The 132,974-nt window shown below is 56.8% G+C and overlaps 7 protein-coding genes across 20 annotated transcripts; 3 read left to right on the forward strand and 4 right to left on the reverse strand.

Annotated features, from left to right (window-relative positions):
- Positions 1-821: 821 nt before the first annotated feature.
- On the reverse strand, positions 822-2,162 carry FUT7 (fucosyltransferase 7). The gene has a single exon (XM_013954477.2). It carries the CDS (start codon positions 2,143-2,145, stop codon positions 1,102-1,104), a length of 1,044 nt encoding a protein of 347 aa, XP_013809931.2. The 5' UTR covers positions 2,146-2,162; the 3' UTR covers positions 822-1,101.
- An 11,733-nt stretch (positions 2,163-13,895) lies between these two features.
- Positions 13,896-57,419, forward strand: ABCA2 (ATP binding cassette subfamily A member 2). Of its 5 annotated transcripts, none has more exons than XM_067309414.1 (49): positions 13,896-14,127; positions 27,292-27,385; positions 30,146-30,257; positions 30,799-30,965; positions 31,252-31,379; positions 31,665-31,769; positions 32,274-32,459; positions 32,782-33,000; positions 33,730-34,064; positions 34,658-34,817; positions 35,120-35,248; positions 35,590-35,757; positions 36,190-36,286; positions 36,765-36,938; positions 37,021-37,123; positions 37,916-38,030; positions 38,697-38,887; positions 39,333-39,483; positions 39,766-39,970; positions 40,568-40,732; positions 41,098-41,305; positions 41,612-41,824; positions 42,184-42,380; positions 42,868-43,050; positions 43,561-43,745; positions 44,122-44,242; positions 44,545-44,835; positions 46,045-46,263; positions 46,654-46,756; positions 47,224-47,552; positions 48,234-48,447; positions 48,630-48,735; positions 49,712-49,823; positions 50,266-50,326; positions 50,567-50,741; positions 50,829-50,944; positions 51,255-51,402; positions 51,820-51,943; positions 53,011-53,143; positions 53,394-53,511; positions 53,713-53,891; positions 54,239-54,380; positions 54,801-54,935; positions 55,262-55,365; positions 55,688-55,780; positions 56,100-56,202; positions 56,404-56,541; positions 56,795-57,001; positions 57,341-57,419. In XM_067309414.1, exons 1-49 carry the CDS (start codon positions 14,062-14,064, stop codon positions 57,374-57,376), a joined length of 7,563 nt encoding a protein of 2,520 aa, XP_067165515.1. In that variant the 5' UTR covers positions 13,896-14,061; the 3' UTR covers positions 57,377-57,419. The 5 variants fall into 5 exon arrangements, with proteins under 5 accessions (XP_067165515.1, XP_067165516.1, XP_067165512.1 ...); XM_067309415.1 differs by having other exon boundaries at positions 41,125-41,305; XM_067309411.1 differs by having other exon boundaries at positions 54,239-54,935.
- A 3,750-nt stretch (positions 57,420-61,169) lies between these two features.
- CLIC3 (chloride intracellular channel 3) lies at positions 61,170-65,069 on the forward strand. The gene is made up of 6 exons (XM_013954467.1): positions 61,170-61,259; positions 62,171-62,280; positions 62,809-62,934; positions 63,048-63,154; positions 63,581-63,756; positions 64,150-65,069. The coding sequence occupies exons 1-6, from the start codon at positions 61,224-61,226 to the stop codon at positions 64,309-64,311; spliced, it is 717 nt and encodes a 238-aa protein (XP_013809921.1). The 5' UTR covers positions 61,170-61,223; the 3' UTR covers positions 64,312-65,069.
- Positions 65,070-65,373: 304 nt separating this feature from the next.
- Positions 65,374-68,787, reverse strand: PAXX (PAXX non-homologous end joining factor). 7 transcript variants are annotated; one of them, XM_067309394.1, is made up of 7 exons: positions 68,443-68,642; positions 68,250-68,310; positions 67,570-67,619; positions 67,279-67,472; positions 66,595-66,669; positions 66,012-66,108; positions 65,374-65,868 (listed from the first exon to the last, which is right to left on the reverse strand). In XM_067309394.1, exons 1-7 carry the CDS (start codon positions 68,544-68,546, stop codon positions 65,454-65,456), a joined length of 996 nt encoding a protein of 331 aa, XP_067165495.1. In that variant the 5' UTR covers positions 68,547-68,642; the 3' UTR covers positions 65,374-65,453. The 7 variants fall into 7 exon arrangements, with proteins under 7 accessions (XP_067165495.1, XP_067165497.1, XP_067165494.1 ...); XM_067309396.1 differs by having other exon boundaries at positions 66,012-66,105; positions 66,595-66,666; positions 68,443-68,640; XM_067309393.1 differs by lacking the exon at positions 68,250-68,310 and having other exon boundaries at positions 66,012-66,105; positions 66,595-66,666; positions 68,443-68,787.
- Positions 68,761-74,659, forward strand: TMEM141 (transmembrane protein 141). Of its 3 annotated transcripts, XM_067309397.1 has the most exons (8): positions 68,761-68,839; positions 68,943-69,009; positions 69,416-69,499; positions 69,854-69,985; positions 70,610-70,653; positions 70,730-70,868; positions 71,196-71,411; positions 74,410-74,488. In XM_067309397.1, the coding sequence occupies exons 1-7, from the start codon at positions 68,786-68,788 to the stop codon at positions 71,279-71,281; spliced, it is 606 nt and encodes a 201-aa protein (XP_067165498.1). In that variant the 5' UTR covers positions 68,761-68,785; the 3' UTR covers positions 71,282-71,411; positions 74,410-74,488. The 3 variants fall into 3 exon arrangements, with proteins under 3 accessions (XP_067165498.1, XP_067165499.1, XP_067165500.1); XM_067309398.1 differs by lacking the exon at positions 71,196-71,411 and having other exon boundaries at positions 74,410-74,496; XM_067309399.1 differs by lacking the exons at positions 70,730-70,868; positions 71,196-71,411 and having other exon boundaries at positions 74,410-74,659.
- ENTPD2 (ectonucleoside triphosphate diphosphohydrolase 2) lies at positions 71,433-87,545 on the reverse strand. The gene is made up of 9 exons (XM_067309388.1): positions 87,435-87,545; positions 78,583-78,700; positions 77,821-77,971; positions 77,051-77,210; positions 76,724-76,951; positions 75,880-76,146; positions 75,541-75,660; positions 74,570-74,704; positions 71,433-73,946 (listed from the first exon to the last, which is right to left on the reverse strand). Exons 1-9 carry the CDS (start codon positions 87,543-87,545, stop codon positions 73,746-73,748), a joined length of 1,491 nt encoding a protein of 496 aa, XP_067165489.1. The 3' UTR covers positions 71,433-73,745.
- A 25,865-nt stretch (positions 87,546-113,410) lies between these two features.
- On the reverse strand, positions 113,411-128,727 carry SAPCD2 (suppressor APC domain containing 2). 2 transcript variants are annotated; one of them, XM_013954458.2, is made up of 6 exons: positions 128,229-128,727; positions 121,936-122,069; positions 117,478-117,624; positions 116,494-116,595; positions 115,773-115,895; positions 113,411-115,337 (listed from the first exon to the last, which is right to left on the reverse strand). In XM_013954458.2, exons 1-6 carry the CDS (start codon positions 128,710-128,712, stop codon positions 115,209-115,211), a joined length of 1,119 nt encoding a protein of 372 aa, XP_013809912.2. In that variant the 5' UTR covers positions 128,713-128,727; the 3' UTR covers positions 113,411-115,208. The 2 variants fall into 2 exon arrangements, with proteins under 2 accessions (XP_013809912.2, XP_067165222.1); XM_067309121.1 differs by having other exon boundaries at positions 116,494-116,616.
- Positions 128,728-132,974: the final 4,247 nt, after the last annotated feature.

Consider the following 132,974-nt stretch of genomic DNA (forward strand, 5'->3'; position numbering starts at 1 on the left):
CACAGCACAGGGTGTAGCGTGCAGTCCCGGGTGCCCACAACTCAGGATATGTGTGTGGCACAGGGTGCCACAACGCTGGGTGCCCACGGCACAGCGTGCATTTGTGTATGTGGTGCAGAGGGCTTGCCGTGCAGGGTGCCCACCACGTGGGGTTTGCTCTCAGCACGCTGCACGGCACGGGGTGACACCAGCCTCAACGGCTTCCTGCCAGAGCAGTGTGTGTGCCGACGGGGAGCGAGAAACCACAGCCATCTCTCTCTGACTCAGCCGCACACTGAACAGGCTGTGATTGCTCTCGAGATAGCATCCGGTGTCCTGCCCGTCCTTGCTGCCTCCTCTCCACCCACATCCTCCCCGGTGCAGTGACACCCACGGCTGCGAAGCAGGGGCAGACGTAAGGGGTGCTGCAGGGCTGCACTGCGAAGCGGCAGAGCAGAAGATGTCAGAGCCAAGGATGCATGCATGGGGGTGCGTGAGCTCTCCCTCCCTGGCTGCAGGGTGCTGAGCACCCTGGCTAGGACGTGCCAGCTTGGCCTGAGGTCCCGGCATCTGCCTGGCTGGGGAGAGGCAGCTCTTCCACACCAGGCTGCAGTGATCCAGCCAGAAAAGTGGCCTCAAGGCCTTTCCCACCGAGGCTTTGCTGCCCAGCAAAAGGTGTTGGGAAGCCCCAGAGCAATTACAGGCCATGAAGAGAAAGAGGCAGGCTGAGGGAGCCTTGGCTGATTCCTCCTGCTGTCCCTGCCAGCCCTCGGCCCAGCTCAGGTCCCAAGTGGCAGGCAGAGACTCTGGAGCACATGGTTTATTTCCAAAGCACCTTTTTGTCATCCCAAACACCGTGGCCAGGGTAGGTAGGTACTGGGCTGGGGCAGGGGTTTAGTCATGTTTTGCAAGAACTCAAGTCATGCACAGTTGCTCAAGGTCACGTTGTGTGGCAATAGTAGGGCTGGGATGAGAGGTCAGGACTCCTGGGGCCCTCCGTGCCCAGTGTGCTGTTTCACAGGAGGGTGCCCCACTCTCCCCTGCCACCGTTACCTACTGCCTACACGCATCCATGATGTCTCCAGACGTTGCTGAGTGTCCTCAGTGCATGCCAGCCCTGTGCTAGGCTTTGAACCAGCTCTCCAGGTTGGGATAGACACGACCCTGGGGCAGGCTGGGGTACTTGGTGCAAATTGTACAGATCCGCTCCCTCCAGTCCGCATAGAGCTTCACACTGTACCTCTTCTGCCATGAGAAGAACTGCCGGTAGCGGCTGGAGTTCACGGTCTTCAGGAAGTTAGCCAGCTCTGCCAGCGACTCAAAGTCATTCACATGGATGAAAGAGTCTGCAGGAACAAACTGCTCGTAGTTGGCCCGGGGGGGGCCCAGCACCACAGGCACAGTGCCAGCCATCAGCGAGTTCCTCCAGAACTTCTCAGTGATGTAGTCCCGGTGGATGGAGTTCTCGAACGCAAGGTAGAACTTGGACTTGGATGTTGTTGGCAAGAGGCAGTCCTTGCAAAGTGGCTTGTTGTTTGCTTTCCCATATATGTCCACATGGAGGTACCTGGAGAGGTTTTTGTAGACTTCTGCTCTTTTCTGAGTCCTGCGATAATTGCTAATAACCCAAGACACCAATCTGGTCTTCCTGGGGATATTCACAGTGGCTGACCAGTTGGGCACAAGCTTGCCATAGGGGATGAAGATGTCAGAGTCTTGTCTGTATGTCATGACCCAGTTGAAGGTTTCATTCCATCCTGCTAAAGCTTTAGTGTTTGTGGGGGACTCCAGGGAGACCCACAGCCAGTTCTGCCCGGGAGGCTTCTCCTTTGGGAGCTTGTCCCTGCTCTGCTGAAGCACGTCATGGTGGAACACCACCACGTCTGCCTGGCTGAGGAGCCCGTGATCCATGGTGAGCCAGCAGTCCGTGATGTTGTAGAGGTCTCTGCAAATGTCTGTGCTGATATCTGGAGCCTGCTTGGCAGGCCATTCCCAGACCAGGATCATCAGCGGCTTAGTGTGCTTGGGGGCTTTACTGAAGACGTCAGACAAATTGATAACGTACTTGAGGTTCCAGAACATTGTTATGAATAACCCAGTGGTGATTAATACCTTCACGCTGGGCAGGCTCCATGGTAACCGTGGCAGCGTCGATGCTCGGGGCATGCCAGTGGGTTGCTGGCTGGGCTGATCGTCACCTCCTTGCGCCCCAAGATCCCACACCTGTAGCAGAGGAAAGCTGGCGAGGGGGGGCACCAGCTCAGCTTGCCTGGGAAGAGGGGCCAGGCTGCATGCAGGTCCTGGAAGGTGGGGAGCAGGGAGGTGCCGGGGTTGGAGGGGATGGAGAAAGGGCTCCTCTGTAGTTCCTCCCAAAACTAAAAGCCTGGCGGGGGCTCAGAGCCAGCAACACTGGAGAGGACATGCGATCCCTGGAGATTAGATACACCAGGTGGACATGCACCAGGGCCGGGAGAAAAATGAGGGGTAAAAAGGGGCTTCCGGGCAGGCTGCTGGGATGGACCCCCAGGCCCAGCGGGACTCAACCGGCCTCCTCCGCCAGCCTCTGCTGCCACCAGGGTCCCCCCTGCACTCTCTGCCAGAGGCTCTGCTACCACTGGGTGCTCAGGTCATGCAAGGGAGCAGGGCAACATGCAGGGCCCAACTCTCCTCACCAGGTACTTTGCACTTTGGCCAGGCTTTTGTGTTCAGTTTTTTAATTGCCTTTTTTTTTTTCTTTCCTTCTTTTTGGAGTTGTGTTTTAGGCTCAGGAAATCCCTTGTGCAGAATGACGTCAAAAGACTGCACCTGAGGCTACGCTGACAGGGTAGGAAGCGGCAGGAGCCAGCTTATGTGGGCCCATCATGCCATGGCTTTGCCATCTTTCATGTCACCCTGGTGCACTGCAGAGTGGGGCCTGTCTCCGAGGCGAGGGGGGCTGCTGCTGAAGGGGGGACACAGAGCAGATGGGCAGGGAAGCGCCAGGAGACACCCGTCCCCCTGTTACAAGGGACTGGCACTGCTCCTAATTAGATGGGAGGGATGCTTTCCTTGTTACTTGCTCCATGCCTCAGTTTCCCCAAAATGGGGATAGCCCTGCTCCACCATCCTTGCTTTGCCTGGGACATGCCAGGCTTGAAATGCTGCAGCAAAGTGGGGAGAAAGGCGCTGTTCTGCAGGATGGCACCCACACTAAATATCCTGGAGGAATATCCTGGGAGCTGACTCAAACAGGCACCCTGGGCATCGATCAGGCATCCCTTGGGGAGACCAGGGGGTCCGAAACCCCACTCGAGCCAGAGCGTCCTGCCTGGTAAGCAGCTCCTGCTCACAGCAACACCCGCCTGCAGCGGTGGCAGGGCTCCCCCAGGCCTTGGGGTGCTCAGGGGCAGGGGGAGCCCAGCGGCCCAGCCGCACCATCTGGGAGCATGGGACAGACCGGGAGCTGGCTGCCTTGGCACCTCGAATGATCTTGTTTTATTTCTGCAGTGTCACGAATTTCCAGTCAGATGCACCAAGCAGATGCACCATGCTGGCATCATCCAACACCTGCACTGGCCTCAATTTAGGGCAGACCACCTGGTGCCCAGGGCAGTGACGGTGGTGCGGGCATAGGGCCACGTGGCTCCACCGCGCCTGGGCCGGCCCGGGGCTCCCAGCTCGTGGGCCTCAGCCTGGAGGCGCGCGGGAACCCAGACGCCTGCCATCCGGTGGGAGCTGCACGCTCACACCTTTGCTCGCCCGGCCACACTGCCTGTTTGCCTTGGTGAGGGGTGTTGCTTGCTTTTTAGCACAGGTCGAACACGCTGATTAAAATGGAAAGCAGCAGCCGTGGCTGCAGGCAACGGCGAGGAGGCTGTGAGGAGGCGGCATGGCCCTGGCTAGGCACCGGCCAGGCCAGGTTGAGCCCATCCAGCAACACCATTCCCTTGCGGCTACACAGCCAGATACTGCCTGGCTTTTTCCCATGCTCCCACAATGAGCAGGATGGCCGGGGAGCAGAGCGGGCCGCAGGGCACGGCTCTGGGAGTGCTGGGAGCACTGGGAGCTCAGCGTTTCCAGCTCAGGGGCTTGGCACTGTCTTCCAGCTCTGTTTTCCCACCCATATGGGCCAGCTGCATTTTTGCAGAAGTCGCAGCCAGATTTTCCGGCAGGGCTCAGTGCCTGCAGGCCGCCCACGGTGTTCAGCACCGGAGACAGTTTCCCTTGCACGGTAACCTCTGCGAAGCGTATTAGGCGCCTGAGCCATGCTGCTGGCCAGAGGGATGCTGCTCCTGCCTCGATTTTGGAGCCTTGTGAAAAATGCTACCCTGCTTTAGCACCCAACCTGCTTCAGCTTTGCTTTGAAAAATCCCTTCCTTGCCTTCTCCCTTGGTCATGTGAATACGCAGGAGCTATTCACATGCTTTAGAAAAATGTCTGTCATCTGAAGAGGAGGGCTGGAAGAGCTCTGTCCACTCCAGCACCCTCCGCGCTGGGTGCAGGGGAGGACCATCAAGCACCCACCGCCACCGCCGCCGCCACCCCCCAGTCTATGGCACCGTGCTGCCCCCAGCACAGCCCTCTCCCTGGCGCCCTGGCCCCATGCGCGGCTCTGCACTGCAGTCCCCAGCTCGGACCCCTGGGAGCACCAGCCTACCTTGCTGTTGCCCTGAGTGGGGACACAGCATGGCCCAAGGCCTCACCACTGTTTTGGGGTGCGTGTTTCTGACAGGCTGTTTCTAAAGCACGCCCCGGTATCTGCTTCTTGCTCAGTCCCTTTCTGCCGGCTAAATAGGCAAGCAAGGAATAATGGGGGTTTTAGGTTTGCTTCAGGCTGTTTTGCTCTTTTTTTCAAGGCGGATTTGGTCGCCGACCCCAGATTTAAACCGCAGGGTGCTCTTCTCCCTCCTCCCCAGCTCCCTTGTCAAAGGGATGCTGCCCTAATTTTAGGGGGCTGCTGTGGGGGCAGAGCTCCCAGGGCTGAGCAGAACCGAGCTCCCAGCAGTGCTGGGCACGGACCCGTTTCCCAGCTCCTCGTCCCCGGCGTGGGACCGCAGAGCGCGGGGGCCCCAGAGGTGGCGGCACCGGTGCATGGGCTCAGCCCACAGACTTACCGGGGCAGGGAAAGCTTCACAGCGCGTCCCAGGAGCGTGTGTCTGTCCTGCTGTGTGCGCCCAGGCAGCTGCAGGAGCCCAGCCCGGCTGGCAGCTCGTGGCGCTAGGCAAGGTCACTCAAACGCTTCCTCTTTTCTGTGGTTTTGCCACCTCCCGGCCTCTGAGCAGGTCCTTCCTGCTGCACTCGGCACCGCGCACTTCCCCCCCGGGCTGCACCAGCAGCAGCGATGCCGAGGGCTTCACGAGCCGGCAGGATCTGTGGTGCGGTGGGTGCCAGAGGGCTGGATCCAGGCCCTGGGGTCAGATGAGTGCCCCGTGGCTGAGTGGGTGCCCCGTGGCCCATGGCTGTGTGGGTGCTCTGTGGCCAGGTCCATGCCCCGTGGCTGGGTCAGTGCTCCATGACTGGTTGCATGTCCTATGGCCAGGTGCATGCCTGATGGCTAGGTGGGTGCTCTGCGGCCAGGTCCATGCCTCATAGTAGTGTCCGGGCACCCGTGGGAAAGGCACCCCAGTGTAGGTGCTGCCCACTGCTTTCTGTGCTGGCATAACCTGCCCTGTCCCCTCATGTTTCCCCTGTGTCTAATCAGCAGGCCACAGCTCCAGGACTTCTTGGAGAAGTGATGCATGTGGTCACTTGTGGGGTTTCAGTTCCCCAAAGGGGTTTCCCAGCAGGCAGATTTGAAACCTAGCCTGAATCCCATCTCCTCTCTGCTGAGCACCTCTGCTCTCTCAGCCATCAGCTGGAGCCCTGATGCCCTGGCCAGGTTGCATTTTATTGAGGTGCCCTTCCCCACTTTGGGGTTTGCAGGATGGCTCTGTGTCCGCCTCCCTGGGGCTCTCCTGCCCTCCCTGCTGTGTGGAAGGAGCACATGTCCCCTCACAAGCCAGAGGGGCTTGGACCATGCCCACACTGGCGGCTTTCGCTGGCGTGGGGCGATTGTGCCCAGCTCCCTGCCGTTCATCACCAAACCCTGTCCTCGGCCACCCAGCCCTGCAGAGCAGGATGGAGCCCTAATCCTGAGCCCCAATGGGCATGCCTGACCTCCAGAGAGCTGTGCCAGGGCCAGCCTGCCGGAGCAATGGCACAAACCAAGGCCATGCTGGAGGATGGCACAGGAGGAAGGCTGTCCCACTGAGCCACGCTGAGCCTACAGGACAGCTGTGTTAGCAGCTTTTGTGCCCCAAAACACTATTATTATTATTATTATTATTATTATTATTATTATTGCTGCAAATAGGATTGTCAGCTCTGGCCCTAATCTCCCCAGACATGCAGCTCTTTCCAGTATCACCCAGGAGCAGCAGAACCAACAAGACGTCCATTTGGCTTGGACTGCAATCTGCTTCCTTGGCATTTGCTTTGCCCCATCACAGAGCCGCCAGGCATGAAGAGGGGCCTAAATGAGCCCGGAGCCCCCACCGGGCCCTGCCACAGGGGCTGCCTGTGCCCTTGGTGGGGCCGGGGGTGATTCCCTCCTGGGGGGTGCCAGGAAGGCGCTGAGCCCAGCCGCATCTGAGCGCCCCGCATGTGCTGAGACAGCCGCAGGCAGGGCCCGGCCCTCGGCGTCGCCAGCGTGCCCCCCTGCTGCCACTGCATTGAAAACAGGATGCCAGTCTCAGCTCAGCTCCCACTGACTCATCTTGAAACTGGTTTCTCAGATAGGGTGGCACCGGCAGCTCCACCACGCTGCCAAGCCCAGGCAGCTGCCCTCTCTGGGAGGTTTTCTGCTGCCACGGGAAGCGGGCATGCATTTGCCTCTGCTGCACCTGCGCAGGAAGCTGGCCCCCGTGCCTGCGCATCAGCTGTGCCCACCGTCCCAGGTGTGCCACGCACACGCTTGCGTCCTTGCTGGGCGTCAGGGCTCCCCCAATGCCGTGGCAGGGAGAAAAGAAAGGGGGAAACTGAGGCAGGGGTGGAGAGCCATGAAACAGGCAGTGCCATCCCTGGAAGGGGCTGGTGCTCGCAGGCCCTCGGCACCCACTGGGGCTCCTCAGGGTGCTCGAGCAACACTCTGCCTGCATCCTTGTTCCCCTCTGGCTCTTCGGCTCCCCGCCAGGCTGCCCGGTGCCCCCCTGCAGCCTCCCGCAGGCCACGGGAGCTGGCTGGCAGGGTGCTGACGCGAGGATATGGCTGGCCCCGTCCCCGCGGTGCCGCGGGCACTGCAGGCACCTGCTGGCACCGCGCTAGGTACGGTGCCGCCGCCGCCATGCCGGCATGGAGCAAGGCTGCGCAGTCTCGGTGCCGCCCGCTGGGGCCAACTGCAGCGCCGGGGCCGGGTGTTTTTCTCCTCTTCAGCCTTGTGTCCTGTTATCTTTTCTCCCCCCGCCGCTGCATTTCTTCCCCTGTCTGATTGAGAGCCCAGATACTGGGAGCGGCGCAGCCCGCAGGACCCCGCTCCCAGGCTCGCCTGCCCTCCGCCCGCTGCCTGCGTGCCCTGCCCTGCCTGGGGCTGCGGTCACTGTCCCCACAGCTGTCCCAGACCCCCAGCACAGCCTAGGGGCCATCGCCCTTTGCTGAGGCTGCCACTGACCACAAGATTGCTACCTGGGGTGCTGGAGGAGTGGTGGAGAATGAAGGGACAGGGCTGCTGAGAGGCCCTCACCCTGGGGTGTCACCGTCACCCTGGGGCATCACTGTCACCCTGAGGTGCTCTCACCCGGGGGCACTGCGGCAGGATGGCCCAACAGCAAGGAGAGTATCTGTGGCCAGTGGGTCCAGGCACCTCATCTCTGGGTACTGATCCCCGGCAGCCCAAGGTGTCTAGGGGCAGCTGGGTGCTGGAGGCTGCTCCAGGCTGGGGCTCTTGCCTTGCTCAGACTCGCACTGGGAAGGGGACGTGGCCCTGCAGGCCCTCTGTGCCCTCTGCCCCAGGATGGCCCAGCAGAAACCCTCCCTGGCCTGCAGCCCAGATGGAGATGAGCACACAAATCCAACCAGCGCCCAGCACCGGGCAGGGAGGTGGGTGGGTGCTGCCCTCTGCAGATGTCCCCATGCAGCTCGAGGAGCTTGACCGTCCCACGAGGTAGTCACCAGGCTGCAGCAGGAGGCTGCAAGGGGTGCTCAGAGCCCCAGGGTCGACAGAAGGAATGGGCCACCCAGCACAGCCCTGGGCCGGTGCTGACCCCTGTCCTGCTGCCGCACCCCTGTTGGGACTTAATGATGGTGCCAAGCACAAGAGGAGCTGCAAAGCTGGACCAAGAGGCAGCAGGAGGGATGGAGGTGGGAGACCGGGGTTGCAGGCACCACTCTAGAGCAGGTCTGTGAGCCCATGTCACCCACCGTCTCACTGGCAGTCCTCATTTCAGCGCCCCTCTAAGCTGAAGGTCCATTCTACTTTAGGACAGATTTTTTTTTTGTTGTTTTTTGAGAGAGAGAGGTTTCTAGGCTGGGTTGGGGGATCCAGGCTGGACTTGCTGACTCCACTGCGCCTTTCTAGTCCTGTGTCCCAAGACCTCTGAACTCCACTGATTTTGTGCCCTGGCACCTCAGCCTGGCAGGGTTCAATGCCCAGCCAGGGGTGAAACCTGCACTGCTGCTGCTGCCTGTGATGGGAAAAGCAAACAAGCAGTCACAGACTAGGCACAGTGTTTCTCATGCACCAGACAGCAGATCTGCAAGACTTCTTGCCTTGGAAGCAACATTTGCATGGCATCAAGGGGAGATGGAAGAAGTTCATAGAGGAGAGACCTATAAGGCATACAGTCCCTTGGGAATAACCAAAAGCTGGGAATGTGCTTGGGGGAAGTACAATATATGCTTGTCTTATGTCCTTCCCCAGGGACCAACTAAAAGCCACTGCTGGATCGAGGATCCTGGGCTGGCCGGGCCATTTTTCTGAATCTCTATGGCTTAGTTTACATTGGCACTGTTAAAGACATTGAGTACCACTGGGAATTCAAAGCAGACGAAATGCCAGCAAGCCTCAGGGTCAGCCCAGGGCAGCAGTCCCCAGGTTGCTCTTGCCAGCGCGGGTGCAGGTGGAAAGGTGCTGTGCCAGGCACAGGCATCTCCGTGCCTCAGATCCTTGCCAAAGCCCCGCTGCCCACCCTGCCGTGCTGCCAGCACCTCAGGGCCTTCCCTGAAGGAGCAGCATTGCAGGGGACTGGCCAAGCTGGGCCCTGCTGCCCCAGGGAAAAAGCCACTCTCACCAGGGCACCAAGCTGGAGGGGACACAGCTCCTTTCCATCACTGTGTGCCCCCAGGAGAGCCATCCTGGGCCCTGGGCAACCTGCGTCTTTGGTCACTGCCCACAGACCTCGGGAGGTTAAATCCGCCTGGCAGATAGGCTGCACAATGTTTTGGCCAGAAGTTTTTGGAATAATGGCACTTTGTTGCAGGACAACAGGAGCTTTTGTTAGGGCCTGGGCAGCTGTTCCAGAGCGGTGATTGAAATGCGGTCACCCTTAGCAACAAAACTCGGAGCTGGGGCGGCCAAGTAAGTTATTCACAGCTCCCGGCTGCAATTCAGCCATGGAAGCAGCAAGAGACAGAGATGGTTAAAGATAGCTGCAACAGAAGAGAAGGAGCAAGAGAGAGAGGCGGTTAAAGATAGCTGGGGAGGAAGCTGGAGGGAGGGAAGGATGGGCCAAGAAATAAAATAAAGCAGGGATGGAAAGATGGGTGGATGGATGAGTGGATGGATGGATGGACAGATAGAAAACAGGGCTGGTTCAATGCTTGCTATCACCTGGAGCAACCTGCCCAGCCTCGGTGTCACAGCCAGGCTGGGGATACAGCTTGTTGCAGGCAGGTCGGTCCCCTCCAAGTCCCCATGTGGACACCCCATCACCCTGCTTGTCCATGGAACTGGCCATGGAGCTGTGGGTGGCTGGGCCTGAGCCAGGCGGGCAGGTGGCCCCCATTGCAACCTGGGCTTAGGGCAGCCAGCATGTGGTGGGTAGCAACGCTGCCCTCACATGCAGACCTGCTCACCGGGGTCCACCCCCTCCAGGCCATGCTGGCAGGGCACCTTCTGCAGCTGGATTGCAGCCCGTGCTGGGGGATGTCGGGGAGAACCATGGTTCGCAGCAGGCTGCCCACCAGGGAAGCAGGACACTACTGCCCAACAAAAGAGACCTGCAGGAGAAGTTGAGACCATTTGAACCCCCCAAACCCTCCAGCCCTTCCAGCTGCATCAGGGAAGGTCATGGTGCTGGTCACCCCTGAAGGTGGGGACCACACCATGACTGTGATGGGGTCAACGCAGCTTGAGGTACCCGCTGACCCCTCCAGCATTCATAATGATGGAGAAGACTCTTTGCAGGCAGCATCTGGGTGATCGTCTCCATTGCTTTGGCTGGGAGAGGAGCACAGGCAGCTCCACATGTTTTGTCCTGTGGCTCTCAGCCAGGGTGGGTAGGGACAGGAAGGCAAGACCCAGCCTGGACCATGCTCACCTGTGCTGGTCTCTTGTCAGGCAGGTGGGAGCTAATCCCTGGGGGGGCAGTCATCTAACCCCCCCCCAAAGGGACTGTGCCCCAAACCTGACAACAGTGCATTTTATGAGGGCTGGTGAGTCAGGACAGCAGCTCTGCAGCTCTTTCACCATCCCATGGCTGTAAGGATGAAAACCTACAGAAAGGCAGGGGGTTGCACTGCTGTGCCACCACTCTCTGCTCAGGGCAGGAGCACCCCTCCTGGCCAGACCAGGCCCTGCTGCACTGGACAGGTGTGGGAACACCTGGCTTCTGCACCCAGCTTGGCTGCCTCTCCTCTGTGCCATCTCAGCCATGCTCCTGAGGGCCTGTGCCTCAGTTTCCCGAGGAGAAGCATCAACAGGCAAGCACCCTTTAGTACAATCTGGATTGCCAAGACCTTGGAAGCCCTTGTAGGATGGGTGTATCTCCAGGCCCAGCAAATCCATCCCTAATATAATGACGGGCTGAATGGGCTGCCTGTGCTCTTGTTCCTTTGTGGTGTTGTGGCCTCTGGCCCTGAGGCATTTATCCTGGGTTCTCACGAGCAGATATAGGACCCCTCCACCACAGGCCCTTGCTCTCTCCTTCCGCCACGAGACAGCCCTGGCTCTCCTGTCACAGTGGGCAGGGCATCATGGCCTTGCCCAGAGATGTACGGAGCCGTGGGAGTTAGTGCAGCTGCAGCCCTGCTGCATGGGTGCCACCTCGCCATGCGCTGCAGCCTGGCCGCAGGCTGGCTTGCAGAGTTCGCTCATCCTCAGGCCAGGTGGGTCCTCTAGCACTCAAAGAGCTGGTTGTCTTGCATTTCTTTGGAGGATCGGTGAGGCTCTGCAGCTGGGACAGGGCTGAGACAGAGCCGAGGCCCCTGGAGCTGGCAGCCTGGCTCGTCCTAGCGCTCTTGCTCTGGGCTCCCTTGGCAGCCCAGACACCCCCCACGGCCACAGCAGCCAGCGTGCCCTGAGCTGGGCACTGGGGGAGGCTGGGTACAGAGCTGCAGCCACTCACTGCACTGACACCACCATCCGTGTCACCTTTTGTCCCTGGCAGGAAATCAGCTCTCTGGTGCTTGGGTAAATGGGTCAGGCAAGGTCTCTGTGAGTGTGAGCACGCTGGAGCAGGGTGCCCTGCATGTCAGCCTCACCCTACTGCTCGGGTCTTCCCGTCTCGTGTTTTCAGTGCACCTTTCTCTACCCCTGCCCTTCTCCAGGTCTCAGTGGTGGTGCCCAGCAGCATGTCTGCCAGGCAGCCACCACGGCCACTGAGAGGTCCCCACTGCAGAGCTGGCTGTCAGCCTTAGGGCAGAGCCCGGTTGCCCAGCCCTGTGGCCCCCTTCTTCCTCACTCTCGTAGCAGGCAGGTTGCCTGCAGCGGGCACTGGAGATGCATGGCAGGAGGTGTGGCTGCTGCTGTGGGACAGCCTTCAGTGGGTGTCCCAGAAGCTGTCCTTGGACCCTGCAATCACAAGCTCTGAGCCGCTGGAGAGGGTTGAAAAACTTCTGAGCAGCCAGACAATGCCCCTTGCATCCCATCCTGGTTCCCGATCCTCTCTGAAACACATGAGCATCTTGCAGGCAAACCCTGACTCCATCTTGTCTGTGTCTTCAAGATGATGTGTTTAACTGCTCCCAGCTGTGGTCCCCATGAGAAGGGGAAACTGAGGCATGAAGGGGTGAAGCAGTTGCTCTGGGCAAGCCAGGCCAGTGGCAAAGGTAGGAAGAGCAGCCCCATCCATCCTGCCTGCTCCATCCACCAATACCACCACATTGCCTTGGCATCTCTCCCTCTCTCCTCCGCAGCCCCAGAGCTGAGCCAGTGCCGGCTGCCCTACTGCAGGTGGCGGCAGAGGCTCCTGGCTCAGCAGGCACCTCTCGCCGAAACACCATAGCTTCACTCCCTTCCCCAGGGACCCAGCAAGCAGAACACGTGGGGACTGCCAGGGAGAGGCCTAACCCCCCCGTGGGACCTCCGTCATCAAGGAGGAGGAGGGCTGCCGGGGCCTGGCTTCTGTATTTGGGAGATTTTGCCCCTTGCCAGGAGCGTCTTCTGGAGCCCCTGCCGTGTCTCCTCTCCAGGCTCCCGCCTTGCCCCTCACACCCCTGCAAGACGTCTCTCCCTGACCTGCCCTGCCAAGGCCAGGCAGCCCCTTGGTCACTCCAGTCTCTGCTCCTCGTCCCAGCCCTTCAGTGAGGCTTCGAGAGCAGCGTCTGAGCTGAAAATCCCCAAGCCATGCTCTACGCAGGGGCTCTCCGATCCGAACAGCACCCGCTCCCTCGGCCTCCTCCAGCAGCTCCCGGGCACCCTGGACACGCTGCTCCATGCTGCCAGCTTTGGGGAAGGGCAATCGCCTGCAGATCAGAGCTCGGCCCCAAGGTTTCGTAACCAGTTTTGGGGCTAGGGCCAGAGGCAGCCGTGTTAACACACGTGGGCTGGGAATTGGGTCCCTTTCCCGGTTCCCCGTCCCCACAGCCTAGGGCTCTGCAGAGCCACCCGACATGCTCCCCCGCCTGCATGCTGCCTGGGAAAGGGCCCTGCGCGTCCGAGCGGCGTTTCGTCCCAGATTTGCTCCATGTTGCAGTGAATAGCTCTGCAATCGCCCCGTTGGCACAGCCCTTGGACAGCCGTGCTGGTGCTCTCCTCCAGCTCCCAGGAGCGGCAGTGACAGCGGGGAACGTGCTGCGCATGGCACCGGCCCACAGCAGGGCTCCCAAGGGCCACTCACGCTGGAGGCTGTTTGCAGGTGCTTGAGGAGCAAGCGGCCCACCCGCACAGCCGCTGGTTAGGGGGAAACATGTTACTGAGAGCAGGGCAGCCCCAGCATCATCCGGTCCATGGTGCTGCCTCCTGCCTCAGTTTCCCTGCCCGAGCAAGGCAGGGACATGTCACCCATGTGACCTGGATGGGGAAGACAGCGCTGCCCGTGCCGGCCTCCCCGTGAGGAGGCCTGTCGCGAGAGCAGGGGGACAGGGCCTGAGAGCAGCTCCGTGCCGATGCAGACCACTACCTGCCCGGTCCGGTCGTGGGGGGTGGCTTGGCGAACCCGGGGCCTGGTGAGCGCGGCCACGGGCCCGCAGCCCAGCGCTTGCAGCCGCAGTGCCCTCGGCGCGGGCACGGCGCGGAGCTCCCCGCGGCGCGGCGCGGCGCCCCGGCCCCGGCGGCCGCCTGGGGACGCAGGTGCGGCGCGGCGCGAGCAGGGCAAGGCGAGGCCGGCGCGGCGCGGCGCGGCGGAGCGAGCGCGGCTCCGCTGCGCCTTTAAGGGGCGGTGGCGACGGCGGCGGGCGGTGCTGGGCTGGGCCGCGCGGCGGCGGGCCGGGCCGGGCCGGGCCGGGTTGGGCTGGGCTGGGGGGAGGGGGGCGGCGTTGCGCAGGGCCGGGCACGGCGGCAGGGCAGGGCCGGGCCGGGCCGGGGCCAGGGGGGCCCGTCCGCTCCGAGCCGAGCTGCTCCGAGCCCTCTGCGGACAAAGGCGGCGGCGGCGGCGGCAGGCCGGGCCGGGCATGGCGGTGGGCGGCGGGTGAGCCGCGGTGCTGCGGCGGTGCGGGGGGCGCCCCGTGCGGCGGGGCCGGCGCGGCTCCGCCATGGGGTTCCTGCACCAGCTCCATCTCCTGCTCTGGAAGAACGTGACGCTGAAGCGGCGGAGCCCGGTGAGCCCCGGGTGCGCCGCGGTGGGGCGCAGGGGGGCTGCGGGGTGTGGAGGATCCCTGCAGGAGACTGAGCTGCATCTGGGCGGGGGGGGGGGGTGTCCCTGGAGGGCGCAGAGGGGCCTCTGGGGCGCTGCCCCGCCGCGGCGCTGCCCCTGCCGGGGCTGGGGCGCAGCCGCCTCGGGTGCCGGCTCTGGGCGCTGCAAGCGCCAACGTCGCCGCAGTCCTGGGAAGGCCAAAGCTGCTCCGCGGGTGGCGAGGCCTCGCTGGGGGGGGGATACGGCAAGGGTCCCCCCACCCATCCCAAATTCTGCCTCTCCTGAGAGGGGCAGCCATGAGCCCCTTCCCCTGCGCAGGGGCAGGCTTGCCCGTCCCTGCGCGCTGGCGGAGGGGGGAGCCCTTGGGAGCTGCTGGCCTTGCCTGGGTGGGGGACTCGGCCTCTCCAGGGTGCCATGGCTGCGCTCGGGAGCCCCCGCCACCCTGAGCATGGGGTTTCTCTCGATGTCTTCTGAGTCCCGCTCCTTTCTGTTCCCTTGTTGATGCCTTCCTCCTTGTCGGCCAGGCTCTGGAGATGAATAATGCATGGGGTGGTGGATGCAGAAACCTGGTGATGTCTGCTCTCCTTGGGGGCTGGAGAAGTGTGGATGTGGTCTGTTCGTAAACCCCCAGAGTGACTGAGAAACGGCCCTCCTTGCCCAGCTGCTGGCATGTCTGTCTGCATGCCCTGCAGCAGGCTGGACAGCTTGGTAGCACACATCTCGCAGCAGCAACAGTTGGGTCTCTTGCCTGCCCCTGCTCCCACCACGTGCCTCTGTCTGTGGGAGCCGTCCAAGGCCTTTGGCAGCAGCGGGCTCCGTGTGTGGGTGCCTGCTCGAAGAATCCAGGCCTGCTGGCTGGATACGGTCTCTCTTCCTTCCCCTCTGCCCAAGTCTCTGCTGGGGTAGCTTCCCTGTTTGCATCTTGGACCTGTCTGAGAACCCAAAAGCCCTGGGCGCTGGCAGGGCTCTGGTCCCAGGGACTGCATCCCTGGGGCGGGAGAGCTTTCCCAAGCTCTTGGTATCCGCGGGCTATAAATAGGCTTCCAAATCATATGTGGGTCAGAGCCACATGTTTTCTGTGTGTTGGAGAGAGCTGCTCCTGCTTTTTGGATACAAGGGCAGGAGGCCGGAGAAACTTGGGCTTCCCTAGAGGTTCACCTCTCTGGTGGGGTTCACCTCCTAGGCTTGCCAGGGGGAGGGACAGAAGGCAGATTTTTTTTCTTGTACCTGGTTGCTAGCAGGCGAATGGATAGCAGGTTGGTATGTACATAGCGCTGGGGTCACGAAACTAATTTAACCCTTCCCTGGCTTTTTCTGCCTGGTTTGTATTGTGGAGGAATTATCTGGCCGAGTGGAGCAGCATGTTCCTGCTGAGCCGGTGGGAAGGGGATGCAGTGGCAAGGTGGAGGATGCTGGGGCAGGCCTCTAGCTTGGGGGAGGCTCTTTGCCGCCCCCCAAGTGCTCATTTGCCTGTCATGCTGGGCCTTCACGTGAAGAACAGGGAGGTGCTGGGATGCCTGGGGAAAGGGGACTTGGCTGGTAAGCTGAGGAAGGACTGTCCCCAGGGATGTGGACAAAACCCCGGGAGCTGCATCGGTGGCAGGCTCGGCAAGGGGGATGGGTGCGCTGGGCTCCAAGGGAGCTGGTTATTTTTAGAGGCTGGGGGAGGGTAGCGAACTGCTGCTCCTGAGCTGGTAATTCTCTCTCCTCTTCTCCCTCCCAAATATCCTGCAGGCCTGATCCTGCATGCTTTCCTTTGCAGGAAGCACCCAGGAGCATCAGACCCTGGTCCATCCTGGTATCCAGAGCTCCAGAGTCCAGCTGGGCCAGGGGAAAGCATGGGCAGCTCTAGGCCAAGTCTGGGTTGTGGGTAGGTGCCCACTGCACAGGCTGCCTCTGTCCCACTTAGATGGGTGAGGGAGCTGCCCTTCGGCTGAGTCATCTCTGCTCCTCACCCTGAGTGGAGCTGAGCAGCCACGGGAAGGGACAGATACTGCCCTCAAGGGTACCCCGCTGCCCATGGGCAAGCAGGCTGGCACACCTATCTTGTGCCTTGCTGGCTGCTCCTGGTGTCTGCTGCCCCTTGGCAGCTGCTCCAGACTTGGTGACCACGGCTGGTGGGATTGCAGCCTGGGGGTGTGCATCTCTTTTGGCCCCCTTCTTTCTCCCTGACCCTTGCTGCCCCTTCCCACTTCAGCTGGGTGGTGTGGGAGTGAAATCTCCTAAAAAGCTGCTGCAGTAGCCTTCTGGTTCCAGGCTTGCTGGACCTGGAAGGAGGAGGGCAAGGTGTCCAGGCCTCTTCACCCCCACGTGAAGCCAGGTGTTGCCTGATCCCTGCTTGTTGAAGGTGGTGAGCAGGGCATGGTACTTAGGGGTAGGCTACCAGATTGGCATCCCTGGACCTGCGCAAAGCTGCTGTGTGCGTGGAGTACGTAGGTGGCACACAAAAAACACAAGTCAGGTACCAAAGTGAGAGCTGCCACTCCATGCAAAGGGTGATCTGTAGCCCGTTTGGGTGCAACCCCTGGTGCAGTCGTACCCTGAGGACATGTCTGTACTCGGCAGGCATCACCTGAGCCCGTCTCCTCCTTCCTTTTGCTCCTGCTGCTTTCGAGTCCTGTGATCAGCTCAAGCTCCCTGTGTTTCAGGTGTCTGCCCGCCTTGCTGGCTACCTGGACACCAGCCTGCTGACTCCTGCAAAAGCTCTGCACTATCCCAAACAGCCAGGGAGCAAAGCTGACAGGCAAGCTTGCCTGCCAGGGTAGAGTCAAACCCATGCCAAAGTCCAGCCTTTCAGCCCTGGCCTTGTCAACCTGAGCTGATCCCTGTAGCTTGCTCTTCCTGTGGGTGAAACATCTCACAGTTGTCTGCCCATGCCCTGCCCAGAACCAGGTCTCGTCAAGCTAAAACATGCCCAGACCCCTTCAGCACCCCAAGGGGAATCCCACTATGCCAGGCGGAGGTTAGTAGGTCGGACTGGAGGGATTAAAGCATGGAAGGGGGTAAGCACAAGACCTCTGCCCTGCTGTGGGTTCACCCTGGTAGTTCACAAGTGGGCAGCAGTTGGACAGGGATTGCCGGGCTTCTCCTAAGCTCACGGAAGGTATGTGGTGTATGTGTTTCCCTCCCCCAGCAGGCAGCCGGACGTCATCATAGCCACGTGCTTGGCACAGGGCACTGCCCTCGAGTACATGCCTCAAAGCGCAGTGCCCTTTCCTTCCCAGCAATGCTGAGGCCAGCGGCTCTGGTACACTGGAATGAGAGATGGGGAGGGTTTCTCCTGTATGCAAACGGGTGTTCAGCAGCACCCGTGGCTGGCAGGGCACTGGGCTGGGACTCAGAACTGGGGCCAGCTCCTTTCTCTGCTACTGAACTACTGGGCAACCCTAGGAAAGTCACCTTCCTTCTCAGTCTTGTGTTGCAGCTGGGCTGTGTGCTCCTGTGATGGGACAAGTTAGCATTCATCCTCAGCACCTAGATCTGGGGGGGCTGTTTTGGAATTAGCACTGTAATGAGGCACAAAAGCTGTTTCAGGACAGACACCTTGTCCTCAGGCTCTGCATTTTGCTTGTCTGCTTCAGGATACTCAGCACTGGCAGGTCCCAGCCCTGGTGGGGAGGTTGACAGGACTTGGTGCAGTAGAGCTGTGAGATTGGGTGACCTTCTAGGGAGAGGTCTGCCCTGAACCATTGTGCCATGTGTCACCCGCTTCTGTAGCCCTTCTGTGTCCCTGGGCCCCACTGGCACCTCAGTCCTCTGTGGAGTTACTCGTGACCTTGCTCTCTTCTTGAGAAGGATTTGCTCTGTAGTGGAGGCCTAATCCTGTGGTGGTGGTGTCAGGAACCCTTGCTGTGGTCTTGAGACATGACGTGCATGGGCTCAGTAGGGAAGATGTGGCTGCGAAGGAGGGAAGAAAGGCTTGGCCAGCTGTGGAATCCATGACTGGCTGGAAAAAGAGCCCGCAGGGGAAACGGGACAGGAGCATGCACCGTGCAAAGAGTAAGGACGTCATCAAATTGTTTGCTTTGTGTCTGTGTCTAAGGAGCGCCTGCATCATGGTGAGGATGGCGTTCCTTGACTGTGTCACAGTGCTCTTGTAAGCACTTGGCCTGAGTCTGCGAGGGAGTGTCGGACTTTGCCCAGAGTCGCTCTTCTGCCCTGGGGGATGCTTTGGGGTTTGGCCATGGTTTTATTTTTCCTGTGCTGGAGCTCCTGGGATGGTGGGGTCTGAGCAGAACATCTCCTTTAGATGAGATGAAGTCAAGATTATCAGTGCTCCAAGGATAGGCAATACCCTGGGGGTGCAATTGTTTACAGTCCTGGGAAGTCCAGACTTGAGGCCTTCCTAAGTCTAAATCTGTTTAAGGTAAGAAGTCCAGTAAGTAACCTTAACTCTGCTCTGCAAAGGGCCTGGGGGTGGGCACAGTTTTCTGGGCAGATATTCTAAGGGACAGAGTTTCAGATGACTTTTTAGCTTCTTAAACCTACAGTGGATTTAAAATTAACAGATGAACTCTCAGATTACCCCCAGGCACTACGTGAGGGCAAAGTTAAGGGTGTTTGGCCATGTTCCCAATTGCTTTCTGTGCAAACGCATTTGGAAAAGGAAGGTAACAGGAATTTCTGGCTTTTTAGTGATGAAAGGGCGCTGTGGAGGTGTAATTTGTGAGATTGGCAAAGTGCATTGACTGTATAGGACCCTCCTGGAGGAGCTGTGAGCAGAAGTTGAGACTCTAAGAGCCGCTTCTGTTTTGCGGTGCGTCTCTGACATCAGCAGGGCTCCCGTAGTTTGAGCCCAGGGTGTGGAGAGGATGCATCCAGTGCTGCAGGACTGGAGGCCAGCTGGGGAGCAGGAAAAGGTTTGGCCTCATGCTGGGAAGGATGTGTGCCTTCTCCTGCTCCTTGGGTAAGAGCTGGGAAAGCTCCCACTGCTCTAGTGAGTTGTCCAAAAAAAATCTGTTCCATTCTCCTCCCTGAGTGGGAGAGGGCCAGGTGTAGGGTAACTTTGTTGCTTCCAAAATAAGCCAGGTGGGAGGAGGAAGAGGAGGTTTGTTCTTCTTCTCTGAACTGTCTGGGAGCTGCTGCAGCATCACCTACACCAGGGTGCAGCTCCCCACCCAGGCCTGGGACCACAGCTGGGAACCTCTGGAGGAGAGAGCACCCTGTTTCCGCAGAGGTGCTCCCAAAAGCTGGCCCCCGTGATGGGGTGGCAGCTGAGAGTTCAGCCGCCGGCTGGATAAGGCAGCAACTGTCGACTAGGCCCGGCCCTGTGCTGGTTCGCGATGGTCTTTGACCTCCGTGTTTGCAGCAGCACTGGGGGATGAGGGGGCGGTGGTGGGTGCCTGGGGCAATGCCTGCGTGGCCGTGCTGGGCAGCATCCCTCTGGATCGCCCCTGCTGGGGCAGGAGGCCTCTCACACTGGTTTCTGGAGCAGTGTGGTGGCACCTGTTGCTGATTCTTTCATGGCTGCAGCGGCCCGGAGAGGAGGGCGGGCAGCTGCGAGGCACCGCGCTGCTCCTCCCCTGCAGCCGGGCCGTGAGCACGCGTGCACACGCGGTGCTCTGCCTCAGGCCGTGCCCTCCCCTCGTCTCTCCGTACGGCTGCTCTGCACCCTGTGGCTGTGCAAAGCTCTCCTGAGCACGCCTGCAGGAGCCACCAGAGCCTGAAATTGCTCCTTTTGCCCCCAGCTGTTCTGCTGGGGCTTGCCCCTGCGGGCGAGGAGCCCTGGGCCGCCGTCTTTAATTGAGTGAGGACTTGGGCAGCGGTGTAACAGCATGGGGCCGGGTGGTGTGACTGAGAGGGATGGGCTTGGGCTTTCTGGAGCAATGGCCTCTTTCCTTCTGCCCTGCCTGGGTCTGGCTGGGCTCCCTGGAGAGCTGAGCCTGTTTCACCTTTGCGTTTCGCTGGAGGTACAGCATTTTTCTGGTCTCCAGCCACGGCATGTAGCTGTGGAGCAGGCTGCCTGGTGAGGTGCAGTTCTGGGGGACTCACTGGTGAGTCTCCATGGGGATTTTTGACTGTTGTCTGGCTCCAGTGGAGTCTGACCTCGTGGTTCAGCAGGGACGCAGGCCTGAATGGCTGCAGCCCTTCCACCCCTGGTTTGAGATGGGATTGGCAGGCCAGGTGCTGAAAGCGTTAATGCTGCACTGGATCCCACTTTGACCCTCTTTGTGCAGTGTTGGAGCTGCTGCACAGGGAAATGATGGGCATGGTGGATCATGGGTGGCAAAATGTGTCCAGCTGATGGGGTGTCTTGGATGTGCTATTTGTTGTAGTCGGACCCTGTGCTGCCACCTGCTGGGAGCAGGGCTGGGGCCATTCTCCCCTTCTGAGGGAGTTTATTTGGGGGCAAGGGGGTGACAGAGTGGATCGAACTGGATTTCTCTGCACCCCATATTATTTTGGTGCCAAGAAAGGAAACCCACCTGGGAACGTGGGTGAGGAGCTGCTGCAAACCAGGTGCCAAGCTTGGGAAGGGAGGTCATGCTGGTAGCTGCAGGAGAGTGGTACCTGGCACCAGGCTGGAGAACATGTGAGCAGGTCCAGAAATGTGAGGTTTCACCAAAATGCTCTGTGGGATGGAAGGCAAAAGCAAGAGGTGGGAGAGGTACCTCTCCACTGGGTGCAGCTATTCAGGGTCCTTGTCTGAAAGAGCTGCCCATTGGCTTGTCCTGTCGGATCTTTTGGTCTGGTACCCAACTATGGCCCCAGCGTGTTGCCTGAGCAGGAAGAAGAACTGTTCTTGGCTCTCACTTGGGTTCCTGGCTCAAGAAGGGAAGAGCAGGGGTTATAGAAAGCTTTAGTCATCCAGTTCAGGGAGTTCCTCCTCCAGATAACTTGATGCCTCCAGATTTCTCTTCTCCAAGGTGTGTCCCAAACCCACCTCGCAGGCCTGTCATCTGGGCATGTGTGTAAAGGGAGGGTACAGAGGTGGAGGCATGTTTTCCTGGAGGTGAATGGTGATGGGACAAGAGGCAATGGGCCCAAGGTGCACCAAGTGATGTTCTGATTTAGATATAATGGAAAAATTCTTCACAAGGAGAGCAGTCAAATATTGGAAGAGGGGCCAGAGAGGAGACAGGATCAGAGCGCTTGGCTGGGATGCTGGGGGCCTTGCTCATCTGAAGTCTCTGGTACTCTTCTTTCATCAAGACAGCCTTTTGATCTGTTTGCACTCCCCAGCTGTAAGGTTGTGTTTGCAATAAGCAGGTATTTGACGACACTGTGATTCAATGTTTTGATGGCTCCAAATTTCAAAGCTTTTCCTCTGTCCTTTAAATGTCATTGGAAAAGTTTAGGTGTTGGTTCTCTGGGAACTGAGGGACCCCATGCCCTGGGGCTTCCGTGAGCCAGCACCCCAGTGCCTGCTGCCTCTGGTCTCCACGGGCAGAGCTTGGACCTGTAGAAGAGGCTAGTGGGGAGAAGGTGGCAGCAGCAGGGCTTGTCTTCCTCTCATCCCTCCCCAGTAAAAGATCAGGTAAATCATGCCCTTTCCTGCAGCAAGCTCAGGACAGGGTTTTTTCACTGTTAGGCCAGGCTTGCCCCAAGCTGTGCATGGTGCTGTTTCAGCTGGATCAGGGCCGGTATTTGCTTGTTTGCACCACAGGGAACAGCTGTGGGTTGTTGTTGTTGTTTTTGTTTTTTTCCCCTGGAGCAAAGAGTGCAGGAGGGACATGACTGAAGCCAGAGAGCACCCTGATGGCAAACAGTAGGTGCCCAGGAATCCTGCTCTTGCCCCTCTGCTTTCCTCTCCACCCTTGGGAGGGAAGGAAGGTCTGGTCTTGTCCTGTTGGGGGATGGCCAGCAGTACTGTGTCCCCCAGCTCTGCCATGAGTTTGGAGGCTGATGCCACCCATCTTGGAGGGGGTGGGGGGGCAGGGGTCCTGCTGAGCGGGGAAGGGGATGCAGTGGCAGGAGGAGTCAGGACTGGTCTGGAGTTAGTGGCACACTGGTCCAAGCAGAGCTGGACCAGGGAGGTGGAAGAGAAGCTGGGGGATTTCGGAGCTGGCTCAGTAGTCCCCGGGGCCAGGCTTGGGCTGGAGGTGGTGCTGATATGGCAGGTCTGGGGTGAAGGGGGCTTCACTGGGGTCACCGCAGGTTTTGGAGCTAGGAGAGCAGGCTCGAGGCAGCAGCCGCACCCTGGCTTGGAGGGGTCTCTGTCAGTGGAGGGCTCTTAACACTCCTCTGCTGCGTCACACTTACGTAAGGTGACAGCTTCCTGGTGTTGCCGCAGGCACAGGCAGCTTTCTGGCAGTGGGCAGGAGGGATGGAGCAAACCCTCAGTGGTGGCAATCGGCATGCGGAGAGCTGCCTCCATCCTGGGCCTGGCTAGCCTTGTGGGGAAAGCCCAGCCTGGCTGTCCCAACGTACCTGCTGCCACATGTGTCCTGTGCCACATGAGCTGGGGCAAAGGGGGATGGCGGTGGAGTTGTCCTGCTGAAGCCCAGCATCAGCCTGGCCATCAAGGACCCTTCTCACAGCATGCAAACTGCATCACGCTAACCCCGAGCTGTAGCACAGCATTTCTGCTGGCCAGGAGGCTGCTTCCTTGTTGCTCAGGCCGTGCTGCACCATATGGCCCTGGCGTTGCCCAGCTGCTTCTCCTCTCTGCTCTTTGCCCCTTCCCTGCCGTGGCAAGGGTGCGGCATAGACTCTAAACTGTTGGCCTGGTGCTCCAGGAAGCTGAACGCCCACCCTGTGGGGAGCTATCTGCCTTATGTCCACACCATACTGGCAGCACCCAGGGCCTCATCCCTTGCCTTCCTGGGGCTGCGGAAAGCAGGGAGCCAGGGCTCAATATATCTTGTGATCCTACCAGCTCTTATCCTGAAGGATCCCCCAGGGCTGGTGCCCTCTTGGCAGGCTGCAAGGACCTGGGAGTCTGTCCCTATGTGGCCTTGTGGGGTTTTGGGGGGTTTTTTTGGTTTTTTGTTTTTTTCTTTAGGATGGTGCCTTGGTCCAGGATGGTGCGTGGTCCCCCAGAACAGAGAGTCAGTGTCCTGGTGAGGGGCTGGGGTAGGGAATGTGAGATGGGAAGGGGCTGTTTGGAGGGAGGATGTCCTAAGGGGATGGCAGAGATGTTGAGGGCATCAGGGCTGCGCTGTGCAGTCTTGCTCCCAAAATGTGCCCAGCGGTGACAACCTGAGGGGCTGCGAGGCCAGGCCCTGGGGGCTGCCACCTTGGAGCGGGTCTCGCTACGCGCTCCGGCCCCATGGCCTCCATCACCCTCACCGTGGTGGGCAGGAGGGGCAGATGGGCACTGCGCTGCACCCCCACTGCCTGTGGGGGCTGCGTGTCCCCCATCCCTGCACCTTCCTGGCCCTGAGCTTCTGGGGAACGAGTTGACCAAAGGGTCAATGACCCACATCAAAAAAAACAAATGAACAAACAGGGCCCTCCTTTTCCCAACAAGGGCTGAACAGTGCCGAACTGAGCCCCCGCCTGGTACGCGGGGATCAGCGGGAGGTGCCAGGCGGGGCTGGTGGAGGGCACAGACCCACAAATGTTTGCGCACAGAGGCCCGATTGTGCGCCTGGTAAACAGGGCCCCGAGCAGAGGACAAAAGCCGCCGCACAACAGGCGCCCGGTGCCGCTGGCTGCCCGCGGCGAGGCCTGGGTGCTCCCGTGACATCCCCTTGCCTGGCAGAGGGGTGCTGTGACACCTGGGACCATGCCTGCCGCTTGTCATGCCAGCCAGAAAAGGGATCCCCCAGCGGAGCGGGGCAGCTGGAGGTCCTGGCGCCACTCCAGGGCTACCCAGCCTGGCCAGCCTCGCTCCTTGGGCATCCTTTGGCCTCGGATTGGCCTCCTCCCGGCTGGCCCTTGTTTCTCCGGTGTTTCCTTCCCCCAAAACAAAACCCAGGAGCCACTGTGCCAGCAAGTGCCTGGACCTGCTCCCCGGCTGCCACCCTGCTGTTCCCAGCTGCGGCTCCTGGAAACCTCCTCCCAGTTGGCTCCTTGCTGTGCTGGGGCTGAGCAGATGACTAAGCCGGTGGCTGGAGGCAGCGCAGCGTGTGGGCATGGGGTGGGTGTGCAGTGCCCAACATCACGGCTGCAGCCGAAAGCGAGCTTTGGAGCTTGCTGGGCTCTGCCATTCCTTTCCCTGCACTGGGGGGTTGCATCCCAGCCCCACATGGGGTCAACAGCCCAGGTTGTGCTGGCCCTTGCCTGCAGGCTGGAGGTTGGCATGGTGTTGGGATGGAGCTGCCAAGGAAGCATTTATTCCCCAAGGCCCTCGTGCTCTTTTTAGCCCCTTTGGTGCTGGAGAGGGCGAAGTTAAGGGTATAAGGGAGTTGCCCCCACATGTGGGTGACTGAGACATATTTGGCAAGGAGAAATGGCAGTCTTTCCCCTTGAGCAGTGCCAGTCCCTTCCCCAGCTCTGTCCTGCCCCTGGGGTAGGGCCCATGGGTGCAGCCGTGTCCTGCGTGTGCAGGATGCAGCCTGGGAGCAGAGCCATGTGTGCGCAGGAGCCTGCTCGCCCTCTGCGCTGACGTGGTGCAGTAGCAGGGCCCGGAGGTGCCGCCAGAGTCCCTTGGCCATGTGCCAGCATGGGATCCTTGTTTGGGGGGTTCTTCCACTTGCTGTGTATTTGTTTGCCTGAATTAACTTTTTGGCAGGGTGCTTTCAGCCCTTGGATGAGTCTGGAGGGGAAGCGAGGCTGCTACTGACAGAAGGGCCCGGCCTCCTGTCACCTGCTGCTGGTCATGTCATTCCAAGCAGTCACTTTCATTTTAAAATCCTCTCTTCATTTTAAAATCTAGATTTATACTGAGTTACCAGTTTGTGATTTATGGTCTTCATCCTCTGTAGTTCTTTAAAGCACTAGGACTCACTGGGAGGGCACTTCTGCTGAACAGGATCCTTCGGGATGGATTGGTTTTGCTCTCCTTCCGTACACGGAGAGTTGCTTCTTGCTGTCCTAACCCCAGGGTGGCCCAGGCTGGGAGAGCAGAGCAGGGAACAGCATTTACCCAGAAAGCTCGAAGAGACGGAGCCAGTGCTCAGCTCTGCGTCCACTTGCCCAGGGACGCTGCTTGGGGAGGGGGGTCCACCCTTCCCGGGGGCATATGGCTCTGGCCAAGTTGTGGGGACGGCTTTGCCTGGGCTGGCCTCCAGACAAATCCTGTGGGCGTTGTCCCCTTTCTGGGCTGAGTCACTGTTGTCTTCTCTGGTGAGATGAGCCCACCTCCTGGGAGAGTGGCCGGGGATAAACCTGACCCAGGGATCATGGGCAATCTCACCCTGAGAGCCTAGCTGGCATGTCCTGTGGCATGGACGGATAGTTGGGCAGCAGGGACCTTTCCCAGGGCTCCCCAGCTGAGCATGGCAGATGTTTGCTAGGTCTCCATCCCATCAGACCCCAGCCCTGGCTGCCTGGTGTGAAACAGGCCCCCCCTCCCACAAAGGGAGCTTGTTGGATCCCTCAATGCCTGCTGTGGCCATCGGCTCACGCTCACAAGACCCCAAGGTCCTAGGCCTGCTCCTCATGGCGTGCCATTCCCCGGGAAGCAGCTTGTGTCTGGTCAGCATGGGTGACTGGGCTGGAGCAGGAGCAAGGTGGGACAGGGGTGGCTTGCAGGTGCCATAATGAGCACCTTCCGCATGAGTGGGACTGGGGTCTGCAGTGCCAGATGTGGCAGCAGTTTCCGGTGTGCAGGGAGGTTGCTCTGGGAACCTAGGCAAAGGCAGTCCTGGGGTGGCGTCTCATGCATGGTCCCTCTACTAACACACTGGGTCCATGTGGCCCCCTCTCAGAATGCCTGGGTTCTAGTCTGGCCCTGGAGTGAATTGAGGTAAGCTCACCTTGCCCCCTGTGCCTCAGTTTCCCCAGCAACGATGTTTCTCCTTCATTTGGCAGCAGGGGCAGAAATAGGGCCGTGATTTTTTCTGGCCACTCTCAGTGCAAACTCACCACCAAAAGCATGGCACCCCTGAACTGGTACCCTTCCTTAGCATGAGGAAACTGAAGCACTGCACTGCACAAAGCCCAGTCACTTGCCGGAAGTTTGGCAGCCCTGGCACTGGCGATGGGGCAGGGGCCTGCCTGCCCTGCCAGGCTGCTTCCCTCGCTGTAGGGCCCCCAATTACCTGCCAAGCCCATGGCCGGGGCTGGGAGCTTGCTGGGGGGCAGCTTGCTGTACCAGCCTTCTCCTTGCCTCCACTGAGCATTGGGCGTCCCAGGATGAGGTTGCGTTGACAACAAGACAAGCGTGCTGGCCACTGGCTACTGGAAGTGGTTGAAGGTGTTTGTACCCATACCCCAAGTCTCAGTGTGCAGAACCCAGTCTGGGCTGCGCATGCTATTGGGGTCAGGGATTCCTGAGGATTTGTTGTGATTTACCATATGCCACTGTTGGAAATCCTGTGCAGCTGGTTGCCTCCTGGATGGGCATGGAGGGGGTGCTGGGCAGAGGGCACAAGACCGGGAAGTGGCACTCTCAACCTCCTCGGAAGTCCTCTCCTTGCAGGATGGAGGAGACTGAGACATGTAGGGTGTGATGGGAGGTGGAAAAAACCCAAGTGTCCAGGTAGCTGGTTGTAGATTTGACCCTCTAAGGCTGCACTCTGTCGTCGTGATGGAGAGCACTGGTGGGTGACAGGGCCTTTGTGTCTTGTGGGCGTGGCCTCACCACATCCATGGCCGCACATATGGCTCAGATACCCCCGGGCTGTCTCCTAAGGGCAGGAGTATCAGCCTGGGCTCAGGGTGCACACACACATGTTGGCTCTCCCAGGATCAGGGCACCTGGAGCCAGGCTTGGCTCTGAGGGCTCAGTCCAGCCCCAGGGCTGCTGCAGGTTGCTGGGCTTTGCCCAGCCCAGTGCCCTCCATCTCCAGGTGCCCTCCAGCTTTCCAGTGCCACATAACCTAGCTGCAACTAGCCCACACAACCTGGCTTCCGCTCATCTCTGGGTCCCAGTGGGATTGAGCAACAGCAGTGCCATCAGGCACTTGGAAAGACACGGGCACTGGCCCCACACCGCACCGAGTCACCCCTGCAACCATAGCATCTCCTGGGAGAGGACAGAGGGATGCCCCAGAGACCCCTGTGCTGCTGCCTGCGCTCCTCCTTCGTAGCCAGGTTCTCTACCCAAGTGTCATGGTCCCTTCCACTTTGTCATCCGCAGTGGGTGTTAGCCTTTGAGATCTTCATCCCCCTGGTGCTCTTCTTCATTCTCCTGGGACTGCGGCAGAAGAAGCCCACCATCCCTGTGAAGGAAGGTGAGCGTGAGCAGGGGTGATGCCTGGGGCACCCTCACTCGGGATTGGGACGGGATCACCCCGAGGCTTCGGGGAGCTCCTCCGACCCTCTGGGGATAGCCTGGGGGCCAAGCGGGAATCTCTGGCAGTCAGCAGGGACCTAGAGGGGCAGGGGCCTTTCAGCGGTGTAGCACCGGGCGCTGGGTGCCAGGGCGCTGCAGTGAGGGTTTGAGCTGCTAGTCAGACAGCACCTTCAGCCTCTGGGCTGGCAGATCCAGAAACAGGAGGGTTTGGACAACCAGTATCGTTCTGAGCCTTGGGAGCTCCTCTGGGGGTGACCAGGCCCAAATAGCCTTCAGATGACATTAGAAAGGACGTTTTGTCTCTGTACAAAGGCGCTTAGGGGGAGTGGGGTGATGGATCCTGGGACCCCAGCTGTGGCCCAGGTTAACAGTGATCTGAGCTTGTGTTTCAGCTGCGTCCTGGTGGCGTGCGAGGGAGAGCCAAGATGCAAGGAGTGCCGGGGCCCAGGCTGCAGGCGTTGGTGGGCAGTGCGCTGGTCCCCACCCTGTCTCTGATGTGCAGTGTGTGTTGTGGGGGTTTTTTGTTTGTTTTTTTCTTTCTTTTCTCTCATGTTTTCTTTTTCTTTCCCACCATCACCCCCGCCCGCCTGCCCTCCATGCCTCTACTGCATGCTCCAGTCTGTAAGTTGGTTGGATGGGTGGGTGCCTCTTTCTCCCTCCCTTCCTCTGCCTTTGCCAGTGAAGCGTGTTGGGGAGACAGAGCCCACTGGCTCCACTCACTCTGGCCTAATCTGCACTTCTGTAACCCTGTCATCTCCTTCCTTCTCGGCTGGTGAAGATGAGCTTGGGCAGACCAGCATGGGCCATATCATCCCTTTTCTGCTGTGCCTGCAGCTCTGACTGCCCCCGACCCCTTTGGTGCTGCCCTACTTAGACCAGTCCATGGTGGTGTCTCCATACAGTTTTCTTTGCCCAAAGCCAGTGCCTGGTTTACCAGGTGCTGAGGCTGATCATGGCTGTGACCAAGGTTGTTCAAGGCTGGAGATGGCTTTCCAGGCCAGGCAGAGGCTCATCCTGTCCCTTCTTCCCTCTCTCCTGGGGCAAACCCTGTTGGATGCAGGCTCTGATGTAACATGTGATTGCCCAGTTTTGCCTGTGATCCCCCACTCTTGTCCCCCAAAGCAGCCTGGCTGGAGAGGGCTCCCCAGCCCCCTCGCTGTCATGGGACTTGTCCCAGCCCCATGCAGCCAGGACAGATCCATTAGGTTGGGACACTACTAGAAAGGGCCTGGAGGACAGCGAGATGCCACCCTGCTGGTGGGCTGGGACATGCCCAGTGACCTGATGCCTGGCTTTGTCACCTAACTGTGGCACAGCTGTCAGCGCAGAGTGCTTTCCTCACTCGCCTGGGACTGGGCTGTTGGCCTGTCCCGTGCAATGTTGGGCCTTGTTTGCCCTGGGATATCTGTTTTCAGTGCCCAGAAGCACCTCTTCACCAGCTCCTGCCTCTCGTGGCTGTGCTAACAGCACTGATCTTCTAACTCTGGGTCTACCAGGGCTGATGGGGAGGATGGGCAAGAGGAAGGTCCTACTGTGTCGGCCTCTTGGTTGGAGGTGTGGAGAACCAGCCAGCTGATGTTTATTCAGGGCAGCATCTCCAGATCATGGCACCTTGCTGCCACCCAGATGTCAGTCACTGGGCTGGAGTGGGGCCCAGGCCTTCTTACCAAGGAAAGGCTGCTTTCGAGCCTTCCTTGCTGTGCCCAGCACCATCCCCACTAGGAGTGAGAGGCCAGGCTTGTCCCCGACGCCTTTGCAGCCTCACACCAGCAATTCCCCTTGGGCTGAGCCAGGAAATCCTGCCAGGAACTGGGGCTCTGCCAGACAAGTTAGTGCCTAATACAGCTTCAGGCTCAGGGGTGAGACGCTCCTAAAAATGGCACCACTTTGCAGGAACCTCAGTCCCCAAGAGTCATTGGCTGGTGACAACTCACCCCATTAGGGATGGGAACAGGTAGGACTGCTGGGCTCCTCTCACCTCAGACCCCAGGACATGTGAACGCCTTGGTTAGGAATAGTCATCAAATACCAGGGTTGTGGGTGAATGTTTGCTGTCTCCTCGTTGCTCCTCATTTTTTCCATCTCTCCCCTCTGCCTCAGTTTGCCATTTCTTCTCACCTCCTCCAGCCACATGTTGGGGCAGACAGGCAGGGAAGAGGATGGGTTTCGAGAGGGGGCCATGGGGGCTTGGAGAGCTGTGGGTGCCAACTCTTTACCCTGTCATATTCTTTCTCTTCTTCCTCTTCCCCGGAAAATCCAGTGGTGCCTCTCAGACTTACTAACAAGAGCGGCCAAGAGGCCAGGGGAGGTTGCTGGCAGTCCTAAGGGCAAGGGTCAGAAGTCCAGTGTCATCCTGGGGTGGGAGGGCCACCATCGCCCAGAGGGGAGCGGGCAGGGTGAAGAGGGCAAGTATGACCTCGGAGCCCCTCGGGGTGCCCTGGAGACAGGCAGGAGTAGCCTGCCCAGATCCCTGAAAAGCCTCCAGCCCGGGGAGACCCTTTGTGGCAATGCAATGAAAGCAGCAGACTTCTGACCTTTGCCGTCTGCCCTCCTGCCTTGAGGTGTAACCTCCCATGGTGGTCATATGGTGCAGTGTTCCTGCTTCTCTCTGAACTGAGTGTCTGTCTCTCTGGTGGCCCTCTCCTCCCCTGCCCCTTATCTTTCTCTTGGCTCTTGTGCGGGCTCCCTCTGGCTCCAGCTTTCTACACGGCGGCCCCCCTCACCTCAGCTGGGATTCTACCTGTGATGCAGTCCCTGTGTCCGGATGGCCAGCGGGATGAATTTGGCTTCCTGCAGTATTCCAATTCCACGTGAGTTGGGTCCTCACCCTGTTCTCCTTTTCTCCAACCCCTGTTCATCCCGTGCAGCACAGGCACACGTGTGCAACATACGTCTTCTCACACTGGCGGTGTCTCATATGAAAAAATGCACCAGCTTGTATCCTCCAAAGCATTTGGGTGCAGTCTCCCGGGTCCCCAAGGTGCAGAAGACATCTCAGCCTGTTCCCTCTGGGCTTGCAGGGTCTCAGGTGCCTGGCAGTCTGCTGGGAGGAGGGAAGGAGATGGCCCCTCAGGGACTCTCTGAGATGCTGGTGCTCTCCTTCATATCCTTGGCATGTGTTTCGACTTGATATGAAGGCAAGGGAAGCTCCTGGGGGCAGCAGTGTGGGGACCATGTGGCTGGGCGATTGCACCTGCTGTCCCAGGCAGCACAGCTCCCCACATGTGCACCCCAGGGGGCTTGGACCCACCCCAGGGTCATGCCCTGCCTCTGCGGAGGAGCACACACCAACCCAGCAGTATGGCCACAGCCCCTGTTGCTGACACCCCCAAGGTACTCTGCTCTCTTCAGGGTAACACAGCTCCTCGAGCACCTCAGTGAAGTGGTGGAGCAAAGTAACTTGTTCGACCCAGACCACCCAGGCCTGGAAGAGGAGCTGGAGTCCCTGCGCCGGCGCCTGGAGGCCCTCAGCAGCAGTGAGCCCAGCTCCATGGAGACCCACTTCAGCAGCCGAGCAGGTAGGCGTTGTGCCCTGCCAGCCCGCATACTCCCGCACAGGTGGGGATGGGCAGATGCGGTCTCGGAGCAGCAGCAGGCAGGGTGAGGGCGTCCTGCCTGCTCCCACGCCAGCCACTGAGCCATGTGGCAACGTGTGGCAAGGCCCCACCACTTTCTTTCATCCCTGTGGGCCCTGCATGCAGGGGCAGGACCAGGTGTGAGGTGTCCCCTACATGGGCCCATGCCCTGTTTCCCAGCCATATGTAGCTGCTCTGACCTTGTGCTGCCTGTTTTGTTCCTTGCCAGGATCCGGCTTCACCCTGGCGTGGGCAGCCAAGGATCGGGGCGAACTGCACCGTTTCCTCACACAGAATCTGTCCCTCCCCAACAGCACAGCCAATCTCCTCCTGGGCTCCAGCATTGACCTCCAGGAAGTAAGTGAGCAGAATGGGGCAGGCCCTGCATAACAGTGTGGGGATGGAGGGACAAGTTTTTCCAGGGACAGTGAGCTACAACAGCAGATGTGCATGTCCTGACCGAGCCCTAGCCCTGATTGCGGTCTGCTCATGGTGGGGAGCCAGCAGGCACCCAACAGGGACACATCCTGCCCTCTTGCCCCTTGGCCCCCATGCCAGGGCGTTGCTGGGCAGACAGCTCCCTCCACTCTCAGCATGCTCTTCCATGGCATGCTCACTGCCCTGCTCACATCCCCGTTGCAGGTGTACCACCTTTATTTTGGATCTTCTCCTTTGGCACCCGACGACACCCATGAGAGAGATCTGTGGGATCGGTTTGGCCCCAGTGAGAAGATCTTGAAGCTAGAGGTGAGAAGTGTTTTGGTGCCCCAGGTGGAGGACATAGCAGGGTGTAGCTTGTCCTTCCTCTCCCCTCTACGCCTGCCTGCCTGGCTTGCCCCAGCCCTGCACCATGCTGCAGAGTTATTTGGGGTTGTCTTTCCAGGCAGAAGGGACATTATCAAGTGGCTGGAGCAGGAACCAGGGGTGCTGTGGTCCCATCCTGGCACTGCCACTGCACTTTGAGGAAGGCCAGTCTCTGTGCCTTAGTTTCCCACTGCAGCATGGGTTGCCACATGGGTTGCACTGCCAGGACATTGGAGGATGGGGCAAAAATTGTCAGCTCCTGTGACCTTGGCTGTGGAGACCAAGTCCTATGCTCTGCCAGGGGCTGTAATCCCCAAAATCTGCATGTCCCCTTTTCCTGCACCCTCCATGGAGACCATGGATGTGCGTGCCACATGTATACTTGGGGGGGACCAAGGGATGGAGGGGGGCCTTGGGGACAGCCACTGCCATAGGTGCCTCTTGCAGAAGAGCCTCCCCAGTGGCTGGAGGACCCTGCGGGAAGGGCTGATACACAAGGCCCTGCGCGACCCCTCCAGAGCCTCGCACAGGCAGACCCTGCTCCGCCTGCTCTCGCAAGCTCTGGGCCTCACCAGTGCCACCCCGGGGCCCACCGACTCCTACAACCCCCAGGCCTTCGTCACAGAGATGGAGGTGAGCAGCCTCATGCCGGGGGAAGACAGACTCCACAGGTAGATATCCCGGAGCCCATGCTGGGAGCAGACCCCTCCAGGGAGTTACTGGGCTCCGGTTGGGCTCTCTGCTGGGCTGGTTATGGCACATGGCCAGTTCTTCACCAAGTGCCCAGGGTGGGGACAGATTCCCTATCTGCCCTCTGTCTCCTGTGCGGAGATGAGGGCACATGAGAATGGAGCAGGAGAAATCACCAGGGCTTTGGGCATTGCTGAGATGTCTTGGCCCATCCGGGGACTCTTCATTCTGGGGGCAATAATGCTGCTGGCTCCCTGCCCTGCAGAATATCATCTTCACGGCGCCAGTGCTGGAGCACCTCACGTGCGACCAGAGCCAAGGGGGGCTGCGGCACCTTCTCCGCGTGGCCCCAAGTCAGCAGGCACTGCTACAGGCCTACCGGGTGCTGGTGTGCAACGGGAGCCAGGTGGCCCGTGAGGAGCGCTTCACCCAGCTGGCTACCGAGCTCAAGGACCAGCTGGACTCCCGCAAAATCGTCAGCAGGGTGAGTGCAAGACAGTGATGTGTCTTGGGCAGGTTTTCCCTAGCTGCTGGGAGCTGTGTGGGACCAGGCTCTCGGACCACAGGACTCCTTTCCCAACCCAGATTTCTGTGCCAGGCTTCAGGACACGGCCTGTCCCCTCCTGGTCACCCCCCACCCTCTCACAGGGCATCTCCCCCCTGCCCAGTAGGTCCCTGGGGTTGGTCCTCTCCTGCCTCTCTGCTCCAGTGGGACCACAGATGATGTCCCTCTCCTGGCACCCACTCACACTGCCCGTTGGATGTGGCAAGGGGCAGAGCACTGCTGGGTGCCCCCAGCACCCTGTGTCCTCCCAGCATGTCCCCTGCAGGGTCCGACGGGGCTTCTCTCCCCAGGGCTGGTAAAGCCCTCAGTGGCACAACTTCTTAAGGCCCTGTCTGGAGTCTCCTTCTTCATCCTATCCTCATCTAATGTGTCCCTTTCTGTGACTAATAGGGAACATTCTGCCTGCAGGATGCATCTCCTGTTCCCCAGCAAGACTCCGTCAGTGCCTCCTGCTGCCCAATTGCTAAGGATGCAAAGGGACAAGTCCTGGGGCCCAGCTGGGCATGGCTCTAGCCCTTTACCAGGGAAAAGGAACATGCCATCATTAGGAGTCCCCCTTGAGTCCCTTTCTCCAGTAGCAGGCGAGCGGGATGCCCCTTTGCACTAGTTTCCTGGCCAGGGTAACTCCTTATCTGCTTGACTTTGCAGTTGAAGCTGGATGAGGTGAACAGCACGGCCACCCAGCACCGGCTCCATGCCCTCCTTGAGGACCTCATGGAGATGGAGAAGGTTCTCCGCGATATGGATATTCTCTCAGCTTTGGCCAAGCTGCTGCCCAAAGGAGCTTGTGCCAGCAAGGCCCCACCACCCACTGCCAACAGCACCAGCTGGGCCAGTGGCAACACCACAGCAGGCAGCAACACCACAGCAGAGGAGGAGAGTGATGGGGAGGGCGAGCCAGGAGGCGAAAACCCACAGGGGCAGTTCTCAGCCTTTGTGCAGCTGTGGGCTGGGCTGCAGCCCATCCTGTGCGGGAACAACCGGTAGGAGCCCTTGGAGGAGGTGGATGCAGAGCCTGGGCACACAGACGGTGTGATGGCCAGTGGCTGGGCACTTAGGTGCTCCCATCCCGTTGAGGCAGTGGGTGCAGGGGAGCCCACCCTGCCTCTGCCAGTGATGAAGGGAGCCCAGACCATCCCTCGCTGAGCCCTTGGGTGAGACTGGTGCCACAGCGAGTCCTTGTGCCCGTGCTCTGCCCATGTGGCCATGGCCAAGGGAAGCTTTCCATGCCAGGCAGCAACACTCTGGCATCTCACTGGTTTGGGAGTCGCTGTAAAATCCTCCACCTTGGCAGCAGCCGGGGAGGACAGGGAGCCTGGGCAGGGGGTGGGAGGGCTGGGGTGAGTTTTGCACCCTAGCATGGACACTTCCAGGGGAGGTGCAGGAGGAGCATGCTGGCAGGGTGGCTTACCTGGTGCCAGGCCTGGCACGATGCTGCTATAGCACCCCCTCTTCCTCCCTTGGTTTCCATGGTGGGGAGACCTGCACTGCCCCAGCGCTGAGGCATTTGGGGGCATGCTAGGTGGTACCCTGCGCTCCTAAAGCCCCTGCACCCAGGACTGACCCATGTTTGCAGGACGATCGAGCCTGAGGCACTGAAGCAGGGCAACATGAGCTCTCTGGGCTTCACCAGCAAGGAGCAACGAAACCTGGGCCTCCTTGTACATCTTATGACGAGCAACCCCAAAATCCTCTACGCGCCTGTGGGCACTGAAGTAGACAAGGTCATCCTGAAGGTGAGGGCTTAGGTTCATGCTGGCGCAGAGGCCAGGACCCACATCCTTCCTCTCCCACCAGTCCTGCTCCAAGAGGGACATGCTTGCCCAGACAAGCTCAGCAGGGATGGTGCACTGTGTGAGGCCAGGGCTGAGCTAGCCAGTGCCGTTGGAAATGTGTAGCCACTCTGGAGTGTGTTGGGATGGCAATGCCTGCAGGGAGGTGGGCAGATGTCTCCGTGGCTGCTAGTGGTGGAGGGCAGCACCTCCTGAAGAGCTGGGTGCCCTTGCCCCTTCCCACTGCATGACCTTCCTCCCCCCAGGCCAACGAGACCTTTGCTTTTGTGGGCAATGTCACCCACTACGCCAAGGCATGGATGAACATCTCCCCTGAGATCAGGGCCTACCTGGAGGAGGGCAGGCTGCAGAGACGCATCCACTGGCTCCAGCAGGTAGGATAGTGCTGCGGGGCCTGAACCTGACTGGGCCTTACTGCCCCAGGGGCAAGAAGGGGGTCTCCTGCTCCCACCTACCTCTCTTAGACTCTGTGCTAACAGGGGGAGGTAGGATACAGGAACAGATGCTTCATGTGAAGGTGCTCAGGTTGTCCCTGGGTGCCTACCCTGCTCTTGCGAGCACTGGGCTGGGTTCCTTGTGCAGGGTGGACACTGTCCCCCTTGTCCCCAGGAGGATTTCTGGGAAGGGTTTGTCCTGTCTGTGTCCACAGGGAGGGCAGCACTGAGAGGCAGGGGGTACCCCAACTCCCTCTCCCATATCTGCCTCCCTGTCCCAGTTCATGGCCGACCTCCACAAGCACCCAGAGATCCTGAATGTCTCCGACAGCGACCTTCTCCACGGCTTCCTCAATGGCAACTTCTCCCTGCCCAACGCCAGTGTCCTGCTTCAGCAGCTGGACACCATCGACAACGCTGCTTGTGGCTGGGTCCACTTCATGGCCAAGGTGAGGCTGTGCCTGCCAGTGGGCATGTGGAGGCCAGAGCAGGACTCACTACCCAGAGCAGGGCTTTCCACAGGGCCAAAGAGGGGGTCAAGTCTGCTTTGACCTCCTTCAGGCCACAGGTTCAGGTCACAGCATCTTCCCTATCACGGGGAGAAACAGTGACAGGACACCTGGAGGAGATGGTGGCTTCTCCAGTGTAGAAGCTTTTGGGGAGATGTTAAAGGCAGATGTGCCCATCTCCATGGTTTTATGGGTATCCAAGGGCTTTCTGCCCCACTAGCTGGGCCTTGTGGGCTGGGCTGGCCCAGGCAATGGCTGCAAAGCAGGGGCTTGCAGGGTCGCTGTGAGTGGCATGCTCCACAGTGTATGCAGGGTCTACATCCTGGACCCTTGAGGGCCAGTGGGATCTCACTAGTCTTTCCCTCCTGTCAGGTCAGTGTGGACATCTTCAAGGGCTTCCCAGATGAGGAGAGCATCGTCAACTACACTCTGAATCAGGCCTACCAGGACAACGTCACTGTCTTTGCTAGTATGTTCCCAGGAACCAGTCCCTTTATGGGGGGGTCCCTAAAGATGTGTCATTTGCCAGACATGCCCCAGGCCTGGAGCCAACTCTGGGATGTTGACTGCTTTGGTGCATGTTTTGAGTGAATCATCTTTGTGCCAACTCCCTGTTGCAGTTCCCGTCCTCTCCCTCCTGGCCCCAGTCCTGCTGTCCCTCAACCCTGGCCAAGCCCTGCCAGGCCCAGAGCCCTGAGGCTGTCCTAGCTCACCCACCACGGATCTCTGTCAGCTGCCTGCCCTGGGCTGGATCCTGTGCCAGGATCATGCAAGCCTTCCTGGGTCCCAGTAACCATGGGCTAGCTTCTTGACTTGGCCCATTGGGGGCACATTGATCCTGGGGGTCCCAGCAGAGCTCTCATGTCCCTGCCTGTCACGGTGTGTTGGCTGGTGTCACAAGACTCCTGTGGTGCCAGTGCCCTCCCTGCCTTCCCCCATGCCTGCAGGCGTCATCTTCCAGACCAACAAGGATGGCTCGCTCCCCCCTCACGTCATGTACAAGATCCGGCAGAACTCCAGCTTCACTGAGAAAACCAACGAGATCCGGCGGGCATACTGGCGGCCTGGCCCCAACACTGGTGGGCGCTTCTACTTCCTCTACGGCTTTGTCTGGATCCAGGGTGAGTGCCAGCTCCTCACCAGGGCTGCCCTCCATCCCCTGCCTGTGCCGCTTGGCTCACCTTGGCCTCTCCTTCTCCTCAGACATGATGGAGCGTGCCCTCATCAACACATTTGTTGGCCACGATGTGGTGGAGCCTGGCAATTACGTGCAGATGTTCCCATACCCCTGTTATACCCGGGACGAGTGAGTAGCCCCACAGGCCACAGGGTGGGTAGGGGATGGAGCTTCCATTTTCCCTTGGGGCAGTCCAAATAGGCCAGGACTCTTCAGCTGGGAAAAAGGGGCAAGTGAGGAGGACCTGAGAGAGGTTGGTGACATTGGGAGTGATGAGCAACCAGTTATGCCCTGTTCCTTGGACCACTGGTCTAAGGGGAGTCCTCAAAGCAAGCAAGGGGAAGGGTTTTTTTCCCAGTTCATAATTCAAGTGAAGAACTCACTGCTGCAGGAGTCTTGGAGGCTAAAAGACTTGGGGAAAATAATAGGTGCTTTATAAATTCATGATAAATGGGTCTGTTGGTGGTTACTAAACATGGTGGTCCAGATGAAGCATCTGGCATGAAAAGTCCCAAACTCACCAACCCTCCAGGGCAGGAGGGTAGAAAGGGCCTGTCCACGTCAGGGTAGGCAGGGCATTGGGCTGAGCCTGCCGGGGCTGAGGCTGCTGCTGGCCTGCCTGCTGGGGACCTGCTAGCCAGGACACCTGGGTTTTGCTCTGGCCTTTGCTATGGGATTGTTAGAGGAGCTCTGAAAAATACTTCCCCCACCCTGTGCCTCAGTTTCCCCAGTTATAAAACAGTGGCAGGATCGGTAGCTCTTTCAGGGCACTAGGGAACTGCTGAACCGGAGGCCTGTGGTCCTCCCCAGGTGGTGGGAGAGCCCCTCAACTGCCCTGGGTCTTGTCCCCTCAGGGCTCTCCCCCATTCCCTGGGGTGACGCTGCCATCCAGCTCTCCCTTCTCTTCCCATGCCCCACCAGCTTCCTCTTCGTCATCGAGCACATGATGCCTCTGTGCATGGTGATCTCCTGGGTCTACTCGGTGGCTATGATGATCCAGCACATTGTGACGGAGAAGGAGCATCGCCTGAAAGAGGTGAGGATCCTGGGAAATGCCTTGGAAGGACCCAAGATCTTCCCTGCCCTGCTGCCCAGGGGAGGCCAGGCGCGAGGACCAGTCCCACCTGTCAAGCCACCTAGTCCTCTCCATCACCCAGTAACTGTTCCTAGACAGCGGCTGCCCAGGATCCCTCACTGGCCCAGAGCCACTGGCAAGAGCGGAGAGTTCTTGCAGTGGACAAGAATGTGGTGGAGCTGCTGGGCACAGTGCCAGGCCAAGCTGGCTGGCGGTCTCAGGGAACGGCTGCCAGCGGCCAGGGCAGTCTGCAATGGAGAGCAAGGTACTGAGCTCCACAGCTGAGCCTGGAGCCCCATCGCCTCCAGGCCCCGCCTCATTTTCCTGGGAAATGGGCTGCATGAATGGGGGCACTGGGCTGGGATGGGTGCAGATCCCACAACCCAGGACTCTACTACAGCTTGTCCCTGGACTGGGCCACTCATTCTGAGTGTCAGCAGCACAAACCCTGCCCAGCACAGAAGGAAGCCTGGCCCATCTGCACCCTGGCAGATGATGCTGTGGCCTGCCCACTTCCAGCAGCCCCCAAGGGACTTCTCCATGCTGTCGTTTGCTCTCCCAGCCTCAGTGAGTGAGGCAAGAGGGATGCACAGGGGACAGCCCCACTGAGAGGTGCTGGCCTTGCAGGTGATGAAGATGATGGGCTTGAACAATGCAGTCCATTGGGTGGCTTGGTTCATCACTGGCTTCGTCCAGCTCTCCATCTCAGTCACAGCTCTCACCGCCATCCTAAAATATGGCAAGGTCCTGATGCACAGCGATGTCCTCATCATCTGGCTCTTCCTCGCCATCTATGCTGTAGCCACCATCATGTTCTGGTGAGCTGTCAGATTCACTCTGTGCAATTAGGGGGCACTAAGTAACACCAGCCCTTTATGGGGTCCTTGTGCCACAGGGCGAGGGTGCTGGGAGCTGTGCAGACAGGGGCCACTGGAGGTAGCACAATTTTCCCCCAGCCAGATGATTTGAAGGGAAGTTTGTTACCATGACCTGAGTGAAATCAGACTGTGTGGGGAAAGCAGCTGGCCATGCCTGCTCTGGGGACCGCACAGCCCTGGTAGGGCAGGCTCCAGGGTTGGGTGTTGGGGGATCCCTCTGTCCTTGGAGGGGGACAGCTCTGACACTCCCTTCCATAGGGCCAGGGGATGGTGCTCAGGTGCGGGAGAGGGGGGTACTTAGGTGGAGGGCACGGCCTTTCTCTGGTTGGTGGGGGTCACCTATATTTCACTGTGGGGCTGGTGGGTAATGCTGTCTTCCCTGCAGTTTCCTAGTGTCGGTACTCTACTCCAAGGCCAAGCTGGCCTCAGCCTGTGGTGGCATCATCTATTTTTTGAGCTACGTGCCCTACATGTACGTTGCCATCCGGGAGGAGGTGGCGCATGACAAGATCACGGCCTTTGAGAAGTGCATTGCGGTGAGTTGATTGTGGCTGCTAGGGGAGGGTGCCTGGGCCAGGATTTGCCCTGGGCAGCCCATGACACTGGCCACAGTGGCCACCAAGCCCTGGGCAAACCTGCGCAGTGCCCAAGCAAGTCGCACTGCCTCACAGGGCTTTGGATGCATCTCCAGATGGTTTGGAGCAGCTCCATGGGCCTGGATGGGGCAGAGCTGAGTAGGAATTAGCCCCAAGCCATTCCTCCTGAGCTTGGCCCATGGTTCCTGCTGATACCCCCCCTTCCCCTCCACCCCTTCGCAGTCCCTCATGTCAACCACGGCATTTGGTCTGGGCTCCAAGTATTTTGCCCTGTATGAGGTGGCTGGCGTGGGCATCCAGTGGCACACCTTCAGCCAGTCGCCTGTGGAAGGGGACGACTTCAACCTCTTGCTGTCCATGATGATGCTGAGCGTAGATGCCGTGGTGTACGGGGTGCTCACATGGTACATCGAGGCTGTGCACCCGGGTACGTACGGGCAGTGGGGCAGGGTGGGCACAGGGGCACCCCTAACCTCATGGGAGCCTCCCCACTGGGGATGCTGCTGGTTCCTGGCCATGCTTTGCACTGATATGGGGGGATTTGTCACAGCCTGCCTCCAGGCTCTCCTGCATGTGTCCCATTGGGGACTGCTGCCCTCATGCTCTCACCCACTGGTGACACCCCTGTCTCCTGGTAGGATCCCTGGAGCTTGCTTGAATCACATATCTCAGTTTGCTGGCTGACTAGCAAAACAAGGCATTTGGGGCTGGAGAGTTATTTTCTCTGATTGCTAGTTTGGGAAGGAGTTTTACCTTCTTTGTTTGCTTTTAAAGTAAAACTGAAATGTGGGCCAAGTCCAGTTTTGCTCTGGTTCCTTGAACAACTCCACAGTGTTTTCCTGAGCCCAGTCAGCCAGTGCATTTGCAGGCTCCCACCCTGCAGTGGTGTTCCCATGCCAGGGAAATCTCCTCATTACCAGTGCCCGGCTCTACCCCAACCCTCATCAGGCTTCTCTGAGGACATAGGTGGCAGGGATGGGCCTGGAGAGGCCCTGCCCTGACTCCGGAGGAGTTGCGCTTGCAGGTATGTATGGTCTGCCGCGGCCCTGGTACTTCCCTTTCCAGAAGTCCTACTGGTTGGGGAATGGGCGAGTGGAGACGTGGGAGTGGACCTGGCCCTGGTCCCGCACCACTCGCCTCAGCATCATGGAGGAGGACCAGGCCTGTGCCATGGAGAGCAGGAGACTGGGTGAGAGCAGTCGGGGGACAGTGGAAGGGAAGCCCGGGGCTGGCTGTCGGGTGCCAGGGCTTGGCCTCAGCTCTGTCACAGCGCCCTGCAGTGGCCATGGACCCCTTTGCATTCCCCCATTACCATTGTCCTGAAGGAAAGGGTGTTTGTCAGGACAGGATCCTGGGTCTGAGGTCAAGCGCTGCTGCCTGTCAGGGAGCTGCTCCCTACTGTTTTGGGAGAGGGAAGCTGGCGAGAAGCACAGGGGAAAGGAGGTCAGGAGCCAGGATGGCAGCCTGGCATGGCCATGAGCAGAGCAGGGAGTGGGGATGGTTCATTCCCTGGGAAGTCCTGCTCTGAGTCAGATTCCCCTACCCACCCCTCAGCTCCTCACCATCCTGCTCTCGTATCAGAGGAGACGCGGGGCATCGAGGAGGAGCCGTCCCATCTGCCATTGGTCGTTTGCATTGACAAGCTCACCAAGGTCTACAAGACGGACAAGAAACTGGCGCTGAACAAGCTGAGCCTCAACCTCTATGAGAACCAGGTGGTGTCCTTCCTGGGACATAATGGAGCAGGCAAAACCACCACCATGTGAGTGTCTTCCAGGGTAGACATGAACTGTGTCCTTCTAGCCAGCTGAGGTGGGTCGGAAAGGTGCTGCATGGCTGTCCTCGCAGGGCCCTGTGGCTCTGCCGGTACCATGGCTAAAGGGAGGTGGTGTGGACGTGGGGGTGGTGCAAAAGAGTGGGCAGTGGGCACATGGCCCTGCTCTGACATTATTCTGTCCAGGTTGTTGGCCAAGGACTCTGTCTAACAGATAGACTGGGAGCTGGTGATTGGGATCAGGGTTGGATATAGGCACATGAGGTCCCTCACATTGTTGCATTTCTCCACCAGGTCCATCCTGACTGGCTTGTTCCCTCCAACATCGGGCTCTGCTACCATCTATGGCCACGATATCCGGACAGAGATGGATGAGATCCGGAAGAACCTGGGCATGTGTCCCCAGCACAATGTGCTCTTTGACAGGCTGACGGTGGAGGAGCACCTCTGGTTCTACTCACAGCTCAAGAGCATGGCAGAGGAGGAGATCCGCAAAGAGATGGACAAGTAGGCAACCTTGCTCTAGCAGAGCTGCAGCTCCCCTTGCCCCCTCCTTTCCTTTGGTGTGAGCAGGTCCCCTTCTCACTGGCTGTGCTGTGGTGGGTGACCTAGGAGCCGAGACATCTCCAAAAGCAGCTCCACAAAGTGTTTTTTGAACCTTGGAGTACTGAACTGTGAAAACCAGCATAAGATCCCTTTATAGCCTGGCCATAGCTAGTCTGTCCCCATCTGCCAAGAGCCTCAGGCACCTGCATGGGAAAGAGGCGTGAAGTGCTGCCGGCAGGCACCGGGGCTCCATAGCTGGAGCAGGCACAGGTGCAGGCAGGCCTCAGCATGCCATGGTGCATCTCTCCTCCTGTCCCTAGGATGATTGAAGACCTGGAGCTCTCTAACAAACGCCACTCCCTGGTGCAAACTCTCTCAGGTGGCATGAAGAGGAAGCTGTCAGTGGCTATAGCCTTCGTGGGTGGATCGCGGGCCGTAATCTTGGACGAGCCCACAGCTGGTGTCGACCCATATGCACGCAGGGCCATCTGGGACCTCATCCTCAAGTACAAGCCAGGTGAACAGAGGCAGGCAAAGCCCTGCACAGCTTTTCCCCCTTGCACCAGCTCAGAGTCCCCCACCTTGGCTGCCAGAGCCGAAGAATGGCCAGCCACAGTGTGGAGAAAACTGAAATTGGATGTAGGGCCTCCCCTGGAATGGAAATAAAACCCCTCACTGTACTTTCTGAGAGAGGCCAGGTGAACTTCAGGACTCCTGGGTTCCCTTTTGTTCTCTGCTCCTGCCTTGCTGCCCAAATTGTGGCACATTTTCTCTCTGTGCCTGTTTCCCCACAGCAGTTAAATTTCCCTGTGCTTGGCACGACAGGTCCCTGGGGTGAGCTGACACTCAGAGGGCATTGCCCTATGTGCATGTAGTTGCTTCCCCCAGGGCCCAGAAGCTGTTTACCTTCTTTGAGCAGCACTTGGTAAGACAGGTACAGGCTGCCGTGGCCCCAGCATGGCCATGCTCCTCTGCCTCACTGACACTCTGTTTCTGCTGGGTAGGGAGGACCATCCTGCTCTCCACACATCACATGGACGAAGCTGACTTGCTGGGCGACCGTATTGCCATCATATCCCATGGCAAGCTCAAGTGCTGCGGCTCCCCACTGTTCCTCAAGAGCACCTATGGTGATGGTTACAAGCTGACGGTGGTCAAGAGGCAGTCAGACACCAGAAACAGCACAGGTCTGTGGACCCAGCATGACCATGGTGTTTAGGGGCAGAGTAGATGGACCCAGCTCTTTTTCTGTCCAGAAAAGGGACAAGAGTTCAAAACCCAAATGCTCCCACTGCCAGGTTTCCGTAAGCCATGTGGAGGGCTTAGATGGACAGGGTCAGGGATGTAGGAGGTGATATCTCTCAGGCTTGATTTCTCCCTTCTGGGTCTCTAGTTAGATTGTGCATGGAAGCATTTGCCTCCAGGGTGCTGATTCTGGTCTGACCCCTGCACTGCTTGCTGAGATATTGAGCTGCAGGCAGTGGTGCCCTGCAAGGTTGGAGGACAGAGAGCCTCTCCCCAGGGCTGGGCAGTGCAGGCAGGGACAGCTAGCTCTGTGACAGGGAAGCTGGGAAATTGCCAGGACCCTGCAATTGAGGATGAATGAAATCCTGAGGTGCTGGGCTGTAGCTTTGGCATTGGGGTGGTCCTGGTCGAATGACGTGCGTGGAGTGATTGATGCTGCCTCCCTGCCATAGAGTCGGGCCAGCCACACAGTCCCCCGTCCCACTCCTCCGTCAGCCCCTGCTCCGAGCCACGTGTCTCCCAGTTCATCAAGAAGTATGTGGCCTCCTGCCTCCTCATCTCAGACACCAACACTGAGCTCTCCTACATCCTGCCCAGCGAGGCTGTCAAGAAGGGCTGCTTCGAGAGGCTCTTCCAGGTACCCAATCTGCAGTGGGCCCCGGTGCCAACCCTGCTGGTAGTGTGAGGATGAGGGTTGTCCTCAAGGGGCAGGATGGGCACAGATAGGTGTGGTACTCCCAGGAGGCTTTTTGGGGAAAAAAGTGCAGGTGGGCCTGTGCAGGATTGGCCCCGGAGGGGCAGGACACAGTGTTGGGCCTGTTCTAGCCCCATGTGAGAGCTTCACCCACATGTGCCTGCAGCAGCTGGCTCAGGGAGAAGATCCTGCCTGGCACTGGTTGCTTATGGGGTGAATGGGTGCCTGAGGGATCCCCCTGTGCCATGGCAGGGTTGTGGGAGGCCATGTGGGGAAGATGAGCTTCCAGCCCTCTTCATGTGGCACTTTCCCTCCGCAGCATTTGGAGCAGAGCCTGGAGGAGCTGGACCTGACCAGTTTTGGGCTGATGGACACCACGCTCGAGGAGGTCTTCCTCAAGGTGTCTGAGGAGGACCAGTCTCTGGAGAACAGTGATGTTGGTATGGATGCCGGGGCGCACGCGGCGGTGTCGTCAGCTCTGGGACATGGGGAAGAGAGGGAAAAGTGCTGTGTGTCATACTTGATGTGGACTTTGTGGCTCCTCTCCCCTCTCGGATGGCAGCAGGAGTACCCTCCTCTCCAAATGGCACAGCAGGAGAGGCTGCCTCATGCCAGCCAAGGGCAGCCAGATGCCTACTCCAACCTGGGCTTGCAAAACAGATTTGGGCCCCTTCTCTGCTGCAACATCACCTCAAAGGCTGATGCGGTCAGTACTGAGTGGCAACCCTCTTTCTCCTTCCAGATATGAAAGAATCCAAGAAGGATGCCTTGCGGCCACCCGCCCCCGACTTGGGCCTGAAGCCTGAGGCCAACGGCGAGCCCCTTGCTGAAGCAGAAGTGCCTGAGAAGCCAGAGGTGGAGCTAAGCAACCTGGTGACCTGCTCCAAGCTTGCCCAGTCGCAGGCGTCCCTGCGCTCAGCCTCCTCGGTGGGCTCCGTGCGGGGCGATGAAGGTGGGGCTTATTCGGAGTTCTTTGGGGATTACTCTCCGTTGTTTGATAATCGGCAGGACCCTGATAACATCAGTCTGCAAGGTTTGTAATACCGCATGGCAGCCCTTCACTTTACTGGCGGGAGGTGTGGGGCATGCTCGCCCAAGTGAGATGCTCCAGAGGTCAGGTGCTCTCTTTGGGGACGGGGAGGGTGGCTGGCAGGTGGCACAGCACGGACCTCGGCCCATGCGCACCCAGCTCCCGTCCTCGCTCCCGAACGGAGAGGTGAGCTGACTCTTGTCAGGGGACTCTGATTCCCCTATGTGCTGGAGATCAGGGCTGTGCCTGCTCAGGTGAGTTTCCATGCGGGGCTGAGTTGATGTGCAACAGACGGATGTGTCCAGGGACCCTGTGCAGAGAGAGAGAAAGGGAACCCTCTGGCTGTGCAGGCCTGGGGAATAGCAATCTGTGGGAGAGAGCTGATTGCAGAGGATTTGGGTGGGATTTTGTCTGCAACTGGGTGCTTCCAGCCAGCATTTGCAGCCCCCCAAAGTGGAAGCATGTGCATGAGGAGGTCCCATGTTGAGACACAAACCTAGTGGGCTCACTGGCCGATGTTAGGACACAGCCAGCATTAGTCCTTGGTCTCTTCTCTTAGTTCCCTTTGTCTCTCTCAAATCCTCCTGCAAGCTCCAACCTTCAGCAGACTCACTCCCACTAACATGCTCTCTCCTTGGACTAGCAGCCAAGCATGGTGAGCAGCCTGGAGGTGTTGGTCTGGGGTGGTCGGTGCACTAACAACACCTTTGCTGTGTGGCTGGGTTTTTTCTCATGGCTGGCCAGCCTGCCTGTTCAGCAGAGAGCCATTTTCTAGAGAGCAAGTTTGTTCTCCAAACTCCTGGCACAATTTCAGGACTGTATACTTGCCCAGATGCTCAAGTCATACAAGGATACAACATGCAGACAAGGGCCCAAAGGCTACTGTTTTATTCACAAATTCTTTTTTGGATTATCCCACCAGCTCTTGTCATGATTAATTTAGAGACATGACATTCTTCTTCCCCTGCCAGGGCTGTGTATCACCCTGAGGATTACCGAATTCGGGTCAGCGGGGAGGCAGAGCAGGGGCGGGTGCAGCAACCCAGCTGAGCTCTCAGAGTCCCAGCCCCAAGCTCGCTGCCTCACTGTGTCCCCACACCCAAGACCCATCCACCCTGCTTCTTAACAGCGCTAATCCCTTGTGCTGCTCACGGGCTTCTCAAACCAGCCTGCTCATGTTTTCCTTCCCTCCCTGTTGTCTCCTTACTCCAGACCAAGAGGCTGACATGGAGGCAGAGGACCATGACCTGGCGGGACAGGGGAGCTTTAAGCTGGAGGGATCATGGCTGAAGCTGCGGCAGTTCCATGGGCTGATCGTCAAACGCTTCCACTGTGCCAAGCGCAACACCAAGGCCCTCTTCTCGCAGATCCTTCTGCCCGCCTTCTTTGTCTGCGTGGCCATGACTGTGGCGCTCTCTGTGCCCGAAATAGGTGCCTACAAGCCCTAGTCCCAGTGGGATCAGGAGGAAAAGGGGACACTTGCCCCCATCCCCTCTCTGGTATCCAGATTTGTACCCCATTGCCAGGCCAAGCATCTGTCGTCCTCCATCTTCAGAAGCTGCTCCAGCAGCTCAGGAGCAAGGGCATCTTTCCCACCCTGCTGCTCCGACTGCCCCTGCATGAGCCAAGTCTCACCGGCTTTGCAGACCCAAATGCTGTGGGCTCCCGGTAGCCTTCTCTGCCTGCTCCAGTTTGGCTGGTGGTGAAGCTGCTGGGTGTTGGGAGGGGGTCAAGGTAGAGGCTCATGGGGAGTTTGACCAGTCTGTCTGCAAGGGAGGCGGTGGTGTTGGTGCAAACAGGTTACTTTCCTTGACCCCGCAGGTGACCTGCCTCCCCTCATCCTCTCACCATCTCAGTACCACAACTACACGCAGCCCAAGGGCAACTTCATTCCTTATGCCAACGAGGAGCGGCGTGAGTACCGGTGAGAGCCCCTCACTGCCTGGAGAGCAGCATCCTGTGCCCCGTCCCTGTCCCTGTCCCCATCCCCTGCTGCAGCACCTTCCCAGGACTGCGCTGGGGTGCGGGGAGTGGGGAGGGGAGCCCACAGTGGATCTGGCACTGAGGCTGGCTTGGGCTTGAAGCACAGCCATGGCCAGTGCCATGTCCCCATGCAGGAAGCACCTACCATTGTTCCCTAGGGTGAGTCTCTTGGAGTGGTGCCAACCCTGACACTGGTGCTGGCTTCACCCAGCAGCTCATCTCATGCCAGGCCCAGACTGCAGGGACTCCCAGGGCTGTATGGCTGGGGTGCCCATGCCCATATAGCTGTGGTCCATAGAGGCCCCAGGGACTTGCCCAGCAGAAGAGGGCTGAGGTGGCAAGTCCCGTATCTCCTCAGGGAAACCCTCTGCTTCTAGCTCCTCCTCACCTACTCTTCTCTCCCCACAGCATCAGGCTGTCTCCTGATGCCAGCCCCCAGCAACTGGTGAACACCTTCCACCTGCCCTCAGGCGTGGGTGCCACATGCGTGCTCAAGACCGCCTTCAACAACACGCTGGACCAGCCCATGCAGACCCTGAACCTCAACAGCAATGAGTCCAAGATGCTGGCAGCCAAGTACTTCGATGCCATGTGCATTGACTCCTTCACACAAGGCCTGCCGCTCTCCAACTTTGTGCCACCACCTCCGTCCCCGGCCCCCTCTGACTACCCCATCTCGGTGGATGAGGACCTGCTCCGTGCCTGGAACTCCACGACCTTCTCCTCTGCCATCAAAGGTATCGCCAGGGCCGTCCTGGTGCCCAGGTCTGTCCAGGTCCTGGGTTCATATGCAGGAGGGGTGATTTATCTCCCTCAGAGGAGCAGTGCAGGGACCCCTGAAAGTGCCCCTCAGGCATGGTTTGGCCTGGCCCTTGCAGAGTATTGCTCAGCTATGCTGCTGGCTCAGGGCCAGCGTTACCCTTGGAGCACCTCTCTGCGTTCAGCTTCCAGCAGTCCTGGGCGAGCTTGCCATTAAAGTCCTGGGCTGGTTGTGCCATTAAATGTCCCACAGCCAGCCTTTTGTCACCCTCGCTGGACCGGCTACTTGGTCCCTAGCTGGAGAAATGGCTACTTTACCTTCTCCAGACTCAGTTCTCAACCTGCATCTGAATTGTTTCCATCCTGGGTCTGCTCCAAAGTTTTCTTCATGTCTGCCTCTTGGCCCCTCTCTGTCACTGGGACCCAAAAGGCCTCTCAAAAGACTAGGCTCAGGCCCAGCAGGAGCTAGCCCTTGTAGAGCAGAGTGATCTCTCCCTGCCCAGCCAAGATCTCTTGGCTGAGCGTGCAGCAGGTCACCCTGGCATGTCCATCTCGTCCCCTGCTGCCCTGGTGTTGCCCCAAGCAGCCCCCGTGACCAGAGGCTGATGAGATGGTTCCGGTTAGAGCTTTGCTTTGAGCTGCCTTTCTGTGATCCTCAGAGACCATCACCTCAGCCCCAACCCTGCCCCGAATTATCCATGAGCCCATCAAGTGCACATGCTCCATGCAGGGGACTGGCTTCTCCTGCCCCAGCGGCGTGGGAGGGCATCCCCCGCAGATGAAGGTGGTAACAGGGGACATCCTGGCCGACATCACCGGGCGCAATGTCTCCGAGTACCTGCTCTACACGTCGGACCGCTTCCGGCTGCACAGGCAAGAGGGAGGGTGGGAGAGAGTTTCCTTGTGCCCTTGGGGCAGTGGGCATGGGGGGAATGAGGACTTTGTGGAGACGGACCGGGGGACCAGCTGGAGCCAGGAGGGCTGGATGAGTGTTGCCCTGTTTCTGGACCTAGGGGAGAATGGTCACAGCTTCTCACTGGTGACTTGTTCCACAGGTACGGGGCACTCACCTTTGGCAATGTCCAGAAATCCATCCCAGCCTCCTTCGGGGCCAGGGCTCCTGCCACGGTGCGCAAGATAGCTGTCCGGAGAACAGCCCAGGTAGGACCGTGCTGAGCCATGGACAACCTGGCCCAGCCCTGGGGCAGCCGGGGAGACCAATAGGCAGCAGTGAACCTGGCACAGATGGGGAGGAGAATCACAGAATCACAGAATGGTTGATGTTGGAAGGGACCTCTGGAGATCACCTAGTCCAACCCCCCTGCTCAAGCAGGTTCACCTAGAGCACATTGCACAGGATTGCATCCAGGCGCGTTTTGAATATCTCCAGAGAAGGAGACTCCACAACCTCTCTGGGCAACCTGTTCCAGTGCCCTGTCACCTTCACAGTGAAGAAGTTTTTCCTCATGTTCAGATGAAATTGTCTGTGTTTCAGTTTGTGCCTGTTGCCTCTTGTCCTGTCACTGGGCACCACTGAAAAGAGTCTGGCCCCATCCTCTTGACACCCTCCCTTTAGATCTTTGTATACATTGATAAGATCCCCTCTCAGTCTTCTCTTCTCCAGGCTCAACAGGACCAGCTCTCTCAGCCTTTCTTCATAAGGGAGATGCTCCAGTCCCCTAATCATCTTTGTAGCCCTTCGCTGGACTTGCTCCAGCAGTGCCCTGTCTCTCTTGTACTGGGGAGCCCAGAACTGGACACAGTACTCCAGATGTGGCCTCGCTAGGGCTGAGTAGAGGGGGAGGAGAGAAGGAGAAGGCTGCGCTGCCAGCATGGTGGGGTCTGTTCATCCCCTGCTCTAAGGCAGGCCTCTCCTCTGAGGGATCTGCGATGGTGCCCTCACTCCACAGTGCACTTAGTGTCACTCCCACACCAGCCTGTTGGTCCCAGCATGGTCTGTAGTGACCCACTCTCCCTGCAGCCTTGTGCACGGGAAGCTTGCCCCATGGCTGCCCCCATCCCATCCCATCTTGTCCTGTCCTGTCCGATCCCATCCTGTCCCAGCCCTCCCATCCAGCACATCTGGCAGGGGCCCAGCTCTCCTGCTACCTCCCACCACTCTTCTCTGCTCCTCCAGGTCTTCTACAACAACAAGGGCTACCATAGCATGCCCACCTATCTCAACGCACTCAACAATGCCATCCTGCGGGCCAACTTGCCCAAGAGCAAAGGCAACCCCGCTGCTTACGGTGAGGGCCTGGAGGCATTTAAGGGTGGAAGCATGTCAGGAATAGCTTTGGGCATGGTCTAACAAGGGTTTAAAGTGAAATGTTGCTCCTTGGCCCAAGCAGGCTACTGCCCATTTGGAGCAGGGGTTCACACTTCTCAGATGTGTGTGGTTTGAGAGCTGGGCTAGACAGGGTCTGAGTCAGTCCATTACCTCCCAAGATGCTGCCTGTTGGCTTCTGGGCTTGCAAACATGTCTGAAAAATGCTCTGCTACCAGCTGATGAGAGGGAGAGCTTGGCCTGACCTGCTCAGTTGCTTCAAGCAGCTCAGCTTCTGCACTGGGCTGCAGGGAAGGAAACCTGTCCTCAGAAGCAGGGACCAGGCAGGCCTGAAGCTGTGAGTAAAATTTTCTGTCCTGATCTGGCTTTCACATTCCTGTGTTTCCTCCCGGGCCTTCCTGTAGGTATCACGGTGACCAACCACCCCATGAACAAGACGAGTGCCAGCCTGTCTCTGGATTACCTGTATGTCCCGCAGGCCGGTTTGAGGGAGGGTGTCCATCATGTAGAAGGGGAGGGAGCTCCCTGATGTGATTTGCAGGGGGAAACCCAAAGTTACGGGTGTGACATGGCGGTCTCTGTACTGTACCCTTGCCCTGTGTACAGCAACTGTCCCATGCTGGGACAGGTGGCCTTCGTGGCCCTTTTCCAGGCAGTTGAGAGTGATGTGATCTGTGCTCTCCTCCACCTTGCTCCCCAACACAGCCTGCAAGGCACGGACGTAGTGATTGCCATCTTCATCATCGTAGCCATGTCCTTTGTGCCAGCCAGCTTTGTGGTGTTCCTGGTCGCCGAAAAGGCCACCAAGGCCAAACATCTGCAGTTTGTGAGCGGCTGCGACCCTGTCATCTACTGGTTGGCCAACTACGTGTGGGATATGGTGAGCAGGGCAAGCATGCCCAGCAGTTGAGTCTCCCAGGGCCAGGGCAGGCAAAGGGGGAATCACAGAAGTTTCTCTCTTTTCCAGCTTAACTACCTGGTGCCAGCCACATGCTGTATCATTATCCTTTTTGTGTTCGACCTCCCAGCTTACACCTCTCCCACCAACTTCCCTGCTGTCCTCTCACTCTTTCTGCTCTATGGGTAGGTTGCTCAGAGGAGGTGAGTAAGGGAGAGAGGCAGGGGACCAGGACCTGCTGGTGGGGTCCCTCTGATGCCCCGTCTGCTCTGTGACTAAATGGGCAGGATCTAGCCCTTGGGCTGCCCATCTGGCAGTTTTCTCCAGCTCCCATAGGTGGTGGGCTGTGGGGTGGGAGACCCTGGAGAAGATTGGGCTGGGAGATGGGCAATCCTGAAGCTCACTGATTGGTCCTGCCACATGGTAGTGAGCATGTGACTAACCCATTGCCTCTTCGGCCATGCTCACATGGACTTCTGCCACTTGTTTTCCCAGCTGGTCCATCACCCCCATCATGTACCCTGCTTCCTTCTGGTTCGAGGTGCCCAGTTCTGCCTATGTCTTCTTGATAGTCATCAACCTCTTCATCGGCATCACGGCCACTGTTGCCACGTTCCTGCTGCAGCTCTTTGAGCATGACAAGGTAGGAGTCTCACAGCTACAGCCAGGGCCACCAGGAAGGGAAAAGATGCTTCCCCCAACTTGGTGAGAGGGGGGATACCCCAGCCAGGGCCCAGGGAGCCAGGTCACTGGGCCTGCCATGCTGCGACAAAGCCTGTGGCTCCAGCATGGTGACTGGAGGAAACATGCAGCCTCTGTGGTTCTTTCAGACCCAGAGCAGGGTGCCTGCTTGCTTCCAGGTTGGTGTTGGTTGTCAGATCATAGGACAACTCAGGTTGGATAGGACCTCAGTAGGTCTCTACTCCAAACCCCTGCTCAAAGCAGGGCCAACTATGAGATCAGACCAAGTTACATCTTGTTGAGGATCCTGATCCTCCCATGCACTCACAGTCCTCACCGGTTTTTCTGATGGTCATGTCCTCTCTGCCCATCCCCACAGGATTTGAAGGTGGTGAACAGCTACTTGAAGAGTTGCTTCCTTGTATTCCCTAACTACAACCTGGGCCATGGCTTGATGGAGATGGCTTATAACGAGTACATCAATGAATACTATGCCAAGATCGGTATGGCCTCTTGCTCCCTTCTTCCCTTTCTCCAGCACATGTGGGCCTGCAAGGGACCACTATGTCAGCACATCCCCTCTGCCTGCCCTGAGGGAGAGCCCTCTCTCCCCCAGCCCTCCTTGGGGAGGGCTCTCCCCAAGACTCAGACAACCTGGAGCAAAAAGCCAGGGGATGTGAACTAGATTGGGACTCAGGAAAAGACACAGTTGAGGTCACCATCTCATGGTGCTGGATCTGACAAATCCATCAAATAGCCATTCTTGGTTGGATCAGTTCACCCAAATGAAATTGCAAAGTTGCAAAGTGATTTTAACAGCAAACAGGCTGTAAAAGAACAGCCTTTTTCTGATCAGCCCTGGTGCCAGCAGGACCACATAGCCCAAGACGGTTGCAGCACCAGGCCCAGGAGGCAAATAAGGCAGATGCAGGAGCAGATCTGCCCTCCGGGCCCCTGCCTCACTTGCTGGGGACACTGTTGCCTCATCATGGGCCAGCTCAAGAAATAGCAACATTCGTGTTGCACTAAGGGCTGCTCCTGTGTGGCTGTTTTGCAGCTGAGCCTCTGACAGGAGAAATAGTTTTCTCCAGTTTGAGTGTTTTTACCTTGGTGGATGGGGTTAAACTCAGCCCTCTTTGTTGGGAAAACCAGTATTGTTTTCTCCAAGATGCCATGGTAGCTGTCCTGCACACACAGAGGTAGCTGTGCATGTGGCCAGTGGCGCTGCCCAATGGTTAGTTGTACCCCGGTTCTCCCTCTAGGGCTGGGGCATGCAGACAAGGGGGGTTTGGGGTTATTTGAAGGCCCCATGTTGGCAGATCCTGGGAACCCAGTTCCCACCATGAATATTTCCTGCTGCTTCAGGAAGGCTTTTTTAGGTTTTGTTTAGCCTATGAGACAAGGATCCCCTGTTTCACCCTGCCCAGGGGAACGGGTTTGTGTCCCTGTCCTCCAGAGAGGAGCTGTCACAGCGAGTCTCTGGGTCCAGCCGCACCAGGAGGCCACATTAGCTGCATGTCTTCCCCAGTAACTGCCCCTCCGACACCTCTGTCCTCTTCATCCCACCCAGGGCAGTTCGATAAAATGAAGTCGCCCTTTGAATGGGACATCGTGACACGTGGGCTGGTTGCCATGACAATTGAAGGCTTTGTTGGCTTCTTCATCACCATCATGTGCCAGTACAACTTCTTCCGGAAACCACAGTGAGTATGGGAGTGCGGGGCAGAGTGAAGTGGGGCTGATCCCTCTGGGGTGAAAACTTTCCAGCTCTTCAAAATGGGAAAAAGCTTTGCTTTCGGGACCTGTTGGGTCAGGGCAGCCCTTCTGGGAGACGCGAGCTGGGAAAATGACCCGTCCCCAGCATTCACCTCCTGGGAGGGACATGGGAAGGCAGCGCCCGTGGCGTCTGTGCCGGCTCCGCATGCCCACCCTGCTCCCCACACCCTCCTGCAGGCGACTGCCCGTCTCCACCAAGCCCATTGAAGATGATATTGATGTGGCCAACGAGCGGCACCGTGTCCTGCGTGGTGATGCCGACAACGACATGCTGAAGATTGAGAACCTCACCAAGGTAAGGCAGCCTCTGGCCTACCCTGGGCTGTCTAGGCGCCTGCTGGCACTGGGAATGGAGCTGGGGAAGCTCTGGGGCCACAAAGAGAAAACTCAGAGCTTTTCCCACCCGAGGGACGTGGGTTGGAGCTGGGGTGCACTGGGCTTGGTGTCCAGCGTTGCCCTCGCAGCAGGGTGAGCGCCTCTTCTCTCACTGTGCAAGGTGTACAAGTCTCGCAAGATCGGGCGCATCCTGGCCGTGGACCGGCTATGTGTGGGCGTCCGGCCCGGAGAGTGCTTCGGGCTGCTGGGTGTCAACGGCGCAGGGAAGACGACCACCTTCAAGATGCTTACAGGGGACGAGAGCACCACGGGTGGAGAGGCCTTTGTTAATGGGCACAGGTACAGGGGTGCAGGTACAGGCTGGATGGGAGGATGGGGAGTGCCCACTGTCCCAGGGCCAGGATGGGGCCCGTTTTGGGGTCTCCCAGGGAAAAGGCACTGTGAACCTGACCATACAGCTCAGCAGGACTCTGCAACCCCATGTCCTGCTGGACCAACCCATCACCTGCGGGGTGGCAAGTGATGCTGGGTCTCAGGCAACGCTGCCCATTGTGGCTTAAGGGGTAGAAGATGCTTCGGTATAAAGGCCTGTGAAAGCAGGGTGAGCAAGGGGGTGTTCTCAAAAGGGAAAACACACTGGCTCAGCAATTCCTTCTCCTCATGGCCCCTCCATCCTCTCCCCACAGCATCCTGAAAGAGCTCCTGCAGGTCCAGCAAAGCTTGGGCTATTGCCCCCAGTTTGATGCGCTCTTCGATGAGCTGACGGCCCAGGAGCACCTGGAGCTCTACACCCGCCTGCGTGGTATCCCATGGAAGGATGAGGAGCGGGTATGCCTTCAGGCAGAGCGTGTCTGCCAGTGTCCCGAGGACTGGTGCTGTGTCATGGGCTGCTCTGGAAATGACCTCTCACTGGGCACCGAAGGGACCCTGAGCTGCTGCTATCTGCCCTTGCAGCAGTACCTGCTGCTTGCTGAAGGGCAGGGCCACCCAAGCAGTGCTCCCACATGGGGTGCTGGGGCCCACAGACACCTGCAGCTCTGCAAGGGGCTGCCATCAGAGCTCCATTACCCATGGCCATTCCCTGACCATGCCGGGTGCTGGATGGCTTGCAACATCCTTGGCTGCTGGCCCACACCACAGGGCCCAGCCACTGGCCCACCACCCACTGCTAGCTCTCTGCCTGCCCTATGGCCCGCAGAGGCATTCTGGGACATGGGCAGGGTGACAGCAACTCTTTGCACCCTGCAGGTGGTCAAGTGGGCACTGAAGAAGCTAGAACTGACCAAGTACGCCGACAAACCCGCCAGCACCTACAGCGGAGGCAACAAGAGGAAGCTGTCCACAGCCATAGCACTGATAGGCTACCCATCCTTCATCTTCCTGGTGAGGGCCTGGCCTCCGCAGGTGTCCTGTAAAATACCCCATATTGGGGGCTGGCCTGATCTCAGCACCTCTGTCAGAGCCATACTTCTGCTCCATCCAATATCCTTGGCACTGGACCTGGTCTGGTATGGGGCTATTCTGGGTAAACGAGGTCCCTGGGGTGGGAGCCACCTACTGCCAGCTTTGCCATGAGCGTCCTGGAGCACCGGACGGTGTCCCAGGCTGAGGGTTAGGGAAGCAGAGTCGAGCCCATGGAATGGGAAGAAAGGGGGTGGTCAGGTCCCCCTGGAGTGGCTGGCGTAGCTGAGGTACCCTCCTTCCCGCAGGACGAGCCCACAACGGGGATGGACCCTAAGGCACGGCGCTTCCTTTGGAATCTCATCCTGGATGTCATCAAAACAGGCCGCTCCGTGGTGCTCACATCCCACAGGTCTGGGGGGCTTCAGGCTGGGCCCACGACTCCTCTAGGCACCCTAGCGTGCAACATGGGCAAGAAGCCAGGAGGGAGAAGGGCTTTTCATCCCAGGGGGGCAGGCACTAGTGAGGGAGTTGGGCACAAGCCTGGAAAACCCTGTTTCTTTCTCCCATCATGGTTGGCAATGCCCCAATGCCAAGGATGAAGGCTTGAGGAGCTCAGCTCCCCATCTCCCCACCGAGTCCTGTGCCGCATCCTCTGGCAAGTGAGCATTGCCCTATCTGCCCATACCATGTTGCTTCTTCTCACCCTGCTCAATCCTGTGCTGTCTCCCCAGCATGGAGGAGTGCGAGGCGCTCTGCACCCGCCTGGCCATCATGGTGAATGGGCGACTCAAATGTCTCGGCAGCATCCAGCACTTGAAAAACAGGTAAGAGCCTGGTGAGGGTCTAGCGCCCATCTGCCAGTGCACACTGCAGGATAGGAGGGTGCCAGGCTCCCACGTGGCAGGGTGACAGCATGGTTCCTGAGGCAAAATGTCAGCCTTTTGCATGGGTGCTGCTTGAGAGGGTGGGCAGGGGGATCTGGGCAGCCTACACTGGTGCTTGACCATCCTGGTACCATCTTAGTGGGTACAGTTGCTGCCAGGCAAGTGTCATCATCAGTGTGCAGGTTTCCATGGGGTCAGTCCTCTGTAGAGGCCCAGGTGCGGAGACAGGTCCCCCATGACCTCCCTTGTCTCTGCCCAGGTTTGGAGATGGCTACATGATCACAGTGCGGACCAAGTCCAGTCTCAATGTCAAGGAGGTGGTGAGGTTCTTCAACCGCAACTTCCCCGAGGCCATCCTCAAGGTGAGCTGCCTTGCAGTGGAAGTGCCACCTTCTGCTAGCCCACGTGTCAGGGTGACAGCACCCTTTGTCTCCTGTGGAGATCAATGGCCTCATGCCATTCCTTCGTCTAGGACACCTCTGTGTCCCTCTCTCCCCTAGCAGTGTAATGAAACAGGGTTTGGGCATGTGGGGGCTCAGACCTGACCTCACTGTCCCCTGCAGGAGCGGCACCACACCAAGACCCAGTACCAGCTCAAATCGGACCAGATTTCACTGGCACAGGTCTTCAGCAAGATGGAGCAGGTGGTGGACGTGCTGGGCATCGAAGACTATTCCGTCAGCCAGACCACCCTGGACAATGTGAGGCCTGGGACAGTGCAGGTGGCTGGGTGGGCATTTCCAGGAAGGGTGGCCATGCCTGGGGCTCGTGACAAAATGCCTAGCAGAAGCTTCCCTTGGGATCTAAGCCAGTGCATGGTCTGTGGGTGTGGGGATGAAACCATGGCCAATCTCCAGCAGAGATTGCCCCAGGGCAGAGATGCCAGGCAAGGGGCAGCCCAGGGTGGGGGTCCACATGGCGTCTCTGGTAGCCACTCTCCCCCTTTCCTGCCAGGTGTTTGTGAATTTTGCCAAGAAGCAAAGTGACAACCTGGAGCAGCAGGAGACAAGCCCCAGCTGTGCCCTGCAGTCACCTCTGGAGCGGGTGCTCAGCCTGCTGCGCCCACGGGCAGCCCCCACGGAGCTGCGGGCCCTTGTGGTGGAGGAGCAGGAGGATCTGGAGACCGATGATGAAGGCCTCATCAGCTTCGAGGAGGAGAGGGTGAGAGGCCGTCCTGACACCAGTCTTGTGGGGCCAGGGAAGAAGCATCTGGGTGGCCCTAGTCCAAGCTGATGCCCCCTGCCGTGGGGTTTTGTAGCCAAAGCCATGGTGTCATGCTGGGCAACACAGCCCATGCCCAGGGGCTTGTCTCGGGAAAACATGGCCCTTCGGGGACAGAGGCAGGCACAAGGATGCTCTCCGGGAAGGGAGGCTTCAGGGACTCCCCCCACTACCCTGGCCAGATCCTTGCCCTAGGATCACCCCCAGGACTTGCTGCGCCCCTCTGCCCCTGACACCCCTTCCTGGCCCCTGAGTGCTCCCCTGTCTCCCTCTCTGCAGGCTCAGCTCTCATTCAACACGGACACACTGTGCTGAGGACCCGAGGGGGGAACCGAGCCCCCAGCTTTGAAGCCACCGAACCCTTTTCGCCTCTCCCCTCCTTTCGCCCCCGCGTCGCACGGACACATCCAGCGGCCATCTCTGCCTGCCCCAGGGGAGGCCAGGCCCTTCTGCCCATGGCCAGAGGAGCGTGACAGGGAGGACGGACGACGGGTGCAGTGCCAGCCTGGACAGACCCCGGGAACCACTGCCTGCCGGGCTGGCCTTCATCCCCTTCAGCTATGGGGCAGTGTCTCCAGATGGTGCAGGGGGCTGCCATCCTTGGCCGATTTGCCCGGCTGGCGCATGCCACGGACAGAGACTGTGAAGCAAAGGATGTGGTTTTGAGTTGGTGCCACGAGCTCTGCATGTCTTGTGGCAGGGAAGAGGCCAGTGAGCGTTGCCTTCGGACACCCACGTCTGTACCTACCCTGAGGGACTGCCAGCAGCAGGGACGTCTCTGCCCCACTGCCACCCCAAGCCTGCCCAGAAGGTCAGAGAGGAAGGATTGCTGCTTTGTCCGTATTTCCATTACCCCTTCATGGCTTGGCACTTCACCTGGCACCATACGGGGCTCGGCACCATGCCAGCCGTCCCAGCACCACGAGGGGCAGAAGCTCTGCTTTGTGCTTTACCTGTGTTTGATTTCTGTCCCCGGCACTGCCCACGGAATTTCACCAGGGACCTTGAACCTGCGAGAGACAGGCGTCTTGGCCCTACTAGCCGCATACTGCCTGGACACTTTTCTGCCAGGTAGAGCGGTCTGGGCCTCCGGACGCAGCCTGAGCCCGCAGGTGCCTCGCGGCCATGGCTGCCTGCTGCACGCTGCCAGCCAGGCAGCCCTGAGGACTCGCTCACCCAACGCACAGCTCTGTGTGCCAGCCCAGCTCCACGCGGTGCCTGGCTCTGTGCCTTGCCCAGCGCCGGTGCCCAGCTCCAGCACTCGCCTGCCCCAGCCTAGCTCTTTGTCCTTCCTTTTCCTGTACCCTCTCCTGCTGCAGGGAGGCACCAACTACCCTGGCTCTCTCTGGGGGCCATGGGCTCATGGCTCCATCCCTGAGGCTGGGCACCGGCACCCTCCCAAAGGGGCACGTGGTGGGGCAGAGGGGCATTTCACAGGGTATTTCACATGCTGGCACCAGCTGTTTCTCCCCTCTGCCCCCAGCCATGTCCCTCCTCCCAGCGCCCCTCACCTGCCCTCCTGCCTGCCCTCACCTCCCTCGTCTGCGTCTGTGTGCCCTGTCGAGGCATTGCCCAACTGCTGTGCCACCCTTCTGGTGTCTCCCCTTCCTTTTCTCCCTTGCCTCAGCATTCATCTCTTAGAGCCTCAACATCCATCCCAGTATGGGAGCCACCTGCGCTGCTTTCCACGTTGGTTTACTGGCAGCACTGGGAGAGGGAGGAGCCACCCCCCCCCCCCCCAGGATGGTTTTTGAAGCTGGGAGTCAGGTGGCATCAAGTGGGGGTAAAGCTCAGGGCAGCCCAGAGAGCTCCGATGCCAGCCTGGCCAGCAGGGAGTGGTGCCCAGGCAGTGTTGGGGAGGGAAGGACGGACCACGGTGGCCGGGGTCATGCTCTTATGTGCAGCCACCAGCAGCCCCTGCTGCCACGTCCTCGGCTGGCAGTGCCACCTGGGGCGGGCAGCAGGTGGGAGGAGCACTCTTGCAGCCGTGTCCCCTGGCACCCTCTCAGCTGGCAGTGCCCCTCCTTTCTGCAGAGGGTCCTGCTGCCAGCTCAAGGATGGGGCGGGAGGGGGGGGAGGGGGGTGCTGAGCCAGTGCAGCTCTTGGCCTCCTGCCACCTCCCTGCCCGCAGCAGCTCTGCAACCTGGAGCTGTGCCCAAAGCAGGGTCCTGTCCCACTAACCCCAACAGCCCATCCTGTGCACCTGGACTTTCGCAGCGACCTGGGATGGCTTCGCCAAGTGCACGGCCCCCGCTCCACCTCAAGCGTTGTCTGTGCCCTGCAAGAGCAGGTTTAATGTCTGTGGGCACCTGCTGACCCCAGGGGTGGCTCCTCTCCGGGTCTGCAGCATCATGCTGCAGCTGGGAGCAGGGCGCTCATGCCCTGGGCAGGCTGCCAGTTCCCAGGGCTTCGCTGCCTGCGTTCACGTGCTTGAGTCTCTTCGTCTTGCTCGTCCCGGGGCTCGGAAATGTGGGGGCTGAATGGGGGGCTGTGGGGGGGGGGCCTCTGCTGTACCCATGTCTCCCCCCAGCCTAGGGCTCACCAGTCCTTTATGCCACGTGCTATAGATTGTGATACAATATACAGTATTTTCAATAGGGGAAAACTGGGGGGGGGGAAAATAAGCTCTATTTTCAGACCATATATTTTTTACGGCATATTGGAAACTGGCTGGTACCCTGGCTGATGTGGATAGGGACAGCTAGCTGATGGCCCCCCACCTACGGGTGCTCCTGACCCCCTTGCCCAGCCTGCAGTGCCTTCCTGGCTGGATTGGCGCAGGAGAATGAGCCAGCTTTGGGTTAGTCCTCTACCACCAGGGGGAGGAAGGTCAGTGTCACCTGCAAGCCTCCCGGTGTGACCTGGGAGGTGCAATGGCTCAGCCCCCTGTCCGGCCATCTGAGCCCCCTTTGGGTGCCCATGCAAGGGCGGGGAGGCAACCAGGCATGGTGCTCCCCTGTGGGTGGGTGGCCCCGCAGTGCTCCTGCCGTGCTCCCAGCTCCCCGGGCTCCCACATGGTGCGGGTACTCAGGGTGAGGCGCCAGCCCCGACGCGCCCGTTCCCAGGGAGACACCCCAGCTGGCCTGATCTGGTGCCATGCTGTGCTCCCAGGGCCCTGGCACCTTGACTGGGCAATTAAGATGCTTTGGTGCCTCCTGCAACATGGCATGCCTGGGACACGTGGCACGCCAGTGTGGCCCGGCTCACCAGCCTGAGCAGCCACGGTGGCCTCCCTGCCCCGAGTTCAGGGCTGGCCCAGGAGCCAGCACAAGCTGGGGCTGCCTTAGCCTCGGAGAGACCCAGCCGGTGGCTGCAAAGATAGGTGCCCCATGATGGGGGGGGGGGCTGGAAAGGGAGAGCATTTCCCTGGAACGAGGGTGGCTGCTCTCTCCCGGCCCTGGTGCTGGGCGTGCTGCCTTAATGCTATTTGCTTTATTGAGTTTGGCCCTGCTCGCCACCTCGCCTCCGCTCTGCACTTCCTTGGCTGCCAGTGGGGCCCTGGGCTGCTCCAGCTGTGGGCACAGTGAGCCCGTGCCACGTACAGCCCCGGGCACTCAGAGGGGTGGGAACGCTCCGGAAGAGCCTGTATATTGCTAGCAAATGAAAAAAAAAAAAAAAAAAAAAAGGTGAAATGTGAAAATAAATAATGATTGTTTTAAATAAAAAATAATAACTGGAGTCAGTGAGGTTGTGTGGTTGCTAGCTGGAGGTGGGTATGGGGTCAGAGCTGCTGGTGCCAGGGTGCCCTGGGAGGGGGGCAGGCTGGGCAAGGGCCCAGGAGGGGATTTGTAGTGCCCTGTTGGGAAGGGATTTCAGGAGCTTGGTTTGGGCAAAGGGAGCTTGGCACAATATGGGGCCATGCCGGCACTTTGCATTTTCTAAGGCCAGAGCCACTGGTGGGGCTCTCTGGGGTGGCACTGACTGCCCAAGCAGGGCATTTGCTAAGGCCAGTCCCTGCAGCAGAGTGAGCTGGCACCCAAGCCGCAAGCAGCACCCAGGGCCCCACAGCAGGGCGTCCCAGGCCCTGCCACAGGGCCAGGCGTGGGTAGGAGGTGGGTGCACCCCAGGCAGGAATGTGGGCTGGGAGGGGCAGCGGAGCTGGGTGGCTCCGGCACCGGCACTCACAGCACAGCCACCCGCCGGCTGGCAGCCACCACCCAGCATGGCTGAGAAACCCCAAATCCAGCTCTTTGTCAAGGTGAGGAGCGGACGGGGCGGGGGGGGGGGGGTTGGGGGGTGCCTGGGGCCTGACCGTTGCATGATGTTGGTGGGCGCACCTGGGGCAATGCCACAGCTGCAGGCCACCAACTCTTGGAGGGGGGTGCCCACGGCTAGGGTGGTCCCTGCCCAGGGCAGTGCCCAGCCGGCACAGCCCCCAGCAGCACCACGGGACACAGCATGGATGGTTCAGTGCTCTTTGCCAAAGGCATAGCTTTGCTGCTCCGGCCCTGCGAGCACCAGGGAGCCGGGGGGTGCTCAGTCTGGGGGGCATTGGGCTGGGAGTGCCACCCTCCCAAGGCCCCTTTCCTGTGTCTATGGGTAGAGGGAGAGGTTTGTCCAGCTGCCCAGGGCATGACATGGGCTGCCTGGTATCGTGCCAAGAGGCTATGGGACGACACCCCCCCCCCCCCCAACCAGCATCACTGTTGCCTTCCCAGGGCCTACTGCACACTCAGTCCCCTGGTCTGTGCCCTGCCACAGCCACCCCCCAGTGCCCCTGCAGCTGCTGTGCCCGAGTCCCAGCCTCTGGGCACTGCTGGGCTGGGGAGGGGGGGAGGGCGCAGAAGGAGCTCGCAGGTCTCCCACCACCGCTCTGCTGTGCCGGGCCAGCACCCACCATGCCACGCGGCCGCTCCAGGGTGGAGTGTGGCAGCCCCACGAGCAGGCTGGGGCCAGCGCTGCACGCTGCGCAGCGGGTGCCTGCCTGCGCTGGAGCTCGTGCTCTGGCTGGAGGCCAGCCCCGGGCTTTGCCAGCAGGGTTGGCACAGGCCTTGCCCGCAGCACCCTGACTCAGCCGCTGTGCCCGCCTGCCTGGGTGGGGGCTGCCCCCCAGGACTCAGCCCTGGCTGGGTGCTCAAGGAGGGGCTGAGCTCCACATGTCCCCTGCAGGCAAGCGAGGATGGGGAGAGCATGGGCCACTGCCCCTTCTGCCAGCGGCTCTTCATGGTGCTGCTGCTCAAAGGGGTGCCCTTCACCCTCACCACCGTGGATGTGAAGAGGTGAGTGGTACCTCCTCCCTGCTGCTGTGCACCTGCTGCCGTGCCCCAAAAGGCTGCCAGCCCTGGGCAGCAGCACTGTGGGCATGGCCCAGGGGTGGGACATGCCTGCCCTGGCACACAGACACCTGGTGGGGTGTGTGTGTGTTGGGGGGGCAGATAGGTCCCCAACACCTTGGGGCATGAAGAGTGGGCACTGTGGGATGACTAGAGGCCATTATACCCCCTCGTTGCTCACCACTGCCCTGAGGGAGGTTGGTGGGCATTTCCCAAGGCAGAGTCCTGTCCTGTCCTGTCCTGTTCCCCCCCCCCCCCACCATGGGCATGCACTGGGGCAGGGGCAGCTCCAGGGGTTCACCTCGTCCCTTTGCCCAGGACATGGGCTCACAGGGGGCAACTCAGGTCATGTCCTAGCTCCACGGGCTAGGCAGAGCCCTAGTCTCCCCCTGACACCCCCACCAAGCACACACATGGTGCCCCACACAGCCCTGGTCAATGCCAGGAGTCAGGGAGTGCCCTCGTCTCCCACAGGGCACTGGACGTGCTGAAGGACTTTGCCCCAGGGGCCCAGCTGCCTGTGCTGCTCTACAATGGTGAGCCCAAGACCGACACCAGCATCATCGAGGACTTCCTGGAGGAACAGCTGAGGCCTCCCATGTCAGTGGCTGGCACTGTCCTGAGAGGGGCAAAGGAACTGCTGAGAAACTGGGGGTGGGAGGGAGGGACTGCAGCATCTGGGTCTGGCACCAGCTGTGCCCATGTCCCCGCAGGTTCCCCAGCCTCAACCCACGGTACAAGGAGTCAAGGTTGGCCGGGAACGATGTCTTCCACAAGTTCTCCACCTTCATCAAGAACCCGGTGCCTGCCCAGGATGAGGGTGAGGAGCTGGGGGATACTCTCTGCCATGCCATGCTGGCTCACCCCACGCAGCCTTTCAGGTGCCATTATCCCAGAGCCTGGCCAAGGAACCCTAGGTCTTTTCAGCCCTCCACTGCCCATGGTCACCGCTGTCTCTCCAAGACCAGCAAACATTCTCCCCACACTGCCTGTTGCCCACATGGCCCAGCATGGCTGTGCCAGGGCTCCCTAGGGTGGGCAGGGGAAGGTGCTCACAGCTTTTGCCTGGTCCAAGCAAGGCAAGAACAAGGCAGGCAAGGGCCACCTGGGCACAAGGACAGGGTGGCAGAGCAGGCAGGCTTTGGCCAGCAGCATGCCACACCAAAGGCATGGCAAAGCTGCTGGGCACGGTGGCAGCAGCAGGGCAGTGCCATGGCATAGCTGGCTTTGCCCATCCTCCCCACAGCACTGCAGCGGAGCCTGCTGAAGGCCCTCCTGAAGCTGGATGAGTACCTGAAAGCCCCCCTGGAGCACGAGTTGGCCCGTGACCCGCGCCTCCCAGTTTCCCAGCGCCGCTTCCTGGATGGCGACCAGCTCACATTAGCTGACTGCAACCTACTGCCCAAGCTCAACATCGTTCAGGTAAGCATGGGCATCCTGGCGCTGTGCCCTTTCCCTTGCCCCTGCTTCCCAGCACTGTCTCCGCCATGCCCTCCTCCTGGGTGCCAGCCCATCACTCCTCTACAGCCATTCCCTACTCCTTCACCCCCATCACGTGCCAAACCCTGTATCACCTCCTGTTCACCACATCTGCCTGGTGCCTCCCTGCCAGTGACTCCTGTCCATCATCCAGCATGGGTCCTTCTGTAGTCCTCTTTCTTCCTTGCATCCCCCATGCAGCATCCAGGATGTCCCCTCACCCCATGCCACCCCTCCTGGCTTGCTCCTGCCCATGAAAACTGTCACCCTGGCCCCTCCTTGGCACATTACAAGCATGCAGAGCCAGGCCAGGGCTCACCCTGTTTCTGCCCACAGGTTGTGTGTCAGCATTACCGCCGCTTTGGGATCCCCAAGGATCTGCAGGGCGTGTGGCGCTACCTCAACAATGCCAAGGAAACCAAGGAGTTCAAATACACCTGCCCCAACGAGGAGGAGATAGTGCAGGCCTATCACTCCGTGGTTCGGCCTCCACAGTGAGCCGGGCATGTGCCCAGGTGGGCACAGGGCCAGGGTCAGGCAGCAGGCAAGCGCTAGCCCTGATCCTGCCATGACCACTGCAGTCCTTCCTGCAAACACTCAGGAGGGCAGAGGGCATGAGCTATGCCATGAGCACTCAAATTCCCCCAGCTGGCACCCCTGCCCAAGATGCCAGCAGCACGCTGCATTGTACGGAACCCACCAGCAGGTTCTCACTTCTTGTCACACTCCCCTCCTGGCCAGGACCCCCTCAACCTGCCCTGCAGCCCGCCAAGCATCAGGATTGGTGTCAGGCAGCCTCAGCTGTGGACACCGTCTATAACAAAGCTGGGTAGTGCTCAGGGTAACAGCAGGAGCAGATCCTCATGCTGTGAAGGAAAAGCTCCCCAGAGCAGAGTGCTACGGGGCCCAAGCACAGCTCTGACAGCAGCCATCCCTGCAGCCTCCCTTGGAGACACACCATGCCACCCTCAGCATGTGCGACTCAGTAACAGGAGTCAGCAGCTATCGCAGGATGCCAATGAGGAGCAGCACAGGGTCAGGGGAACTGGCACAGCCATGCAGAGCTCCAGGGACACAGTTGGGATGCAGAGAGCAGTGGGCATGGCACTGTCCCAGGTCCCCATGTGCACCATCCCCCTAGAACCTGCTGTTAGGAAGCTCTTGGGAGCAGATTTGGGACAGGAATGGGGGCAAAGTGGGGAAAGTCAAAGCCATGTATCACAGCACCTGGAAATCAATAAAAGCTTGGCAAGTGAGACGTGAGTGCATCCTGGCGTGACCAGCCCCACACCACAGTAGCTCTCCTCCCACAAAGGACTTTGCATGGGCCTCCCAGTCCTCCCACAAGGAGGGAGGCACCAGCATCTAGCAGGGGCTGGGCCCACACTCCCAACTTTCCATGGGGTTGGAAGATCTAAACACTTACTCACCTGCCCACTGGCACAAAACTGGCAGGGAGGTGACTTCTCTGAGCTTTTGATCCTTCAGATTCAGTCAAAATTGTCCACAGGGTTGCAAAGCAATAAAAGGGAAGGCTTGGACTGACACACAGATGCACTGTCACGCTGATCTGGTCTCCACAGACCACTTGGCTAAAAGCAGCTTTATTGGCAATAAGTTAAGCACAGCCAGTCTTTTAATTACATCATGACATAAAAGTTCTTTAAAAACCCCACCAATTCATGCCAAGTGAGGTACATGGGTGGCCCTGCCAGCAGGGAAAGCAGTAGGGGAAAATATCCACCCCTACTGTCACCTCCCAGACTCCATCCCCCCAAAAAGGTCCTCCCAAAGCACCAACCATGGATCTGCTCCCCCGAGACCTGCCAGGAGCCGGTTCCAGTCCCTGGGTCCTGGCTGCCCTGTTCATCTCTTTGGCTGATCATGAGGGAAGACAATCGCTCACACCCTGTAGCAAGAGGCTCAGGAGGTCCAGGGTGCAGTAAAACCATTACCAGCCTCAGATGTGGTTGAAAACCCTCCCTGTAGGACAGTTGTCGGGGGATGGGACAGCACAGGTCAGGAGTCTTCGAAGTCCACTCCACATGGTGCCTTCTTGCTAGAAGAGGGTGGAGAGACAGTCACAGGCTGCAGTGCACAAAAGTCAACCTGAAGCCACATATCCTGCTCCCATACAGCCATAGAGCAGGAAATCCATGCAGCCCAGCCCCTGCGCCAGGCCTTGGACCAGCACTTACTTTTTGAAACCAGGATTAATGAGAGACTCTCCCGGGACCCTCCTCTTGGCTGGCAAAGTTGAGCCAGCACCTCTGTTCTTCCTGGAGTTTGGATCTGCTTCAGTCAGGGAAAGAGAGAATGAGGAAGGCAAGAGGTGCTGGTCAACTGGTTGCTTTAATAGCCCCCCAAGCCCAGGGTGTGCCTCCAGATGCCCAGTCTGGCTAGTCCCAGCCCCGTGGTGGACAAGGAAGGGTCAGGCCTTGTCTCCTCTCGCAAAGGGCCAGGATCTGGCACAGCCTCCAATTTGGAACAGCAGTGAGGTCTGAACTCTTGGAGGCTAGTGAGGAATTATGCCTGGTGATGCCAGGTATCTGAACTGAGCACAGCATACCCAAGGCACCCCAAGAGCCACTGTGCTGAGCCCTAGCCCCTTCTGTGCCAGGAGAAACACCAGAAAAGCAGAGGGTCAACAGCAGCCACAACAAAAGGGACTCAGAGTGCCCTGGAGACCACACGGACAGGGTAGCCAGCAGCCTCCTAGGGAACAGAGGGCAAACAAGCAGTGGGACCATGTTCTGGGGGTACACGCTGGCAGTTGCCTACCTGGCATGAAGAGCTGCTGGCTCTGGGCAGCGTTCTTCTCAGGACTGCACGAAGACCCCAGAGTGCCCACCACTGCTGAGAGGGGAACCAGAGTCAGAGCTTGTGTCAACACACACCCAACATAGCATGCAGCATCCTGGGCCTCCCCAGCAAGCTCCCTCCCCTACATGAGTCCTTAGCCAAAACAAGCTGCATTCTCCTCCCAGCACTTCCACCCAGGCCACCACTGCCAGGGGTCTTCCTAGAGCTCTAAGATAAAAGACTTCTGTAAGGCAACTTCCAGGCACAAAGAGATCATGGTGTCGTGCCAGCCATGGGGACAAGGTTGTGTTTCTGCACATAGGTGCAACGCTTTCCTCTGGTTCCACACAGACCTCTGCTGCCCAAGACGGTCAGGAGACTCTGGCCAGCTTTGGGAACAGGCCAGTCCAAATGGGACAAAGGTAGCACCTCTGTTGCCCAGCCCATACCACCTGCATCCTGCCTTGCCAGTCCACCCAGAACTGTGAGCAGAAACCACATGGGATGATGCAAGGAGAACACCAGCCTCCTAACTGCTACCTCACGTGGTTCTCAGAGCTGGTTCACTTGGCGCAGCTTTGGTGGCAGGGAGATGATACCATAAAGGTGGCTGGGAGCTTCCCACCCTTCTGCCCTAATCATGCTCCAAAACCACACACAGACCTTCAAGACGTTTCTCCAGGTTCTTGACACAACCCACCAAGCCGAACATCAGTGCCTGGAGCTGGGTCCTTGCCTCAGTGAAGGGCAACTTGAAGAGATCAAAAGTCGAGCACCAGGCCTCCTCCTGGAGCTGCAGCGTAACCCTGCCATCATCGTGCAGACTCAAGGAGGCCACCCCATGCTCCAAGGCCTTGCTGTGTGGACAGGAGAGCAGGGTGAGGCAAGGGCCTCCAAGTGCCTCCACAGAGAAGCCCAGGTTCCCACAACAGATGGTCAGGCCTGAGCACCCACCTGATCTTCGTGCTGTGGTCCTCTGACAGGCACAGCGTACTCTGAGATATCTGAAAAGAGAGGGCACTGCCTGAAAGGAAGGGGGATTCCCCATCTCCCTTCCCTGGGGCACGGGCCCAGGTCCCCACCGCCTTCCCAGCCCCCACCTAGTGCCTTCCCTACCTCCTCAGCCCCAGCCTGCTTCCCTGGCCCCCAACCCACCTCCTGGCCCCCACCCAGGACCTTCCTCACCTCTCCAGCCCCCAACCTGCCTTTTCCAGCCTCCACCCAGGGCCTTTCCCACCTCCCCAGCCCCCAAATCACCTCCTGGCCCCCATGCAGGGCCTTCCCCACCTTCCTGGCCCCCAACCTGCTTCCCTGGCCCCCATGCAGGGCCTTCCCCACCACCTCCCCAGCCCCCAAATTATCTCCTGGCCCCCATGCAGGGCCTTCCCCACCACCTCCCTGGCCCCCCAAATCACCTCCTGGCCCCCATGCAGGGCTTTCCCCACCTCCCTGGCCCCCAACCTGCTTCCCTGGCCCCCAACCCACCTCCCAGCCTCCACCCAAGACTTTCCCCACCCTCCAGCCCCCAACCCGCCTCCCCAGCCCCCACCCAGGGCCTCCCCGCCCGGGCCCGGGCCCGGGCCCCTACCACTCCCCCAGCCCCCCTCTCCCGTGCCCGCGGGCCCGGTACCTACGCGGCCGAGCAGCGGGCGGGCGGCGAGCTCCCCGGCCCAGACCTCCTGCCCGTCGGTGACACTGCGGGAGCAGAACAGGCTGTGGCCGCCGCCGGAGGCAGCCGCCCGCCCCGGGGCGGCCCGCCCGCCCCGCGGGAGCCCGCCGGACCCCGCTCCCCCACCCCGGCTCCGGCCCCGCTGCCCCCGCACTCACTACACGGTGGCGCCGGCGCCGGCGCCGGGCCCGGGGCGGCAGTAGCAGAGGTAGCGGAGCGGCCCCGCGAGCAGGACACGGAAGGGCCCCGCCGGCTCCGCCATGGCGGCGGCGGAAGGGGCAGGGCCCGCCGCGGGGAGCAGGCCGCTTCCCCGGGACGGCGGCCGCGGCACCGCCGGGGGCCTTCGGCGTCTGGGGGAGCCACTGCCAGGCCGCGAGGCGGCCGCCCCGGGCTCCCCCAGCCGCGTCCCGGGGGCACCGCGTCCTCGGCCCGCACCCCGCGGCTCCCCCGGCCCGCAGGTGGCGCTGCTGCTGCGGCGGAGCGGAGCGGAGCGGCGGCGCCATGGTGAACCTGGGGCTCCGCCGGGTGGAGGACAGCGTCGCCGCCAAGCACCCGGTGGGCACCGGCGCCGGCGGGGGCCGGGAGCGGGGGGGAGCGGGGCCGGGGGGCGGTGGCGCGGGGCTGGTGCCCCCCGCCGGCCCTGACCGTGTCCTTGCAGGCGCTGCAGCAGTACGCGGCCTGCCAGTCCCACGCCTTCATGAAGGGCATCGGCACCTTCGTGGCAGGTACGGCCCGGCCCCGCCGCCCCCCGGGGCCGCCCCTTCCCCCCGAGCCCGCGGGCCTCCTCGGGGCAGGGGCCTGCCAGGAGAGCGGGGCCCGTCGGCAGAGAGGGAGTGAAACTCGGACCCCTGCGGGAGCTGGGGCCCTTGCTGGGACATGCCGTCCTGCCCCTCGTCACCCCTGCCGCGCCATCCCGCCGCGCCGCAGTTCCCCCGAGGGGCAGCGGGCTCCTGCTGGGCTGCAGCCGGCAGTGGCGGGTGGCAGCAAGCCCCGGGGTGGCAGGGGAAAGATGTCAAACGTTCCTGGCCCTTCGCATGGCCTGGCAGGCCCAGCCCTGGCCCCCGCGCTGCCCTCCCACTGCAGCCGGAGGCTTCCTCCAGTAACTGCTCCTGGGGGCCTTGGCTTTCCCAGGCACTGGCGCGGCTTTCGCCCTGCAGAAGCTGCTGAACAAGAAGCTGCCGTACACCCTGCAGTGGAACCTGTTGCTGTCCGTGGGTGAGTGCTCCCTGCGTGTGCCGTGCCCCTGCAGGGCCCCCGCTCCCCAGGATGCACCTGCAGGGCAGCAACAGCTGGGCCTTACATCACGTGCAGCCTCAGCAGCCGGTTTGCAACAGCAGAAATAGGGCAGTGTTTGCAGGCACAAGAGCTGTTCGTCCTTAATCTGGGGGAGTTTTTTCTCTGATGTGGTTTGAATTCCTGCTCCTGCTCTCCAAGGCCCTGGGAGGCAGGTCACAAACTGCATGCAGGCAGTTGCAGCAGCTCAGAAGCTCGCAGGTGTTTTCCCTGCTGCTCTCCTTAGCAAATAACTTCGCTGTTGGGAATATGTGCACGTCTTGTTCTTCTCTTTAGTTGCAGGATCCCTTGCCAGCTATGTGGTAACCAGAGCTGAGACACAGAAATGCTCTGACTTCTGGATTTTCCTGGAGACAGGCAAGTCCCCACAGGACCGTGCCATGGCTGACAGGATGTCTCAGCCCCCAGGTACCTTTCACATCTCTCCCTGCTGCTTTCCCTGTGCTTCTTCTGCCTGTTTCTTCCCTGCTACAACTCCTTGCTGTCCTGCCTCTTAACTAAGCTGGTGACTGTTCCGGTCTTTGTCAGAATCCCTGTGTAAATTCTATGCTGGCACTCTGCAGCTGAGGGACATACTTTTGTGCAAATGGAAAAGTCCTCTGGGGCAGCAGCAGTGTTAGGGCAGCCAGAGCTCCCCTCCCAGTCCTGCTGCTCTTATGTCTCTCAGTGCTCTGGGCTCGTCGCCTGCTCTGCAGGTATCTGAGCAGGGCTGGGTGGCATCTGAGATAAATGCTCGCATCTGCTTTCTGGCCTGGCCCTGTGTGTGTGAATTCACGAGAAACAGCATGAAGGGCTTTTGGTTTCCTGGAGGAGGAGGAGGAGGGCAGGGGATGGAGTGACCTGGCCATGTTAATGCTTGAGTCAGGCTGGTCAGTGTGGAGGGCAGAGCGGACAGGGATGCTAGGACAGCTGTGTTTCCACAGCTGAAGAAGCTTTAAACCGTTCACCAAGGCACTGTAGTTCTCTACCCACCCCTGGCAAATGCAAGAGTATAATTTGGGGGTCCAAGGAGCTTGTTCTTGTCTGTTGCAGAAAATCTGTCCAGCCCAGAGAGCAGAGAGACTGTGGCACCGCTGGTGAGGAGGAACAAATATGGGGATGTCGTGGAGTAGCCAGTGGAGCATGCAGTACCATGCCTGTGTCTTGTTACAGCTCTGTCTTCACCCCTTCCTGTCTGCACAACCTGCCGCTGCCTGTGAGACTGGTGGGGGTTGTAGTACAGCCCCCATGAGTCCAGCTGTGGTGAGAGTGTGGTGGAGGCGAGATTGCCACCCTCCCAGGTGGCCTCTATGTGAGCATCACACATGGGGAATGCAATAAAAGTCCAGAGCTAAAAGTGCATGCTGTGGATGAAGTGAAGGCTCGAGATGAGAAGGGAAGAGCTGGGGTGTGGGTGGTAAATGCTGCCTTGAGACAGCCCCTGCAATAAATGTTGGAGCAGAAAGATCTAGTCCTTCCAAGGCTGTCAGACCAGAGTCTTAATCTGACAACACCAGGCTGTGAAATGCCTCCGGACATGGGTGGATTTGGGCTAATCTGTGAGGGGGCAGAGCTGTTGCCATGTGCTTTCTGTTTATTGAGTGTAGTCAGTCACAGTCTTCTCTGTCCTCCACAACAGCAAGGCCCTCTCTCACCTGCCTAAATGGAGATGGCCTGAGCCCTTCAGCAGTGCTGCCTCTAGGAGTGTCATCTCTGCCTACATAAAGGGAGCAGATGTATGTGCATGTCCAGACCTCAATCTGTGCAGTGCATGTCTTTCTCTCTTTCGGCACACATCACCCAACAAGAATCTCAGACTCTTGATCCTGATCTGTAACCAGCCAGGAAGGGAAAGGTACTGTCTTGAATCTCAAGCATCCAGAGAGGCATGTGAGAAGATTAACATTCTCTTACTCAATTTATTCCCAGTAACAAACCCCAAGCCATGACTAGAGCAAACTGGCTGCTCTTGGTGAATGTCCAGCTCTGATTCAACTGCAGCTGTATTTCTTAGATGGGGAAATCCAGCCTGGGTTTTGAAGGGAAAAATAGTTTCTTAGAACAGAAAGCAGCTGTTCAGCTTCAAAGGGAGAACAGAAACGCTGCCTTTTGTTCCAGTGCTGGCTTGTGAGAGCTAGAGACAGTCCCTGATTCTAGCCACACGAGGGAGCTCCCATGTTGGGGAGAGGAGAGGCCTGGGAAGGAAACTGGTTTTAGGGGTTCAGACCATCATTTGAACTGGAATCACATACGCCCCTATACAGAGAGGTGGGGGAGCAACCATTGGAATGGCTAGAACCAAAGTGGCTGCAAGAAAAGGGTAGGTTAAGGAAGGCACAGCATTATAGGAGCTCAGTTAGAACAAAGAAAGAACTCAGTAAGTGAGCAAACATTAGGAGTGGAGTTTGTACTGTCTGCAAGAGCAGGGAGGGGAGCTAGAAACCACAAATCTCATGAAAACTGTTCTTCTCCTGGAGCATGTGGAAGAAGGCAGCGGGGGTGGAAGGCTCTGTTTCCAGATGGGATTGACAAGTTATGACTGGCCCTATGTGATTTTCCTGTCATTGAATGAATCCCGTGTTTGTTCTGTGAACTGCCAAGCCTGTGACTGTGCTAACAAATTGCTGAAGCCCTTTGGACTGCTGTTCTGCTCCATTTGGATACCAAAATCGTTTCCCTTCAGACCAGAGGCTCCTTAAATGATTTCCTTTGTGTGAGAAGCTGTTGTCATGAATGCAAAAGTGAATGTGTGGGACAGACTGTAATCTGAGTGCTGCTGGCTCACATCTTTGGGGCGACTGAACCTCTAATGCATGGGAAATATTAACTTTTCAGCCATCTTTGGCTGAAATACTCTCTTCCACTTCCAGGTGGGCTTGAATGTAGACCAGGGTTTCAATCCTACCTTTTTCCATCTTGGGGGGTTCCCCAGACTTGTAGAGTATATATAACCCTGCCAGCGTCTCAGCATTGGGCTTCAGTCAAGCAATATGGTTAGAGTGAGAATACAGGCTGGAGTGGGATTAAGAAGAACCCAAGAGATTTTCCCCTGCCACTCTAGTGGCAGGTGACAAGACAATGGATTGAGGCCTTCAGGCACAGCTCAAACAGCAGCTGTGTCAGAGCAGACCTCATGAGCTGTTCTACCCCTACAGGATAGCTAGGCTGGATCTGCCTGTTGCTTTGACACAGCCACAAAGACGTAGGAATGGTTACAAAGATTTATTTCTGATTATTAAAAAAAACAAAACAAAAAAACTTTGCACATTTGCATGTCCCTGTTTTTACTCATTTGGAAATGAAGGCACTTCCTCCCAGCTGTCTGGCTTGGCTGGTGATGCAGGACTTAAATCCTTAAGCAGCACAAAGCCCTGCTCCCACAGCTAGTTTTCTATCTCTGTGCTGACTCAGCCATGCACCAGGGGGGCCTGAAGATCCTCTCTCTTGCAGGGAGAGGCTTTTTATGCCTTGCCCTGTGACAGAGGAGTGGGGAGTAGGCAGTGGCTGTGGCAAATGGGAGACTGGCTTAGGAAACACCAGAATGAGGAAGACACAGTGTCTGGTTGCTGAAGTGGGGAGCTAGGAAGCTGCCTGCTCCCAACTTCTGACCTGAAGTCTCTGTGCTGAGGCAGATGGAAGTCCAGGCCCACAGTGTGGCCCTCAGCTAGGTCACCTGGGTTTGTGCATCAGCCAGAAAAAGAGCACAAGTTCCTGGGTGATGCTCACTTGAAGGACTCAGCTGATGCTTCAGGGATGGGCTAGTGCCATCAGCTATAAGGACTAGCATAAGTAGCGTTCCCTACCCACCCACATGAGAATAAATTCTTCCTACTGTTGTCTGGACTCCATTAGCCCAGTCCAGCCCATGTCTGGTAGCAGAGTGCCCCAGATCAGATTTTCCAAGTCTCAAGCCTGCTCCGGGATCTATCCCTGAGTAGCACTGGGAAACCCTTAAGATGTTCTCCTGCAGCTCTGCAGGGTCAGCCGTCCTCTTCTGTCCTCTCCTTTCTGCAACTTGAAAGCAAGGGGAGGACAAAAAGAGACAGCTTTCCTTCTGTGACAGACAGCATCAAGTGTCAGAGGGGGGTGTCTCCAAGCACTGGCTGCATCCCAAGTATTCAGGCTGTGGAGACACCAGCAGGAGGGATGGTGCTCGGTTCTGCAGGCAAGGCTTGTCCTGTCCCTGAGGTTAGATTGCGCTGGATTTGCTGCGCCGGAGCAGACAAACGGCAGTCACCAATGCCATCAGGGTGGTGAACACAAAGAGCAGGATGAGGATGACCCAGCTGTTGTACGATATGCTTTTGTGGGAAGCTGGCTCCTCTGCTGGGATCATGTTGGTGAGGTTCAGCATGTAGCCCAGAGCCCAGCCAATGGAGGTTTCTCCTGCCTGTGGAAACAGCATGGCATGGTCACTGCCCTGGTCAACCAACTTCCACAGGCTTCAAGGGACCTTCCAGGGACCAGATCACTGTCAGCCCAATGGAGGAGAGGAGTTTGGGGGAGTCAGCTGCACCCTGAGCCCTCACTCCCCCTGCAGCCCCAGTCAGCCCAGGGATGAGGCAATGACCATCCCCTGGTAGGCCAGTGTCCACACCTTGACCTGGGCTCATTTGATGGGAGCAGTATCTTATCTGTTCATGTTAGTCCTGATCTTGCTGCCCACCCTATGGCTCATGCACATGAGAAGACTTGGCGAAGGTGGGATCCTGCCCTAAGATAACTTCCCAACAGGCCTGAGCAAAGCATTGTTCAAAATGTCTGGTGTCTTGAGGGAATGGAGGACCTTCAAATTCCTTACTTCATGACTACCCACCCTGCAGTCTAACTCATTTTTTTTTTCCATTTCCCAGAAGATCCACACGAAGACTGGGAGTCCCATCCTGCCCCTGTCCCCCTCAACCATTGCTTGGGCCTTTCTTGGTGTGGGAGCATCTTTCCTGTGGGGTTTTTTTTTTTTGGCCTAATTCCAAATGGTACTGTAGGATGGAGCTGTTCTCCTATGTTACCTACCTTCTTCTGAAAGGCGATGTTGGGGAAGGAATGGTTGTTGAAGTTGTAGCCTTTGGTGGTGAGCAAATAAACGAACATGCTGATAGCGCAGTAATCTGGCAGCCTCTTCTCCATTTTGGGGGCTTTCTGGAGCAGCTGAGTGGGATGCATGGGGCGACAGAGAAAAGGGGTCAAGTCAGCAGAATCCCAGAATCATAGAATGGTTGAGGTTGGAAGGGACCTCTGGACATCTAGTCCAACCTCATTGCTCAAGCAGGATCACCTAGAGCACATTGTCCAGGACTGTGTCCAGACAGCTTTTGAATGTCTCCAAGGATGGAGACTCTACAACGTCTCTGAGCAACCTGTTCCAGTCCTCTGTTACCCTCCCAGGAAGAAAGGTTTTCCATATGTTCAGATGGAACTTCCTGTGTTTCTGTTTCTACCCATTGCCTCTTGTCCTATCACTGGGCACCACTGAAAAGAGTCTGGCCCCATACTCTTTACACCCTCCCTTCAGATGTTTATACACATTGATAAAATCCCCCCCACAGTCTTCTCCAGGCTCAACAGGCACAGGTCTCTCAGCCTTTCTTCCTATAAGACGTACACCAGTCCCTTCATCATCTTAGTAGCCCTCTGCTGGACTCGCTCCAGTAGCTCCGTGTCTCTCTTGTATTGCGGAGCCCAGAACTGGACACAGTACTCCAGATGTGACCTCACCAGGGGTGAGTAGAGTGGGAAGTAGAGGGCTTTGTTTCTGCTGCCTGAAGCTCTGGGTGATTGCAGCTTGCTGGCCAAGGCAACAGGCCTGTCCCCATCTGAGCCTCTCCTGGTCCCATGTGGGAGCTGTCACCCATCCTACCTCACTGCGGGGAGGATGCCAGGACACCCAGTCCCCTCCGAGGGCTCAGAAAAGGGCTGCCCTCAGAGCCTGGGTGATGACGCATGCAAACCAGCCTTTTCTTCCCCATCATGCCCAGGGATCTCACCTCACTCCAACTAGTGGCACAGATGGACTCGGCAGCATCCTTCAGGTCACTGGGCAAGTGCACGAGTCTCCCCATCACTGTCTGGATAAAGTCCACTGTGTAGAAGAAGGCAGAGAAGGCCTGATGGAGGAAAAGAAACATCTGTAGGACAGGCTGGGATGGGCAAGGAGAGCAGACCCTCCCACCATGCATAGCCACAGATCTACTCAAACCACTGTGGGCACAGGAGATTGTCCTTGCAGAGCCAGGAGCCCTGGCTTTGCCACCACGTGATGTCTGGGGGCCAAGGGACTCCTGCCTGCTGCAGCAGCCAAGCCATCCTGCTGGGCAGGGACTTACGATGAAGTTTCCTGAAACGTCAGGCTGGAAAACGCCGTCAAAGGAGCAGCGGGAGAAGGGGCAGGTGGTGAAGTTGAAGAGCTTGCTGACGTACAGAGCGCAGAGGTTCCCATCGCCAGTACCGGCCATGGTGACAGAAGTGCTGAGGGGAATGCTGGGCTTCTCCTTCTCTGTGCAGGGTGTATCATAGATGCTGCTCAGCGTCAGGTTTTTTTGGTAGCCCATGGGCCAGCAGGGATTGGAGATGCTTGCTTGGTAGTTCCCAGCCTGCCAGGGAAGCAATGCAGAGGCCATATCAACCCCGTCATGATCCTGTCCCCCCCCCCCATGCCTCTGCAGGAGGCAGTGCCACCTGCCTCCATTTCCTCACTGGGATGATGAGGACAAGCCCAGGTAGCAGCAAGCAGAGGAGCACAGGAGCAGGAAGTTGCTGCAAGCATCTCAAGGTGACATGGGGTGTCTTGGCTCAGGCCGAGGAGCACAACACCTCACGGGGAAGGTGGGAGGAGGCCTTGGGACCCTGAGAGAGGCTTAGGGGGCAAAGCCAAAGGGTTTACTGGGAAACACGTGTGCAGTGGGTCCAGCAGGACTGTCCTGAAGAGAACAGGGTTAGGAGAAAACTGCAGAGAAAGTATGAGGCCCAGAAATGCCAGAATCTTTGCCATTCATCTTCTCCCCACCCCAGCCCCCAAAATTGAACCTAGGAAGGAATCACAGGTCCAAAATGAGCTGCTTGTGAGGAGCTGGGGGGTGCCTGGCCTCCCACCCCTTATAAAGACTGGGGTGAGGGTGCACCCAGCAGGGCAGTGAGGGCTGATATCCTGGGGCAAGCACATCCTGGTACCTGCAGGAGCTTTGAGAGCAGCCTCCTGAGCACCTGGTCTCTTCCGTAGCAGAGGAAGCTGTGGGTGTACACTTTGTATGCCTGGCCATACAGCTTCAGCATAACTTTGTTTTGGGGTTCTTCAATGGTGTCCTTGGTTTCAAAGGTGATCTGTGTGGAAGCACCCCCGAGGTCCATGGCACCCAGGGTCCTCTTCTTGGGCTGGATCCATTCCCCAAGCCAGCCACGCTGGGCAAGGAAGACAGAAGCAAGGCATGGAGGCAGTTAGCTCCAGGATGGCCTCACCACTGCAGCCAGCCCAGCTGGCTGCCACATTCTCCTGCTCACCTTGATGAAGTTCTCCAGGAGGTAGTTTGCTGTGACCCAGCCGAACACCCCTTCCTCTTCCCCTGATAGTATCTTTGCCCCGCGGAAATCGAAGGGGTATGACTTCAGCCTGGCTGTCACAGTGCTGAGGACAGCGTCTGAGGCCTGGTGGTTTGTGATGCTGCGGGCCACACAAAAACACTCAGCAGTGCAAGAAGGCAGAGTTACACAGCTGTCCCCAGGCCTCCAAGAGCTGTGCTCTGCACCCCGCTGTCCCTAATAGACTCCTCCTGGCCCCCACCAAGGAACCCAGAGCAGGAGCTGGCTGCAGGCAGGTGGATGCCTCCTCCCCCGGGTGTCCATAGGAAATGTCCCCCCCCAAAAGGCACAGCCAAGTAGAAAATAATGGGTGACTTATCCTGGTGCTGGCCCTGTCAGTCCTTCATTGCCTGCTTTTCAGGCCAGCATCCAGGGATGCAGAGAAATGTGCTGACCATGTCCTGCAGAGCATCTCAGACAGCTTGGCCTTCCTTGGAGAAAGCCCCAGAGCAGCTAGGCTCAAAGCATCTCTGCAAAGGCAATGGACCCACTGCTTTAGGGCTGTGAGAAGGCAGGGAAGAACTTTGTCTGACGGGGGGGGGGGGGGGGGGGGGCGTGGCAGTTTTCCTTCACCTTCTCCCCCTCCCTGTAATGGGTGACAGGACCACAGGGTGGTGTGGCAGGGCCCATGCCAGGGCCTCCCAGGCAGCGTTTGAGGCTGTGAAGCCAGTGCCACCAGAGCAAAAACTCACTTGAGCAGGCGCATGCCAGCTGTGGCACCCAAGTAGAGCGGGGTGCTCATGTGCTTCTCCTTGGGCACATCTCTCAGAGCCTGGTTCAGGCAGTGGACTAAGCTTTGCCCAGCACCTGGAGGGTTGGTGTTGTAGCTGGAGATGCCTGGACCTGCAGAGAAGGAAACAGCATTGCTCCCCTGCAGCCGTGCACAGTAGGAAGATACCCAGTGAGCGGCAATGCCCCCAGGCACCCTTGGGTGCCTGTGCCAGCTCAGCCCCCTCCCAGGCTTTTTGAAGGGCAGGTACCAAGGACTCTTTGCCTGGGTTTCTGTGACTGTTCACATGGGCAAGGAGCCATCCCGATGACCAGAGTTCAGCCACATCTCTCTGACTCATGTCACATACTCCATCAGCTGACAGCCCAGGAAAGCTTGGTTGAACGGATGGTTGAAAACCATCCCTTGCTCTTTGCTGGGCTAGTTAGTGAACCAGATTGGTTCTCAGGGGTTTGATGCCTGCCAGGCATAAGGCAAACTGCAGGCATGCATAGTTGCAAGCCTGGGAGGAAACGGGGTCGGTTTTGGGAGCAGAGCAGAACTCCCTTTTAACACCTCACAGCGCCTGGTGAAAATACAGTCTTAGCAGGCAAAACATTCACTGCAGATCCCATGCCAGGCCAGCTGGCAGGGGCATTCGCACTGTTATGGCAGCCCTGCCAGCAAGGGATGTGCCAGCTGTCACTGCTGGATGCTGGCTCCCAAAGGCTGGGATGGCCCTTACCTTCTACGTCGCACATGCTGTGCTCACTGACCACCCCGGTGTCATTCTCCTTGTCTGCAGGCCACTTGTAGATGAACATGGCTGTGTGGGAGGAACCAGCATCCAGCACAATGCCATACTGCAGGCAAAGAGGGAGATGGTCAGGCCTGGAAGACCAGAGAGCCCCTCTGACAGCCTCAGACCAGTCATTTCAAGGGAGGTTGTTGCAGCTGAAAGATCTGCTGGTTCCTGTCCAAGAAGAGCCCTGGGTGCAAGTCTGAGGAGCATCACTTTGCATAGCTCAAGCCCAGGGCTGGCAAGATCTTGGACCAAACCTGCTCTCTTGGGACCCATATCCACCTTGTTTTCGCCCTGCCTGGGATATGGCTTGGAATGGGGTGCTCTCCTTGGCTGGGGGCCACCAGAGACCCTGGGGACTCTGATTTTGGGCCTGGGAGCCCTCTCGCCTCCTTGACCATGGAGGCAGGAGACTTGCGTACTTGTTCCAGTGTCCCTACTCCCAGCATCCCTCCTTGCCAGCAGGTCCCTCTGGGCAAGCGGGTGAGAGAGACACCTGGGAGAGGCCCCTCAGGGATGTGGCTCTCCAAAGACGGGCAGCCAGCCGCCTCATCACTCCCTGCCCATGTATGGCTCTCCGTTCTCCTGCTATAAATAACCCCACTCCCTCCTGCCAAACAAGGTTTCCAGAGCTCCCAGGGAGGAGCTGCCTCCTCACTGTCCTCAGCCGCCTGGCCCCAGGGTGGCAGCCCCCGGCTGTACCCCTCCACCCCACCTTTTGGCTGGCCCTTTCCAGCCCACACGCACCAGGCCACCCTGTCTTGGTCCTTTCCATGTCCCAGCCAGAGCTGCTTGTTCACTGGACAGGAGGCTACTCATTTTAGGATCAAAACAAGGCATATTTCAACTCAGCCCCAACAGAGCATCTCTCTGGGGTGAAACCACCTAAGCCTTAAACCTGGCTCAAAAAATGACCTTTTCTACATGCAATAAAGCCCTGCCAAAAGTCCATGGTGGGCCCCTTGAGCCAGAGGCAAGCTGCTCCTCTCCCTGCAAGACTGAGCTCCATGCAGCCCCAAAGAGCACCTAGAGTCCCCCTGGCAACCTGCCCATGGGTGCCCACACCACTCCCTGCCCATGCTGCCACTGCAAGAAACCCCTGGGCTGTGCTATAGGGCAACCCGGCCTTCTAGGCAATCAGGGAACATCCCCTCCTTTGCCCTAAGGATGCTAATTAGCAATCAGCAGGGGTTTCAGCTGCAGGGTCTGCAGGCACCCAGAGCCTTTGTGGGGCATCCCAGGTAGACACGCAAGGGGCTCAGGCTGAAAGCTGGGCCCCATGCCACAGAAAGCTCCGTCCAGATGGATAATCCCATGCAAGATGTAATTAGCAGGCAATAAAACAGGCTGAAATTTTGCTCTGGCATCCCTAGGAGCTGCCTGTCCCCACCTGAGGCCTGCTGGTACTTCAGGGATGCCTGTGGTATTTCGGAAGGCAGCCAGGACAGGCAATACTGCTCCAAGCACCTCCACAAGGCTGCCCAGGGCTTTGAGGACAGATCCCAGTGCCCTGTCCCACGGCTCAACCCTCAGCCCCTTTATCCACCTTGGGGACGAGGCAACCCTCCGATGCAGCTGCCTCCAACGGAGTGGGCCAGATGCGTCCTCTTGGCATGTCCCGGTCCCCATTGCTGCTGGGCAGATGGGCAGGCATTCTCCACATGGACGCTGCCTGGCCGCCCAGGCTCTGTGGCACACTGTGTGTCTCAAGAAAGGGGTCAAATCCAGGCGCTGTCTGGCCTGGGAAATCCCCTAATGGCATCCACTATGCATGTGCCCAGAAGCCCTGCAGCAATCATGTGTGTCCATGAGTTCTGCAGCCACCACATGTGCCCAGGAGCCCTGCAGCCACCACACTTCTGCCCACAAGCCCTGCAGCCACCAAATGTGCCCATGAGTCCTGCAGCCACCACACACATACCCCAGCCCTGCAGCCACCATGCGTGTGCCCACAACTGCTGCCAGCGGTGGCCTTGGTGACTGGGGAGGAAGGCAGGGGCGATGAGCAGAGCAAACTCAGGCAAAACCCCCAAGGTGCCCCCCCCAAGAGGCCGTGCCCAGCCCCTAGGTGGCCACCATGGTCACACAGTGCCACCTCCATGCCACCCCCAATGTGGCCCCAGCAGACCCACTTTCTAGGGGGCTTTGCAGGTAGCAGGGAGGATGGTGCTGGGCATGCACCGCCCATCACTGGCTTTGCACAACCCACAGAGAGCCAGACTTGAGTTCCTGCCCTGCCAGCTAGAGAACCCAAACACAGCCCCAGTGAGGTGCAGGTAGGGGCCAGCAGAGGCTTAGCAAAGCTCTGAGCAAGCCGAGACTCATCCTGCGTGACTCTAGTATTACGGGGTGAAAAAGCCATCCTGGAAGGTGAAGCATCACCAGTTCACTGGCAAAGCCAAAGGCTGTGCAGAGCTGGGAGCCCAGGAGCAGCCTGGGATTGTGCTGCTAGTGCCTTCAGTTACCCTGGGGTGATACAAGGGGTGAAAACTCGTTAAGTTTGTAGGTCCAGAGCTGGGGGAGGCAGGAGCCCGCCAAAGGGGGCACAAGGGCTGGAAATGGGGATAACTAATGGGTGGAATGGGCTAAGAAACATTGAAGTGGAAGGCAACAAGGACAAGTGCTCGCAGAACGGGTGACAACCGGTACCACAAACTGGGAATGGGAATGGGAATGGCCCAGAAGGAGCAGCGCTACTGGGCTGGGGACGTGCGATCGACCCCATGGCAGGGACAGATGTGGCCCACACAGGCTTGGACAAACAGCCAGATCCTGGATGGGCAAGGGAAGCCCCATGTGCCCACAGCAGAGAGGGAAACGTCCCACCATAGAGGACTCATCCGGAGGATTTCTGCTCCAGGGCTAACTGCTGCACTCTCCTTGCAGCCACGTGGAGAGCGGGTGTGCGTGTGTGTGTGTGCATGGGGGGGTGCACATGGGTGTGCACATGTGTAGATGGGCATGTGTGTGGGTGTGCATATAGGTGTACATACATGTGGGTGGGAGTGCACCTGGGGGGTTGCAGGTATGTGTGCACATAGATGTGCATGTATATGTGCACGTGAGGCTGTGCATGCATGTGCGTGTGTGCATGGGGCCGCATGCAGGAGTATGCATGTGGGTGTGGGTGAGTGTGGGCGTGTGTGTGTGTGTGTGTGTGCGTGCACGTATGGCATGCCTGGGGACAGTCCCACTGCCTGCTGAGCCTCACAGGAAGCAGAGCACACACAGCTTTAACCCGGGGCAAGGTGACTGGGCATGAGAAATGACACCAACCTGCCATGCTGGGCCAGGCCAGAGCTTTGCAGGAGCTAGGGAGACAGCAGCTATTCGCCCTGGGGAGAACCCTCACCCACCTTAACCATGCTAAACTTTCCTTTATGCCTGCAGATTTCCTCTGCTGCCACCTATTCAGGAGCCAGGCGGCCTCAAGGCACATGTTCCCTTGCAGAACCAAGAACTTGCATTTCAGTGCATCACTGACCCTGGCTAGAGCCTGAAGAGTAGCTCTTCTACAGGGAGGCTCCTATGCCTCCCAGCCCGGGCAGTTTGCAGAACAAACCACTCTCAAGCACACACATCCCAGCATCCTTTGCTGTAAATGCCTTAGGGATCTGGATCTCGCATCCAGGGATTTACAACAGGCCAGACCTCATCACTGCAGCAGCCTAAGGACTAATGGGCAAGAGACAGGCTGCAGGGACCTGCCAGGGGGCAGAGGCTGGGCCCGGGCGCTGCAAGAAGCAGGCGACAGGATGAATCAAGGTAACGGACGTGCGGTAACATGAACTGCTGTAGCAAGGTTGGCCCCAGGATGTGGCACTGCCTGGTGAAGGGAATGCCCGGCGCAGAGCCAAGCCACCAGCCCAGCCACCCCTGCACTGGCGCGGCAGCAGCCCCGCAATCTCTGCGCCGCACTCCCGCACCTGGGGCATCTCCATGCAGTGGGAAAGGGCCCTCTGAAAGGGCCATGTGCACTCACATGTGCACGCACAAATGGGGAGACGCAGACCCTGATGGCCAGGAGAGGGTCCCCAGATGCAAAGGACAGCCCACTACATCCCCCAGACCCGGGGTTATGCACCTTCCCAAAGCACCTGTGCACAAATTGGAGATCTGGTCAGCCACCCACAGCAGTGGCCACTCTGACAGCACGAGTGCAGGCAGGCTGTGGGGCTTACTATGCTGAGGGGCATGGGAATCGGGGATGCAGAGGGCCCAGAAACCCAGCACAGGGCTCCCCTGAAAGCAAGGCCCAAAGCGAGCTCTTGATTCTTCACCCGTTTGTCCGAGCCATTGCTTTAATTAGTGCAAAGCGATCAGAGTCTGGGGCTGGGCTGCCTGGAGCTGACTTGCGAGCACATAATTGCGAATGTACCCCAGTAGCACCAAGCATCTCTGGCGGGTCATCTGCAAAAGCCTAGTACACAAAAGAAGCCTTTGGAGAAAGAAACGCTGCTCTAAAGTACATCTTGTTAGTGATTTTCTGCATAAGCACTGTGCTGAGCTATTCCAAATGAGGTTTCCTGTTCCTGCCAACAAACATGCTGAAAACAAGTACTGGAAGGGACACGGTAACATCTTGGCAGTCTCCCATGCTGGTGCCCGGCTCCCATCACTCCCCTCATCGGCTGGGTCCTGTTCGGCTGCTGGAACCCCAGGGCTTGGTGGGGGCTTCACGCACGCACGTGTACTAGCCCCAACGCTGGCCCACTGGAGAGTCCCGCAATACCAGCATTTCATGGAGCATGATTTTTCTAACTACAGGACCCTGCCACCAGTGTCTGGTGATTGCACAGGGCCGCCCGGGAGCGGGACAGCCCCTGGCCGTGGGCAGCCCCCTGGTCCTGTGCAGCGGCTCACAGCTCGGCCCCACACGGGGCGAGCGGCAGGGACACTGGCACTCTCATCGCTCATGGCCGTGCCGCACGCCAAGTCACCTTGCTGCCAGCAGCCCCGGCCCCAGCAGGCTCTGCTCTGCCACAGCAGCATAACCTTGGCCCAGCACCATGGTTTGCACCATCCCAAAGCATTTCCATGTGGCCCAGTACCCTCCCTATGGAGAAGGATGCAGAGGGCAGTGACATCCCAAAAGATCGCGGAGTGGCAAGGTCGAGGGTAATGGTTGGGGGTTCCTGCCAGTGGTTCTAACCACTAAGCAAGCACATCCTGCAGCCCGAAAGTACTTCAGGCTCTGGCTGGCATACCAGATATCAGGAAAGTCCTGCAAGATGCATGCATCACTCCAGTGCAACCTTTGGGAGATGCATGTGGAAGGGTAGGGGAGTCTGGTGCTGAGAAACAGCCACCATCTCGTGTGAGGTGGCTGGGAGGAAGCTGAGGAGGGCACTGAGAACTGCCCAGCTCACTGCAGCCTCCCATCAGGCCATGGGGGATGGGGCCCGTGGCAGGGCTGGGGCCTGCAGCCCCTTGCCGCCCGGGCGCTCTCGGGGCTGCCCCACAGCACAGCAAGGGCTTGGCTCAGCCCCGTGAGCATCCCACCTCCCTTGAGGAGCGGGACAAAACTTGCCAGGGCCCCCCCAGGCCTGCCGTGGGCTACAGCGGCTTTCCCTGATGACATGTCCCCTTGCTTTTCCCCACGCAGCACCCGGGGCCTCATCCAAGCATGATACCAAGCACCAGCAGTGAGACCCTGCCCGCAGCCAAGCCCCTTCCTGGGGTCTCCACTGCCCTCTCCTCCCTTGCGGTGGGTGGGAAAGCGAAAGGGCTCAGCCTGGTGGAGCCCACCTGGGTGCTTTGTGCCAGAGGCCACGTCTGGACCTGCCTGCGATGCTGCCTGGCTTCACTCACCCTCGGCAGCTCTGGCGGGTGCAGGGACAGCTGCTGCCAGCGCTGCACCCGGCCCCTCGCCTGCCCCCTGGCACCCCAAGGCTCCTCTCCCCATCACTGCCCAACGCCCTCCTCGACAGCCCATCAGCAGGAGCCAGAGCTCTCCCCGGGGCACCTCACAGCAAAAGACCCCAATGGGCTTTTGAAAAGACCAGTAGAAAAGATTTACCAAGCTGCGGAGCGAAAAGAAGGAAACAGCTCTGAGCCATCAGACCATGGTGCCGTAAGCCCAGCTGCACACCCCCAAGGGAAGGAGGACGCAGCTCTCCTGCCATCATTCCCTCTGGCAACAGAATAAATAGCCTGGGGTATTTTTAGGGCATACTCCAACCAAAGATTGGAGCTGGAAAGGGAAGAAATGGAGCTTTGTGTCTGCCTTAGCAGGAGCAGGACTGAACGCTGCTGCGGCCTGACTCCAGCCGCCATCCCCAAAACCCACAGGATGCCTCTGCCCCCACGTCCCTGAGCTCCCTGTCCCCATCCCCGCCAGCGGGCAGTTTGCTGATATGGGGTGGTGCCAGACACGGTCATCACTGCAGGCTGAGCGTGCTCAAAGCTCATGTGCAAACAGTGCAAGGTCTGATCCTCAGGCTGATCCCCAGGTGGGCAGGAGCCCGCAGCACCAACCAGTTTGCAAGCCATGGCCCCACACAGGTTGTGACATGGGTAGGTAAGAGAGGTTCATGGCTCCTAAATACAGCCCAGGGCAGAAGAGCTGCTGCCTGCACAGCTCACTGTGCTGATCCACAGTGCGGTGCCCTCTTTAACTGGCTGGGTCATTGCAGGGTTGGCCCTGGTTTACTGCAGCTCCACATCCTCCTGCCCATGGACCGGCCTGTGGGACACCACTGCAGCCATGGAGCTCTCCACTGCCACAGGGTTGGGCCAGCTCCACGTGGGGTCCCCTGGGAACCTGGCATGGCAGACAGCATGCCTGAGCCAGCCACTTATTCCCCAAGGAGAAGATGGGACAAGAAAGAGAGCAGGGGGAAATAATGAGCCCCAAAGTGGCACTGAGCCTGGGGGCTTTCTTCCACCTGTGATGAGTGAGGAGCAAGGTCTAGGTCAAACCCAGCACAGCTCCTCAGAAACAGGGCTGTGGTCCTGGGCTGGCCAGGGTTTTGACCAAGTGCAAAACAAGATCTTCATCGTATGTCTCTCACCTAAATGGTGTCAGCACGTCTCTGGCTGAGTTAGAATAAGACAAAAGACAAAGCTTTGCATCTCCAAAGCAGCCCCAAGCTCCGTGCAAAACCCACCACCTCTGCACCCATTTGCTGCCAACCCCACAGGAAAAGGCACCATGGTGATAACTGCCCTGAACGCCGATGACCGGAAAGTGTCTCCGCGTTCACCACACCAGAGTTCATGTGCGCTTGCCACATTTAGCAACGGTGCAAAACCTCAGGTTCCCGGTCGGGGTTGCTGAGCTTCTGACAGAGGCTCTGCTCATCCAGGCTGCAGCGAGTCCAGGAGCTGTGCCTGTTTTCAGGGCACTCAGCCAGGAAAAGGCACAGCCGCTCAGACCCAAACCCCAGCACTGTGTGGAAACTGCAAAGATCCTACCAGAGCATCACCCAGAGAAAGAAAAAGCATAGGAATTACATCTTGGTGGATACAGTTGGTTTAAAAGCAAAGCACCAGGTAGTACTCAACAGCAGGAAGAGATTAAGCTTCCCAAATTCATGGAAGTGCAGCAAATACAGGCAGGTCTTGACAAGAGTTGATCAAATTCCCCTACGTCCAAAGAGAAACCAGGCTTGACGCAAGCTATGACTATAGCCCAGCATGCCACGGCACGCAGCTGTGGGCAGCAAAGGAAGGAGTTAAGTACTAGTTATAATAACAACCAGAAAGTTAATCCAGATCTTGGCTAATCCAGATCATTTTCTGAAGCCTAATCTTCATTACATTTGACAAACCCTGAGAGAAGGCAACATATCTGGGATTCAGGCTGGCTCAGAAAGTTCCCAAGCAAGTTGCTTTTTATGAGAAAATGGGGGTTTGGGACAAACCATTTTCCAAGACAAGGGCCTGTTCCCCATGGAATAGTTTAGTTTGTCGCTGAAAATATAAGACCTTTTTAAAACAAATGACCTGAGCTGCAAAAGAGTCCATTTGGGGACTTTGCCAGAATAAATTGTTTGGGAACTTCTTTCAGTGTCTGAATTTTCAATGAAAAAAAAAAAGAAACTCTTTTTTCACGGGGAAGTGCATTTCTTTTCCTCCAGCACTAATTAAGGCAATGCAGCTTGAGCCCAGAAATGCTGGGTAACGCCAGGACAGTCAGACGGTGTCCCCAGTCTGCAGAAAAAGCCACAGGAGCTGCTGCTGACACAGCTGCTCTGGGCCGGGGGGACTTCATCCCAACAAGGCACTGCTATTTTTCTTTCTAAAGACTTCTCTTTGAAAAATAAAGTGTCAAGCCTAGGTGAGAGAGGCAAGGCGGCAGGATGCAGCTCTGCCTCACTGCAGGGCTTGCTGGCCTGGCCGCAGACGCCGGGCAGCATCCTCCTGCAGCATCCCAGCCCTGCAGCCCAGCAAGGGCTGGCCTCTGGGGACCTCATCCTGCTTCTGCCCAAAGCTCTGCCTTAGCTCTGGGGTCCCCAGCTCTGGGTGCCCTCTCCAGGCACTGGAGACCCCTGAATCCCAGTACCTCTCCTAGCTCTGGGGGTCCCCTGCATCCTGGTGTCCTCCTGGCTCTGGGGGTTCCCCAGATCCCGGTACCTTTCCTGGCTCTGGGGGTTCCCCGGATCCAGGTACCTCTCCTGGCTCTGGGGGTTCCCCGGCTCTCTGTCGGCACTCTCCGATGCTCTGGTGCCCCAGTGCCCCCCCCGGGACACACTGTCGCCCCTTCTCCCCAGCCCCCCCCCGGTGCCCGGTGTCCCTGACCGCCTCCGTTCCCCCGGTGCCCCCGGTGCCCCCGGTGCCCCGGTGCCGCTCACCTTGAAGCCCGGCGGGCCGCGCAGGTCGCCGGAGCCCAGGCACAGCAGGAGGATGCCCAGGAGGCAGCCGAGGGCGAGGAGCAGCAGGACGGCGGCGACCCGGCGGGCCATGGCGGAGCGGCCGCGGTGCCGGGCGGGAGCTGCCGCGGCTCGGCGGGCGGCGGCGGCAGGTGAGCGGCAGCGGCGGCGGCGGCGGCTCCTGCTGCTGCTGCGGCTGCTCCTCCTCCTCCCCCGCCTCTCCCGGCTGAGTCACCGCCGCCCCGGCCCAGCCGGGCGGGACACCGGGCCCAGCCGAGCCGCGGGGAGCCGGCACCGGGCATCGCCCCTGCCCTGGGGCTCAGCCCTGTCCTGTCCCCCCTAGGGCATCACCCCTGCCCCGTCCCTGCCCTGGGGCTCAGCGCTGTCCTGTCCCTCCCAGGGCATCACCCCTGCCCCGTCCCTGCCCGGGGCTCAGCCCTGTCCTGTCCCCCCCAGGGCATCACCCCTGCCCCGTCCCTGCCCTGGGGCTCAGCCCTGTCCTGTCCCTCCCAGGGCATCACCCCTGCCCCGTCCCTGCCCGGGGCTCAGCCCTGTCCTGTTCCCCCTGGACATCGCCCCTGCCCTGGGGTTCAGCCCTGTCCTGTCCCTCCCAGGGCATCAACCCTGCCCCGTCCCTGCCCCAGGGTTCAGCCCTGTCCTGTTCCCCCTGGGCATTGCCCCTGTCCAGGCTCAGCCCTGTCCTGTCCCCTCCCAGGCATCACCCCTGGTCCCAGCTCAGCCTCATCCTGCCCCCGCAGGCATTGCCCCTGCCCCTGTCTGGACTCAGCCCAGTCCTGCCACCCCCCTGCAGTCATCACCCCTTCTCTGACCTCAGCCCTGCCCTGCCCCAGGCAGGCATCACCTACCCTGGACTGAACCCTGTCCTGCCTCTCTGCACATCATCCCTGCCCTGAGGTTCAGCCCCATCCTGCCCCCTGGGCACTGCCCCTGCTCCTGCCCCAGGCTCATCCTGATCCCATCCCACCGCGGGCATCATCCCTGTCCCAGCCAGTCTCTGGGAGGGTGCAGGCATGACAGGGCTGGGGGCTGTGAGCCCTTGGGTAGGGACTGGGGGCTCTCACCTGCTTTGGCCATGGTCTCTCTAGCACTGAGCACCCAGAGATGGGTTTGGTGAGAGGCAGAAACACCCTGAACAACAGAAAAGCTGCAATAAAGTGTCTCACCCACCAAGATTAACTGTAACAAATACATTACTGCTTTTAATCATCACAAGGAGTTTGTGACAGCCCTGAGGAGCCTGGACATTATATATATAGAGGTTGTTTTTAGTAGGGTCACAAGTGAGTAATGTAATGTGTTTCCACACAGAGCACCGAGCCAAGGAAGGTTGGGCCCCTGGCTCCACGAGCAGGACGTTTTGAGAGCTTGCTTACACAGAGGGATAAAACAGTGAACAAAATAATAAACACAGAGATATCACCAAGGAGAAGAGTTTGAAGGAGGACGTGGCTTCCAGCCTGGCTGGGTTGCAAGCTGGAGGATCACACACTTCTCAGCTCCTTGCAGACTGGCTCACTTTTTGATTTTTTTCTAAGCAAGCCATTTTTACCACAGTCCATCACAGTTCAGCACCCAGCATACATTGCTCTGGTCCTCAGGTTTCTTCAGAGCTTCCTGCCCATCACAGTGGTGTCTGGGCACAGAGGTACTTTGAGGAGCCAAGCCTGCACTAAGTCCTTGTGGTCCACATGTTGTTGGCCTGTGCTCCTTGCTCACGCTCACCATAGGCTGCTGCATTACAGTGGCTCTGCTGCTGGAGACCACCAGCCCAGGATGTGCTCTGGTTTCTCCCCCAAAGGCAGTGATTTTTCCTGGGCTGAGACAGGCTTTTCTTTGCAGGAGCATCAGCCTGTGCGTGAGCATCTCACTGGAAACCTTCTTCCTTCCTGTTGTCCATGATTAAAACCAGGAGGGCTCTTTCATACCCTGCAAGCCGACCAGAGAACCCACTGCACCGTGAAGAAGGAGGACACACTCCCAGCTCTGCCACAAGCAGAAGCAGTCCATGGTGGCACAGTTTTCTGAGTCCTCCCAAGGTGGGAAAAGCCTTCCCTGTGCAGAGGGCCCACCATAAGATCCCGATGCCCTCTAAGACTCAGCAGACCCACATGAGGCTTGCTTTGGTCCTTCAGGATGCAGAGCAGAAGCATCAGATGAAGCTCTGCTCTGCTCCCTGTTTCCAAATGTGACCAGCAGCAGAAGACCATGGAGGGAAATGAATAAACAGGACACAGAGAGTGGTCCTCACCATCCCAGTGCTCGCTATCAGCAGTGTACGGGTTTCCTCTACAGAGACTGTGTCGGGATGTTGTGTTTAATAGTCACTGGTGAATCTGTTCACAGATGTTTCTAGCTCCTCACTTTCATTCTTTTAAGAATTTAACCTCTGTAACAGCCTGTGTCAATAAACTCTGAGACTTCAAGCCATATATTTGACTTACGTGTAAAAAGATTCTGCTTTTCTTTATTTTGAGTCTGCTGCTGATAATACCAAGGTCCCGAGGATTAGCAGAGCACCATTTCCCTCTGGTTTCTTGCATCAGGGATGACTTTCTGGACTTTTCTCAAGTTTATGAGGGGAAACATCTGACTATTCTTGACTCTCCTTGCCATCCTCTTCATCTGTCTAGTATTTTCAAGGTGTGCTCCTGCAACTGTCACAGGTGTCATTGCACTGAGGAATTACACAGAAGCAGAAAGATCTTTTTTAGGTCACTCTTAATTCCTTCCCTAATAGTTTCCAAGCCTCTTATTTCCCTTTTATGCTGGACAAGCAGCAAGAAGAGGTCTTCAGAGACTGCTTGAAAGGGAATCAAAATGTCTCTTCTGGATACTAGTGAATAAAGAAAGGTCTGGAATTAGCTGTGTGAAGTTAAGGATGTTCCCTCCCTTCTAGTCCTTATTTTGCATTTAATGACTTTGGAACTTATCTGCCTTTTGATCAGGCAGTTACTCAGTATCATGATATCCTTTTGCAAATCTCTGCAGGTAGACGTAGATTTGACTGTCCTCAATACCTCAGTCTCATGTGCAGACTCAGCCACCCTGTTTCCAGATTGTCTGCATGAGACTTGGAGCAGAGGGTTTTGCATCCCTTAGGGCTGTTAGCCCTTCTCTAACCTGACATTGTGTTTGCCACTTTCTGTTTGCCTGGCCCTGAGGAGCACAAGGGCTTGAGCTGAGGTCTGGGGAAGCCTGTGGCTGGTCCTGGCCATTCGCTGCTGTGATTCCCACTGCATTTACACTCTGCAATGGTGTCTTGAACTGGCCCTGATATCCTGGCCAGAGATCACCAAAGCAAAGAATTGATGGAGCTTTTTGCATGGCAGTGGCTCCCTTGAGCTGCCTTCACATAGCACCACTAGTCACACTGAGGCTACCTGGCAGCTGGTGGCTTCCAGGGGCAAACAGGACCCTGGCACAGCCCAAAGCCAAAAACATAGACTAATGTCCCAGAAGCTTGCTTTGACCAAGAGAGGCACCAGGTGCTGGGGCATGCTCTTGGGCTGGACATACTCCTGTCAGTCCAGGGAAATCACAAACATATGAACTCTCGCCTAACCAAAGAGATATATCAGCAATGATGCGATTACATGTAAAGCAATCACACACCAGCACTGATATACCTGAGCCCAGTCTTGGTCCCATGCAGCCAGGCAATGATTAGGCGCTGGCTACTTTGGCCTGGAAGGGGAGACTCCCACAAATGTCCTTTTCTCTCTATGTCCCTCTTAAATGGAGTTGTCCCTGCAGAGTAGAGCAGGGCCCAGGAAGGGGAGGCTGCATCTCTGCTATGCAGAGCAGCCCCACGCTGTGCTGGCAGCCCTTTCACATGGGAAAGAGAGCTGAGCCTCTGCAGGAAACCAGCCACATCCCCAGGCAGGAGCCAGCATCAAACTGAAAAGGCCATCCCAGATGGGCAATGGGTGTCAAAGACTTTAAAATAAATAAGCTCCAAGAATGACTAAATTCAATGAGATAAAGAAAGCAAAGAGTTTGGGAGGACTTTCTCATCAACGGAGGATGGAGCAGGGGATTTCCCGATGCCTGGGAAGAACAGAGTGCAGCCTTGTTTGTCTGAGGAAATCAGGAATATGTGTATTTTGGATGCCAACAATGCAAGGAGCATGTTCAGTGGCACAGATTACATCTGTGTTGGACTCCAACAAAGAGCAAAAGAATCACCTAAGCGAGCAGGTTCAATGCGCAAGCAACCGTGCAGGGAGCCAGCCTAGTGGAGCCAGGCCACTCTGCCATGTCCACTGCTTCCCAGACACCCTGAAATGTTGCACCAAAAACATGCCTCATTGCTCTAGTGTTATACAGCAAGGCAGGGGTGGAGGGAGAGTGGCACCGGGGTCTCTGGACCCTCTGTCCCAGGAAAGAGCATGGCTATCCAATGCCTCCAGAGTCTCACTCTTCTCATGCACTCCATGCCAGTTCTGCTCTTGGCCTTCAGCTGTTCAAATGTAGGAGATTAGGAAGTCCAAAGACAAGTGTTTCCAAGTGGTATCTGCCCAGTCAGGCAAATACCCCACTCAGTGAACCACAGTCAAATCCTGAAAGCACCTCTGACCTTAAAGGCATGAGCAGAGGGGGGTCCCTGGAAGAAAGTGCTGGCCCTGTTCTCCGCACATCTTATCATCACTTTGACAGGTCCCAAAGGAGCCAATCATGGCCCCCAATCTGCTAGGCTCAGGGGATGTGCAGCAGCTGAGAAACCTGCTGGATGGCCAGATAAAAGGGGAACCCCCCCCACCACGAGCACCATGCTGCTGAGAGCATCCCCAGGGATGGAGGTGCATGATGAAATTTCCCCAGGGCTCAATTCTACTACTTTGATAGTAGGAAGAGCAGAGACCTTCACCACAACCAGATACTTATGGTAACTTCAAATAACCATACAATCAATTGTTGGGGGGCCAGGGCTTTGCTGCAAGCTGGCAATAAGATCCCCATGATTTAATATGAATTCTATGTATTTACAGACTGTGTATGGGGTGCCACCTTCATTACGGGGCCAAGGCAAAGAAGGTCCAGCTGCACCTGTGAGATGTAGCGTGGTTCAGAGATTGATGGACTTTAAAGTCACTTGGGGGGGATCAAAGTGAGTAAAGTCCAGCCAAGCAATGGCAAGGGGGCCTCTTCACTTATCACCAAGCCCAGAAGAGGGAATATGGGCAGAGACCAGGGGGATGTCACAGGCAAGCGGGAGTGTGGATAGAGACAGTTTCTGTGTCAGATCTCGAACACCAACTCTGTCTTTATTCAGCCTGTAACCTGGATAAACACTGAGATTTTTGTCCCAGGTAAATCTAATTTAGGACTTGGCATCAGCACACCAGATAGGTGCAGACTCAGCACATATCTCTATATCACCTAGAGCAAAGGTGGACATGACACTTTGACTTCAGTTCTTATGTTGATCTCAGCTGAGCCAAGGAAGACAGAGATTTCTTCCTTAAGCCTCAACTTGCCTACCTGGGGATGAGGTACCAGGCACAGATTCCCAATAAAAGGCATCTGAGATGTGTTTGCCCAGTGGTGAGCCCTCCCATAGCTGTGCTAGGTACTGAACAAAGCCTGTCCTCACTCCAAGGGACTTACAGACTAAATATTAGCTACAGACAAAGAGACAGGTGGGGAAAAAAGACATGAGAAGACGAATGCCTGCATTATTGCCAGAATCAAACAGAAATTTGTGATATTTGGTTTCCCACACAAAGGAAAGATTTTTTCCTAATTCATCTATTCCAACAAAAGTGTCTGATTTGGGATCACCTGGTAAAGTACCAGATAGGCTGAATAAATGATTAACGGAGAAACTGGAAGGAATGAAGAGAACAAAACTGGGGCAGGGAGAGACTAAAATGCTGGCCCTGCAACATGATGTCTGGCAACAGTGGGGTTTATTACTGGTGAAACTAAGGAAGTAGGGCTGGGCTTCTCAACATTCACAGTAAATGGGAAAGAGCTGACAGAACATCTGGGAGCCAAAGGTGGGAGGCCCTGTAAGTCCAGATGTGGTTGGGAAATAACAGGAAGAATGGAGTGAGCCTGGAGTCATTGGAATGGGCCAAGATCCAATGGGAGGGATTAGCTACGGGAACTTCTGCTCCAATCTGGGAGCTCATCAGTTGGCAGCAAGTGCAGAGGAGAAGCATCTGGGAGCATTTGATGATCTTGGGATATGGATAAGCCACCAACATGGCCGAGACACAAGCAAAGCAAAAGCTGTCCCACAACACATCCAAGAGCTGTTATAGCAAAACACTGATCTCACGAGAGCCCCAGGGTGGTCTTGACCTGCTCCTGAGTGGGTACAGGAGGGCAGCGTAGGGGCATGGTTAATCTGTGGAGACATCCAGGTTGAGAAACATCAGGCAGAGAGAGGTGCTGGTTAGAGGTCAGCACTGTCCCAGGGCTGGCCAGGAGTAAACTGAGGATGAAAACTGGCAGCAGGTCTCTGACTGTCAGAGCCAGGAGTTTCTGAAGTTGCCTCCCAGAAGGAACACCGACCTCATCTGCTTCACAGGTGGCTCTTGAGCTGTTTGTGAATGGGGGACAAGGACAGGGACCAGACTGCCTGACCAGAGCCAGGGGCTTGCTCAAGGGATGAACTGAGGCTGCTGTCCTGAAGGTAGCAGGGCAATGTGCTTCCCCCAAACCCAGCCCCGGTCCTAATCCTAACCCCAGTCCCAACCCCAGTCCTGCCTGAGAGCAGCACTTGAGCAATAGCCAGCTCAGAGAAGCTGTAACCTGCTCCTGCTAACTGTGGCCTGGAGTCCCCAGGGCCATGTGAACCCTGGCCAAGGTCTGCAGGTCTTGCTAGAGTCAGGACCAGGACTAACCCAGCCCCAGGGACTCAACTGAGAAATCAGGTGTGTTTTGGGGGGAGCGCAGCCCAAGGGAAGGACTGGAACAGAGTTGCTTCCACCCACCAAGAGCAGAGCAGTCCCCTACCCCTGGGGACCTCCGGGCATAAACCAGAAGGCTTAGGCATCTGGGTTTCCCAAACTGCTGCTGTTGGTGCTGGCCTTCTCTCCAGTGGCTCTTTACCTCAGATGAAAGCATCCAAAATTGCACGAGGTACAGGAAAGCCCTTCAGCAGCCTAAGGTCTGCATGGCTGGGGGGGGGGGGGGGGAAGGAGCCCCCTCACCTCCTACTCATGCCCAGAGTGATGCTTTTTTTCTGATCTGCCCACAAAAGGTGAGAATTCACCTTGGAGTTCTCAAGTTTCAGCTTTCAGCCCAAAGCTTTTCCTCTTACAGGAACTGAAGCACTCAGGTACTGGAATGATACCAGTGTATTCAAGGCTAAAATCTCCCTCCTGGCAAGGAGGGATGCCTGAAAGGGGTAGAACAAAGCCAAGTACAAGTCTCCATTCTTGCCCTAGTTTCTAAAACCTTTTATATCCTCTGTTTCCCAGGCCTGTCTCTGCAGTGCCTCACACAGACAGTTCACTGGCACTGTGCAGTGCCAGGAGGACAGGCCCTTTCAGCAGGTTTGCAGGGCCTGTGCGCTTTGGGGAGCAGCTCCCCATGCCCACCAGTGCTTTGCACTGCCTTCTTTGACATCAGGAAATGGCAGGTGCTTTTCATAAAAAACACTACCAGTTTTGCAGAAGGCGGATTGCCTCACAGAGAGCCTTCTCATGACATTGGGGCAGAGAGTGAGTGAGCAGGAAGCCATCTAGCCACAAGGCCCTCGCATGGTGTGCACAGGACACACGTTGCAGAAGGAAGTTTGCAGACTTATGCACTAGCTCAGGAAGGTGTCGTGCTCTCAACTCTGGAGCTGCAAGATGAGAGCTGTTGCACAGGGCCTTGCAAGGCCTATTTTCCTGATTATGAGGCCATGGATCCCATCACAGGGCATGGGACCCACTGGCACAGCATCCTTCCCCCACATTGTGGCTCAAGCAGGGGCCACGTGCCTGCGTCTGAAGACCCAGGGGAGCATTCGAAGCCTGCCAGCTCTGTGCAGCCCTCTGCACCCCTGCCCTGATCTCTTCTCTCACCTCCGTGTGCCCTGGGGAAGGGCCTCCCACAAGAGCACCCTGCAGCAGGGTGAAAGGGGCACATGGGGAGCAGAAACACCCCAGGGTCTCTCCTCTCCAAAGCTCCTGCAGATTCAAACAGACTTACAAACTGTCACGGGCAGAATGGGCTTCCCAAGTCCCCACCATGGACCAGGCATGTGCTTGGATCAGGAAGGGACCTCGCTCCTCCAAAAGAGCAAGTGGCTGTCTGCACCCCCCAGGCCAGTACCAGTGGAGCTTTCTCGGAATAGTAGCTCCCCATTCAGATCTGTCCAAGACTGCAGCAGGTTTTGAACCACAGCTGAGCAGTTTTTGGCTGCTTCAGCTCTCTGGATCCAGGTCAACCCAGCCAAGCATCTGCCTGGGTGGAAGCGCTGCTGTGTTCCCCAGCCACAGTCTTCTCTGGCTCGTGCTTCCCTAAACCTGTCGGACGGGACACGTGGACAAGAGGAAACCGCCCAGATTAAAGGGAAGGGAGGAAAGTGAGCAGATCCATGGCAGGGAGCAAGCAGATGCCACCAGCTCACAGTTGCAGACTCTCACACTGCATTAGCAAGGAAGTAATAGTTGATCTCTGTCCTCAACATGTTCCCAGGGATGGGATGGCTGCAGTACAGAGCTCTTCCCTTGCAGTGTGGGTTAAACCTGGCAAGATGGAGATGGCAACTACATTTCACTTGGAATAAAGCAGGCCGCTGTTACCTATTTTTCTTAAAACTGGCCTATCCTACCCAGGGTCTGCAGTCATAAGTGAGAAAACCACATTTTGAATATCTCTGCTCATCGCCAAGAACCTAAGCCCCATGTTTACGTTGTTGCCAGCATTAGTGAGCAGTCGCATGATGCAGAAGGTGAGCTATCTAGCAGGGTTTTGGGGGCAGCAAGGCTCATTGGAGCAGCACACCAGGTGGCTTACAGCACACCGCAATGTCCATCCACCACACACAGAGCCATAGCAAGGGCAGGCTCTCCTGAGGGCCACCCCAGTGGGATGCCAAATATACTGCGGATTTCTCTAGCTCCCCAGCCTGACAGTTCCCTAAGTGCTGGCCTGAGCAAGAAGGAGCAATCAAGGGCCAGAGCATCAGAGTGGCTTCAACTGAGGATGGGACTGTCAAGGGGCAGCTCTGCAGGGCTGCTGCAAGCACCCCCTCCCTGAGCAGCACCTGGGAAGGCAGGACCTGCAGAAGTGCTCGTGGTGGAAGAGGGTCAGTGCCCACAGAGGTTCCTTCTCAGCTTGGGGTAGGAGGGAACCCAGCAGCCCACTCTTCCCTCATCCCCACAGCAGTATCTAAACTAAAGCAGTCTTTTATCCCACAATTATCTACATTTATTCCATGAGGGATTTTACCCCTTGGAAGTCCAAATGGGTTGTTTCTTCATTCATAGCCTTTGCATTGAGCTGCAAGGAGAATTTGACTAACCTGGAGAGGCATGGTTTGTGTTAGCTGCTCTCCATCAGCTCACCCATGCAGTGAATTTGGTCTTTTATCATTGCTGTTGCCCATAACAGAGAAACTCTCTCTTCTGGGACTCCCTCAAGTCCTTAAAAGCATTTAGGGACCAAATCAACATTTTACTCAAATTGGACTTGAACACCAGGAAGGCCTGTGTGTTCATTGTCCTCCCAGGGCATCACAGTAGCCAGGGTCAGGAGGCAGGAGCACCTCTGTTAGCACCTTAGCCACTTTTCCATCATGATCCTACAGCTATTTGGGCAACATGCTCCAGGCCCAGCAACATGATGCTGCTCCAGAACCTCTTTACTTAGCTCCAAGAAAAGCCACAGGAAAGTGTCAGTCCAGCCCAATACCATTTTGAGCTGCTTCTAGCAAAGTCATTTTGTGTTCCTCTAATGAGTGTAGTCAGTTTTGCAGATCCACAGCATCCCTTGGAGAGCTCCCTCTTGCCAGATGCGTATTCATGTCTCTGGATTCTAGTGTGCAGGACTATGGCTGGAAAGCAGTCCTATCCCAGGGGAGCATTCAAATCTTTGGCATCAAACTACACTTGGTTAATCCAAGCTCTCTCACTGAGAATGCAATCCAAGGGAAAGGAGGGGGTCTCTCCTCTTCTTTGGCAGCACTTTAATAGAAATTGGATTTAAAATGCAGCCTGAGGCTTCCTGGTGACTTCCTCAAGACATTGGGGGGAGCCAGCAGAGCTGTCCCACGGCATCCCATTTCCTCCCCATGCCACAGCCAGGGAGTCCTTCTGGAGAAAGCTCCTTACTGGTGGGGGATCTCGTCTGGACTCCTAGCTGCAGTGTTCCCTTTTTCCACCCTTTTCCAACACAAGCAGGGACAGTGGCATCTGGCCAGCTCACGTAGCTGGACGCTGGGCACAGACCAGCATGTGGGGCTCAAAGAAGGAGCAGAACCATGTGCCAGTTGGCTGGGAGGTCCACATGGGCAAGAAGCAGCCCCTTCCTGGCCCTGCTCTGCAATTTCACGATGGCTAAATTTAAGTGTATGATGTGATACATAAGCCAGCATCTATCTCATCACTCTGACCTCAGTATTGTGGTTTCTCACGCTAACAACAGAGTTTCTTTTTGATAGATGGCTATTGTGTCTATTTAAAGGGACACTGCCCTGGGGACCAAAAGGCACCTTTCCAGCCCTTCCCACATCCCAAAGCAGAAGAAAACCCTTGAGTGCAGTTTCCTTTGTTGGAGCTGTAGCACCAGGGCCTGGTCCAGCTCCAGCTGAGTGGGACATGCTTTGTCTTCCCACCCTTAGTCCAAACAGCATTTTCCCATCATCCCCCCCAAGCAAATTGGTGTGCGGGCAGCCAGATCTCTCCCTGCCCCTCAAGCCTCCATCACGCAGCCTTGGCCAGCTTACTGGGGGGAGCAGAGGGACAAAAGGTGACGTGAAGCCATACATGCTGAGCCAGATCCTGGCAGCGCATCCTTTCCCAGTAGCAGGGAGCCACACAGGTCACTTACTCAGCTCTGGAGGAGCCCAGAGCAGCTGCTCCCATCCTTTGGAGACATCTCTGTGGAGCAGGATAAAACCAGTCCCCAGTGCTGCAGCACATGCCTTCACTGAGCTGAGTCTGCCTTCCCCTCACAGCCCAGCTGCAGCAGGACTTCACCCCAAAACTGCGGGCATCTGGGCACTGGGTAGAAACTCTCCCAGCTCCCACTTTGGTCAACCACAACTGGGGATTTGCTCTCCTGGAGCCGCTCATTGTGCTGGATCTGTGGGGCAGAAGAGCTGGGGGAGTGCTTCAGCACCTCACAGCCCAACCCGCCCCCTCTGCTCAGTCCCCTGAGAGCCCATGCCCACAGCAAGACCCAGCCTATTACTGAGATAAGGTTATCTAACTGATCCGCACCCAGACCAGGGAATCCATCAGCTTTAATCAATTGATTTATCTGACTGCCATTTGTTTCCAAGTTTAACTCTCCTGTTTCACCCTTTGTTGCCCATCCTGGGGTCTTTCTTACGGATTCGCCTTCTAAATTCCTGGTGAAGTTACCAGTTCACTGGGCTGCATCTGCTCTGCCCCAGTCTCTCCTCAGAACTGTCCATCCCAGGACTCAAAAATGGGAGTCAAATGCCCCCAAATTATGATTAAAAAAAAAAAAAAGTTAATGAGCTGCAAAGATTTTCATTGTTATGGTTTTTGGATATAACTGCAAAGACTAGATCTTTATTCTTGTTTCAGTGAGAACTGGACCTTCTGACCTGATCATAGGACACCGGCAGCTGCAGTTTGAAGAAATCACGAGCTGTGAAGTTCTCAAAAAGCTCTTGAGAGACTCATTTATTTCCTCTTAATCCTCACGCTACAAAGCAGTATGATTTAGAAGCAGCTGGACACTTCTGAAGATGCTCTGTGGCACAGGGACTTCTCCAGCTGTGGATGGATAACCTCAAATGCACTCTGGTGGTGCAGGTTACCTATTCCTCCCCCAAAACAGAGAGATCTGTGAGGGCTTTCCCTAAGATACTCCAGGAAAGTCAATTGGCTTCATGCAAATTTCTTACTTTAAAAGTTATAATAAAGCCAGTTGCTTCAGCATAAAGCAGGTTAGGGACTGCTCTGAGTCCCCTCCCCAAATCTCCACAACATAGCATGGATAGCAAGCATCCTGGAGTGCTGTGGATATTTACCTGTGAATGCCTGTGCACAGCTCTCTGGAAGGGATCCATAATTCCTCCTTCACTAATGTTTGCAAAACATTTTGAAGAAACAAAGTCCCTCAAAAGATTTTACCTGTTGCAAGACAGAAGAGCAAGCAGAGTCCACATCTGGGGTGGCACCTGTTAAAAATATGGCTTTTACACTGAAGCATGTTGCAGAAATGATGGAATCACTGACAGAGGAAAGGAGATGGAGAATATCTGTGCCCTGAGACAACCTCTGAGCATCTCTGCTCCAGCCTCCATCTGTACAATTTCAGGTTTGCTAATGCCTCATTCAGTGCCATTGCCTGAGACTGCCCTACCCTTTTTAGATATGTTCATGCTTTGTAACTGGGACAAAAGGAAAAGAATAATTCACCCAGGTCATTATGGCAACCTGGCAAGGCATTACTGGCTGGGATGTGACATTCAGGTGTTCCTCCCTGTCTGTGGGAACGGGTGCCGTGCCAGCGCAAGCTATGGAGCAGATGCTCATCCCACCTTCAAATTCACTCCTGACTCTTAGGTTTCAGCAGCTGATTTGGATAAAACTGTTCAGTCCAATTTTTCCCAGACTCCACTGGATTTTGCTTTTCTGTGCCGTTCTTCTCTCTTCTTGTGGGGTGGAAAAGCAATTGTTACTTCACCTGCTACTGATGGGAGCTGCCTCACAGACACCAGGCACCAGCTCTGGAGCAGGGAAAATCATGCTGTGCTGGAATCATTTTTTTAGCCTGAAGTTCTTGAGCAGTGCTGAAGACTACCTTAAATAAAAAAATAGCATTTTGCATGGGTGTAAAATTGGGGGTATCCTAGGGATGGTGGAAGGCTTGCCAGAGACAAATTCAGTGGCCAGACAGTCTTTGTTCATCTCCTTTCAGAGACAAGGCTGGAGAGGCACAACTTCTGAAATACACGCCACAGTGCTGAGTGTCCAAGGAGGAATGACCTAGATGGGCTTGAGTGATGGGTGAGGATGGGTGAGGGGCCAGCCAGGGACAGAGGTGTGCATGGATAGAGGAGCCAGAGAGCCTGGGCCTCCAAAGGAGAAAATCATACCTGCTGAAGAGTGGAACATTGAAGGATCTGCTGCAACAGGGTAGTCCTCAGGAGAGCAGAAAATGGAGCAGGTTTAAGGGAAGCTGCTTTCAATCTAGAAATTATCTGTGCCCAGTGCACACAATGGGAGCTAAATGAGAGCTGGGCAGAAGCTGGTGTGAACGAGTGACTACATGCATCCCATTTCCTGTGCATCTCACCTTCAGATCCAGCGTGGCCCTCCTGTTTGCTGGTGAGGACTTCATGTTCCATGCCAAAGCATTAGCCCTCTTTCTCCCCTCTACAGTGCCGGTACCTTAGGGCAGGTAGTCCAACCACAGCTGGCGTGGGGGAAGGTCCCTGATTGCCAAGCAGTGCAGCTACCTTGCACACACAGGGGGTGTTTGACGTGGGCCCATCACTCTCATATCGGCAGTTAGCACTGCTGTTGGATGCGCACACAGCTCAGCACACAGTGCCACTGAGGCAACATGCCTGTATCCTGCTCATGTCTGCAGCTCCCTGGGTAGGAATCTGCTCAGCCTCATCTCAAAGGCCTGGTTTGAGGGCTAACCATTCCCCAGAGTCTGCCTGGGTGTCATCTTGTTCTGCCCCCACCTAGTTGTATGCAAAGGCTTATTGCTGCCTTGCTAAATGATTCAGCTTCCCTTTCCTAAGTCCTACATGTGCCTTTTCCTGAAAGTGGCCTCAGGGATCTGCACTTTCAGTTCATCTGTGGCTGTGTGGATGCCTAACCGCAGCAGGACTTCTACAAACAGTGGCAAAACACAGTTGCCAGATGACTCTCACATCCTGGCCAGTGTCAGCCAAGGTCACGTTGGACCAGAATAGAGGTGTTGAGCTCTGTCCTATTCTTCAGGTGTATCTCAGCCTCCTCCAGTCATTCTGCAAGGATCATCACATCTGCACAGCTGAAGGGCAGATCAGAGAGGAGAGACTGGACGTCACAACCAGTGGTTTCAACCCTGGGGGCTGTGCAAGCAGCCAGTTTTCCAGCATCTGGAATAACTGGAGTCCACTGAGAATCACTGGGAAGCTCATGGTGAGGAGCTCATGTGGAAACCAGGCACTTGCTTAGACCCTTGGAAGTGGGTTTATACATGCAAGAAAGATCTTTTTGGCTACAAGTTTCGGTAGTTTAAAACCTAAGTGTTTCAGGGCCCAGCCAGAGTCTGGGCAGGTTGTGTTCACAGCAGACAGATGCTGCTCCAGCCAAGCCATCTTGGGGGGCAGCTGCCAGGTAACACAGCCAAGGTGTCCCCGGGCTCATCTTCCTCCTGCCCTCTGGCAGCACAGGGGCCTTGCAGAGCAAGGCCCAGTTGGCCCAGTGTCGAGTACCAGGTGTTGAGACATGAGTAAGAGCACAGTAAGCATCTGTGATATGACCCTTGAGCATTCTTCCAGTCTCCAGCTATTTTCAGCTTGGGGGATTTCCTGAATCTGATGTGATTTCTCTGTATTTACAGCCTTCAATGTATTCCTCTTCCATGGGCTTATCCATTCTCCCTTTGGACTCACGTGAACCTTTAGCATCAGCAGCATCCTTCAACAAGCAGCTTCTGCTACCCTGGCATGAAGAACTGCTTTCTTTAGGTTGTTTTGGACCTGGTTCTCACGTGCTTCATCTGACACCCCTTGTTCTGCTGGATGAGATGGTGACTCAGTCTCTCTTGAGCCTTTGCAGGACAGTTCTGAGTATACAGAACCCCCTCGGTTCTGTCTTTTCTGGGGGAGGGTCTCATCCTGCTCAGACATTCCTCTTGGAGGTCCCTTCCAGCCTGATTTACCCAGTGATCCTGTGGTCATGACAATGCCTGCAGACAGGGCACTGCTTGGGGACAGGACTGGGGAATGTCCCACAGGGAGCTCCCCCTTCGCTGAGTGTGTCCCAAATGCCACCCCCACTGCCCACTTCTCTTCTACCACCCACAGACAAGTCATTTCCTTAGCCATGGACAATGATTTCATTTCCCCTTTCCAGAGAGGGGCAGGAGAGCAGGGATGTCATGGTGTGACTGGTTACCCCCAGGGCACATCTGGTCCCACTTCCCCTTTGAGTGCAGCCTGTGGGCTGAAATATCCTTCCAACCTGATGAAGGGTTGTGGCTCAGAGAGATAACACAGCAGCCATGTCCCACTGTCCCCATACAGCTGGTTACTCTCTGCGTGGAACTGGACCACCATACATATTGCTCCAGGGGCAAACCCTGCCCCTGCGTGCGGCATTGGCTAGGGCTCAAGCCCATCCACAGGTTGAAATTTTCATCCCATACCAGGATGAAACCTGAGCACCAGCTTTGGGGACTGGCTAGAAGGGGAGACATGATTGCTGTTTACAAGAAGCTCACAGTAGCACGTCCTGGCGCATGCATGCAGCCACACCTGCGGACATTAAATACACCTGCCCGCAAGAGCTCACTGCAATGTATGAGGTGAAAAGACCCTATCGAGCATGTCTGGCCCTCATACACCCCATTGGCCTCCTTGGTACATTCAGGGTATCTCAGGGTTAAAAGGTCAGGCCTGCTTTTAGGGTATTGCCAGGGAAGCCCGGTTGGGACTCTGCAGGGGATTTGCTGATGGGCTGCCCCAGAGAGATGCCTTGGCTGCTCTGCGGGCTCCCATCTCCGGCACACAGCTCCCTGCCCCGAGAAATGGGCAGGACATTGACTGTTGGGATCAAGGTACGACCCTTCAGTCCCACAGGCTGTGTTGGCAGGCCCAGATCTCTTTGTTTTTCTGTCCAATGATGTATTTTCTGCTGTATTTAAAAATAAAATCTGGTTGGTAAAAGCTCCAGCTAATTTTATACCTGGCCTTATTTTCCCAGGCTCCTGCAGGACAAGGTGGCTCCTCACAACCTCGCAGCTGGGAGGATTTGTCCCAGCTTACCATGCACAAACACGCTCACCCAGACAGGGTGGGAAGGGTGACATGACACATATGAAATGGGAGTGCACGGGTGGGACTGGGGGTGGGAGGAGAATTGCAAAACCCTGGCAGTTTATTGCACAGAGCAGGCTCTTTCCTCCTTACATTGCCAGAGAGTGAGCAAATGAGCTGTGGAAGCATGGGGACATCGTGTGCGGGACCAGGAGGAGAGCCTGGCACAGTGTGAGCATGGTCACGGTGTGCAGTACTGGGAAGACAGCTTGGTGCAGTGTGAGCGTGGACCTGGAGTGCACCCACATATCTGTGCTGGTGCATGTATACATGCGGTTGTGTGCACGCTCGTGGCAGGAGAGCTCCTCTTCATTGGCACCCATGTTCCCAGGTGTCCATGCAGACCAGTGCCAGCAAACATTGACACACCGATGTCTGTGCTGGCATCTTCCTGCAGGCAGCCCTGTGTCTGCCTGTCTGTGAGCCCCTCTGGGGGAACTTGCTCGTGCGCTCGCGGGATGCGCTGGAGCACCCTGCAGCTCTCAAGCACCCACCGTGATCTGGAGTGACAAGCACATTGCTGGCCAGGCTGTAAATAGGGCTGTCTCCAGCCTGCGCAGGCCCTACTGCTGCAAGGAGATGGGTGCCAGCCCGGTTTGCCAGGTCTATCTGGGATGGGACCGGCACAGGAGCATGGGCTTAGAGGGATTAGAGACACCAGCAGGGAACCTGCAGGAACAGGTCCTGTCCTACAGCCCCGCACCCTGGAGCCTGCCACGTGTAACCAGCGGAGCAAATCACCCTGATCCCAATGGAAATTAAACAGGGAAAAGCAACTCACTGCACTGGGAAAAAGATGGAAATTCCTACAAAACTAATAGAGCTGAGAGGCCGGGTCTGGGGGCAGGTCAGCACCACCAGGGCAGCATGCTGGGTAAGCTCAAACCTCTGCAAGGGTGGAGAAAAGCCCATGACCTGAGGCCAACCATACAGCCACACCAGTTAGGGAGATACACGACGAATCCACCCGGAGAGCTTGCTGACATACCGGAGCTAGCCTTGCTCTAGCAGGTGGCACAAGCCTGTTAACGTCATTTCCATCGGTGTCAGATACCATTCAGAGAGCTACTCCCAACCTGGCAGCCATAACCACCCAATGGCCTTGCCCCTCTTCTAGGCTGAAGAAAGTTTTGCACAATATTTTGCATTTTACTGGCTCCTTTGGTTACCTAAGCCTGGGCTTCTGTTAAAGTGTGTTACATTTCCAGCCCCACTGGCTGCAGAGAAAAGCTGGAAGGTGGGTCTGATAAAGGCTTTAAGACCCTGGAGGGTAATAAAAGTCCTCTCCTAAATGCATTGTTTACAGAAACTGCTTTGGGGGGGGGGGGTTGTTGTTTTTTTGTTTTGTTTTGCTAATTTCATGGTTTTAGAAGGCCTGGGGAGATCTATGACTTTCTGAGAGTTGGCAACAGTGCAGCAGCCTACTCATCAGAGGAAAATGTTAAAATGGCTTGGCTGGAAAACCCCCTTAGGCTTTTGGACAGAGAAGCAAAAAGAAGCCTGGACAATCCCGGGTGAGCGACCTGAGTGGTGCCAACCAGGGAAAGCCGGAAGGGAAAGAAGTTGTCCCTTCGCTGGAGCCTGGCTGGCCAAGGGCACGGCCTGACCAAAATCAGTGGCAAGCCTCCGGCCGTCTCAGCAGCAGGGTCCACGTGCCTTTGCGGTGGCAGATGTCCTCCTCGATGCTGCGGGAGACCGGAGTCAAACCTTTGCCTCGGCTTGATGAAGGTATTTCCCAACTGTTGCACCCGTTGGCCTCTGTGGGATGAGCCTGCCTACCGGCACGGAGCAAATACCACTTTCTTCTGCCAGTGACTCTGATCAGCCACCTGGCCACAACCTGTCAGGCGTTTCCATCTGTGCGGGAGCATCAGCACGGAAATGTCTCTCCCATGCCCACATTATTCACTTACTAAACCATCAAAATTAAATATTTAGTGTTTAAATCATTAGATTGTTATATTATTAGCTTAATGCCTAAAGCAGCTGAGGTATCTCCAAGCTGGCACTGTCCTTCTCCACGCAAGCTGGTATGGAGCAGGGGAGCTGTCACGTCCCTCACTGGGGACCAGGAAAACTGGAGACCAGGGTCCTTGCTGAGCTGAAACCCAGCAGCAGCTCCTGGGCCTGGCTGCATGCAGCGGTGCGCGAGCTGGCGCTTCTTTCAGGAATAGCAGATAAGGTGGAACCGGCGGAGAGGAGCATCCCAACCACTTGTGGCACCTGGTCTCACCAGGAGAGTGTTCAAGCCCCAGTACTAATGGAGGGTTTGGCAGATTTTAATATCTGATGAAGATTTGGAAGCATCCCCCAAAAGTCAGTGTCTCCTGCATGGAAGAGCTCCTTCCAGAAGTGCTGGAATAGGACTGTTTCTCTACGTGTCGGTTAGAAACGGTATTTTCATTTGAAGCGGCCTGAAATGCAGCAGAAAAAAAAAAAGGAAAGCGCATTTAAAAAGCCAGAAATGAATTCAAAACAATACAAAGCATTTTCATTTGGGGCTAAACAAAACTTTGGGGGCCAAGACGATGTCTTTTGTTTATTAAGTCAACAGGAAAAAGAAAAAAAAAAGTGCATCTCTTTTTGTTTGACCAGAACTTAGTTGTTATTCTCAAAAAGAAATTTCTTGGCTTGATCACAGCATCAAAAAAGCCAATTGCAACCCAAGGTGTGGTAAAATGAGTGAGCTCTTCTGCCAAGAGGTACCACTTTCTCTCTGCTGGGCCCTCCAGCTACCCCAAAACGCGGTGCGTGTGGACGGGGCGTGTGGCAGGGGGGATCTGGCCCATCGCCCTGAGCAGCTGCTGAGGGGCTGCTTCGGTCGCCCTGCTCTTTTCCCCTTGATTTCACTCACCCTGTGGGGCTTGTCAGCATTGAGACACATCTGTCCCCAGGGCCAGCCAGGATCACCCTGTGACACCGAGGATCAGGGACACTGGCCCTTGGGTGTTCTCCAGCTTCCTCCTGGCCAGTGACAAAGAATTGGTTGGTGACAGGTTTTTAATCCCTGCGAGGCTTCAGCAGTTATTAGGGGAGACATCTGGCCACGGAGCCTGGATCGCTTCACCTGGTGGCTGCCCATCGTCCTGGGTCCCTGGGTTTGGGTATCATTTGGCTCCTGTCTGCCTCCAGGGGCCTCCCCAGCTCTCCACTCCCCGGACCAGCCTGCCCAGACTGAATGCAACTCATGACACCAATGAAACAACCGCGTGGTGGGTCAACATGGGGGGGGGGGGCTGAGTGCCTCTGTCCCAGCCCAGCTCCTTGCCACAGCAGCACAGCGGCCAGGCGCGAATCCCATGAGCCGCCCAGGCCACACGTCCCCTGCCCACGCAGCTCAGCGCTGGCTCAGGGCCCACCGCAGCTGTCATTTCACTGCAAAATTAAGAGGCAGCCTGAGCATCTTGCAGGAACTCAGCGGAAGTTGAAGCCTCCCCACCGTGGATCCAGCCCCACAGCCTTGCTGGGGGTTTTCACACCATATATGGGCAAATGAAGCCTTAAAATTGGGCCAGCGGCTTATTTCTGGGCAGAAAAAGGAGATGAGACATGATAGCCTGAAGCTGGCACTGCGCAGCCCGCTGCCCCGCAGCAGTGGTCCCCCCCTGCTCTCCCCCACACCGTGCATCAGGGTAAAACCCTCTGCGCACTCTGCACTTCCAAGCTGTGCTCAGCCCTTCCCCACCACATGGGTCATTTCCTTGTAAAAGGATTTATCCTGTGCTCCTTTTCTGCTTTTCCTTATCAGCAGCACTCCCAGAGGATCCAGAGCAGTAAATACAAATAATTATTTTACCATGGAGGTGTGCATAACAGCATGGGGGTGAAAGTCATCCCACACAATTACCACACGTGCTTAGTAAGGGAGCGATTGGATTACAGTTTCGTTTGGTCTCTTCCGTTGCAGAATTGCCCAGGTTTCTAACTTGTGACATTGCTGCGTAGCTCAGGTGTCTGCCGTGCTGGGCCAGAGCCACCAAGCGGCAGTTTCACAGCAGGGGGGCAGAGAACACTTGTGCTGCTCCAGGCTGAGATCTAGCAAACTCACCTCACCTGTGACACCATTCCCTCAGGCCTCGAGCTGCCCAGGCGGATTCCCTGCTAGGTGCACACAGGTACAGGCAGAGCTCCAGCATCCAAAGGCTCTGCCCAAGCTGCAGCCTCATTCACTAGATCACCTTAATTAACCCCGTCACAGGGAGACGCAATAACAGGAGGGGTCAGTGAGTCCTTGCACTTTCTTTTACCCTCTCTGGCTGGAAAGGCAGGGCAGGACTGGAGGTTTTCCCCCTGTACCCTTTGCAGGATTGTGGACACGAGGAGCACGCACTGCTCTAGAGAGCGGAGCAGTCAGTCCCCCAAGTGCGTTCAGGAGCGTGTCACATCAGTGCGCAAAGCTGGGGTGCTGGGAGAGATGGGCTCTCCCGCTCCCCTGCTGAGGTCCCCCCAAATCTCCCTCAGGGCTGTGCCACAGCCAGTCCTCGCTGCTCTGCTGCTGCTCCCGCTCTCCTGCTGCAGCTCGTTGGTGCTCGCCCGGGTGCTACGTGTGCAAAGCCTTGGCCCAGTGAGGAATTTGGAGCACTTTGCCCCCTTTGTGTTGTGAAAGGTGAGCTTTTGCAATGCAAGACGATGTGCAGCCCCCGGGCAGGGTTTGGCAGAGCCTGGATGACACCTGTCCCTGGGTGGCAGCTCTGTCCCCACTGCTACAGAGCCAGCTGGAGGCCAGGCTGAGGGACACGCTCTGCTTCATCCCTGAGGTGGTGGGAGTCTCACCCAAGTAAGGGCTGCTGGATCCTCACAGCAGGGAGAACAGGGCCAGCAGGTGCGAGGGGCAGCAAAGGGAGGGTAAGCAGGGTACAAGGACAGCGAGATGGCTCCAGCGAGCTGGGTCTGGACTCTCTCTCATGCATTGGGCCATAGCCACTGTATCTGAGCTCTGCCCCGAAGGTGCTTCATCCACGAACACCAGGATGGACCCACACCACTATGGCTGTGGCTCCAGCTGGGAGAGGGCTATGGCGTTTACCCAGCATGCAAGAAGTAGCGAGGACTCTGCCAAGGAGCCCACACTTCCACCTCCTTCCTCGAAACAGGGTCACCATCTCTGGTGCCACAAAGCAAAGCCAGACCCCTGGGTGCTGAAGCACCACAGCTCTCACTGGGCCGGGGGGATCTCCAGGGCATGGAGCAAAATCGCCACCCTTCCCCAAAGGAGCATAGCTTTGTGCCCCAAACCCTTGTACTGGGAACCCAGCACTTGCTTCCCCATTTCAAAGGCTGTCAGTGAGACAGGTGGAGGATGCCAGCAGCACGTGGCCCTGCTGGCATGGCCCAGGCCCCCGGCACCATCCTGCCGGCCGCCAAAAGAGCCAGCTCGAGCCCTTTGCAAACCAGGGCACATGGCCCATGGGTGGCTGCAGAGCAGCAGGGACTCGCTGCTCCGGGCTCTGACCCATGTGTCCTCACTGCCTGGTCTCTGGGCGCACAGGATCCAGCTCCACATGGGCTGTGGAAACATCCAAGAAAACTCTGTGCTGCTTCCAAAGCTGTTGGTTGCCACAAGCAAGGTCTGATCCAGTGCCTCCTACCAGCAGCCTGGCAGAGCTGGGCTTTTCTAGGTCAGTGAGAGAGCAACAGTTCAGGAAATAAATGAAGGAAAAATCACTCAATTGTTCAAATTACCCAGGCATGGAGAAGCCCAGGCTTCCCCGCCACAGTGAGGCAGCCGGATCAGCATACCCAGCCCTTTCTTACAGCTGGGGAAACTGCAGCAGAGCAGTTAAATGGTGTGATCAAACAGATGGGTTTTGAGCTCTATCTGGGAGCCTCTCCTTCAGGCAGGCTCACTCACTGCTAATGCACTCATTTCCCCCCCCAATGTTACTTCCCTGTGCACGCTCGCGAGCACGACACTGCTCGGTGCACCAAAGGGAGCCCCTCTCTTAAGAAGGGCAATCAGAGCTGTCATGATGGCACAGCAGAGGGAGGGGTGCACCTCCACCACACCAGCATCTATGGTCACCAGCAAGCACAGCTGGTGCAGAGGATTCATCCTGTTGCTCGGCGTCGCGCTTGCTGTGCTTGTAGGAGAAGCCCTGGCCCGGGCACCCAGGGGTCTGGGTGCTGCTCCTGCAGGGCAGCATCTAAACTGCCACAGCAGAGAGGCCTTGCGAGGAGAACCTTTGGGCCTAGAGGAACCCATGGGCTGTGTGCTGTCACCTCAGGGCCCTGCTATGCAGGGCACACTTCTTGGGGAGCCCTATCCCCGCTCTGCATGCACCTTTCGAAGCACCAGTCAGGCTCAGTCTGATTCTTGACAGCTACTCCTCACAAAGGGAGAAAAATGATGTGGACATCTGCCAGATGCAGCTGCATCTTTATGTAATGGGGAGAATAAAGTCACGGTCCCCACAGCATGCAGCTGCAGAGCAAACCAGGAATTTTGGGAACCCCACCCTCTCCTCTTCCCATCACTCCAGGTTTCTCTGGGAAGGGAGCATCTGGCTTCAATAAACTGTACCTTGGAAAAGGCTCTATTGTAAGGCAGTGGTGAACACATGGGTCAGGCTGGGGTTCGCGGCCCCAGCAGGATCCATTAGACCCACTAGGGAGCTGGAAGGGCTTGGAGCTGAGTCCAGGATGGTTGTCGCTGGTGCTCGATGCCCAAGCAATGAGCACCATGGGGGCACCTGGCACTGCCGCAGCAGGGCCCATGGGCTGACTGGCGTGGGAATGAGCTGGGATGGGGCAGCAAAGGCACTGGCTCGCCCACAGAGCAGAAGCGAGCCTTCCTCCATCGTTATATCCCTGATGCCTCTGATTTACACCAGCAGAAATGAGGGAGAACCAGTCCCTCACAGCCTGGTAGCCTCCAAAACTTTGCTCTGCTGAGCCTCAAGCAGCAGAAAAACATGAAACCATCCCATGCAGGCAATCAGCAATCAGGTAAGAGGAGCAATGAGCACACGTGACATAGCATTGTTAATGCAGCTGAGGGGAGGCAGTTTTACATCTGCTGAAAGCAGGAAAGCCCTGGCCAGCTGGAGCCTGAGATTCAGGCAGGGCTGGAGCATGCAGTGGTATCAAGGCACAGAGATGATTTAAAGCTGGAGAAAACACCTTACAATGAGAGACCAAGGAGATGAGTGGGAAGTGACCGCATATCAGTTCACAGGTCTGTCGAGCTGGAGAAACACCAGTTGCCTAGAAGCTCTTTAGCTACTCAGAGAGCAAGTGTGCAGACAGCAGCAGCCAGGCACTCATTGCACAGCCTGGCACCCGTTCCTGGGGACATGGGTTAGTGCGGGGGACCAACTCACTGCCCTGGGAACCAGGGGCTTCTCCAGATCACCATGTCTTCAGCTCTTTTCGAAGTGATTTGCTTTAGCTGGGGCACAGAGAAGAGCAGGATAGCAGGCACAAAGTGTGGGCAGTGCAACAGTGCTCTCCGAGCACGGGAGCCACTGTGCTGCTGCAAACTGCCCAGGGCAGCAAGGGAGGTCGCTGGGCAAAGAACAGCTGTTTGTCAGGGAAGAAAAACAAAAGCACAAAATGTACAGGCTGGGGGCCTGCAATGTGGCCGTTCCTGCAGGCATTTGAAATAATTGCTCTGCTGGGAGAGTGGCCCTTCTCCAAGGGGGGTTAGCTGGGCACCCAGCCCGGTCTTAGAGGGCGTGAGAAGGGCATGGAAGCGGGCAGAAGAAGAAACTACAAATAGACCTGAGTGACTGGATCCTTCCCAAACCACATCACTGAGAGAGAAAGAGGACGAGATTCCAGACCCCTGGGGCAGCTCAGGGGCCAGACACATTTCCCCGCAACCCCGGTCACAGCTCAGGTAAATGCCAAGCACACCCTTCTGCAGACACCCCTCTCCTGATAACAGCATCCCATCACCAGGCTCCAGCGTAGGGATGAAGCAGTCTCACCCTGGGGCAGGCAACACCGTGCAGCCAGCTCTCTAGGGCCTGTGACACACACACACAGACCTGAGTGTTGACTACCTGTTGTTGCACCTTGATCTTCACAACCTTAAGCATAAAGGGGCTGAATTTAGGTGGTTCAGCAGGTCTGGAGCTGCCATAGATAGGGGCAGCTGAGACCCACTCTGGATGATTCACAGCCTGTATTGGAGAACGTGCAGTGATTTTCAGGTGAGATCAGAGCCCCTGGACATGCTTTCACTAGATCTGTGCAAACACAGCGAGGCTGTAAAGGGAATATAGCCTAAACAGAGGGGAAGATGTCCACATCACCCTGTGAATTGCTTACAGACCTAAGGATAAAACCCAGGTCTTGTGGCTCCTAGTCCAGCAATTGTACTGCTAAACTGCAAAGAAACCACTGAACACATTTAATGGGAGCGAAGAGGACATGGCCTCTGGCACGCAGGTGAGGATTAGGCATGGACCAGATTCGTCAGGAGCCAGGAGCAACATGGCCAGAGCGTGCTGCTGGATGGTCAGAGATGGCAAAGTGTTGACCTGCAGCTCCCAGCTCTGCTTCCCTGCAGGGCAACCCTGATCCCTGGCAGGGAGAGTCACATCCTCAGGAGGGCAAGCCCACTGCCAGGAGCATTTAGGCAGCAGCAGTCTCACAGGGAAGTGGGCCTGAGGCCAGCACTGCCCTGGGCTGTGGACAGACCGTTCTCCTTCACCAGAAGCAGGCTCCAGCACAAGGGCAGTAGCAGAGCTGCTCATGGCTCAGCGTACAGAGGGGCATTGAGCAGGGACAATGAACCTCTCTTTCCTTTAAGAGACCTCACAGGCTTCACATCAAAGGAGAGGCGTGAAACAGAGTAACTGCAGGCAATTATCGCCCCCCTCCTCACCCTGTCTGGGACTTGCTGCTGCCACTTGAAAGCCACCGCTGCAAAGATCCCTCTCCCGAGCCCTGGAGGCTTGGCACAGGCACCCTGGACAGCCCTGCTCCAAGAGGACGGTAGCAGCAATGGGAGGAAGTTCCTGCAGCCAGAGATCCTCTGGAGCACGCTGGCATTTGTTCCCCCCCTAGCAGTGCCCAGCTCTGCTGAGCACAAAAAGCAGCAGCCCACAGGGCCTGGGGAGCAGGTCAGTCTCTATAGTGTGCAAGGGGATCCCAGCTCACTGCCAGAACCCAGGCCAGCCAGGAGCTCCCATGTACCTAAGGTACAAAAGTAGTCACCTGCTGCCTCACTTTGCCCAGTGTGGGTGCTGCCACCCTTGGTGCAGGGCAGAAGCAGCTGCCAGACACAGGTCCCCTCAGGATCCCAGTGTAACTACAGAGCTGCTGCCTGGCACCACCACCACAGCTGCAAGTTACCCACAGTCATGAGCACCACCTCCAGTGTGGTTTGCTTGAAGTGAAATAATGTTAATAACATCAAAATTTGTGAACTAACCCAGCACCGCCTGAGGAGCATGAACACCCAGCACATTTTCTGGAGGAGCAGCCAGATGCAGCTACTAGCTGCAGGATGAAGTGGGTACAGACACTGGAAAGAGGGTGCAGGGGGCTTCACAGTCCCATCCACCAGCAGCAAGAAAAGACAGGGAGATCTCCAGCTCCAGGCTGGGAGCACAGGTCTCAGGGGAGTCCCAAGAGGAAGGGAAAGGGCATGGGAATGTGACTTACAACAGGGGCCCACCGGGCTCCTCATGCTCAGGCCAAGACTGTACAGCCTCAGCTCTCTTTCCCCATCCCTCAGGACAGGGCTGTCAGGAACTTCAAGGCTCACAGCAGAGTAGAAGATAGGCTGAGTTAGGCAGAGACAGACAGATAAATTAAATAGTTCATCCCACTTTATTATCCTTAAAGAAAGGTTATGAGGAGGGTTCATTTTTATTAAGCCTTAGGCAAAACAGGCACTAGACTCCCATCATGAAAGAGATGGGATGAACTAATGCCCAGGGGATAAATAACATCCTATTCCTGCAGCCATGGGACACAACAGATCCTGGCCTGGCTCTTCCTCCCTCTCCCTGGCACTTTGCTGATGCCCATTCTGGCAGGGGCAGCAGACACCAGGGAAGAGCAGGGACTGCATGTGTTGCAGTCAGCTGCAGTTCGAGATCAACTCTGAGAGCGGAGCTGGATGGGACAGACAGTGCTGTACGGGCAACAGCGTCTTCCCAGGAGTGGGAAAGGAACTGATCTGCACAGCGCTCAGCCTGTCAGAGCTGAATATGTTGGAGCAGGGCAGGCCCAGAACCCTCTACCCAGCTCAGTGCATTGTGCCACAGCATTGTGCTAGGAGAGTCAGAGCATGAAAACCCTGGAGAGAAATATCCTGGGCCAGACCAGGATACAAAGGGCCAGGCCTGTGCTACATGGGGATTCACAAGGATCTCCTATGCAAGTACCATAAATACAAACTGTCAAGACACAGTGGAAGACACCATTCAGTCCCAGCCACTGAGCTGGGGGGAAAGGAAGAAATATCTCAAGATGCACCAGTCCAACAGTGACATGTTTAGACTACCACCATCACCCCAAGAGACCTGGAGAGGGGTGCAGTTCACACCCAGGATGTCACCCAGGGGAGCCTGGGTACAACACCAGGACAGACAAAGCTGCCATTTCTCCACTTGGAGATGTGCAAAGGAAAGAGCCCATCAGCCTCCTCTTCATCACCCATGTTCAGTTAGATAAGAACCCTACTTCTAAAGCCCCTCTGTGAAATCAGGTTTGTCAGTAGTCCTCATGCTGTAGGACATCATCTCTCCTTTTAAAGTAATCACAAAAAAATATAATCCTAGCAGTCATAAGAAAACATTTGCCAGGTAAAACAAAATTGATTCAGAAGTGTCTGCCTGAATCTGCAAACAGCCTGAAACAGCAGCTCAGAGGTACATGTGATCTCATTTGGGTCTATGGCTCATTTACTACAGAAGCCTGCAGATGTGTAAACAACTATGTCAACACTACTCCAAACCGGAGAGACAGATTATCCTAGGAGGAGCACCAGTTCCAGTATTGCTCTAGTCCAGTTTGGTTGCAGTGGCAGGCAGAACTTGGGTAGCAGGGAGAGGCCATGCTTGCCCCATTACCGATTTTCAATCTTGTCCTCTAACAGAGTCATAAGCAAGGGACAGGCTGTCCCTCCGTGGCCAGGCTTGCTTGGAGATGCCAACTGGAGTGTTAAAGATGATATCTTTTTCAGAAAGCAGCCAGAATTCAGCCTAAATCAGGCCAAGGGTACAGCAGGCCCCCACCCCAACCCCACAAAGACAGTGCAGGTAGCACCCAGCACAGCAGAGGACACAGGGTAGGGGATAGAGTCACTGCAGTCAGTTTTAGAGGCAGAAAAGGAGCAGCTTGCAAGTGGTGCAGCTGACCAAGCCCAGCAGCACAGCAAAGAGGGGAGACACCCCAGACCTGTCCAAGCAGGATCAGGGAAGTGCTTTCCTCTGGCTTCCTCATGCAGACATACCACGGTCAGTTCTGGACCTCCACAGGCCTTGAGATACAACACCAGGAGCAATGGATGCAATGGGATTTGGGCAAGAACCCCAGCCCCATGAAATCCCAGGGGAGAGCTCAAGTGTGGGGCCAGTGGGAGCTCTGGGAGACAGACACTAGATGAAGGTGGAGTCCAGCTGGCTTGTTTCATGGTTATTGAGGGCCCGGGCCTCAAAGAGCTGCTTGATCAGGGCGGATTTCTCCTGCTCCAGCTGGGTGATGCGTTCGCTCTTGTCAGTCACTTCCTGCACAGGACAGAGAAGGAAAATGCCTGCTTAGAGCTCTCTTCCTCCTGGGGCATCCAATGAACAGTGCAAGTTCTCGCTGCCAGGCCCAGCTGCTGCTCCCCTCACCCACGCACGCACATGCACTCTGAAAGCGCTGTTTGCAAGTCAGTCAGTGTATGGTTTCACTGCAGGTGCTAGGATGTGAACCCCTGCCTAGTGAGCCTGGCCCTGGCAGAGATGTCAGGGGGCATCTGCAATCATTCCCCACCAGCCCTGTTGAACAGACCTGGAGAGCCAGGCTGCGCCTCCCAAGCTGCAACATCTGCACCCTCTTGTGGCCGAATTTGTCACAAAGTCTTTTTCCTATAGCAGGGATGCGCCATTCATGTCCATAGTGCCCTCACCCAGCACCCAAATGGGGACAAGACAGCCTCTTCTCTGAACCCCACTCACCTTGGTGAGAAGCCAGTTTTGCTCCTTCAGCATACTGATGGCTTGCCGGGACCCTGCTGAGGCTGGGGACACCACAGGGGCTGCAGGGCCCAGCCTGTTCAGAGCTGAGGAAGGGTTCATTGGCTGAAGAGAGGATGAAGGGAAAAATAAGACAGTAAGTCTTCCTGGTGGCCTTCCCCAGCCTGTCTCCAAAGCCAGAAGGGGTGAATTACAGCTGTTTCTACAGCAGGCTGGGAACTGATGGGCTGGGAACCGAGAGAAGTCCAGCACAGGATTAAGACCCTGCCAGTGCAATTAGCACAGGTCATTGCAGGAGGTCTCCAGCAAGGCTTTTCTAGACAGAGACAGGAAGCATTCCTGCCAGCATGCCCTACACCTGCCAGGAGCCCTTGTGGCCTGGCATCCAAGATGTCCATCTCCAAGAGGACAGGCTCAGTACCTCAGCAGGATGTTTTCCTTATTCACACAATGCCTACACCTTTTAGGGACCTGCTTTAGCCCCACAAATGTCTTGAGAATCCTCTAGCCCAGCCTGCGACCAGCTGCACTATCCTCTTGGCTGTCTGCCATCCTTTGTCTTGCCAACAGAGCCAAGCTCTCTCCCCAGAGCCAGGGGGAGCTCTGGCAGCTCCAGCATCAGCCTTCCAGCAGTGTAAGGGGGGACAAGGAGGGCCCCCAAGCTCACACAGACAACAGCAAGTTGCCAATCTACCACTCTCACCTTGCCCACAGCAGAAAGGAGGTCGCTGAGGCTGCGGTTCACCTCCTGCAGCTTAGGGAGCAGGCGCCCCAGGTGGCTCTGGCTGCCATCAGGGAGGAAGTCCTGGAGATGTGGAAGAAGAGGCTGGGAGGTGTTACGGGGTCAGCTCTCAGGGAATTAGTCTGCCCTGCAGAGAGGACTCAATGGCTTGCTGGCCTCCAGTCCCCTCTGCACACACCCCTCAGAACCTGGGCACCAATCTGCCGATGACATCTCAGCTAGCCCAGTACACTTGGCAGTGCCAAGCTCATGCAGACAACAGGACATGCCCTTGATTTATTCAGAGAGATGGGGACAGGGGAAATCTCTGGCTCAGATCCGGAGTTATGACACAATCAACACAAAGGCCAAGGTTGTGGCTGTCCTGTTCAGAGGGGGATCCTGACCCTGTCTGTGGCCTAATGGGAGATGAACAGGGAACAGCAGAGCCCAGCCAGACACGCCAAGGGCATATCCACACGTGTGGGGGAATTAGGAGACTTCCCCTGCCTACCCTGGGAAGTCTGTGAGTAGGTCCAAGGGGAGAGTCCCAAGGCTGGCGAGTGAGCAGGAAGAACATGCCAAACTGTGGGGAAGGGACACCCACTCTCCACACTGGGCAATTTCGTCTGGGAAATCTGCTGTAGCAGGGCCCCACTGATGCCTCTTACAGGAGAGAGAGGCTAATCTGCTGTGACCCTCCTTCACCTGCCAAGGGATGGCTGGTCCCAGCTCCCCAGCAAACCTCACCTGTGTGCATACCCCAGCTCCTTCACTGCCCCTTTAGGATTCCTGGGCAAGCGATTTGGACACATTTGGATGGACTCTGCCCCCAGCAGTCAGGGTGGGGCAGAGTCAGACCAACGCTGAGCACACCAAGAAGTCCCAGCTGAGTTCTCCCAACCCACAAGGCAGCCCAGACCCTCCCAAGCAAACTGGCACCTACAGAACAAGCTCCAGACTCACAGTGTTGGTTTTGTTTTTCCCCAGGAGTCTCTGGCGTTCCTGCATAAACTGGATGTGTTGGTGATACCACTCCCGGGTACGTTCTACCATCTCCAGACCCTGGAGCAGGAAATCCTTCTCCTGTTCCAGGTCCTTCATATGCTTCAGCTGCAAGACAGTACACAGACACAACATGCCCCCTCCTCATCCAGGTCCAAGGCATGCAGACTGGGCCTCCCATCCTGGAACTAAAGTGCTCAGGATCACCCCTGGAGCGGGCTGAAGCCAAGCCTTGAGAAACACTGTCCTGCCATCCCCAGTCTGAAGGCCTCTAGGAGTGACCTAGCTCGCAGCCCAGGCAATTCTCTCCAGTCCAGCCCAAGACCTTGCCAAGCTCAAGGAGCTGCTTTCTTCATGAGGCACAGAGGAACCTGGTTACCAGCAGGTGTCTCAGCCCCTCTCCCCATGAAGAGCTACGGAGGAGTGGGATGATGGCCACTGCCTCATCCTGGTTTGAGGGAGAGTGCTCCAGTTTGGGAGAATAACTGCAACAACTAAAGAACAGTGAGGTCATCTCCACCCTCCTGTCCAGAGAGCCAGGTCTGCTCCTCAGCAGCTCTCACTACAGGAGAAGTAAGCTTCTCTCTTTGTCATTTATCCAAGGATGCACTAAGACTATGCCTGCAGACACTCTCTAAATGCTCTTGAGGCTGCAGGCTTCAATCAGCAGCTTGAATGCAAATGGCTTTCAGAAAGCAGCCAAGCTGATCGCACAGATTAGAAGTCTGGGCAAAATCCATGGCCGTGTTCTACCCGGCTCCCTGCTCTGCCCTTTACTTTGCCCACCAAGGCTTTTCTGAGCAGAGCACAGTACACCTTTCTTATGAGCGCATCTGCTGAGTCTTTCAGGTTCAAGCACCAGAGTAATCTGGAGGGAGACATGGGTGTGTATCCTTGCTATGTCTGGAGGGTTGCTATAACAAGTGGAGCTCTAAACCCCAAACCAACTCTCTGGGCTAAGCACAGCATAACCCTGCATCTTGAGTCAGGTTGTGGTCCAGCCAGCAAGACTGCTGCAGCATGGGCTGCTCAGCCCCTCCATCAACGTGGAGGCACTGGCAGCAGAAGCAGGACTGCAGCAGCTTCCTGCTGTCTGCACCCCAGCTGACATGGAGTCTCCCTGCTCTGTTGTCACCCCCTGTTGTCACTGCACTGCTAACAGGAAATCATGGAGATGGCTGGAGAAAAGGAGAAAACATCCCTGGGGAACAAAGAGCAACCATAGTACAGCAGAACAAAGAGTGACCACAGTACAGTGACTTTTTGATCAACCCTCACCCAGTGAGCCCAGGGCTCACAGTCTCCTTCCCCTCAGCTGTATCAGCCCCTTCCCCTGGTTTATGCCCTTCCTGAGCCATCCCTGGAGCTACTCTGCAAGGGAGAGAGGCTATGCCTCTGTGCTGAGATCAAACTGTGTGCCGAGCACCCCCTGAAGCAAAGGGCTGCCTGCCTTGCTTCTCTGTGTGACAGAAATGCTGGAGTACAAGGCCACAATGTGGCCTTACCTCCACCGCCTATGGCACAGTCTGGACACAGAGAGAGACAGAGTCTCCACCAGGGAGAGAAGACAGCTCTCCAGACACCATCAGCATTTTGATCATACAAGCAGGCAAGTTCAGAAGCTGCTGGGCACTCAGCAACCTCTCCTGCTGGTTTGGAGAATGTCTGGAGGGGAAGGATTCAGCTCAGAAGTGACCTGCACAGATCTCCCCCCACCTCCCTGGAGGGGGACAAGCAGGACTGTTTCACCGCCTTCTCCAGGCTGCCAGCACTTCTCTGTCCTTACTTCCACCCCAACACCTCCCAACCATCACATGCCAGCCACTCCTTACCCCAGAGCTGCTCTTGCCCCCCACTGCTTCTGGAAATGCTGTTTGTAATACAACAGCCACCCACATGCATGCTTGGATGGACAGGCAGACAGAAGGGGACATACCCACAGGAAGAAATGCAGAGCCTTGGTGCTACGCAGGCTGTTGAGGGGCATGAAGAAGGTACTGTATATGGCAAGGACCCCTATCCAGCTCTGGCTGCAGCCTGTGACTGCCTGTCCTGCCTTGGTCCCTCCAGGCTTGCCAGTTAGCACGGTGACCGGAGGAAGAGGCAGCATCACACAGAGCAGTGGGATGTCATCAGCTCTGCTGGGTGAGGGGACAGATTGCATCCCACTAAGTGCTGAGGAGGGGAGACAGCTGGTGGCAAAGGCTGTTTCTGGGGTGGTAGGAGGAAGACAGAGAGGTGGAAGGGGCATAACGGGTGTTGGTTGGGGCTGCCTGGGGTGGAAGGGGAGGGGACAGTGCCATATCCCAGGTTGCCTACAAATGAAAGAGCTCAGCCTCTCGTAGAAGGTCTCATCCCAGCTGCCCTGAGGCCATGAGGAAACTGGGCCAATCAATGGACTCAGTGAAAAAAATGAGCCAGGCAGACACCAGCTGTCATGGTGCAAAGGGTCCTAGGGCCACAGCACAGTCCCCCCACCTTCGCTCTGCTAATCAAGGGATGAACAGGTCCTAGTGCACCTGCATGGGATGCGGGATGGACATCAGTACCTGCCATCTCCCCTTGGGTTTTAGGCAAATTAGCCCAATGATATCTGTGTGCCTTGCCTTTCCAGGGCCTATCATCCTCCCAGCATCATGCGAAAGGGAGAATAAGAGATTACAGCACTACTCTGCATAAGGATTCAATCCTTGCCAGATTCAAACCTGTTTCAACTGTCTCTGGATGCTCAGAAGTGGAATTAATATCCAAACGCTTCTTTAGAGCTGCCTTGGTGCTGGGGGAGGTTTCCTATCTGCAGGACAGGGACAGACAACCCTTCTCGGGGAAGAGAAAGACATTAAAGACAGTGAGGCACTTGGATATAATAGGAAGCGGGGGCGGGGGGGGGGGGGGCAGAGAGGCAGAACTCCTGCCTCCCAAATCTCCCACTATACCTACACAACTTTGGGAAATTAAGACAAAGGCAACAGTTGCCCAAAGCTACAGCACTTGTTGCAGTGCTGGGAAAAGAACCCAGATCTCTGCAAGGCAGACCCTGGCCACCAGCCTTTCCTCAGCAGTACCAGCTAGGACTTTGAACTCATGGCCGTGATGCCACCTGTGCTAGGCTCCAGGTTGGAGCTGCATGCATGCAGAAGAGCCTTGCCAAGAAAGGATGGAACCTCCCTCTCTCCAAAGCAGTGACACCCAGCCACCAAAGCTTTGAGGACCAGAGGGAACTCAATCCCCCTCCCCAGATACACATCAGCACCTCTCCGCAGAGACTCCCTGAGCCTGAGGGAGGGGCCCAGCTCCTTGGAGTGCTACAAGCCCAGCAAACTTGTTTCCATGCATGCATAAACCACCTCCTCCCCAGGCTGGGGTGGGCAGGCCAGGCAAGAGAGCATGTTATGTCGCTCAGGGCCAACACAAAGTCATAATCAATGCTGCACAGAGACCACCCATATGGCCTGTCAGCTCTGCTCAGACCAGGAAGCAGGATGACACCAGGGTGTGAGAAGTGGAAGTGCTGATGTGAGTCACAGCCTCTCAAATGGCTTGGACACCACAAGACAAAGCAAGGAAGGCCAGAGATTGCCTGGACTCGATCATCCACCCTGCTGACAGGGTCCTGGCTCACTTTCCAGGAAAATTTAGCTTGGGTTTGCGGGCAACATGTCCAGGCAACCTCTCCATCCCACTTGGGAGCAGTGCAGATCCCTTTGTTCTGGGCAAGCTCATTCAAGCCTCTCCACCCAGGGACTGTGAGAAGGAAGTAGATCCCTGGATCCCAGACTCCCCACTTAAATTAAATGCAGAGAAATCAGATTACTGGAAAAAATCTCTCAGGAGCCTCACGGCTCCTTCTCCATGTGCTACAGTCCATGCTTTGGTGGAAGTAACGGACTGTACAGTTAGCCCTGACTGTTCAGAGCCCCCATACTGCCATGCCACATGCTTTGGCACAGCCACTCACCAGCACTGAGCATACGTGACTTGTGTTGGAGTGCTTGAAAGGCCTGGAGATTCATCTGCAGAGATCACTGCAGGACTGGGGACACCTTTTATACAGTGAGAGTAAATGTTTGTCTTTCCCTGCCCAAGTTTATTTGCCAATGGAGAAGGCACCTATGCAGTGAAAAACCAACTTTCCACAGGCTGATCCCACTCTGCAGAGGGAACACATAACTCCTCCCAGTCCTGCACATTTCAGGACAGAAGGCACTTTGGAAGCAACCGCAGGACTCGCAAAGAAATACCAGGATCTCCATAACACCCAAAGACCTAGAGCTCACACTGCTAGAGTGGGCAGGACACAACCATGGCCCAAACAGAGCTAGTATCAGCAAAGAGGGACCTCTGCAATCTACCTTCCCTCAGTGCCCCCCTACAGGGCAAGCTCGTCTCTGGCCACCCTTAACAGGGCTGTCCTCTTACCACGCTGAAGTCCACGCCATTGGTGATGGTGTGTCTCCGGTGTTCTGCACGTCCCCTTTGATGCCTCCGAGCATCTCCAGCCCCTGAATGGCCGCCATCTCCCTGGGATGGCCCAGCAGGCTTAGCATCAGCACCTGTAACAGAGGAAAGCATAAGGGCACCAGTCACTTGCAATGAAAGCCTCCCAGTGGCCATCACAGTGGGACTTCCATTAGCCACTCTGCGTATCTGAAGAAAGGAGGCTTCAGCTCCTCTCCAGCTGACAGCTGTGCCTGGCAAATTCAGAAAGAAATCCTGAAACCCACTCTCAGCTTGGCAACCCTTCTCCAGCCGAAAGGCAGCGCCATCCAAAGACCATGGTGCCCTTTCTGGAATCAATTTATTGGCATGCTCGGGTGGTGGGAATGCGAGAGGTAAGACCATAGGAAAGGATTTACACGGTAGATAATAGAGTGGATTTGGCAGGGAGCAGCTGAATGAAGCACTGAGTCCTTCCAAGAGCACCTGCTCAGATCCCCATATGGGCAGGCTGGACTTCAGCAACAACTTACATGGTTTTGCCAGGCTAGCAACAGATCTTGGTCACCATCACCTGTAAAGAACAAGCAGCTTCCAATGCTGTTTCACTCCCAGCACAGACAACTAAACTATTAATGATACCGCCTGCCCTTGTCCTGTCCTCATGGGATCTGTGGTTCCCACCCAGGCAACACACACTCTGCCAGGTATTCATCTTCTGAATGCAGGTCAAGGACCTGCTCCTTCTCCAAACATGTGGTGAGGGTCTCACAAGAAGCTTCCTCTGGAGGGGGAAGCCACTTAGTGCAGCTCTGGAGATGGCCATGGAGATCAGTCCAACTCATTTTGGAGCAGACACACTTTCCTTCCACACCCAGAGATGTGCTTGGTGCCGAAGGGGGTGACCAACTCCAAGAGCCCTGTGTGTGCAGTCTAAATCACACAGTAAATCAGGCTATAGGGTTTCCAAAAATTTATTAAAATCCCAACAGCTTATTCTGCAGTAGGTACAAACATGTGGTGCTGATCCAAATCCATTCATAACCTATTTTTACAGATTAACTTATACTGGAAAGTTTTAGGCTGAATCAGACACTTCTTGTCCACGCTGTCTGACAGTACACCAAAGCAACAATTGCCCGAGCACCTGAGGCTGCCAAAAATTCAGCACAGATCCTATACTGTATGTCCTGGCTAATTCACCAGAAACACAGCCCTGCAGCCACATCCAAGTCAGATCAGATCCGTACTTCTGGATGATCTGGCAGAGCAACTGCCCTGCTGCCAAGAAGCACGGCACCACAGCACCTGGAGGTGCAGCCAGCACTTTGTCTAGATGTGCCCAGGCAGCAAGTATGCTGCACCTCCCTTCTTGCTCCAGTCCCCTGCTGAGTCCCCAGCAGGCCCTGCCTTGTGTTTGCCCCATCTTGCTTAGGCTGCTCACCCTGGTCTTTGCAGACAGCTTTCCTCGAGAGTTTCTCTCCTGGCCTGATTTTCCAACAAGAGCCACAAGACAACAGCAGGGATGTAGGCAAGCAAAGACTGGCAGTGAAGCAGCTGAGGAAAAATTCTCTTCCTAGGAACAGCTCCTCACTTGTCTCCCAGGCACCCTCACCCATCGCCATATCCTTCTCCCACACACTGGGCACTAGCTAGCTCCCAGGAGCCAGAGGAGTCTCCCACAAGTTTAGCATGTTTCTGGTGCAGACGGACTCGAAGGACTGGAAGTGCCAGGGCAGGATGCGAAGAGCTGGCAGTGCAAGTCTGCCCAGCCTGGAATACCACCTCCGGCTGCTGCACAAGTCTCCTGAGCAGAACATGCCAGGCATGAAGGAAGAAGGATATGGGACAGGTAGGAAAGGAGCTGAGGCTGCAAGCATCACCCTTGATGTTGAGGATGGAGCGATCTGAAAGGCCACAAGGTCAGGGAGGACTGCACAGCACTGAGACACTCTGTGCTGCCAAATTTGTACCAGTCCTGTAATGGGAGCTGGAATCAGGGTCACTGGGAGCAGCAGGCAATGCCCCAGCACTGGTGCAGCTACACAACAAGCACCTCGCTCAGCTTGTCCCTTTGTGTCACTGAAAAAAGGGACAATTTCAGCATGGGAAAAGTCCTCCTGGCAGTTCATCACGGCATCCCATTTCTCTTACCAGCAAGGGCTCTAATGTAGACAGGTCCCTGGCGCCTCAGTTAACAAAAGGTCTTTGATGTCATTCATTTGTCTGTTTTACCCACTGCCTTTGCTTTCATACACCCATATCTGCCTGGGAAAGCTTTACTGGGGAGTCATTCTGGCAGAAAAGTTTGTGTGAACAGAGCCAGAGTGACATTCTGCAATCAGGAGAACAGCTAACCCAGCAAGACCGGTGCAGCTGCACACATTCTCTTAACGGACCTAGAGCACATCCTGCTTGGGAAGCAGGAGAACAGTCCCAAAAATTCAGGTAACTGTGATAAGCGGGATCCCAAAGCAAAGCCAGGAGCACCCCTGGGAAGAGCTGCAGAGTGGAAAAAACATGTTAAAAAGGCTTACGTTGCCATTACTGGAAGTGCCACCATTAAATTGGCACAACAAAAGCACAGACCCCAGATGCCGATCTGACCTGAGCCTCTGATTAGAGGGTGTCCCCTGGTCAAACAACGGAGCTCTGTGCACTTGAGCTAAAAATGTAGCAGCTAAGGGATCAGCTCTTCCTGGGGAAAGAGCAGAATCTGCTCACTGGAGATAGAAGAGATTCTGCCATGAAACACAGGCCTGTTCCTTCCCAGAGCCCCTCTGCTCCCCACAGGACATAAGTCCAGCCTGAGCAAGCAGAACAAGTGCCTAGGACTTCTGTGCCAAGGACCAGATACCTGATGGTTGTTTTATACAGCTACCTGTCCTTGGCAGTGGCTTAGGCAATGAAGATTACCCACAAAACTATTCCCTTTCTTTCTCCAGTGCCATCAGCTCTCCAGTAGCTGCTAGAGCCAGGCCACCACAGGAGTGAAATCAAGTGCTGCGCTGTGGAGGAAGCAGTGCCCAGGGTACTAGCCTCTCCCCACTGCACCATGGACCCCCTGGACAAGGCATTTATCACTTTGTGCCTCAGTTTCCCCACCTCTCAGTAGGAATGAAAGTTCTCTCACAGGGGAAGCACAGGGGTAAATATGCCTAACACGGAGGCACTCAGATACCATGGTGACAGGCCCCATAAGTACCAGCAGCAGGGAGTTGCCCCAGTGACTTCTGTACAGGCTGTGATATCAGCCTCGCCATTCTTGTGCCTGGCAGACACTGTTAGCACCCCAGACACTGTTGCTGACACCCAAAGAAGGGCTCGCGGCCTGCAGGTTGCTCTAACACTGCCTGTGTGACAATAACTTTGGAAAAGCTTGAAGCTGACTCCAAGAAGGGACTTCTTCAGAAGCACTTCTGTCCTGTAGAAGTCACTATTTTAAATGGAGTGAGTGGGAAAGCAGGGACAGTGCTTTGTTGCTGTGCTCCTGGTTCATTGCACTACCTGGGAGTGCCAAGAAGATCACCTAGCCCCAACTTCTGCCATCTTCCCATAATTCTCATGCAAAGCACCTCTGACACAAGCAAATTTACACTGGGCCAGAAAGCAGAGCTAGTCCAGCATCCCGTGAGCACCTTTTTCCCCTTAAAAAACAGACAGAGAGAGTTTCCTCAAATTCTTAAAGCTTACAAGCACCAGTAAAACATCTCTGTGCTCTTGGTTAGAGTTCTTACAAAGGCTGCATCATGCAGCTGGAGGCTCAAAATAGCCTGGAGCCCAAATGATATAATCTATTTGAGAGTAGACTTACTGGACCCAGTTAACTCCCATAGACAGTTTTCATCACACAGCACCAGCTACAGTTCTGCCCAGTGTAAAAAGAGCAGAGTTTTGCCATGTTAATGCCTGACTCTTTCACAACCAGTTGGAGTGAACATCCACCAGTTGGATTACAAGCCAAGAAAGCACTCTGTGGTGGAAGGTATCACTGACCAGTTGTGCAGGAACTAGGACTAAAAGAGATAACTTTGACTTATAGCTTTCACTAAGCAGCTGAAGTCAACCTGAAATTCAGGCCTGTTGCTAGAATACAGCCCTGATTTCTAGAAAGCCGGCAGTAAGGGCTTAGGCACTAAATTTGCCTGTAGACTCAGGCCATCATTATAATTTCAGACCATAACAATCGTCCACAGCCAGAAAGTTATACTCTGCGGCAGTTGTCTGGTCGGTCCCTTCTGGTAGAAAGCTTTCCATTTAATGACAATTTATCAAGCAGGATTTTTTTCAAGTTTTTCAGGACTTACATTCTTGATGATAGAACAACCAGCCTGCATAATAATATTCCCCTAAATGAAGTTCTAGTTATTAGTCTGGAGGCAAAATGGAAAGCAGAGAATCTTAACAATGTTTAAAATTTCTTCTCCACCCTCCAGAAGGCAAGGGAAGGCAAACCAGATCAGACAACAATACTTTACCAAGGCAAAGGAAGGCATCATGCTCAGAGGTGTTGCAATAACAAACACCAAGATCTCACACAGAGCTTTGTATCAGTAAATCTCAAAGCATTTCAGAAAAAGCAGATAAAGAAATACAGATGTCAGTAACATCTGGGTGGGGAAGGAAAGTGTCCCCCTTTGCCAAATTTAGCATGCTGATTGCACAGTACCCAAGGGCTGATATATGTGCAGGTGGGTGCTGAAAATGGTGCTTTCCCTCTCCCACCTTTGTCAGTCCTGCACCCCCACCAGTCTTGTCAAACTGAATGATCATGTGACTGCCAAGAAATAAATACATGTGTATATTTACATATGAATATATAAATATAATATTTTTATCACCCATTCAGCTCATGGAATCAGCTCACTCCACGGCCTCCCAGTCATTTAATCTAACACAAGGGAAGGAGGGCGAACTGCTGGGCGGGGGTAGGAACTGTACTTTCTGCACCAGTATGCAGATGCACCAGAGGAGATCTAACACCAGACTGCAGCCACAGGACAAAGTTACACAGGACAGCTCAAGCCTGTCTAACAGCTCACTGCTACAGGAGTGGCAGAGGACACTGGCAGATCCAGTACAGGCATCCCCCTAGGTCCTGAGGAAGGGACATAGTCAGAAGTGACTGGCTGGAAAACTCTGTAGATGAAACTATGTCAGAGACCTGTGGGGCATGCACTGGCCCAGCTGCCTGAACAGCATTTGGAGACAGTGAAATACACCTCCCTGATGTTGCCTTCCCATTTGAGCGCTTGCTGTAATAGTGTCAGTTATTCAAACACAAAAATTTGGGCAGATTTTCCTACTTTTTGTCAGAAATGTTCATGAGACCACAAAACAAACCTTTCTGACAAAGTATATTCACAGCACAGAACCTGAGTATACGACTGGTTCATGCCTGCAACTACCACACCAGTAAAGCTGCTCAATTTTCAGATCATTTCCCCACTCCCAAGATCCAGTGACCCTCAGAGACAATCAGCTTCATTATCCACCCCAGGAGGAAGGTCACCTACAGACTCTATGCCAGAGGACAACTACAGACATGTTAGCGTAAAGCCCTTAATTCTTCTTGTCACCACTATAAACAGACAAGCACCCACATGAGGGGAAACATAAAGGGAAGAAGGAACCTGAGGCAGACCAGGATTTGCAAACAATATGCTCTCCATTCTGGCTTATCTAGGGCTTCAATCAAAGCCCATAGAAGCTAAAAATAATAATAATAAAAAAAAAAATCACTGACTTCCCAGAGTTTTGCATCAGGTCTGTGGGAGGAATTAACTGTTGTTTTAAATCCAAAAGAAGGAACAGGTCTGTGCTGCCTGATAACCAGACCAAGCCATGGGTGTGGATCCCAACCTGCCCTGCCTGCTCCACTCTCTAGCAATGGCACCGCTAATAATTTGTGACTCTGAAATCCCTGATGAGATACCTGTCCAAAGCAGGCCAGGTTCTCTCAAAAGGGTGCATTCTCATGGTCTGAAACAGCCCAAACCCAGATGCTTCTAGTTTAACAGACAGAAAAAACTGCCTCAGTCTTCAAGAAAGTCATCCCCTCAAGTAGGACTGCAAGCTGCCCAGAGAAGTTGTGTAGTAACTGTACTTGGAGGTCTGCAAGGCACGAGCGATAAAGGCCTCGGCGCGGACGCTGCTGTGAGCGGGAGGTTGAGCCACAGACCTCCCGCAGCCCCTTCCAGCCAAAAACCCGCGACCCCACGAAACCAGGCAGCGCTATGGGACGGGAAGGATCCCGCAGGGGCTCCCCCGCTCACCTCGGCAGCGGGGCTGGCCCGGCTCCGGCTCCCGGTGTCCGGCGCTCTGCCCCCGCCGCTCCTCGGCGCCGCGCGGGCTCGGCAGCTTCTCCAGGCTCCGCGAGGCACTCACGGCGGCGCCGCGGCCCTTCTCCGCCGGGGCCCGCGGCTCGCCGCGGCCGCGCCCCGGGGGCCGCCCCTTGGCCGGGAGGCCGCCGTCGGCGCTCAGCAGCGCGGCGCGGAGCCCCAGCACGAAGCGCTCGAAGGTGAGGTAGCCGCTGGCCGGCGCCGCCTGCCGCAGCCCGTCCAGCACCCCGGCCGGCAGCTCCCGGGCCTCCGCCCCCTGCCAGCGGGACTCGATCTCCCGGAGGTGCACGTACCCCCGCCGCCGGTCGTCCAGGATGTCGAAGAGGGTCCGCAGGCTCTGCAGGAAGGCCTTAGGCAGCCCCTCGGTGCTGGCGGGCGGCTCGGCGGGGAGCGGCCGGGCGCCGCGCTCCGGAGCCATCACCGCCGCCGTCGCCTGCCGCGGCCCCGAGCGTTACTCGCCGCCCTTCCGCGGGGGGCGGGCGCCAGCGCCTGGCATCCCGCCGTCCCATTGGCTGGCGGCGGGCCGCCCCGCGGCCGATTGGCTGCGGGGGCGGCCCGCCGGTTTGATTTTCTGCGCGGCACGCGGCAGTCCCCGGCGGCACGCGGAGTCGCGCGCGGGCTGCTGCAGCCGCGGGCGCGAGCAGCTGCCGTTGCCGCCAGCCATTGCCGCGGGCCCGGGACCTCCCGCCGTCCCGCACAAGAGGATTCGCTGAAATCCCCCTAAATGGGAGCGAGGAGGCGGCGTCCCGGGCCCCCTCCCTGCCCCTCACAACAGCGGGGGCCGCCATCGGCCTCACCGTTCCCTCAGGAGACGCGTCGCCGTCCTGCCGCGTCCCTGAGGGGAAGCCGCCGCCAGCCTCATTCTTCCGCGCTGAGGGGCTCAGCACGACGCGGCCCGGCTCTGCCCCGGCAGACTGCGTCGCACAAGCCGCCGCCACCGAGCAGGAGGGAGGCGCCAGGGTCTGCAGGGCCAGCGGGATTCACGGCTCTGCTCCCCAGCCTTGCCTGGAGGACACCTTGTGCAGATACCTGCGGAAAGCCCCTGTCTCTGGTTAGAGAGATCAGCCAGCACGGAGGAAGCCTGAGAAGGTGTCTCCTGTCACCTCCTGTCACCTCCCATCTTCAGCCCACATATGATTTACTGTCCTTTAGCCGTCAGTAATTGTTTGGTGACCTTTGTCTGCAGGCCGTTTCCCAGCAGGCAGGAGTCCCATAAAAAGCAGCACTGGCTTGAGCAGTAGTATTATTTTAACAAGCACAAATCCTCTTTTCTCGGAGCACAGGCCTTCACCTCCTGTTTCTGCAGCTGTAAATCTGCTTATTTGGCAGCAGAACTAGGGCTCTGTTACCTGTGCCCAAACTCAAGCGTTATTTTGGCTCCCTACAGTGACAAATAGTTTCAGAGACTGGACAGGATGGTAAAATCGCTGGACTTTCAAGTTGGACTTTGCTACCCACCTGTTTGAACAGGTACAGAGCCCGGGTTGCGCAGCCTTATTAAGTTAGGTGAGTGCACCATTTTTTTTCTAGAAGACTTCTTCACTTTAAGCCCAGCCTCTTCCACCTTAAAGACATCGTGACTTTGTGGAAGTAAAGTGTGTCTCCTTTCAAGCAGAAATACCTGAAGATCTTACATTTCGTAGTGGCTCCAGAACAAATCTGGTTAGCGAATATGAACAAAAAGCACAAAATGTGATGTTCACTCTCGCTGTCAGCTTTGCAAATACAGCTGAAAAGTCACAGAGTTTCAGTGTACCTTCTTTATCCTGGCTGCATCCACATGAAAGAAGGACGTACAGCTCTTTTGCGAAGGGCGTAGAGAGGCATAGAGGGTACAATGTGATTGACTTGCCTGGTGTCACAGGGGAGCTGGTGCTCGCAGTGGGAACTGATGCCAGGCCTCCCAGGTGCTGCAACCGGTGCAGCAACATTAGCCACAGGAGGCACTGGTTTAGGGCCTAACAGCACAAAGACACCAAAGATCTGCAGAAAGACAGAAACAAAATATCACTGGTGATAAATCTGAGAAGAACAGGGTTTGGATCCTGTTTCTTCCTATAAACTTAATATCAACTGGTTTCATAAAGAGAAAAGGTTTCTCTAATTTAGCGTGAAGTTTGCTGTATCTGTTAGATCTAAGTGTGTGTTGTGTAGTGAAAGATACTGCCCTTCTCTGCAAACTGTCAGATGGTGCTTTACGCTAAAGGAGATTACAAAGCATTGGCATCATTATTTCCGTGTCACAGGCACATCGACTGGCCCAGCTGGTCCTGGGCAGCTATATGGAGGTACCTGCAGAGTCCCTATCCTGATTTGATGCTGATGCTACCAAGATAAGAAGAGTAAGGGAGTGAGCATGCTGGGGAAGGGTGATGGCAGGGCTAGTGCGGAGACTAGTGTGGGAGGGCACTTGAGTAAGCTGCTGCTCCGTTTTGTTGACAGTGTGGACAGCATGGCACTGCCAGGAGCCAGTGAGACCCCACTACCAGGGAGAACCTAGGCAGTACTCAGTCACCCCTGACAAGTCCCTGGGGCCAGAACTGGCCCAGCACCCACAGAGACTGATGACCCACTGTCCTGGTCTTTGGCTTGTGAGGCTGCCTGTGCCATAGACCCCTCCATGTGTCACCTGTCCTGTGGGTAATTTCCTTTACACAGTGTGAGCTCTGAGTTGCCCTGAAAGGGGCAGCCGGGGCTGGAAGGTGTGTGTGGGGGGGGTGATTGATACTTGACCCTCATGCCTTCTGTCCACGTGGTCCTTGCTGTCAGTTTCCCTGTCAAGGTCAGGCACCTGTGACTCCTTCCCCGGTGTCTTCAATGTTTTGTCCTGTTCCTGGCTTCTCAGTCCATCCTTGCCACTCCTCTTCTGAATGGAGTTTCTCAGCCATCAGGTGTGGACTGCCAGGTACACATCACAGCAACATCTGGAGACCATCTGGAGAACTGGTCCTTTCCTCATCAAGTACCTGCTGTGGCTAGTCTCCTTCATGCTATGGCCAGGCTGTTCACAGCTTGCTCTTCTTCAAACCATTTCTTTACGCAAATTTCCTGGACCTGTCCTACCTACTTTGAGATCACTGCCTGGCTTGGCTCTGTTTGATTGAATGCATTCACACCTGTTTAGGATACAGGGAGAATTAACTGCTGTATCATTTCTCCCCTTCCTGCTCCAGAAGCAAAGCAGTGAATTTTATCTTCCTCAGCTTTGGTATCAGCAGGGGGTGAGGAGGCTGCATGCCCCTATAGAGCTCAAAGTCTCAAATCTTGCAGCAAAGACAGGATGTTTCAGCATGATCCAAACTGTGGCATGAGCATGTGGGCTGTTATGCTTAGCAAAGGCTAAATCTGCAGGAAGATGATCTTTTCCTAGATTCCTCTCACATCTCTGGGCTTGCTGGAACAGCCAGGAGTAACAGGGGGATTTTAGGATGGCCTTAATGTCTCTTGTCCACTTTCCTCGCCTACAAGGCCAATCTCACCAGGAAAGCAATCTGGAGATACCAAAAACAGTTACTGGGATTGACTGTGTAAGATGATTCAGCTGAAATACTCTCATTTTTCCATATGAAAGTTTCTGCTCTGGTCATAGGAAACTGGGACATAACTATACATTGCAGTTCTGGTCTTATTACATTTTCTATATTAAAGTGCCCTCAGGAGACTGTTCCAAAACAGCCATATGTGGAGTTTTACTCCTTCAGGGAGAGGTAGAATGAATGAGATGTTACCGTGAATTTTAGATTCAAAGTCTGATGTAAGGAGATTTTGAAATTTCTTGGAAAAGGCTTTTGGGGGTTTGTTTTGTTTGTTTTTCTCACCAGTGTGTATTAGGTCAGCCAAAATTCTTCTGATGGACAGAGTCATCTTTATTTCTTTAACACAAACAACTTATTCAGTTCTCCTTCCCTCAAGCTACTGGAAAGCACCAGCTGCCAATCAAACCAGCCCCAGCACTCCCTCTCCACTGACCCTCAGGCACTGGCAGCAGAGGAGGCAGGCAGAATCATGTATCGCTCTGATGTGGTGGCACCCAAATGCACCATTGCCCTTCTCTCTGAGGAGGGCACAAGGCATCTGATGTCACCTGGGAGGCCGGTGACAGAGACCAGTATGACCTACTAACCAGCCTCCCTTGGGAGAAGAGGTCACACTAGACTCACCAAACCCTGGTAGTGCAGTGGGTTAACAGGGTGCTCTTCGGTGGAGACTGGGATGTATTCTGTTTTGATCTTAACCATGTAAGGTTGATGCTGCATGACTTTGGCAGGAAATTAAGAACCACGCTGATTTCAGAAGCATGTAAGTGCTCACATACGTGTGTGATTCTGGATCCTGTAGAGGACACACAGTAATTACTGCCATGAGATTGTCTCCCGACGAACATGTTCAAGTGCATACCATAAGCCTCTTTTGAACTGTTCTCCCTGGGGAGAATATCTGGTGAGGAACCAGTAGCAGGTTTGTGGGCTGTGTGACTGTGTGCTGCTGTCTGGAACAGAGGCCAACTGACATGGGACAGCCTGCCCCCATGTATTGCATTTTCCTACCTGCTGAAACAGCGTTGCATCCAAACTGGATTGGTCCCCAGCCAGTGTTGATTTCCAGACGATACCCAGGAATTGTTCATCGGCCTTGGTTAAAACCAGACCAGGAACTGTGCTAACAACAGTCTAGATGTCA

Source organism: Apteryx mantelli, chromosome 21 (genome assembly GCF_036417845.1).
Source record: "Apteryx mantelli isolate bAptMan1 chromosome 21, bAptMan1.hap1, whole genome shotgun sequence".
NCBI classification, from domain to species: Eukaryota; Metazoa; Chordata; class Aves; order Apterygiformes; family Apterygidae; genus Apteryx; species Apteryx mantelli.

Excerpts from the sequence above, each read along its gene's own strand:
- FUT7 (XM_013954477.2), bottom strand. The coding sequence starts at position 2,145 with ATGCCCCGAGCATCGACGCTGCCACGGTTACCATGGAGCCTGCCCAGC.
- ABCA2 (XM_067309411.1), top strand. The coding sequence starts at position 14,062 with ATGGGGTTCCTGCACCAGCTCCATCTCCTGCTCTGGAAGAACGTGACG. Across the intron at positions 31,380-31,664 it reads CCAGCATTGACCTCCAGGAA|GTGTACCACCTTTATTTTGG; the intron begins GTAAGTGAGCAG and ends TCCCCGTTGCAG. Across the intron at positions 54,936-55,261 it reads ACCCATCCTTCATCTTCCTG|GACGAGCCCACAACGGGGAT; the intron begins GTGAGGGCCTGG and ends TCCTTCCCGCAG.
- CLIC3 (XM_013954467.1), top strand. The coding sequence starts at position 61,224 with ATGGCTGAGAAACCCCAAATCCAGCTCTTTGTCAAG. Across the intron at positions 62,281-62,808 it reads ACCACCGTGGATGTGAAGAG|GGCACTGGACGTGCTGAAGG; the intron begins GTGAGTGGTACC and ends CGTCTCCCACAG. Across the intron at positions 62,935-63,047 it reads GAACAGCTGAGGCCTCCCAT|GTTCCCCAGCCTCAACCCAC; the intron begins GTCAGTGGCTGG and ends ATGTCCCCGCAG.
- TMEM141 (XM_067309397.1), top strand. The coding sequence starts at position 68,786 with ATGGTGAACCTGGGGCTCCGCCGGGTGGAGGACAGCGTCGCCGCCAAG. Across the intron at positions 68,840-68,942 it reads GCGTCGCCGCCAAGCACCCG|GCGCTGCAGCAGTACGCGGC; the intron begins GTGGGCACCGGC and ends GTGTCCTTGCAG. Across the intron at positions 69,986-70,609 it reads CAGGATGTCTCAGCCCCCAG|AAAATCTGTCCAGCCCAGAG; the intron begins GTACCTTTCACA and ends TGTCTGTTGCAG.
- PAXX (XM_067309389.1), bottom strand. The coding sequence starts at position 68,787 with ATGGCGCCGCCGCTCCGCTCCGCTCCGCCGCAGCAGCAGCGCCACCTG. Across the intron at positions 67,473-67,569 it reads GACCACAGCACGAAGATCAG|CAAGGCCTTGGAGCATGGGG; the intron begins GTGGGTGCTCAG and ends CTGTCCACACAG. Across the intron at positions 66,109-66,594 it reads CCAGCAGCTCTTCATGCCAG|CAGATCCAAACTCCAGGAAG; the intron begins GTAGGCAACTGC and ends CCCTGACTGAAG.
- ENTPD2 (XM_067309388.1), bottom strand. The coding sequence starts at position 87,545 with ATGGCCCGCCGGGTCGCCGCCGTCCTGCTGCTCCTCGCCCTCGGCTGC. Across the intron at positions 77,972-78,582 it reads CAGCATGTGCGACGTAGAAG|GTCCAGGCATCTCCAGCTAC; the intron begins GTAAGGGCCATC and ends CCTTCTCTGCAG. Across the intron at positions 73,947-74,569 it reads ACATCGCCTTTCAGAAGAAG|GCAGGAGAAACCTCCATTGG; the intron begins GTAGGTAACATA and ends CTGTTTCCACAG.
- SAPCD2 (XM_067309121.1), bottom strand. The coding sequence starts at position 128,712 with ATGGCTCCGGAGCGCGGCGCCCGGCCGCTCCCCGCCGAGCCGCCCGCC. Across the intron at positions 117,625-121,935 it reads ATGGCGTGGACTTCAGCGTG|CTGAAGCATATGAAGGACCT; the intron begins GTAAGAGGACAG and ends ACTGTCTTGCAG. Across the intron at positions 116,617-117,477 it reads GGAAAAACAAAACCAACACT|CCTCTTCTTCCACATCTCCA; the intron begins GTGAGTCTGGAG and ends AACACCTCCCAG.